Raw genomic sequence first — 144,179 nt, forward strand, 5'->3', positions numbered from 1 at the left:
CGATAGCGTCCAAAAATCGCGCGATTTTCGCCGCTAGCGGCCAAAAACCATGCGATTTTCGCAGCTGGCGGGTAAAAATCGCGATTTTCGCCGCTACCGGCCAAAAATCGCGCGATTTTCGCCGCTAATGGCCAAAAACTGTGCGATTTTCGCCGCTAGCGGCCAAAAATCGGGCGATTTTTGCAGCTGGCGGGCAAAAATGGCGCGAATTTCGCCGCTACCTGCCAAAAATCGACCGATTTTCGCCGCTAGCAGCCAAAAAAGGGGCTATTTTCGCCGCTATTTAGCGGCTAAAAATGGGGCGATTTTCGCCGCTAGCGGCCAAAAATCGTGCAAATTTCGTCGCTAGCGGCCAAAAATCGTGCGAATTTCGCCGATAGCGGCCAAAAATCGCGCGATTTTCGCCGCTATTGGCCAAAAACCATGCGATTTTCGCAGCTGGCGGGTAAAAATCGCGATTTTCGCCGCTACCGGCCAAAAATCGCGTGATTTTCGCCGCTAATGGCCAAAAACCGTGCGATTTTCGCCGCTAACGGCCAAAAATCGGGCGATTTTTGCGGCTAACGGCCGAAAACCGCGCTATTTTTGACGCTAGCGGCCAGAAACCATGCGATTTTTGCAGCTGGCGGGCAAAAATGGCGCGAATTTCGCCGCTACCTGCCAAAAATCGACCGATTTTCGCCGCTAGCTGCCAAAAAAGGGGCTATTTTCGCCGCTAGCGGCCAAAAATGGGGCGATTTTCGCCGCTAGCGGCCAAAAATCGTGTAAATTTCGCCGCTAGCTGCCAAAAATCGTGCGATTTTCGCCGCTACAGGCCAAAAACCGCGCAATTTTCGCCGCTTGCGGCCAAAAACCATGCGATTTTCGCAGCTGGCGGGTAAAAATCGCGATTTTCGCCGCTACCGGCCAAAAATCGCGCTTTTTTTCGCGGCTAACGGGTGAAAATCGCGCTATTTTTGCCGCTAGCGACCAAAAACCGTGTGATTTTCGCCGCTAGCGGCCAAAAATCGGGCGATTTTTGCGGCTAACGGGTGAAAATCGCGCGATTTTCGCCGCTAGCGGCCAAAAACCGTGTGATTTTCGCGGCTAGCGGCCAAAAATCGGGCGATTTTTGCGGCTAACGGCCGAAAACCGCACTATTTTCGACGCTAGCGGCCAGAAACCATGCAATTTTTGCAGCTGGCGGGCAAAAATCGCGATTTTCGCCGCTACCGGCCAAAAATGGGGCGATTTTCGCCGCTAACGGCCAAAAACCGTGCGATTTTCGCGGCTAGCGGCCAAAAATCCGGTGAGTTTTGCGGCTAACGGCCGAAAACCGCGCTATTTTCGACGCTAGCGGCCACAAACCATGCGATTTTTGCAGCTGGCGGGCAAAAATGGCGCGAATTTCGCCGCTACCTGCCAAAAATCGACCGATTTTCGCCGCTAGCTGCCAAAAAAGGGGCTATTTTCGCCGCTAGCGGCCAAAAATGGGGCGATTTTCGCCGCTAGCGGCCAAAAATCGTGTAAATTTCGCCGCTAGCTGCCAAAAATCGTGCGATTTTCGCCGCTACAGGCCAAAAACCGCGCAATTTTCGCCGCTTGCGGCCAAAAACCATGCGATTTTCGCAGCTGGCGGGTAAAAATCGCGATTTTCGCCGCTACCGGCCAAAAATCGCGCTTTTTTCGCGGCTAACGGGTGAAAATCGCGCTATTTTTGCCGCTAGCGACCAAAAACCGTGTGATTTTCGCCGCTAGCGGCCAAAAATCGGGCGATTTTTGCGGCTAACGGGTGAAAATCGCGCGATTTTCGCCGCTAGCGGCCAAAAACCGTGTGATTTTCGCGGCTAGCGGCCAAAAATCGGGCGATTTTTGCGGCTAACGGCCGAAAACCGCACTATTTTCGACGCTAGCGGCCAGAAACCATGCAATTTTTGCAGCTGGCGGGCAAAAATCGCGATTTTCGCCGCTACCGGCCAAAAATGGGGCGATTTTCGCCGCTAACGGCCAAAAACCGTGCGATTTTCGCGGCTAGCGGCCAAAAATCCGGTGAGTTTTGCGGCTAACGGCCGAAAACCGCGCTATTTTCGACGCTAGCGGCCACAAACCATGCGATTTTTGCAGCTGGCGGGCAAAAATGGCGCGAATTTCGCCGCTACCTGCCAAAAATCGACCGATTTTCGCCGCTAGCGGCCAAAAAGGGGCTATTTTCGCCGTTATTTAGCGGCCAAAAATGGGGCGATTTTCGCCGTTAGCGGCCAAAAATCGTGCAAATTTCGCCGCTAGCGGCCAAAAATCGTGCGAATTTCGCCGCTAGCGGCCAGAAACTATGCGATTTTTGCAGCTGGCAGACAAAAATAGCGCGATTTTCGCCGCTACTGGCCAAAAACCGTGCGATTTTCGCCGCTAGCGGCCGAAAACTATGCGATTTTCGCAGCTGGCGGGCAAAAATCGGGCGATTTTTGCCGCTAACGGCCGAAAACAGCGCTATTTTCGACGCTAGCGGCCAGAAACCATGCAATTTTTGCAGCTGGCGGGCAAAAATCGCGCGAATTTCGCCGCTACCTGCCAAAAATCGACCGATTTTCGCCGCTAGCGGCCAAAAAAGGGGTTATTTTCGCCGCTAGTGGCCAAAAATGGGGCGAATTTCGCCGCTAGCTGCCAAAAATCGTGCGAATTTCGCCGATAGCGTCCAAAAATCGCGCGATTTTCGCCGCTAGCGGCCAAAAACCATGCGATTTTCGCAGCTGGCGGGTAAAAATCGCGATTTTCGCCGCTACCGGCCAAAAATCGACCGATTTTCGCCGCTAGCAGCCAAAAAAGGGGCTATTTTCGCCGCTATTTAGACTCCAAAAATGGGGCGATTTTCGCCGCTAGCGGCCAAAAATCGTGCAAATTTCGCCGCTAGCTGCCAAAAATCGTGCGAATTTCGCCGATAGCGTCCAAAAATCGCGCGATTTTCGCCGCTAGCGGCCAAAAACCATGCGATTTTCGCAGCTGGCGGGTAAAAATCGCGATTTTCGCCGCTACCGGCCAAAAATCGCGCGATTTTCGCCGCTAATGGCCAAAAACTGTGCGATTTTCGCCGCTAGCGGCCAAAAATCGGGCGATTTTTGCAGCTGGCGGGCAAAAATGGCGCGAATTTCGCCGCTACCTGCCAAAAATCGACCGATTTTCGCCGCTAGCAGCCAAAAAAGGGGCTATTTTCGCCGCTATTTAGCGGCCAAAAATGGGGCGATTTTCGCCGCTAGCGGCCAAAAATCGTGCAAATTTCGTCGCTAGCGGCCAAAAATCGTGCGAATTTCGCCGATAGCGGCCAAAAATCGCGCGATTTTCGCCGCTATTGGCCAAAAACCATGCGATTTTCGCAGCTGGCGGGTAAAAATCGCGATTTTCGCCGCTACCGGCCAAAAATCGCGTGATTTTCGCCGCTAATGGCCAAAAACCGTGCGATTTTCGCCGCTAACGGCCAAAAATCGGGCGATTTTTGCGGCTAACGGCCGAAAACCGCGCTATTTTTGACGCTAGCGGCCAGAAACCATGCGATTTTTGCAGCTGGCGGGCAAAAATGGCGCGAATTTCGCCGCTACCTGCCAAAAATCGACCGATTTTCGCCGCTAGCTGCCAAAAAAGGGGCTATTTTCGCCGCTAGCGGCCAAAAATGGGGCGATTTTCGCCGCTAGCGGCCAAAAATCGTGTAAATTTCGCCGCTAGCTGCCAAAAATCGTGCGATTTTCGCCGCTACAGGCCAAAAACCGCGCAATTTTCGCCGCTTGCGGCCAAAAACCATGCGATTTTCGCAGCTGGCGGGTAAAAATCGCGATTTTCGCCGCTACCGGCCAAAAATCGCGCTTTTTTCGCGGCTAACGGGTGAAAATCGCGCTATTTTTGCCGCTAGCGACCAAAAACCGTGTGATTTTCGCCGCTAGCGGCCAAAAATCGGGCGATTTTTGCGGCTAACGGGTGAAAATCGCGCGATTTTCGCCGCTAGCGGCCAAAAAAGGGGCTATTTTCGCCGCTAGCGGCCAAAAATGGGGCGATTTTCGCCGCTAGCGGCCAAAAATCGTGTAAATTTCGCCGCTAGCTGCCAAAAATCGTGCGATTTTCGCCGCTACAGGCCAAAAACCGCGCAATTTTCGCCGCTTGCGGCCAAAAACCATGCGATTTTCGCAGCTGGCGGGTAAAAATCGCGATTTTCGCCGCTACCGGCCAAAAATCGCGCGATTTTCGCCGCTAGCGGCCAAAAACCGTGCGATTTTCGCCGCTAGCGGCCAAAAATCGGGCGATTTTTGCGGCTAAAGGCCGAAAACCGCGCTATTTTCGACGCTAGCGGCCAGAAACCATGCGATTTTTGCAGCTGGCGGGCAAAAATGGTGCGAATTTCGCCGCTACCTGCCAAAAATCGACCGATTTTCGCCGCTAGCAGCCAAAAAAGGGGCTATTTTCGCCGCTATTTAGCGGCCAAAAATGGGGCGATTTTCGCCGCTAGCGGCCAAAAATCGTGCAAATTTCGTCGCTAGCGGCCAAAAATCGTGCAAATTTCGCCGCTAGCGGCCAAAAATCGCGCGATTTTCGCCGCTAGCGGCCAGAAACTATGCGATTTTTGCAGGTGGCAGGCAAAAATAGCGCGATTTTCGCCGCTACTGGCCAAAAACCGCGCGATTTTCGCCGCTAGCGGCCGAAAACCATGCGATTTTCGCAGCTGGCGGGCAAAAATCGGGCGATTTTTGCCGCTAACGGCCGAAAATCGCGCTATTTTCGACGCTAGCGGCCAGAAACCATGCAATTTTTGCAGCTGGCGGGCAAAAATCGCGCGAATTTCGCCGCTACCTGCCAAAAATCGACCGATTTTCGCCGCTAGCGGCCAAAAAAGGGGCTATTTTCGCCGCTAGCGGCCAAAAATGGGGCGATTTTCGCCGCTAGCGGCCAAAAAAGGGGTTATTTTCGCCACTAGCGGCCAAAAATGGGGCGATTTTCGCCGCTAGCGGCCAAAAATCGTGTAAATTTCGCCGCTAGCTGCCAAAAATCGTGCGATTTTCGCCGCTACCGGCCAAAAACCGCGCGATTTTCGCCGCTTGCGGCCAAAAACCATGCGATTTTCGCAGCTGGCGGGTAAAAATCGCGATTTTCGCGCTACCGGCCAAAAATCGCGCGATTTTCGCCGCTAGAGGCCAAAAACCGTGCGATTTTCGCCGCTAGCGGCCAAAAATCGGGCGATTTTTGCGGCTAACGGCCGAAAACCGCGCTATTTTCGACGCTAGCGGCCAGAAACCATGCGATTTTTTCAGCTGGCGGGCAAAAATCGCGCGAATTTCGCCGCTACCTGCCAAAAATCGACCGATTTTCAACCCTAGCGGCCAAAAAAGGGGCTATTTTCGCCGCTAGCGGCCAAAAATGGGGCGATTTTCGCGGCTAGCGGCCAAAAATCGTGCAAATTTCGTCGCTAGCGGCCAAAAATCGTGCGAATTTCGCCGCTTGCGGCCAAAAATCGCGCGATTTTCGCCGCTAGCGGCCAGAAACTATGCGATTTTTGCAGCTGGCGGGCAAAAATCGCGATTTTCGCCGCTACCGCCCAAAAATCGCGCGATTTTCGCCGATAGCGACCAAAAACCGTGCGATTATCGCCGCTAGCGGCCAAAAATTTGGCGATTTTTTCGGCTAACGGCCGAAAATCGCGCGATTTTCGCCGCTAGCAGCCAGAAACTATGCGATTTTTGCAGCTGGCGGGCAAAAATCGAGCGAATTTCGCCGCTACCTGCCAAAAATCGACCGATTTTCGCCGCTAGCGGCCAAAAAAGGGGCTATTTTCGCCGCTAGCGGCCAAAAATGGGGCGATTTTCGCCGCTAGCTGCCAAAAATCGTGCAAATTTCGCCGCTAGCGGCCAAAAATGGGGCGATTTTCGCCGCTAGCGGCCAAAAATCGTGCAAATTTCGCCGCTAGCGGCCAAAAATCGTGCGAATTTCGCCGATAGCGGCCAAAAATCGCGCGATTTTCGACGCTAGCGGCCAGAAACTATGAGATTTTTGCAGCTGGCGGGCAAAAATAGCGCGATTTCCGCCGTCACCGTCCAAAAACCACGCGATTTTCGCCGCTAGCGGCCAAAAATCATGCGATTTTCGCAGCTGGCGGGCAAAAATCGCGATTTTCGCCGCTACCGGCCAAAAATAGCGCGATTTTCGCCGCTAGCGACCAAAAACCGTGCGATTTTCGCCGCTAGTGGCCAAAAATCGGGCGATTTTTGCGGCTAACGGCCGAAAATCGCGCGATTTTCGCCGCTAGCGGCCAAAAACTATGCGATTTTTGCAGCTGGCGGGCAAAAATAGCGCGATTTTCGCCGCTAGCGGCCAAAAACCGTGCGATTTTCGTGGCTAGCGGCCAAAAATCGGGCGATTTTTGCGGCTAACGGCCGAAAACCGCGCTATTTTCGACGCTAGCGGCCAGAAACCATGCAATTTTTGCAGCTGGCGGGCAAAAATCGCGATTTTCGCCGCCACCGGCGAAAAATGGGGCGATTTTCGCCGCTAACGGCCAAAAACCGTGCGATTTTCGCGGCTAGCGGCCAAAAATCCGGTGATTTTTGCGGCTAACGGCCGAAAACCGCGCTATTTTCGACGCTAGCGGCCAGAAACCATGCGATTTTTGCAGCTGGCGGGCAAAAATGGCGCGAATTTCGCCGCTACCTGCCAAAAATCGACCGATTTTCGCCGCTAGCGGCCAAAAAAGGGGCTATTTTCGCCGTTATTTAGCGGCCAAAAATCGTGCAAATTTCGCCGCTAGCGGCCAAAAATCGTGCGAATTTCGCCGCTATCGGCCAAAAATCGCGCGATTTTCGCCGCTAGCGGCCAGAAACTTTGCGATTTTTGCAGCTGGCAGGCAAAAATAGCGCGATTTTCGCCGCTACTGGCCAAAAACCGTGCGATTTTCGCCGCTAGCGGCCGAAAACTATGCGATTTTCGCAGCTGGCGGGCAAAAATCGGGCGATTTTTGCGGCTAACGGCCGAAAACCGCGCTATTTTCGACGCTAGCGGCCAGAAACCATGCAATTTTTGCAGCTGGCGGGCAAAAATCGCGATTTTCGCCGCCACCGGCGAAAAATGGGGCGATTTTCGCCGCTAACGGCCAAAAACCGTGCGATTTTCGCGGCTAGCGGCCAAAAATCCGGTGATTTTTGCGGCTAACGGCCGAAAACCGCGCTATTTTCGACGCTAGCGGCCAGAAACCATGCGATTTTTGCAGCTGGCGGGCAAAAATGGCGCGAATTTCGCCGCTACCTGCCAAAAATCGACCGATTTTCGCCGCTAGCGGCCAAAAAAGGGGCTATTTTCGCCGTTATTTAGCGGCCAAAAATCGTGCAAATTTCGCCGCTAGCGGCCAAAAATCGTGCGAATTTCGCCGCTATCGGCCAAAAATCGCGCGATTTTCGCCGCTAGCGGCCAGAAACTATGCGATTTTTGCAGCTGGCAGGCAAAAATAGCGCGATTTTCGCCGCTACTGGCCAAAAACCGTGCGATTTTCGCCGCTAGCGGCCGAAAACTATGCGATTTTCGCAGCTGGCGGGCAAAAATCGGGCGATTTTTGCCGCTAACGGCCGAAAACAGCGCTATTTTCGACGCTAGCGGCCAGAAACCATGCAATTTTTGCAGCTGGCGGGCAAAAATCGCGCGAATTTCGCCTCTACCTGCCAAAAATCGACCGATTTTCGCCGCTAGCGGCCAAAAAAGGGGCTATTTTCGCCGCTAGCGGCCAAAAATGGGGCGATTTTCGCCGCTAGCGGCCAAAAAAGGGGTTATTTTCGCCGCTAGCGGCCAAAAATAGGGCGATTTTCGCCGCTAGCGGCCAAAAATCGTGCAAATTTTGCCGCTAGCTGCCAAAAATCGTGCGAATTTCGCCGATAGCGGCCAAAAATCGCGCGATTTTCGCCGCTAGCGGCCAAAAACCATGCGATTTTCGCAGCTGGCGGGTAAAAATCGCGATTTTCGCCGCTACCGGCCAAAAATCGCGCGATTTTCGCCGCTAATGGCCAAAAACCGTGCGATTTTCGCCGCTAGCGGCCAAAAATCGGGCGATTTTTGCGGCTAACGGCCGAAAACCGCTCTATTTTCGACGCTAGCGGCCAGAAACCATGCGATTTTTGCAGCTGGCGGGCAAAAATGGCGCGAATTTCGCCGCTACCTGCCAAAAATCGCGCGGTTTTCGACGCTAGCGGCCAGAAACTATGCGATTTTTGCAGCTGGCGGGCAAAAATAGCGCGATTTCCGCCGCTACCGTCCAAAAACCACGCGATTTTCGCCGCTAGCGGCCAAAAAACATGCGATTTTCGCAGCTGGCGGGCGAAAATCGCGATTTTCGCCGCTACCGGCCAAAAATAGCGCGATTTTCGCCGCTAGCGACCAAAAACCGTGCGATTTTCGCCGCTAGCGGAAAAAAATCGGGCGATTTTTGCGGCTAACGGCCGAAAATCGCGCGATTTTCGCCACTAGCGGCCAGAAACTATGCGATTTTTGCAGCTGGTGGGCAAAAATAGCGCGATTTTCGTCGCTACCGGCCAAAAATAGCGCGATTTTCGCCGCTAGCGGCCAAAAACCGTGCGATTTTCGCGGCTAGCGGCGAAAAATCGGGCGATTTTTGCGGCTAACGGCCGAAAACCGCGCTATTTTCGACGCTAGCGGCCAGAAACCATGCAATTCTTGCAGCTGGCGGGCAAAAATCGCGCGAATTTCGCCGCTACCTGCCAAAAATCGACCGATTTTCGCCGCTAGCGGCCAAAAAAGGGGCTATTTTCGCCGCTATTTAGCGGCCAAAAATGGGGCGATTTTCGCCGTTAGCGGCCAAAAATCGTGCAAATTTCGCCGCTAGCGGCCAAAAATCGTGCGAATTTCGCCGCTAGCGGCCAAAAATCGCGCGATTTTCGCCGCTAGCTGCCAGAAACTATGCGATTTTTGCAGCTGGTAGGCAAAAATAGCGCGATTTTCGCCGCTACTGGCCAAAAACCGCGCGATTTTCGCCGCTAGCGGCCGAAAACTATGCGTTTTTCGCAGCTGGCGGGCATAAATCGGCCGATTTTTGCCGCTAACGGCCGAAAACAGCGCTATTTTCGACGCTAGCGGCCAGAAACCATGCAATTTTTGCAGCTGGCGGACAAAAATCGCGCGAATTTCGCCGCTACCTGCCAAAAATCGACCGATTTTCGCCGCTAGCGGCCAAAAAAGGGGCTATTTTCGCCGCTAGCGGCCAAAAATGGGGCGATTTTCGCCGCTAGCGGCCAAAAATCGTGCAAATTTCGCCGCTAGCTGCCAAAAATCGTGCGAATTTCGCCGATAGCGGCCAAAAACCATGCGATTTTCGCAGCTGGCGGGTAAAAATCGCGATTTTCGCCGCTACCGGCCAAAAATCGCGCGATTTTCGCCGCTAATGGCCAAAAACCGTGCGATTTTCGACGCTAGCGGCCAAAAATCGGGCGATTTTTGCGGCTAACGGCCGAAAACCGCGCTATTTTCGACGCTAGCGGCCAGAAACCATGCGATTTTTGCAGCTGGCGGGCAAAAATGGCGCGAATTTCGCCGCTACCTGCCAAAAATCGACCGATTTTCGCCGCTAGCAGCCAAAAAAGGGGCTATTTTCGCCGCTATTTAGCGGCCAAAAATGGGGCGATTTTCGCCGCTAGCGGCCAAAAATCGTGCAAAAATCTTTGGTCCCGCCTCTCAACCGTCAATCAACTGATATACAGATTCCTGAGCCTACTGGGCTCTGTCATATCTATATTTGAAACTGTGTATGGAGTCAGCCGCCACCACATTACTGCCTAATGCATTCCACTTATTAACTACTCTGACACTGAAAAGTTCTTTCTATAATCTCTCTGTGGCTCATTTTGGTACTCAGCTTCCACCTGTGTCCCCTTGTGCGTGTACCACATGTGTTAAATAAATGTATGTATGTATGTATGTATGTATGTATGTATGTATGTATGTATGTATGTATGTATGTATGTATGTATGTATGTATGTATGTAGAGAGAGAGAGAGAGAGAGAGAGAGAGAGAGAGAGAGAGAGAGAGAGAGAGAGAGAGAGAGAGAGAGATAGAGAGATAGATAGAGAGATAGATAGAGAGATAGATAGAGAGATAGATAGAGAGATAGATAGAGAGATAGAGATAGAGATAGAGAGAGAGAGAGAGAGAGAGAGAGAGAGAGAGAGAGAGAGAGAGAGAGAGAGAGAGAGAGAGAGAGAGAGAGAGGGAAATATATATAGACAGAGTCAGGGAGAGAATGTTAGACACAGAGACGGATAGATAAGGATATGCAAAGTCAGTGAGAGAATGGCAGAGATAGAGCGAGGAAAGAGACAGTGAGATACGCTAACACAGAGAATGGCAGAAACGAGGAGAGGCAGAGACAGAGGGACAGGAGCAGAGGGACAGGGATAGACGGACAGGGCCAGAGGAGGGTTGATACCGGGTTGATGAGGTTCTGAGAGTTCTTCTACTCCCCGAGGCCAGGCTTTACTTGTGAGTTTGATCTACTAGGCTGTTGCTTGGAGCGGCCCGCATACCCACCACAGCCCGGTTGGTCCGGCACTCCTTGGAGGAAACAATCTAGTTTCCTCTTGAAGATGTCCACGGTTGTTCCGGCAATATTTCTTATGCTCGCTGGGAGGGTGTTGAACAACCGTGGACCTCTGACGTTTATACAGTATTCTCTGATTGTGCCTATGGCACCTCTGCTCTTCACTCGTTCTATTCTGCATTTTCTGGTTTGCACTGGTCTGGTCAACAGGAGTCCTGCTGCCTCGTACATTCTCTCACACTGATGCAGACTTTTCTTCCCAACCATCCCCCAAGGGCAGGCCCTCCAGCGGGAGGTCCGTCGACCCGAAAGAACCTTGTACCTTAGCACGTACAATGTGCTTACCCCGCCTGCTTTCATAACACATACAAGAGATCCAGAGCTAACCCTCATCAAGTTGTTCGTGAGCCCCTCACAAGGTGACACTGGAGGGAGACATGACGCAAATAAGTTTTACCTAGATATTTCATCCCATAGATGCTTTGCTTCCATTGTCTTAATTAAGGGGCCATGGGGTAGCTTTTTAAAACGTTGTTCAAATGTCAACAAATCTTTTTGACTAGTTTTATATGAAAAGAGTTGCAATTGATCAAAGCTTCAGTACTGCAGCCTAAATAGAATTTTTTTTTTTTCAACGAAAATTAGTCTAGTGCTGCCATCTGTGGCAGAGATTGACAAAAAATTTCCTCCCAAAATTGGCACCCTTACAGATAGGCTTACGTGCAGTCAGGTGTACAAGTTTCATGCAAATCGTCCAATAAACAAACAAAAATCTAATTAAAAATTATAACCCTAAATATTTTTTTGGATAAAAGTTTTTAATATATGCTATTGTGATAGCAGTCAATTAAGTAATTATCAAAAGGCACCAAACCGGGAAGGCTATGTAGCACCATCAAATGTGCGGAATAATCAGAGGGCGCTAAATATCACCAAGGATGCCAATACGAGAACAAAAACGCATGAGGCGATCGATATCAAAAGTATCAGTCACCAAGAATTCTATTGAGGGACAGGTGACCGCGAGGGGCGGTCGGAAAGCAAGACATACGCTCGTCCTGGAAGTCAGGACATTCAAGAAGGACATGCACGACCGTAAGAGGGACAATGCAACTAGGACAATAAGGAGCAGGGCGGCGCTCCAAGTGACCATGGGTTAAGCGAGTATGGTCAATACGCAACCTCGCCAGAGCTGTTTCCCATCGCCGGTTACGGTGGTAGGAGAACGGCCACGAGGAAACAACATTTAAGAGTACGTAGTTCGTTACCAGTAACATACGACCAAGAAACCTGCCAACGGGTAAGGTGATAGCAGTCAAGACATGATTTCAGTCGACACGTGTTTGATGTGAATTTTCGACCATTTTGGAAAACAAATATTTTTTTCTCCCTATTTATGCTACGATGCAGACTTGGACCACATGAAACCCTTTTCATATAAAACTCGTCAAAAAAAGTTCGATTTCAAACTAGTTTTCATTTATTGCATATTTGACCCCATGCCCCCTTAAGGTTGGTGCCCTGTATATACATTGATTTTTTTTTTTTTAGCTTTTACGTGAGCCCCACAAACTAGTTTGTGTGGCTCAAGTTTTGATTACCTCACAAGACATTTCAAAATTTCCACGACATATGGCAAATCCCCCTTATATATCAATATGAAATAGTTTAAATCCGTTTATTTGATATTCAGCTAATAGCTGTTTTCTATATTTATCCATGTTTCTGTAGCAACCGACACAATCAGGCATATATAAACAATATATAGACTCGAAAATTTATTGTTCTAGTCTTCAGACTTGGTGGTTCGTGTGTAGACGACCTGCGCATGGTGCTTCACAACTTGTCTGATCAGACCTGAAAATAGAGTTTTGTATTGAGAATTGTTGATATATAATTATTTAAACATTCAAATCTACTAGCAAGACAAAAAGAAAATGTTCATTGTAGATTACCACGTCCTAGAGACTACTTATTGTACTATTTGACCAATAGGTTATTTCAAGTCAGGCTGAAGTTACAGATTATTCGTAAGTAGGTGAAAACCATAGGGAATATTTAGCCGGTGAGTCCAAGTAGTGGTGTCCTATGAACACATGACAATAGCTATATGCACTACTGATATGTTGGTATCAACCTATTTTTCTGTACTGTATCAGTAGAAGTAAATACTGTAAACTAACTTTTTTATGGATGGTTAGAAGTCTAACAAAAATTAAGTATACAAGTATGTATTGTTTAAATATTGGTGCAGCTCCACCTCTAAAATACTGATACAGAGCAAATTATGAAACTAGAGAAGAGTGACTAGGTACTCGTTAAGGAAAGTATGCAACATACAAGAGCAATGAAAAGGGACACTTAAGTTCATATGATCAAGTACATGTAAGGAGTCTTACCACACATGAAATTTAAAAATACAAAGTTCAGAAGGCCAGTTTGTATATGATTATAAACAGGTTGATGACAGTGTGGATATGAATGAAAAACTTTAGCGATATGAAAATTGTACACAAGGATTGGAAACAATGTAAGTGTATAATGCTATACAAACTGGTAGAATAATGAGAATTAAGTAGCAATGGGTTACTTATTCCGTGGACACAATGAGAACACGAGGCAAGTAAATATTTTTAAAATACTTTAGACGCTATGAAAAAAATTTGATAGCAAAAAAGTCAGGATACGAGACTGATATGGAGTTCCCACATATATAAGGGTACCACAAAAAAAATCTACTTAACCCAAGTGACTAGCATCATGCATGCCTAAATTTGTATGTCCCCTAACTAAGACACCTTAGAGGAACCAAGGTGCCAACTCATGGGAACTAGCCACAAAAAGCATCAACTGCAAGACTGCTAAAACAGCAGGCACCACAGACAGCTTTATGAAGCATTTATCTACCATATCATTAACACAAAGAGGAGTATACAACTCACTTGCTGACTTTGATATGGAAAAGGTTTGCATTACTGTACTATATATTTAAACATTCAAACCCAATAAACGTGTTAGTACGCCAAACTAAAATTAAACCAACCTTTAACTTGAAGCTCGTCAAGGGCACGACGGGCCAGAGACCCTGTGATCTTCAGCCTCTCACTAACAACGGAGGGAGTGATAAGCTTGTAAGACGGCACTTCTTTGTACAGCTTATCATATGTAGGCTTGTCAAACAACACCAAGTTGTTCAGCTTATCACGGACCTGTAGACAAATTGCTTAATGAATGAACAATATATTCTAAGGAAAATACTATATAGCACTTAGTATATCTTTTCTGAAGTACACAATACAGTATTCTTTGCAAATGTAGTAATGTACAGTGGTTTCAGGTTAATGCAAACAGTGATTGAATATGTACAGATAAGCTTGGTTTTGATACATCATAACTGCCAGAATTATGAAGAAATTCTTATAACCTTACTTGCAAATAATTAATAAAAAATTACAATACTTGATGAATTTCTGAAAATACTATTAGATGTCTTGATGATTAGAAGTTTGCCAAGAAAACTTTATTTTGGATGAAGCAAATAACTACCACAAAACTGGGAATGGAGTTATGGCAATATACTGCATGACATTTATACCACAGTTCACGGTAGCTATTTACAGTACTGTACATGCAATATCTTGTCTAATGGCGAGTACTGCACTACGTCGACCAAACTACACAATAGAAAGTGAAGGGACGACAACGTTTCGGTCCATCCTGGACCATTCTCAAGTCGATTGCTGACCATTTACAAATGACTTGAGAATGGTCCAGGACGGACCGAAACGTCATCGTCCCTTCACTTTCTAGTGTGGTTTTGTCAACATATTTCATCCACGTTATTGTGACTCCTCATCTGCATACTGCACTACTATGCACCATAGGTGGCATCACTGCCTTATACAAGTTTTCTATAATAAAATTTAAAAACTTTATTCTCATCCCATCCTCCAGTTTAGAGTTTTTCTAGATGTGGACCATTGTACAAATATTGATGTAATGGGCAATTATAGTAGAACATGGTACTAATCACTATAGAATATGGTCTGGAAAAAACTAAAAAAACTACTGTAATTCTTAGGCCTAGTATAACATACTATATTTGGAGTATCATACTATACTGATATCAGTTGAACAATATTAGGCCTAGCCTGGGATAGATTAGATTTTTATTGGCAGCAAATTCAAAAGATTTTCCCATTTATCGAAATCCAACAGAACCAAATTCTACTTTTTTAATTGTCCAATGTCAATATTTGTATGATAGTCCACATAGTACTGTACTGTACTTTTTGTAGCTATCTGAACACCAGGATGGGCTGTTTAATCCTAAAAGAAAAGTCTACAGTTATCTTTGAATCTAGGCAAGAGCAGACAGAATATGATATTTCAATTAGCCGAGGAGCCAAATCATTAAAATATCTAATAGGGAATAATGTATTAAATTACTTAACCTTAAGATTGCCGACAGCATGCAAAATTATCTATTCTCAAAAACTGCTTGGCCATAATATTTTTTACAATTAAACTCCAGCAGATACAAATCTTATGCAAAGAAAACATTGTAATTCCACTCCCTGTCTAAAATAATATAAATACAGTACCCAAATAAACCCCAAGTACCAACCTTTCCTTTCGACCACTTCTTCTTCTTGGCCTTCCCACCACCTCCTCCCTCCTTCTTCTTGGCAGTCTGCTTTGCAGGCTGCTTAGCCTTCGTATCCTTTTTAGGTGGCTGAAACAGAAATATAACATGACTTACTTCAATGACAAGTAAACGAGTTCGTATTTAAAGTATGAAAATCAAACGTTAAATAGAAAAAGACCTGAAATTAAGTTTCATCAATGGAAAGAAGATTGTCAAGATCTTATCACTGCTTTCATACTGGGTACAAAGGAAACAGCCAGAGATCGCCTTGGGTGTCTACCATTCAGAACAAACCAGAGGCCAAATACAATTCCATTCTTGTAATTTCAAATTTTGTCCAACATTTTGACCCAAAATTATTGCGGTGTATACATAACATCTACAACATTGCTGTATCCAAGACTAAATAAATAAGCAAACCCACTATACACTGTATCTAATCTACCCAACGTAACAATCCAATTATACATTATAATGGAACCATTATAATGGACAGAATCCATTATACATTATAGTGGAACCAGCCCGTCCTCCAAAAATGGGGAGGGAAATGTATTAGCACAAGTGCAATTATATACTTTTCATAGCAGTCATGAATTGCACTTATTTTCACTTAGTATTAAACTGTACTCTCAAATATATTGTGAATATAGAGTTTACCTGAAAAGCTGAATAGAAACACACGACCTAACCTAACCTTTTTAGTTTGAAGATAAGCATTTTAATGCTTCTTAATTTCAATTAGTACTTAACCTATAGCTATGTTATTAGTTTTATAAAACTAATAAAACAAAACTAAAATATCAAATTGTAAAGTAACTCAGGATTTTCAAATTTTGTATAAAATCTCTATTGTTTAATAAAACTGAAAAAGAAATTCCTGATACTTTAAAACTTGTCTATAGCTAATTGAACTTGAAAACTTCATCATAAAATTCCGAGTGTCTTAAGAGAAAACGAGAATAAATGGGGAGGTAAATGTAACCGCCCCATTAGTGCAACTGTGTACTATGTATGACAGTAAGGAAATGTACTTATTACACTTGGTATTAAACTGTACTGTCAGTTCGGAGGATGGGTTGAATGGAACACAAACCCAAAATGTACTGGAACACAATGGACAAGGTAAAGGACACAACTAAGAGAACATTTAGTGTTTACATGATAAAATGGCAAGATTGGCCATTTTATCGAGTCATTGGCTGATCATGATTCTCAAGAAAGTGCGTGTTGAAAGCAGCAGCTAAAAAAGACGAAGGATACCAAGCTTGAATGGAAATCCTGTACAGTACCACTATGTCAACCGAGTCCCCTTTGTTACATAATGTCCAACGTAAGTATTTGATGCCTTGTAATTACCAAGGAAAATTTAGACAATCTTAAAGGCAGCCATAGTGGCAAGGAGAGCCAGAGCAAAGATCCTGATACTTAGCAATTTTAACCACTGGGAAAAAAAGTAAAAAATGCTCCTAATGAGGGCGATGAAACACTAGAGCGTTAAGGAAACTACAAACCATTTCTAAGCTGCTGTACAACCATATATGGAAGGAAAACTACAATACTAAATGTGATCATACTGCAGGGACAGGAATAAACACACAAGAGTGACAAAGAAGCATGTTAAGGTTCAAGGTCTACAAACTAGAACCAGATTTTTGTCTAAACAGATGCAACAACAGTTGACCAGAAACATCACTTGACAGAATTGAGTTAATGTAAAGCTGGCAAAACACACACATGAAGGAATTCTCTAACAGAAGTACCAGGCCAAATTTCAGCATAGTTATGGATGGAAGCAGCAGGAAGTGTTACCCATTAACTCTAGTGTTCAATATTACACTAGAATTAGTGAACTACTGGAAATGAAAATCTTTAATGGCAAATGTAATGGGGGGGGGAGTAGACATACATGACCTAAATTAGCATAACCAAGCAAATTTAGCATCAGCAAGAAAAATGGTAGGATGGATTACGAGAATCTTCAAATCCTGGGATCCCATCACAATGGTTGTACTGTACTAATTAAATCACTTGTGCTGACTCAACTTTAGTGTGGCTTGATCTTCTCTTCCTGCCCTTCAGAGCAGGAGAGATTGCCAAAAGAGGGAATAGAGAACATATACAGCATACATGAGACACAAAGCACCTAAATTATTGGGATCATCTCAAAGCTCTCCAAATGTACTCCTTAGACAGGAGATGAGTAGAGTATCAAATACACATGTCAAATACTGTAGGGGTCAGGTCCAAAATTTACACAGTAAAACATAATGGAGTGAACAATATACTGTAGAAGGAAATGCAGAACAGAACAAGTAAAGAGCAGGGGTGCCCATAGGCACAATCAGAGAATGCTGAATAAACATTATGAGGTATACAGTTGTTCAATATTCTCAGCAAGTATCAGAAATATTACTGCAACAAACATGGACGTCTTCAAGAGAAGACATGATAGTTTTCTTCAAGAAGTGCCAGACCAACCAGGCTGTAGTGGATGTGGGCCTGCAGGCCCCTCCAAGCAAAGGCCTGTTCTACCAAGCTCTCAAGTCAGGCCAGGTTTGAGGATAAGAACTCAGAACCCAATCTAGGTAAAATCCAGGTAACTACATATTGGTTTTGAATGTATTGCCTCCAGGATATCTCCCTCCTGAGGACAGGTTGAAAGACCTCGCCCTTAAAAACCTTTTGAGAACAGGGAATATGATAACTACATATAAACCAATCTGACAGCTTCCTCGAGGCCTCCTTGACCTCCGTGGGTCAAGGTAAACTCCATTACATCCACAGAGCATATCCTTATTTACATCATACTGTACATGTAAATCCCAGACAAGTGTTTAAATGAACACATGATAACTGCATTATTTTATGAATCAACACATGACAATAACAGTCATCTACGGCTTAACTGCACAAAACCCTGCGGTAATTAAAATGTTAAATACAAGTACCCATTAGTAAAACTACAATGTGGATCCTACATTAATCTGAGAATAATTATTTAAAGATCACAAATTTTAATCACAGGAAGGGTTTCTATAAAATATACTTTGATCATTAACAAAATGACCTTCCTGTGAATAATCATAGTAAGTCATTCTGACTACCATTTATTTACTGTATTTGCCAGCGTATAAGACGCACTTTTATTTTTAAATGTATAAAAAAAAATGCCCTGCGTCTAATGTGGGCCGCATTACGGATGGGAGACCGAGGGGCATAGGCTACGGAGCCAGACGAGCATACTGGGCAAGTTTGCAAGGCACAAGAACTGTTGCCAATATTGAAAGCAAGCAGAGTTTTCACAATCTGCTATCACAACCTTACGATACATCAGTAGTTATGAAGGAAGCTCACAACTTGCCCAGTAAACATAACCCGCACCCGATGTCATACAGTATTTAACGACTTTCCTTAAAAGACTTACCTAAATGAAATCCGATCCTAGAGATTTGAAAGAAATGTTAATTTCATCTGTCTGTCGGCCACTTGCAATGCATGAATGACTGCAACACCAGAGCACTGATGGTACACCACCTTGGTGCCCTGATGCGACAAGTTGGGTTGGTGGGTTGGACATGCAGGAGTGGGATTGGGTGGTTATAAATAGGAGCTGCCTCATATGGGGCAATAGACCTTCTGCAGTTACATTGTTCTTATGTTATGCAACAAAACATCACATCCAGAAATACAAGTTTCACATCCTGTATAGCAGTTCTCTTTCCCAAAATATAAACAACTACACCACAGTTGATCTTAGATGAGGTAAGAGATGGCGTATAAAATCCACTTTAAAATCTTTCAATAAATGTATGATGTACTAAAATTTTGTACACAGCCTTGTAAAATAGGGGTGCATCCTATGCGAAGGTGCATCTTTTATGCCGGCAATACAATGCATGTCCAATTTTTCAAATATTGATACTGCAGAATTTCTGATGCCCTTCCTCGATTGAATATTGACCATACAGCCAAAATTTTTAGCCAAAACTAAATCATACAAAGTTCTAGAAATTATTGAAGTCGTTCACCAGAATGAATCCCGCATCACAGGACTTCCTAGACATGCATTATCAACAGCTCATGACTCAGCAGTGTACCTGAAGAGTACAGGGCTGGGATTTGATCAGCCTACGACATTATCTGGCAAATCACATGTGTGCATTAAAATCATAAAAGCTCATTCAAGAAATGAATTTTTTTCAGAATTGATAGTATATGAAAGCAACTTAATATAAGAACATAAGAACAAAGGTAACTGCAGAAGGCCTATTAGCCCATACAAGGCAGCTCCTATCTATAACCATAAGAACATAAGAACAAAGGTAACTGCAGAAGGCCTATTGGCCCATACGAGGCAGCTCCTATTCTATAACCACCCAATCCCACTCATATACTTGTCCAACCCGTGCTTGAAACAATCGAGGGACCCCACCTCCACAATGTTACGCGGCAATTGGTTCCACAAATCAACAACCCTGTTACTGAACCAGTATTTACCCAAGTCTTTCCTAAATCTAAACTTATCCAATTTATACCCATTGTTTCGTGTTCTGTCCTGTGTTGATACTTTTAATACCCTACCAATATCCCCCCGGTTATGTCCATTCATCCACTTGTAAACCTCTATCATGTCACCCCTAACTCTTCGATCCCTTTCGCAATCCGACTTCGCAATCACAACACCATCTAGCTCGTATCTTGTAACTATCATCATTACCTAACCTCAGAACTTTACATTTATCAGCATTAAACTGCATCTGCCAATCCTTTGACCATTTCAAAACCCTATCTAGATCAACTTGAAGTGATAAGTGAGTCCTCCTCCGAATTAATTTCCCTACCGATTTTCGTATCATCGGCAAATTTACAAATGTTGCTACTCAAACCTGAATCTAAATCATTTATATATATTATAAATAACCACCCAATCCCACTCATATAATCCCATAAGGATTAAAGTCATGGCCATTTAGACCCCTAACATTTTTGGAGCATTTTCCAACATGCATAAGAATTTGGGAGCCAGCACGTTCTCTCATGGTGCCACTATATAATTTAAAAATGATTTGCCTAGCCAGGAACACAAAGCTAGTCAGTTCCAAACCCGCTAAACCTACTGAGGCCGATGAATAGTCACTAATACAGAAAATTCATTCGAGTAATAAGAACATAAGAAAAGTAACTGCAGAAGGCCTATTGGCCCATACGAGGCAGCTATCTATAACCACCCAATCCCACTCATACATGTCCAACCCACGCTTGAAACAATCGAGGGACCCCACCTCCACCACGTTACGCGGCAATTGGTTCCACAAATCAACAACCCCGTTACTGAACCAGTATTTACTCAAGTCTTTCCTCAATCTAAACTTATCAAATTTATACCCATTGTTATAAACAATTTATAACATTGTTTAATGATACTTAAAATATTGGTAAATTCTGTAGAAAAAAAATGATTAGGCGAGTAGACTGGTTGCAGCACACTACAAGACCAGACTAAGTCAATTCCATTTATTTTCCACCTCTCCTATACGCTCAACCAATTATTCTTAAAACATTACCTTTAAGAAAAAGCTTGATCTGGAATATTTTATTTTTGTAATTATTGAATAAATGAACTTGAATGGAATATAATTTAATTCATCTTGAATGTGAAAATTAATAAAGTTGGAAGGTAATTACGAGCACAGTATGAAGCCAGGAGCGGGGTTATGAGGGCCCAGGAGGTGAGATATGGGGCCCAGGAGCTGGGATATGGGGCCCAGGAGCTGGGATATGGGGCCCAGGAGCTGGGATATGGGGCCCAGGAGCTGGGATATGGGGCCCAGGAGCTGGGATATGGGGCCCAGGAGCTGGGATAAGGGGCCCCAGGAGCTGGGATATGGGGCCCAGGAGCTGGGATATGGGGCCCAGGAGCTGGGATAAGGGGCCCAGGAGCTGGGATAAGGGGCCCAGGAGCTGGGACAGGCAAACATTTACACCCCATACCAAACAGCTTGGCAGAAAACTCGTGTAAACATTCATACAAAATTAAACAAATATTTTGAAAGCCACGCCACAAATTGTTTGTACTACAATAAAAACCTTACCATAAACAAGTAGCTAGTTAAGATGTAATGACTTTCCTGGCAAATAAAAAAAAATAGTTAGGCTGGCCGAGCCCCCACGTGCTCGGCCAAACACATTCCCTTATTACTCACTTATCTCCACCTTCCCCTTAACGCGCCCCGCCTCACAGCACGCTAAACACCCTGCTTCACCTACCTAGAGTACTCAAGGTAAAAGTACGAGTGTCAGGAATGAGTATTTAGTGAGAGAAGAGCGAGGAGGACTCACCATGGTGCGGGCTGTGTTGTGGTGCCGAGCAGGAGGACCGCCGCTCCTCTCCCATTGGTCCAGCCCTCGCCGCCTTCATCATGGTTCTCTTCCCATATTAATACTTTTATTACAAATATATATATATACAGAACATAATAAAATGGTTAGTTAGTTGTTAAAGAAATATATTTTTATTAAAGTCACTAATACGCAAAGCGTTTCAGGCTTAATTTATAATAATTCATTTAAACTCCCTAATACATTTTTATTTCGTTATCAAATATTTCTCATGTTTTATAATTAAACATGTTTGATATTATTATATAAGAAATTATTCCCATTCACAGGCACAAATACAGTGTAAGAATTTAACTATATTACATTCTTCAATTTCAATTTCTACAATATACTTACCTGATCGTACTTACATAATTGTGCTTATGCGGTTGAACTTCTGAACCAGGGCCAGGATTCTTGAACCACTTCAGTATACACTTACGAGATCTGTATCTCTTACCTTGGTCGTGGTAGCTTAGTCTGTATTTATTACAGTTTAAACTCCATGACGTTCTAATACGATATCCTCCATAAAACTAATACTGAACAAACTTTTTTTTGTTTTACACACAGGTGGGTACAAGAGCAGACGACTGCTGACTCCTGTTAGCTGGCTGAGAGCTTTTCCTTCCCATAGCTCATGGTAAGCCTTACCCTACTAGTTTTACACACAGGAGGGTACAGGAGCAGACGACTGCTGACTCCTGTTAGCTGGCTGAGAGCTTTCCCTTCCCATAGCTCATGGTAAGCCTTACCCTACTAGTTTTACACACAGGAGGGTTCAGGAGCAGACGACTGCTGACTCCTGTTAGCAGGCTGAGAGCTTTCCCTTCCCATAGCTCATGGTAAGCCTTACCCTACTAGTTTTACACACAGGTGGGTACAGGAGCAGACGACTGTTGACTCCTGTTAGCTGGCTGAGAGCTTTCCCTTCCCATAGCTCATGGTAAGCCTTACTCACTTAACAACCTAGTATTAACTTACTGTCTTTGTGAGACCATTTAATTGAGTTGTTGTGACCCAAATGTAGATGAATAAATTGGTTAGATTCTCTCTCAAATTCCATGAGGCCGCAGAAGTGGATATAAGTGCATAAGAATGGGCCGTGTATTTCTAGTTTACCAGCGAGGTAACTATCAAGGAATGAGAGAGGAACTGCGAAGCATCTCCTGGAATTGAAATTGAAATTGAAATTGAAATTGAAATAAGTTTATTGAGGTAAAATACACACAAAGGGATGAGGTAGCTCAAGCTATTCTCACCCCGTTCAGTACAACGTGTTAGTACATACATAGACACACATCACAAACAATAAACATATTACCAAACATTCTGAGAGATAAACAACTCCTGGAGGGAGCTGATGGGCGAACATAACAACATCTTGACAAAACTTTAAGAAGGTCATCACGGAACTCGTTCAAAAGTAAGTGCAAAAAAAGGAGGAAGAAACGAAAGTGAACTAGATGGATAACTCGGGCAGTAAACAGCCATTGATAACTAAGAGGAACCTCTGGAGAACTTACAAATCCACGATGGACATCATTGGTCATCAAGGGAACTAAACTCAGCCACCCAGGAAATCAGATCAACCAAAAGAAACTATGAAAGAAAACTTGCCCAAAACATAAAGAAAGATCCAAGTCGTTCTATGTCTAATTAAGAAGTAAAACCATAACTAAGGACTCTGTAGGACCTTTAAAAGGTCTAACTAACCAAACAATAATGGACTACAAAATGGCAGCAAAGACTAAATGAATATTTTACATCAGTGTTCGCACTGGAAAGGTTACATGACATATCCCATCACCCACATAAATGTTTCAAGGGGGTGAAGAGAATAAATTTATGAATATAACCATAACATGCGACATAAACATGAAAAACATTAACAAACTTAAAGAATCGAAAACCCCAGTGGATGGAATCCAATCCAAAGTCATAAAGGAACAGCAGTCTCCGTGGTGTAGTGGTAAGACACTGGCCTGGCGTTCCGCGAGCGCTATGTCATGGGTTCGTATCCTGGCCGGGGAGGATTTACTGGGCGCAATTCCTTAACTGTAGCCTCTGTTTAACGCAACAGTAAAATGTGTACTTGGATGAAAAAACGATTCTTCGCGGCAGGGGATCGTATTCCAGGGACCATAGGATTAAGGACTTGCCCGAAACGCTACGCGTACTAGTGGCTCTACAAGAATGTAACAACTCTTGTATATATCTCAAAAAAAAAAAAAAAAAAAAAAAAAAAACTGGCAGAACTCTGCCTACCGCTGAAACTCCTTTTCACAAAATCTCTGGACAAAGGGGTAGTCCCTCCCTTGAAAGCACATATGCATCTGTCATCCCATTTTCAAAAACGGCAGAAAGAGTTCAGCAGAAAACTCTGGCAAATACTTCATCCGGGCCTGGGGATTTGTTTGGTTTGAGTTTTACTATTTGTTTAATTACATCCTCGCTAATCCTCCTGCTAAACTAGTCAACCTGTCCTCGTCCCCCACCCATAGACTTGTTCGACTGAAGACATATTGTTAAATTCCTCTTTAGTAAATACAGAGATAAAATATATATTAAAAATACTACTCATCTCTTCGTCATTATTCGTTATTTGACCTGTCTCAGTTTTTAATGGACCTATCCTTTCCTTAATCTTTGTTCGATATAACTGAAAAACCCTTTAGGATTTGTCTTTGCGTGACCTGCTATGCGAACTTCATAGTTTCCTTTTGCTTTCCTTATCTCTTTTTTTAACATTTATAACCAGTTGTACGAATTCCTGTTCTAAACTGTTCTTCAGATCCTTTGTTATCCACTTTGGGTCATTAGTATTAGGAAGGTCATTCCACATTCTGGGTCCCTTGATTTCTAGAACATTAGACATGTATATGAATGGGACTGGGTGGTTATAAGTAGAACATAAGAACAAAGGTAACTGTAGAAGGCCTATTGGCCCAAACTATGCAGCTCCTATTTATAACCACCCAATCCTACTCTTATACATGTCCAACCCACGCTTGAAACAATCGAGGGACCCCACCTCCACCACGTTACGCGGTAATTGGTTCCACAAATCAACAACCCTATTACCGAACCAGTACGGTTACAAGTATCTCAGGGAATTCTCATTATCTGCCGATGTAGACCTGACCAAATGTAAACTGTGTCAACAAAATTATTCGCACACCCTCCGTCACTATGTGATGGAGTGCGAAAAGATACGTGAATTTAGAGACAATTCTATAACCAATGTTCCAGCGATGTGTCAGTATTTCATTCAAAATGATCTGCTACCAGAAATTTTAGCCAATTATCCCCAGTTTGCTAACTGTAGGTAGTAATTAAGTGATTGTAACCTATCCACCGCTGCCCACTGGATGGGGGGCGGTGTGCAGGATAAACATATCAATTGTGACACTATAAGCTAGCTCTTCACATATGTCAGTTGCTTAATTTAGAACCTGTACTTGAGGTCGATCTCGAACCCATTGTTGATGTGACGACTTATATTGAATTTTGTGACTAGCTCATCAAGATTGTAACTTGCTTAGATAAATAAATTGTGGGGTTCAGTCCCTGAGCCCATTATGTGCCTCTGTAACCCTTTCCACTACGGCCCACAAGATGGGTATAGGGTGCATAATAAATGAACTAAACTAACTAAGTTGACCAGACCACACACTAGAAGTTGAAATCGACTTGAGAATGGTCCAGGACGGACCGAAACGTCGTCGTCCCTTCAACTTCTAGTGTGTGGTCTGGTCAACATACTTCAGCCACGTTATTGTGACTCATCGCCTGCATAAACTAACTAACGAACCAGTATTTACCCAATTCTTTCCTAAATCTAACCTTATCCAATTTATACCCATTGTTTCGTGTTCTCTCTTATGTTGATTTGTAGGAGGAGCTGCCTGGTATGTGCCAATAGGCATTCTGCAATTACCTCTATTCTTATGGTCAATGAACAAATCCACATGGGCCGTGATAAGGGTTCGAACTGAAGTGAGGGCAAAGAGGTAGAACATCTTGTTGGCAGAGCCCGAGTGCATAGGGGAGTTCTGTAACACCCTGGTTTGTGTCTCGGAGAGGCTGCAGGATCCGTGTGATGTTAGTTTAGTTAATTTATTATGCACCCCATACCCATCTTGTGGGCTCAGTGGAATTCCCGGTTTCCATTCTTTTAACCATGTCATGTCGTAGTCGACTAAGGCAGCATCTGGGATCATCCCGAGCGTAAGTTTGAACCCTCATCACGGCCTTTGTGGATTGATTCATTTGATGCATCACGCTATTGTGATTTCTGTGTGTATTCTTATTTCCAAGGTTATACTCAATTTCTCCATTAAAGGCAGATTCTTTAACTAACTCATCAGCTCTATCATGCATTCGAAGGCCAACACGTGACATGGACTCTGTTACCATCATTTATAATTTTGTTGAAATGAACTTAGCAAAAGGTTAGGGAAATGGAGTAGGAGGGATATAGAAGATGGATGGGGGATGGGGAGGGATATGAGGGAAATGGGCTAGGAGGGATGTAGAAGATGGATGGGGGATGGGAAGGGATATGAGGGAAATGGGGTAGGAGGGATGTAACGAAGATGGATAGGGGATGGGAAGGGATATGAGGGAAATGGGGTAGGAGGGATGTAACGAAGATGGATGGGGGATGGGGAGGGATATTAGGGATATAGGAGGGGGGTCGGTGAGGGAGAGAAGGGGGGCAGAGAGGCGCTCAAGTGTTGTTGTTGTTGTAGAGAAGAAGCAGCAGGTCGGGCGTGCTACTCTCTGGGCTTCACACTGGTGAGTAAACCTCCCTCCTCTGGCTATCTGGACTATAGTAAACTGCTCCTGAGGGAAGGCTGAGAGTCTACTAGGTTGCTGAGCCCTGCTAGGGACCCTCCTAGCCAGAACTACACCATCGTTCCTCCATTTATGGCCCCTCGTCAGGGCCTTGGCTGCGCCAGGGGCCCCACGCTACACAAGACAACTAAATAGGCCAAAATCGCAGTATTGTAGGCCTATAAGCCATTTGTTTAGCCTAATAGGTGTGGGAATAGGGTAGTTTACATCTGAAGGAAGGTATATTTTTCAGAGGCAGCCTGACACGTGGTATAGGCCTATGGTGGGCGGACACAGGCTACTGTACTCGCCTAGTTGTGCTTGCGGGGGTTAAGCTCTGGCTCTTTGATCCCGCCTCTCAACTGTCAATCAACTGGTGTACAGGTTACTGAGCCTACTGGGCTCTTATCATATCTACATCTGAAACTGTGTATGGAGTCAGCCTCCACCACATCACTTCCTAATGCATTCCATCCGTTAACTACTCTGACACTGAAAAAATTCTTTCTAACGTCTCTGTGGCTCATTTGGGTACCAAGTTTCCACCTGTGTCCCCTTGTTCGTGTCCCACCCGTGCTGAAGAGTTTGTCTTTGTCCACCCTGTCAATTCCCCTGAGAATTTTGTAGGTGGTTATCATGTCTCCCCTTACTCTTCTGTTTTCCAGGGATGTGAGGTTCAGCTCCTTAGCCTTTCCTCATAGCTCATTCTTCTCGGTTCCGGGACGAGCCTGGTGGCATACCGCTGAATCTTCTCTAGCTATGTCTTGTGTTTAACTAGGTATGGACTCCAGTCTGGAGCTGCATACTCCAGGATTGGTCTGATATAAGTGGTATACAGGGTTCTGAAAGATTCCTTACACAAGTTTCTAAAGGCAGTTCTTATGCTGGCCATTCTAGCATATGCCGCTGATGATATTCTTTTGATGTGGGCCTCTGGGGACAGGTTCGGTGTGATATCAACCCCCAGATCTTTCTCTCTATTTGACTCTTGCAGGATTTCACCTCCCAGATGATACCTTGTGTTCAGCCTCCTGCTCCCTAATTTCATCACCTTACTCTTTCCTGAGTTGAACTTTAGCAGCCATTTTCTAGACCATTCCTCCAGTTTATCCAGGTCATCCTGTAGTCTCTGTCTATCTTCATCCATCTTGATTCTTCTCATAATTTTTGCATTTTTGGAAAGATTTGATTGTGTTTTAGCAGCCATTTTCTAGACCATTCCTCCAGTTTATCCAGGTCATCCTGTAGTCTCTGTCTATCTTCATCCGTCTTGATTCTTCTCATAATTTTTGCATTTTTGGAAAGATTTGATTGTGTTTTGTACCCCATATTTCATATAAGATTGCTCGGTTCAGTACTGTAGTTTCAAAGCGTTATATGATAAAGGGTACAGTACCTTTATCCCCCAGTCCAGCTGTTGCTTTGGGTTCTGGCTCGGCTTGAATCCTATTGGGGGATGGTGCTTCTCCTGGCCCCATGGTGGCCAGCCCAGCCTTGGTTTCAAGCGCTGCTTGCTCAGTGTCTGAACCCAGGAGTGCTTCAGCGGGTTTCACCTCTTTCAGCAGGTAGACCAGCGAGGTACCAAGCTGGTTCGACTTACTCTTCCACTCTTCGCGTCTGGTGTTTCTGACATTGGTGTATCACCACTTGTATGGTGATCAGGTGACTTCTCTGATAGTGTCCCACCTGCGGTCTTCATCTCAGCGAAAATATGAAGTCTCCTGGCGTCCCTTCGGAGACGCCAGGAGACGTGTGTTGTAGGTGTCTGTGAAGCTGGTTTTGTCCTCGTGGCTCTTTTTGGACCGGCAATTTATGCAGAATACTGTCGCTTCTTATCGATTTCCTTGCCTGTTTGTTTTCTTTTGGGGGAATTCTTTGGCTCTGTTCAGACATAGGTTGCAATTTTTACCAGTTGCGGTTTGTATTGTTTTCCCTATCTTTCTGGGTGCCCTCCCCGGTTTATGGCAGACATGACATACTGTGAATGTAGAGTGCTCATATGACCATTGCTCCCTGTACCTCTCTGAGGGAGCCTGGTTCTGGCTGGTGGTCCCCAGTGGGCATTCAGAACTCCCGGGACTGATGACACCAAATTAATATGGTACATGTCAGTTTGGATAGCTTGAGGTTCAGGGAGCCTCCGGGGCTCGTCCAGAAAATGGCATTTCATTTTTCATTACATTTAACACTGGTTTTTATATACAGTATAAAAATAAATCTTCCATGCTGTACTGACATACTGCATTTATTTTCAGAAAATATGAGCGCAATCTTCGAAGCTAGTAATAACTGAGAAACCACACCTTCAGCATGTGTGTCGACTGGGATATGATAATTTTCCAGCCCTAGGCGGGATGTCCCACCTTCCGGTGGCCACCCTTTCCCTCCCCTCCTCAGCTGCTCTGCATTGTTTCATGGGATACATCTGTCTACTGCCAACATACAACTGTGATTACTGAATGTTCATTTAATTACCAGAAGATTTGAAAGACTTAAGTGCGCTTCAAAAGTGGTCTAAGGAATTAGTTTTAATTTAATACTGTACATCTTTACTGTATACATATACAGTATATGTGCATCATCAATATTGTACCTAAGGTTATGTTGTATTTTGATGATAAATAAGTTAAAGGTTTGTTGTACAGAGGTTTGAAAGGTCCCTCATTCTTGCTGCTATATTGTCTGTACAATATTGTACTGTATTATATATCTTACATTTTCAAGGACAGAAAGTCAGGTATCTGATGCCAGTTGACATCCATCTTGCTTATTAGATAAAAAAAAAAAAAAAAGGCATATATGATTTCAGTTAATACATTTTTTGGTATTTGTAGCAATTTAGTTTTGATTATGCTAGTTGTTCAACGTTATCGAACTTTAATTCACTGTTTATTCATTGTGAAATTACCTCGAGTAACACTGAAAATGATGATTATATTTTGAGTGTGACAGTTCTTCCCAGGGACTTGCAGCAGCATCTTGAATTAAGCTGTGATAATTAGTAGAGATAATCGTGAGCCTAGTGTTGACACTAAGGTAGTGATCAAGAGTACCTGCAGATATAGCCAATTATTCAATATTCCTCTCAGTCATGACTGTTTAACCGATGAAATGTTAGCGTGGATGGTTCATTGATGTGTTGCTTCCATAGGTAACGACAGATTGTGTATTTGTGACATCATGTAGCTCTATAGTGGTTGAATGAAAGTTAGATTTTAGTTATTAAGGCATACATAAGCTCATTAAAGTTAACAGTATCATGAATGGTATCTTAATGTTCTCATTTAATCAGAAACCATTACTGGTAGTTGTGAAACCATAACTAATATTTTGATTGACTTTGTACAGTACTTCCATGGATTTCATTGCACACCTTAAAAGTTAATAGGTAATTCAAAAGAAAATATTTATTATAATTTTCAGATATTTGTAGTGTATACAGTTGATTACATACATAATATATTATGCTCTTAATAAAAGCAATTTCTCTTAAAAAAGGATTGTATCTAGTGACAAAATGTTTCTTTAATTAAGACGTATAAACTAACACCAGATATGCTTCAGGGTTGACTTGCGTGACAAAAAACTGTGCAGAACTTGTATTAACTCTTATTGTTTAATTTAATTAAACGTAAAGCATTATTGGTAAGGTTGTATCTCTCTTAAGTTGTATATTGTGTTTACATTTAGTTAAGTGTCACTCTCATCATCTTTGTAGTGAAAAAGGCACTTTAAGATGGTATTAGTGGGTCATTATCACATGGGAGGAGTGTTGGGACGAGGGAAGTTTGGATGGGTGTCACGGGCCACACATCAGGTAGTTGGTTACCAGGTGGCAGTGAAGCACCAGCCATGGGCAGTAGGTGGGATGGGATGTGGAGGGAAATCTGGGGAACACGCAGATTGTCAGCACGTGGAGGAAACACGGTGGCGTGCAGCTTTAGAGAATGAAGCAGCTCTTCTGGCTCGAGTTTCACACCCGTCTGTTGTTGCTTTATTGGAGGTGATGCGTGGACCTACTGGTCTGTATGTATGCCTTGAAGACCTTGGTGATACCACTCTTGCTGCTCTGGTAACTCAACATTTTGAGAGAAATTGCATTGGTCTTGCTGAACCTATTGCTGCAATAATTTTTAGTCAAGTGGCTGCTGGTTTACATCATTTGCATAACCAGGGTATATTACACAGAGATGTAAAGCCGGAAAACATCATGGTTGTACCGGGTAAAACACTGCTGGCTCCAATTGCAAAATTAATTGACTTGGGTTTAGCTGCAGCATGGGAGCCCTCCTCACCTTTGACAACTGCCAGAACTCGGGCAGGAACTGTTTGTTACATGGCTCCTGAGCTCACATCATCAGCACATGAATATGGCCCAGAAGTGGATGTGTTCAGTTTAGGTGCTTCACTGTATTTTACTTTAGTAGGGGAAGTACCCTTCAGTGAATATGTGCGAAATGGATGTCGAGGCACTACATCGTTATTTGGTCTTCAGTTACATCACGAGGAAGCTTTGGATGCTTTAACACCTCAGGCAGCTGTTGTACTGCGTGCCATGCTTCAAACAAACCCTAAATGTAGGTGGTCTCTTCCAAGAGTGGCCGAGCATCATTGGTTTTGCAATCAATGCTCTACTTCTGTTGCCCTGAGCCAGCATCGTTGTTCTCTAATTAGAGGCAAAGGTGTTATCTTTGAACTAGATAGTGTATCTAATGTTGCTGAGAGTGAAAAGTCTGTTTTAAATCATTGTCAATTTGTTAAATTTGGCACTAATATTGAGAGATATGGAGAAGTAATAAGTGGTGAGAGTTGTAAATGTTTGCCCACCTCTGCTAAAAGCTATGACATACGCAACAATGTGGACGATAATGGGAGTAGCAGTAACAATATTGTTAATGTTGATGGTGACAGAAAACGTTGTTACTTGATAAATATGCAGTGTGTAGGGCGTGTATCTTCGCTCTTGCAGAAAGATTCCGATGATGTATTACAGCATCTGGGAGAGGAACCGTGGGGCCCTGTTGGCGGCATGTATAATCTGTTGCTTCATACCACACATACTGATGATCATACTTTAGTATTATAGGTAGGTCTATTTTTATTATAATCCAACATTTCATTGCACTGTTCAGTACTGATATGACTAAAGCTGACGATTTTGTGGTTTTAGAAATATGATTGTGTATTTCTGAACATATTTGGTTAATACAGTATTACAGAGTATACAAATAAGGATATGCTAACTTAAGATATTATCTCTGGATTTGTACACACAAAAATTCTGAACAAAATATTTCATGTTAAACAAAGTTTAAATTAATGATGAGATTATTTGGGAAAATCTGCATTTAGTTCAGTTACTATATTTTTGTATTAATGAAATAATAATTAAACCTTGATAAGATTATTTATTAAGAACAGTGCTGACGTTTTTGTTTTTTCTTTGTGCTAAATAATAATTCCTGTATAATTAAGTACAATATTACAGTACACTGGAATGTAAGTCTACGTAACTACTGTAACGTGTGTGTAACTATAGCACATGAGTAGTTAGTTTGTAATGATTACATTGCCATGGTAGCTTGATGCAATGTCATTTTTAAGTTGTAAAACTTATTTTTTATTGATGTTTATAGAAGTTTTTATTAAAGCATTTGTGTATACCAGTGTATCATTGATTCAGAAGTTTTTATACTGACTTAGCGTTTGTATTATTTTGAATGTGTTTCATGAGAAATTTAGAAATACTATTCCAAACTGTACCAACTTCCACTATCAGGTTAGATGTTCATGCAATGTTTTGCATTCAATGTTAGTATGTAAAATCTTTAAAATGTCTTATTTGTATGGATACCATCTCACATAGGAGTTGTCCAGCATGTTGACAAGGCAGCTAAAGCTGCATGTGATAAGCCTGAAATTGAGTTGGATGTGGGCAGTCCAATCTCTGCTGTAAAAGCTGCAATATTTCAGGAAATAAGGAAGGACAGAAGAGCAGTTACTGATACACAAAGGCCTGAAAGTACGAGTATAAAGCGTATGACATGTTTAGAGCTGAGAGTTATATGTACGGGCAGCATAAAAACATCCATTAGACAGTGTGACATTGTAATTGCTAGAATTAGGCTGAGATATTGATATCTGGCAGGTGGCTGAATGTAATGAATCCCCCAATGGTGAATATTCCAATTGTAAACAATGTCAACAAGAGCTACGACATACTCTCCAACACTATTTTCTGTGGCTGGAAGGAAACACGCATATAGAATTGGGGTACTTATTTATTAAATATATTTATTAATTAAATTATAAATAATAACAATTACAATTATCAGTAAATGTTCCATTATTATCTAAATTTACAATTAAATGAATTTATCATCAGTAATTAAAATTATTTATAGCTTAGCTATTTGCATGTACAGTACCTAGCAATCGTACATTCTTGCCGTAACTCATTTGTGCAGTAAGAAAATATATATTCAGGGAAAGGTACATACATTGAAAATGAGTTACAAACATAATTTTGGATTGATAGATAGAGCTAGTACACACAATCCCTGAGTCCACTAATATGCACAATGATGTGGGAAAATACTTAGACTAAAATTTAATACTAATTGAGATCAAAAGCATAAATTGAATTGTAAAAAGAAAAAAAAAGAAAAAAGAGAATGATAATTACATGATGGATAAAACAACAGAAAATGCAACAGAACAACAGAATGAATTTTAACTAAATAAACAGAAGATTACCATTTTTTTTAAGTTTATACATGACAGATATCAGCAGTTAAATAAGTTGGTTAATAATCAATAATGTTTGAAAATAGCAAGACATAGTTTATTAGGTAGTACTTAGTTTTTATCTTTAACTGGTTGAGAGATGTACAACCTTTGCCATGATTGGGAAGCTCATTCCACATTCTGGGTCCCTTGATTTGTAGAGCATTTCTAGTTTAGTGAAGCCACATTCTTGGAATATCAAATAGGTAATTGTTTCTATGCCCTGAGATGCCATTGAGTGTCTGCCTGTGTTAATGGAGCTCGACAGTGAACCGACCCTGGAAGAACTCAGCGATGCCCTGGACTCCCTTGCTTCTGGTAAAGCTCCTGGCAAAGATGGCATTCCTGCTGAGACCTTGAAGTGCTGCAGAGGTAGCCTGCTCATGGAGCTGCACGAAATTCTCTGCCTCTGCTGGGAAGAAGGAGAGGTGCCACAGGACATGAGGGATGCCAACATCGTCACACTGTATAAGAATAAAGGTGACAGGGGCAACTGCAACAACTACCGTGGAATCTCCCTCCTCAGTATTGTCGGAAAGCTGTTTGCTCGAGTCGCATTGAAGAGGCTCCAAGTACTTGCAGAGAGAGTCTATCCAGAATCACAATGTGGATTCAGAGCTGGCAGGTCCACCATCGACATGGTTTTTTCCCTCAGACAACTGCAGGAGAAATGCAGGGAACAGAAGCAGCCACTCTTTGTAGCCTTCATAGATCTGACGAAGGCCTTCGACCTCGTCAGCAGGGATGGCCTGTTCAAGATCCTCCCCAAGATCGGATGCCCACCCAGGCTCCTCAGCATCATCAGATCTTTCCATGAGAACATGAGGGGCACCGTGGTCTTTGATGGCCTAACATCAGACGCCTTTGACATCCGAAGTGGAGTAAAGCAGGGCTGCGTACTGGCTCCAACCCTATTCGGGATTTTCTTCGCAGTTATGCTGCGGCACGCCTTCGGATCTGTCACGGAAGGCATTTACCTCCGGACCAGGTCGGATGGAAAGCTCTTTAACCTCGCCAGGCTGAGAGCCAAGACAAAGGTTCGGCTGAGGTGTCTGCGCGACTTCCTCTTTGCCGACGATGCAGCAATCACTGCCCACTCAGCTGAAGACCTCCAACGGCTCATAACCCGCTTCAGCGAGGCCTCTCAGGCTTTCGGACTCACCATCAGTCTGAAGAAAACACAAGTCATGGGACAAGGAGTGGACTCCCCACTTGACATCGGCATCTCTGATTCCAAACTGGAAGTTATTCACGACTTCGTGTACCTGGGCTCCACAATCTCTGACTCCCTCTCTCTTGATACGGAGCTAAACAAACGCATCGGTAAGGCATCTACTACCATGTCCAAACTGACAAAGAGAGTGTGGGCCAACAATAGGCTAACTGAGTATACTAAGATTCAGGTTTACAGATCCTGTGTCCTGAGCACTCTCCTTTATGGCAGTGAGTCTTGGACACTCCGCGCCCGTCAGGAAAGACGGCTGAATGCCTACCACATGCGCTGCCTTAGACACATCTTGGACATCACCTGGCAGGACAAGGTGACAAACAACAACGTCTTGGGGAGAGCAAGAATCACCAGCATGTACACAATGCTGAAACAGAGACGAATGCGCTGGCTCGGGCACGTTGTGCGAATGGGCGACGGCAGGATCCCCAAGGATCTCCTGTACGGAGAGCTGAGGCAGGGAAAGCGTCCAGTAGGCAAGCCCCAGCTACGGTACAAAGACGTATGCAAAAGGGACCTGAAAGCCATGGACGTCGATCTTGCTATATGGGAGACACTGGCTGCAGACCGTTCAGCCTGGAGGCAGTCTGTTCAAAGAGGTCTCTCCAAGTTCGAGGAGTCACTTGCCAAGGAATCGGAGGCAAAGAGACAGAGAAGGAAAGCCGGTAACCAGGAAGACAGACCAGAATCGGACTTCGTTTGTGCTCGGTGTGGGAAGGACTGCTACTCTCGGATTGGCCTCATCAGTCACACCAGACGCTGCACCAGGATTGACAACTAGGGCGCAACTCCATAGTCTCCCGAGACTGAAGGATGCCTACTACTTAATTGTTTCTAGTTTGGGGCCCATGGGTTCTGATACAACATCCTAGGAAGTGTTTAAGGCCAAGATTGGCATTACTGTTCAGAGTTTTATATATACAGAATACACTTGAGATGATGTGCAGTGACTTTATATCTAACATATTCAAAGATTTAAGGGTGCGATGTGAATTTATGCTTGGTAAACATTAATCATGGGATTAAATAATTATGTGCTAGATGAGATGCCACAGTTAACCAGCTATGTAAACTAAGGCTTCAGCCAGAAGTGGAAGCTTATGACTTTATGGGGTTCCAGCAGAGCACCCCACCTGCCATGTCAGCAGGTGCTGAACCCCCATCCCGAAGGCAAGCATTAGGTGGCAGTGGTAGCATCCCATCTGATGTAGGTGTTGTTTGTAGGCCAAGATAGATAACAAAGGCTAGGAATATGAAAGGATAACATAAGCAATTGACTGGTGCCATGGTGGGTCCGCCCCCACCCTGAATGGAGAGAGAGAATAGCACACCACCCTGTCCACTACATTGGGGTTGACATTTGTGCTGTATGATGTTGCTTGGTCTGTGGCTGCATCCATGCCCATAACATCCGATTCTGCCTTTAAAATAAACAAAACAGGTTTTCCTGAACTGAAAAAAGGTACAGATTCTGTCTTACAAGACAAATGCTGCAAGCTAAGCAGCATCTGGCATGTGAACCAATGGAACACCATTTGGAGTACAGATAGGCAGGGTAGACCATTCCTATATGTTCTTGCGAGGTGGGCGTTCTGCGACAGGTTTGCATGCCAAAAATATGGAGTGCTGTGCACCACACCCTAGAATGTATGCCAGGTCGCCTTCATGGATGTCGTTGTCGCTGGGGGCCAGCCCTCCAAGGTTTACCCCAGGGAGGGTGTGTTGAGTGGTACCTGTCTGCACAGAGGGTGACTCCCCAGTGTTGACCTCGCATCTGGCCGTGTCTCTGTAGCCCGCCCTCACAGAGACCAGCCCCCCACCCTCAAGGCTGGCCCCATGGCGGGTGTGGGAAGTGGAACCTGTCTACACAGTGGCTGACTCCCCACTCCCCAGGGTCAACCCCGTGGTTGGCGTTGTCACTGCAGTCCACCCTCACAGTGACCAGCCTTGGGGTGATGGCAACCTGTCTGCACAGAGGCCGTCTCCCCTGAGTTGATCTCTCAGCAGGAATGAGTTCTGTAGCCTGCCCTGGGGCTACATCCAGTTTTCACAGGTCCTTGAGTGGGTTCTGTATACTGTATTTAGAAACATGAATATTCTGTTACAGCACTGTATAATCTTCTGGGTTTGGAACCTTCCTTTGATAATTTACTAATTATAAAATCAGTAGGATGCTTAGCTGACTGGGCATCTAGAGGTAATAAAACACCCCAAAATTAGTTATATCATTGTAATATGGATGTAATCATACAATTGCATTGTAATTTTATATACAGATTTTATTTAGTTCCCTTTCAAAGGAACCACCTTGATATTTTCCGACCATTGAGTATGCCTTCCACTTTTACCTCTTCAACTTTTTGTAGTGACTTGGCAACAATGTGTGCCTAGTATCTTGGGTTTCCTGTTGGGGTTATCAGACCACTCACTGGAAGGGGTCACCCTATGTGACCAAGGTGACCAAGGGAGCCGGTCGGCCAAGCGGACAGCACACTGGACTTGTGATCCTGTGGTCCTGGGTTCGATCCCAGGTGCCGGCGAGAAACAATGGGCAGTTTCTTTTACCCTATGCCCCTGTTACCTAGCAATAAAAATAGGTACCTGGGTGTTAGTCAGCTGTCACGGGCTGCTTCCTGGGGGTGGAGGCCTGGTCGAAGACCGGGCCGCGGGGACACTAAAAAGCCCCGAAATCATCTCAAGATAACCCTGTGTGGATTGACATGGGTGGCTGGGTTGAGGATGTTTGCTGTTTGTACCAGCTTGTACTTAACCTCCCTCACTACTGTCCTGGTAAGTGTTTACTATACATATAAACAATTTAGAGGACTGACAACATTTGCAAATTTGATATAAAAATAGGGCAGGAAATCAATTCAGATGAAGGCACAACATCCCTATGAGTAGATCAAGATAGGTATATCCATTGAGCCTTGGTGTGTCACAACGGAAAGTTTCTTATACCTGGAGATATTAGAATTTTGCATCAAGATTGAAACCTTATGTTGAATTGTCGGAATGTACTGAAGAGGGTGAGAATAGCTTGAGCTACCTCGTCCCTTTGTGTGTATTTGTATCTCAATAAACTTATTTAAATTTCAAATCTGGATAGGCTTTGAAATTAGACGAAAGATTGGCCGATACAGTTTAATGCTGAGAAACATAGGGTACTGAGCTTAGTTAATAAATTTAGTTAGCAGATACCAGCAGTTGAACAATGTTGAAAGTGAAAAGTTTGCCTGAGAGAAATATCTAGGATTCATGATTGGGAGGGATCTTTTGCAATAAAATATATACTGTATGCATGTATAAAATAAAGCAAATAGGATACAGTACTTGGTTTTCTAGAAACATTAGCAATGTAACACCTAACCAGCTGGCCTGGGGTCGAGCAGAGGCCTTGGGTTCAAGCATATTTAGATCTGTGAGTAGAACCTTTGACAAAGTTCCAGGAGAGAGGCAGAAACCCAGATGGCCTACATGGAGATGTCTGTAATTGGGCCTCACTGTAGGCCATTTGGGTTTTTACCCCTTTTATAGACCTTTGTCAAAGGTCACACTCATATGAACAAATGTAGAGTGTAGTGTCACACTCGTAGCTCTAAATATACTTGACCCCAGACTGAACACTCCACAGGACCCCAAGACCCCAGGCTAGCTTTTACAGCAATAAGACTTCTAATGTTATTCTTCAATGTTTTCCTGTCCTTGTTAGGTACCATTTAGATTATGCAGTTTAGTATTGGTTGCCGTACTTTATAATGGACTTGAATTCACTTCACCAAATACTGAGAAGGATGACAGAGTTTATCCCAGGAATTAGAAACATTCTTAATGAAGCAATTAAAGTTCTTCATTTACTTTATCTAGAAAGGCAAAGTGTAAGTTAAATGATTGAAGGACAGAAAAGCATAAAGGAAATGTAAACAAAGTTTCAAACATAACACAAAACAATAAATACAAACTGGAGAAGTTTAGATTTAGAAAAGACCTGAGTAAACACTGGTTTAGAAATGGGTCATCCTTCTCTTCATGCGATCAAGTGAATTCCCGTCATGTCCATTATATAGAATGACGACCACTTCTAACCTGCATGATCTACATAGGACCTTACACGGGCACCTTCTACCTTGGCAAGATAAAGCTGAAGAAGCATAATATTAAGTGTACCACGTGCAGTCATGGGGAGGACAAAGACCCCTACACTTTAAAACATTTAACTTCATTTGCCAATATTTTTTTTTTCATTTTCCATATTCTTATCTAGATTGTTTTGTAGCAATTTTGTGTCTTGATATAAACTTAGTTCCCATCCTATTTTTGTAATCAACAAATTTGCAAATGCTACTGTTGACGCCTATGTCTAAAGCAATTATAATTTTGGTAAACAAGAAGTCCCAGGACAGCCCTGGGGTACTCCATTTAAAACAATTTTCTATTGGGTCTTAATTGCATATATGCTAATTCTCTGTTTTTTTTTTTTAAGAACTTTGCTTTTGGCTGGGGAAGCAACTGAGATTTTGCTCAGAATAAATAATTAAAGCACATTAATCTGCTACCGAGTAGAAGTATGCCTCTTTTCAATAACCACCATTACACTTTCTCATTTTCAGAGTTATTCAAGTTAAATGGCCTAGTTCCATTGGGGGCTTTGTAAAACCAAAAGCCCGACATATTTCATGAAGATTCAGTGAATGCACACTGAATATTTTTCTTAACTTATGACACTGATAAGCTCGTACAAATTTCTTGAATGCTAACTTTGCCATCTGCTGTATTTCCATATCATTCAAGACAAAGGAATCAACCTGGGGAAAAATAAAATATTAAGGAGCTTTGATAAGCAGCTGCCACCTAATGGTGGTTGGGTCTGACATAGCTGCCTCTTCCTGCTATCACTTTAATCTAACTGCACTTATAAAGCAGTACGTTTGTATCATTGTAAATGGTGTACATGTAACATGAAGCATAAATGAACATTTCAGTAACCACCATTAAACTTTCTCATTTTCAGAGTTCAGAAGAAACCAGATAGTAAAACAAGAACAGAAAATTTATGACTCGCCATATATCTTAGTTACAAACAGGTCCAAAAAATATTTCCTCAGAAAAGCTATTGACTACATTTAACATTTAATGTTCACATATGACAGCAAACTGAGCATCTACCAATGAACTTTAATTAAACTTTGCATCCTTACCTTGTTTTGAATTTCCTTCAAATCTCCATGAAACTCTAGCTGTTCAATTTCAACCTTCATAGTTTTCAGGACATCAACAAATTGGTTCTCCTCAGGTCTCAAGAAAAGAAGTGCTTGACCGACACTACCTTCCCCACGACCAGTGCGTCCAACACGATGAATATAGTCCTGTGGAAAATATAGTTTGTTAAAAATGAAAACCACGCCTTCAGTCATTGATCTACAAATTTCACTTACAAATATACACTTGTACCCTGACACATTTAAGTAAGAAGGTGGTGGAGGCCAAAAAACCAGCGTTGAATGTAATGAAACGCCATTTCCTGGGAGAGACCCGGAGGCTCGCCGGAGCTTATCCAGGCTGATATGGAACTACAGGGGTACCTCATTTTAAGAGTTTAATCCGTTCCTGGAGACAGCTCGTAACCCGAAAACTCGTAAACCGAAGCTAATTTTCCCATAAGAAATAATGGGAAATGAATTAATCCGTTCCCGACTACCCAAAAACCTCATTTCAAACTAAATTTTATACGTATTTCATCAAAATCTACACTACAAAAGTATGTTCAAGTTATTATTTACCCTTGTTGATGACTCCTGTTGGTGTATGGAAGATGGTGGGGAGGGGGAGGAGGAGAGGAGTTAGTGTTTGGAAGGGAAGTCCCCTTCCATTATAACATCAGGCAGTGAGGACCTCTCTGGGGTGCATTCTCTGGCACGTTTTGCCTGCATACCACTAGGTCCTGGTTGTGGCTCACTGCTTGATTTTCTCGCAACAAAGCGTTCCATTGACGATTGTTTTTCCCTTCTTCGCAAGATTTCTCTGTAGTGAGGCATCACATTGTCATTGAAAAGATTTATGCAACGGCCTACTACAACTTTCTCTGGGCGAGTTGTTTCAATAAAAGATTGCATTTCTTCCCATATCTGACACCACTTCTTAATGTTTGTGGAAGGGACAGTCTGTACTGCCTCATCCTCCTCCACTGGAGAAACATCCTCAGCTGTGCCTTTTTCCTGTTCCTTTTGAAGGGCTTTGAGTTCTTCGTTGTGTTCTTCCACCAACTCCTCCACATCAGCACCATCCAATTCCAAGGCCATTTGCCGGCCCAGAGTAACAATTTCCTCAACAATAGGCACATCTTTTACAGGCTCAAACCCATCAAAGTCTAGTTCTGGCACAGATTCAGGCCACAATTTTCTCCAGCCAGAGATCAGGGTTCTTTGAGTTACTTCTTGCCAGGCTTTGTCAACGAGTTTTAAAGCACTACAAATGTTAAAGTGATGTTTCCTGAACTCTTTGAGGGTGAGGTTTGTGGCTTCAGTCACTTCAAAACATTTCCGGAAAAGTGCCCGTTCATAAAGTTTCTTAAAATTCGCCATGATTTTCTGGTCCATAGGCTGAATTAGAGGAGTGGTGTTAGGAGGAAGGAACTTTTCAGTGAGAAAGTTACTGTATCTGTGCAACAATTCATCTTCCATGCCTGGAGGATGAGCAGGAACATTGTCGAGGAGAAGCAGGGCCTTGAGTGGCAAAATGTTTCTCCTGCAGATATTTTTCTATGGCAGGGCACACCACTTCATTCACCCACTCCAAAAAAAAAAAAAAAAAAAAAAAAAAAAAAAAATCCTAGTCACCCATGCCTTATTATTTACCCTCCACATCACACACATTTGGTTTTTCTGCACTTTATACTGCTTGAAAACCCTTGGATTTTCAGAATGATACATAAGCAAGGGTTTAATTTTCAAATCGCCACTCGCATTTGAACACAGCACAAGCGTAAACCTATCTTTCATAGGCTTGTGTCCAGGTAAGGATTTTTCTGCCTTGGTAATGTATGTCTTCTTAGGCAATATTTTCCAGAACAGTCCTGTTTCATCACAATTAAACACTTGTTGTGGTAGGTATCCCTCAGCCTCTGCAAACTCTTTAAATTCTTCAATAAATCTTTCAGCCGCTGGTTTGTCTGAACTGGCAGCCTCCCCATGCTTCACAACACTATGAATACCACTTTTTCTAAATTTTTCAAACCATCCCCTGCTTGCCTTAAAGTCTATCGTATCTGCACTCGTTCCTGGGGTTTTCTTTACAAGGTCTTCGTGCAATACCCTGGCTTTCTCACAATTGATGGCCTCTGAAACACTATCACACTTTAACTCTTTGTCATGTATCCAAATTAATAACAACTTTTCCACATCCTCAAGTATTTGTGGTCTTTGTTTCGTGATTGTTGATACGCCTTTTGCCACTTTAGCACTCATAATGTCTTTTTCTTGGCAAGTATAGTGCATATCGTTGACGTGGATTTGTTGTACTGCCTACAAAGTTCAACAACACGTGCACCATTTTCATGTTTCCGAATGATCTCTTGTTTTCCTCTACTGTCATCCTCACATGTGATTTCTTGCCTTGAACCTTACCACTGGCTTTCTTGGGACCCATGGTGAGATATATAATAACAACTTTTATGGTCAAATGGCCAAAAATCCAACAAAACACTGTAAATCCTGGTGAAGAATTCAGGCGGGATAGACACTGGGCGCGAGGCACTGGTAAACTCAGGGGCAATCGCCGTGCCACCACGCGCTAGGTTGGCGCGTACACGTATCAACACCCCTGTATTCCGAGGCAACGCTCGTATCCCGATGTAAATTTTCCAAGCAATTTTCCGAGTTTCGCGTACTAGGAGGATATCGTTCATCTGTAGTGGCGCATTGGTGGCTTGTGCCTTTCTTGCAATCTATACTCTCCCCCATATGGTGCCAATTAGGCCATATGTTATCACCTTCGAGCCCAACACCATTGTATATTATGTTCATATCCTTTACATGGTTGTAACGAAGTGTTTCAGATTAACCAATCATCAAATGAAACTTTATCGTATGTTATGTGAATTGTGTGATTTATCAAGTTATTCAACACACACATATTCTTGTAAAGAGAAGCACATGATAAATAGTCAGAGAAACACAGGAGTCGTGTCTTGCATACCTCGGTGTCAGCAATTTGGGCATCGTGTATTGACAGACACCAGACTACAGCCACCGCACAACCTTTCAGTCCCTCCACCCAGTAAAATGAAAAATATTCACTTATTTTCATGTTTTTTTTTTTACCTTTTACATACAAATTAATAATTGCATAATGAAAAATAATTTTTTTAAATTATTAAATTTTTTGTGCATAGACAGGAATTACAATTTTGCTATAGCTCCTGTCTAAGGGTTAAGAGATGAAGTTAGAAAGGAATTTGTCAAATACACAAAACTGATACAAAATACAGTATTGTAAATAGAAGCATCCTAATTAATTTTTATCTAGATCAAGAGGAGGAGGCAGTCCTGTAAAAGGTGATCCAGGAAAGTCGCACAGAAATCTGGGGCATAGACCCAAGTGCCCAGGGCACACACCAGGATACCCAAGGCACTGTATATTATAGGTAAAGTCTTGCAACCCAACTAGCAGAGGAACTCGGTCAAAACACCCAAAACACCCTACCAACCAACATTCAAAGGTGAGAGCCAGGTGCATGATATATCTCCACTATCCCAGTGACTGATGCAAAGGTGAGAGCCAGGTGCATGATATATCTCCACTATTCCAGTGACTGATGCAAAGGTGAGAGCTAGGTGCATGATACATCTCCACTATCCCAGTGACTGATGCAAAGGTGAGAGCTAGGTGCATGATATATCTCCACTATCCCAGTGACTGATACAAAGGTGAGAGCCAGGTGCATGATATATCTCCACTATTCCAGTGACTGATGCAAAGGTGAGAGCCAGGTGCATGATATATCTCCACTATCCCAGTGACTGATGCAAAGGTGAGAGCCAGGTGCATGATATATCTCCACTATCCCAGTAACTGATGCAAAGTGTCTAACCACCTCATGAGCCAACACTAAATGCAACACCGAGGAATCAACCCCCGTCAGCATCAGGTCCCACTCGGAGACAGATAACCAGATAGTTGACCTTGCCAGAGATCGACTAGAAAGGACTGTCTGCAGAGGACTAATTGAACTCTTCAGAGAAGGTAACTGGTAGAGAAGTCTTTGCTGATAGCACAACAGGGCTAAGACCAATAAGCACAAGCAGATGGAGTGTGTGATTATATTCCTCATACAAAACAAACGGCATACATGCTCATAAAATGTAACTGGCATATAACCCTTAGACAGGCCACAAGGGCCAAGGAAGCGCTAAAATTCAGCTGAAAAGTAGAGGGTAAGGTCACTGTGCTCTCATTCAGTGTTGTTGTTCGGCATTTTTTCAAAACACTTCTTGGATGGAGTACAAATCTCCTCAAGTCTACTCTCGATGCATGTAAGATAGTTTATCCCAATTATGAGTAATCAATAATCCTCATGTGTTCCCCATTTTTTAGAGTAGGTTAACACACAGAAATCACAATAGCCTGATGCATCAAATGAACAAATCCACAAGGGCCGTGATGAGGGTTCGAACCTACGTCCGAGAGAATTTCGGACACGTCTTCGACTGAGCCTTTGCCTTCGACTGAGCCTTAGCCTTCGCCTTAATTGACTGAGCTACAACATAGTAAAAGAATTGTAACCAGGAGTTCATCTTGACCTACCACGGATCCTGCAGTCTCTTCAAGACACAAACCAGGATTTTACACAATTCCCCCATGCACCCCAGCTCTGCCAATAAGCATGGGGGAATTGTGTAAAATCCTGGTTTGTGTCTCAGAGAGACTGCAGGATCCGTAGTAGATCAAGTTGAACTCCCGGTTTCAATTCTTTTACCATGTCGTAGCTCAGTCGATTAAGGCGCGTCTGGGATTCTCTCGGACGTAGGTTTGAACCCTCATCACGGCCCTTGTGGATTTGTTCATTTGATGCATCATGCTATTGTGATTTCTGTGTGTAATGAAGTAAGGGCAAAGAGGTAGAATAGCTTATTGGCAGAGCTGGGGTGCATGGGGGGAATTGTGTAAAATCCTGGTTTGTGTCTTGAAGAGACTGCAAGATCCGTAGTAGATCAAGTTGAACTCCCGGTTTCAATTCTTTTACCATGTCGTAGCTCAGTCAATTAAGGCGCGTCTGGGATTCTCTTGGAAGTAGGTTCGAACCCTCATCACGGCCCTTGTGGATTTGTCCAGAGTAGGTTGAGTTGCAAAAGAACCTTATTCCTGTTAGGTAATGAGCCTCATGAGTACCTGGTATCAGCTAGTCTGGCCAGTAATGGCTGGTGATAAAATTAAAGGAGGTAACTTTATCTATCAAGAAGGTGAGCCAAAGATTTTATTCTATAGTACAGTGCATAAATTATTATTTATTCTTTTTTAGGAAAAAGTCCTTGGTCTTGGAACACATCCTGTTTCCCATTAAGATTTTAAACTACATATTACGTGACCAGTTTGATACAGCGTCTCCAGGAATGTATGCCCAAGCAAAACTGGAAATGCACTTTGAAGAAAAATGGAGGTCCTGGAAATGTCTACATTGAAAGATAGAATACGAGAAGACATAACATCTAGTAGTCACATTTAAATTTAAAACATGATATGAGAAGGTGTGTTGATCTTTTGAAAACAAAACTTGGTAGACCAAAAGATACCAACCTTCAATTGCTGAAAATACTGGACATTAAAGTATTGATTGGTAGATGGTTGGAACGGACTCAAAGATTGTTGACCAAACCACACACTAGAAATTGAAGAGACGACGACATTTTGGTCCATTCTGGACTATTATCAAGTCATCAATTTCTAGTGTGTGGTTTGGTCAACATTTTCCAGTCACATTATTGTGACTCATCATCTGCAACTCCAAGATTGTGTCAAAATCACCAAAAGGTTAATTTTTGTTATTGATAAATTATACGAGGAAAAAGGGAACACCTCAAGCATACAAAATATTGACCATAAACATGTAATCACAAACTGGTAGAAATGCATACACTCCTTCATCCACTTTCTTCACATCTATGACTTATTAACCACGATGATACTTTCATTAGGATGTTTACAGGCAAATTAATGCTTAAATTTATTCAGCAATAAGTGATGAGAGAAAAAAATCCAATATACCTCAGGTTTGTGTGGAGGATCGTACTGAATTATCCAATGAATCCCGGGAATGTCCCAGCCCCTCTCTGCCATTCCTGTCGTCAGAAGAATCCCTCGTGACAACTCCAGGAACTTGGCATACACACCAGTACGCCGAACTTGTTTTTCCTGACCCTGTTGATGGAGAGGAAACTTCTCAACACACCACTACATTATGACATGTTTATTTAATTATGCTTTTTCACAAAAATTAAGCAACTTTACAGAAAACCAGCGTTGAATGTAATAAAATGCCATTTTCTGGGTGAGCCTCGGAGGCTATCTGGAGCTACTGGGGTAATGTGTGATATATTAGACCGAGGCATTAGTCTAAGGAGTTTGACCTACCGGGGACCATCAGCCAGAACCTGGCCCCCCTCAGAGAGGTTCAGGGAGCAATGGCACTAGAAAACCCTGTGGTTGGGGGCTTTCCTTATCTGCCATCGACTGGAAACTGCCAGCACCCAGAAAAGTAGGCATAACAAAACAAATGCCACATGGTAAGAAAATGCAACTAAAAACCTAAAATGCGAGGTAGAACTCCCTCCAATCCCAAGCAAAAAAGCAAACATCACACTCCACTGCTATGCTGTTCGTCCGTGCAGCCTTTCCCAACCCGCGCTGGCTACCTAGCACTCCAGTTCGGAAGCTAGGCATCAAACAACGAGAAAAACTGCTGACCCGGAGAGAGGGAGGGTTGCCAGGGAGCCTCCTGGGTTTACCCAGAAAATGGCATTCCATTACATTCAATGCTGATTTTTTATGGGGAGCCCTGTCAGCTCCCTGGAGCTACATAACCAAAGATAAGGAAAAGGGGGACTCACCCGGGAGGCGGCCGCCACAAATTCCTCAATGAGAAGGCGAGACAACTGGCTGCAACCTGCAACCCAAAGCAACACAGGAACACCCAGGAGCAGGAACGTTGACCAAATAACGGGAGGCCAGGATCCTGTTCGACCTCAAAAATCCCCGCGCCTGAATATCAGTTCAAGACATGTTGCAAACGAGGCAGCCAATGAAGCAAACTTCCTAACGTCATGGGCACGAGGATAGACCACAAGCTGGCTAGACTTAATAACCCTGTGGACGACCTGGGAGACACGAGCCCTGGAACAGGGAATGAGGGAAACCAGATCAACCCAAGCACATCCCCCAGCCACAGAAGCTGAAGCGAGCAGATAATAGCAGAGAGCCGCAACCAGACAACACATGATGCACCCACAGCCTGACCAACCAAGCATCAATGACCCAAGGACCTCTCCGGAAAGCAGCTGTCTTGTTCTTCTGCAGAAAAGGAGAAGGCTGCAACCGAACAATACCATCAGGACCGAAAGAGCAGAAACCCCTGCGCCAGAGGAGAGCATGCAGCTCACCGACTCGACCCACAGTGGTCAATGCCAACAGAATCAGAGCCTTGGAAAAACAATCTTGAACCGAAGGGGCCACCACAAACGGAGGCGCGGAAAGACAGAAGAGCACCCTGTCCAAGGACTAGGATGGCTCAGGCGGTGCATGAGTAGGCACAGAGGTGAAACAACGCACGAGAAATCTAATGGAATGGGGCAGAAGTGACATGCACCCCAAATGCAAGCTGGAGAGGCTCCGCCAGTGCCACACGATACGAGACGACAGTACGTATTGGGAATCAAATGATGGTCCTAAAAAAGCCAAGACAGAAAGGACAAGACAACCCGATCAGAAATAGAAGACAAACCATGGAAAGAAAATGGCAGAAAGAATGCTAGGAAACTTCATACTGTTGCCAAGACAAACCTCTCAGGTGGGACACCATCAACGAAGCCACCAGATCACCATACAAATGGTGATAAACCCGCGTCAAAAAGACCAGATGAGAAGAGCAGAGAAGACCAAACCAGCTGTGTACTGGACTGGTCCGACTTGCTGGAAGAGGCGGAGCCACGCGAAACGTCCCGGGTTTGCACACTGAGCAAGCAGCACCTGGAACCAAGGCTGGGCTGGCCACCAAGGGGCCCACGAGGACTACTCTCTCTCTCTTGGTAGGACTCCAATCTAGCCAGAACCCAAAGCAACAGCTGGACCAGGGGGGAGAGATACAGGTAACTCCCACCTCAACCAGTCCTGCCGAAAAGCGTCCACCGCGAAAGCCTCGCAATTGGGAAAGGGCATTACATAATTTGGGAGACGCCTCAATCACGCCGACATGAAGAGGTCCACATACGGGAGTCCGTACGTCTGGCAGAGCCAAATGAACTAGTCGGCGTTGACCTTCCATTTCGTTGACAGGGAAATAAACTGGGACAGGTCATCCGCCAGGACATTGGACACCTCCTCGAACGTAAACGGCCAGGACAACCAAACCCCAAGAACTCAGCAGACGAGTCACCCAAAGCGACCAGCCCCAAAAAGTCAAGGACTGCATTGAGCTCCCGCTGTTCAGCCAATGAACCATCGGGGAGCAGTCCGAGTGGAGCCGGATCGATGAACCTCGAATGACCTGAATCCTCCGAAGAAACATCCAGGGACGAGGACATTTTGACCACGCCCAAGTGAACCCACTCCAAGATGGCCCGACAGAGCGCAGGAGAAGAGGCCTGCTCCACCAGCCCCAAACCCTCCGAAGGAGAAGGGGCCATCCAATATCACTGCAGGCCGCAAGAAATGACCCGAAATACCCACAAATTGTGGGACCAGGCGTGAGCAAACAGCATGAGCCTCCCCCCATCACCCCGTCAATGGGATGACCCTAGAAAGAGCCAACGCCCCTTACGAGAAGCCGACTGATGAGCAGAGCCATCACCGCGCCGAAGTGATGCCCCCCCCCCACCTAGAAACTAACAAATCCAACATTGGATGACAACTAGAAGAAGCTGCCTGCAGATACTGCACCACCGCAGACTCTGCAAACAACAAAGGACAAAAAGGTGTAGTTATTCTAAGAGTCAGGGGCTCAACCGGATTCCAAGGACTGAGCGAGCACCGCCTGATGGCACGTGAGATGAGAAGCAAAGAACAAGAAACACTGCCTCCCACAGGATTGGTGCAAACAGGTTCAACAGACAATGAAGGCGTGGGTCAACGCCTGCACCGCCGAGACCAGCGCACCAGACCCAGGGTTGACACCCAGTGCCCCCACATCCTCCTCAAGCCAGTCCGAAGATAACTCAAGAAGGGAAAAGAAACGCAGGGCCAAAAACCAAATGGTCCCAGGCGTGCAAGTCCTCAGCTACCAGGGTCACCGAAAGGGAGGGAACCTGCACCAGGCCGATGTCCCAAGGAAGGGCAAGGGGTGAACAAACACGCATTGAGGCGTTCAAATTCGCCTCCCAGGTAAACCTGAACAACTGTGAGAGCCTTTCGCCACTCAAGCATGCAGGACCAACAGAACATATGCCACGCCCCCAAAGAAAAGAGAGGACAGTCTGCCAGCCAGGATGATTTAGAACCTCGTAACGATCCCAGTAAGGAAAGGAAGAACCGAACTCGAAAGAGGCAGGATCCATTATCGAGGCGTAATCCGGGTCATGCAGGAGGTAAGACACAAGGGCCTCCCGCATCTCATGAGGTGGGATGTGGGAGGCTGAAAACCTCCGGTAGGAAGGGACCGAAGAACCCAAGGGAATCTGGAACCGAACCCGGGGAGGAGCTGACGTCACATCAAACTCGTACACGGAGGGAGGGAGGTTAAGAAAACTCCATTCCCCTGTAACAACAAGCCCTGCTCAGGGGGGCTTGTTGATACACCCAAGCGAGGGTCAAACGAGGCCCAAGCCCCCAAAGTCAGCCCCTCCCCCACCTCGGGAACCTCCACACCAGGACCCGGGGCCGAGCCGTCCTCCAAATCCTCCACCTCAAAAGAAAAGGCAGAGTCCACAGAAAAGCAGGAAAGAAGGGGGGGCCCACTGGTCAGACCCAGAAGTACTGGCTGGAGGAATTGACTCGAATGCCTTTGTTGGCACACCAGATGGGGCATCCCCCGAAACTGCCCGAGTTTCACCACCAACTAAACCCTGCCCTGACTCTGAAACCCTCAGACGCTTCGGAGCCGGGTGTAGGTTGGGGAGGAATGGGACGAACAACAGTAGGGAAAGGATAAGGGAGCGCAGGCGAAACCAAAGTCGAGGCGACTAACGCCTTCAAGTCTGGATCACTATAACCAAAACGGGGCAGCAGTAGGGCATCTGGGTGTGCAACCAACCTAGCAGCAACCTAAAATGCAAACAATGCTGAAGCTTCCTGCACCCGAATATCAAGATCAGGGGACTTGGTGAATTGGAGTATAAGCAAGGAACACCACTTGCAGGACTCCGGGTCAAAGGTGTCACTGACCCAACAGGCAGCATGAAGGAGGCACAACTGGCAATTGTCACCCTGAGACAAGGGGACAGCAATCTTCAAATTCACACAAAGCGAGATGGGACCCAGGGGACGCATCCATTGACCAACTGAGCCCCAATGTGGGTTTCCAGGGCCCTTAGATACTCTGCTAAGGGAAGCCCAGGCAAGGTACTACTAACCGGTGCACCAAAATAACCAAGCAAACTACTAAGTGCTGAACCCATGTGACGTGTACACTCACAGGGACCTAGTGGAGGACCACCAAGAAAATATATATACAGTATATAAAGGTCAACAACACCAAGGGGCAGATCCCCCACCCAGGCAGAAAAACAAAAATAAAAGGAAAACCCTGCAAGAGTACAACGTCCCCAGGCAGAACAGGGCCAGCCATTAAATTATGGTGAAAACTTGCTGCACAGTACCTTGTGCCCCTAACAGTGACGAAACTACCTCCTACCCAGAGGCAAACTATGGCGCAAGAAGCACCCCCAGCTGACTCTAAGGGCAGGCAATTACAGAGCAGCAAAAGACCAAAGCGGAGGTAGGTCCCAAGCGACTTGTGGAAGGTAACCCCAAGCCACAAGGGCAGTACTTACAAGGCACCTAGGGAAGGTAACCCCTAGCACATGCAGCCCGAGTACTTGTGAAATTACTCCTGGTCCGCACACCACCACAGGACAGGACCACACCACAAGGCACAGCACTGAACAACACCAGGGACCAGAGTTGCATGACTGCCCGGTCTCACATCAGCCTCAGAACTGGGGATGGATAGCTGGCGCAGGGGGTCTAGAGCTCCCCCTTCTCCCTCTTGGGGAGGGGGGAGCTGTGCAGACAGCGGCATGGTGACGGGTGTGACGTGATTCTAATTTGCTCGTTTTAGTTTGGAGAGTTCTGTTCAATAGTTCGGTTTTTAGTTGCAAATTTTTAACCAGATAGGGTTTGTTTTGGGGCACCTACCTTTCTGGGTGCCTGACCCAGTCGATGGCAGACATTCGCTTTGACTGATGCCAGTCTAATACATTCATATAAACCCGTATAGCTCTGGGGAGCCGAAGGGGCTCCCCACAGAAAATGCTCCAGATGAATCCATAAATCCAGAACATTAATTAAATAAAATATAATGTGACATTCAATTTCTTAAAATGTGTCAACAAACATACATGCTGAATCATTAGTAATAATCTTACCACACAATACAGTACAGGTAGTTTAAGATTGAATAAAACTCCATAATGAAATTTGACGGAATGGCAAGAATTGAAGAAAACGATTACTTTCTTCTTTCTTAATGTCTGCAACACAGTTGCAAGCATAGATATTCTATCACTGGCACCCACAAGCAGATAGCCTGGAAAGAAAATATAAATAAATTGAGTGGATATGGAAAGCTACTGAATGAGCATTATTAAGATTGCTTGTTTTAGGCAATATTCCGCTCTCTCTGGACGTACTGTACCTCAAACACAAGGTCAGTTAGACATTATCCTGAAGACAGCAGAGGCCTTTAAAGTTACCTCCACCAAACTATAAGCAAAGGGAGATACAGTACTGAAGAATTCTTAATTCAGTTCAGAATGATCTCCAGAAGGTTTTTTTTTTTTTTTTTTTTTGAGATATATACAAGAGTTGTTACATTCTTGTACAGCCACTAGTACGCGTAGCGTTTCGGGCAGGTCCCTGGAATACGATCCCCTGCCGCGAAGAATCGTTTTTTCATCCAAGTACACATTTTACTGTTGCGTTAAACAGAGGCTACAGTTAAGGAATTGCGCCCAGTAAATCCTCCCCGGCCAGGATACGAACCCATGACATAGCGCTCGCGGAACGCCAGGCGAGTGTCTTACCACTACACCACGGAGACTGTGGTTCATTCATTTACACTCAAAACTTCTTCTAAGTTATAATTAAGTTCAAATAGACCACCAACAATTGCTCTTCTAATAGCCAAATATCCAAAGTTGGCCAAATAGGCAATGCCGAAGCTGCCAGCACCCAAATATCAAGATCAGGGGATTAGGTGAATTGGAGTACAAGCAAAGAACACCACTCACAGGACTCCGGGTCGAAGATGTCATCGACCCAGCAGGCAGTATGATGGAGGCAGAACTGGCGATTGTCACTCTGAGACAGAGCAGAGCAACCTTCAAACTCGCCCGAAGCGAGATTGGACCCAGGGGATGTATCCACTGGACCACTGAGCCCCAATGGAGATTTCCAGGGCCCTTAGATGCTCTGCTAAGGGAAGCCCAGGCAAGGTACTGCTAACCAGCACCGCAAACTACCAAGCAAACTATTAAGTGCTTAACCCTTAAACTGCGCAAAACTGCATATGAAATTTTGAGTAACTGACGCAAAAATGCGCTCACTGCATATACAGTCTGGAGTACTACGCAAGATTTAAATGGCCCGCCGATACACGGAGGTTCACATCACCTTCCTCAGGGCTCTTGTAAACAGACGCCATTTTATTTTTAAATCGTGGGCAACATATCTGGGTGTGAGGGCCTCAGTACTGAACCACCAAGGTTGGCGTACACAGCATGAGCTCACAGCATTGCATTCAGCTTGTGACCACAGCATCGCTTAAAAATGCCAATATATGTAACTAGTATTATTTAGCGATGATAGTATTACAGAGCGATGATAGTATTACAGACGATCCCTGACCGTGATATAAATGGCCAGGATTCTGATAATAGCAGAATTGTTGTGATAATTTGCGCTGTGCTGTGGGAGGAGTAATGATGAGGGTGGGAGGGCTGTAGCGTAGTCTGCCGAATCTGTGTGGCCACCTGTTGCTGTCTGCACTTACTATACCAGTTTAGTGGTTCGCTATGAACAAAACATGCAGATACTTGTATATAACGTCTGTATATAGTGAATAAAAGCAAAAACAGTATGGTGGGAGGAGAATGTTGGCGAGTAAGGTGAGGTGAGGGAGGGAGTGGCAGCCAGTGGCGGGCTGGCTGGTGTGTGGTGGTCACTCCTTGCTGCTGTTTGACTCAGCATACCAACTTAGTAGTTCACTATGGTGAACTACTAAGTAGTTCACCATAGTGAAATGTAGATACTTATACATAATGTGTATATATAGTGTAATGAACATCAAAAAGAGTACATTATTGGGAGAAGTCATTTTGGTGAGGGAGGTGGTGACATCTGCATGACTTATCATGCTGTGGGTGGCCATTATGCTCTTTGTGCACTATACCAGGTTAGATGAACTGTTATAGTGAACAAAACATGTAGATACTTATATATAATGTCTGTATGTAGTGAATAAAAGCAAAAACAGTATGGTGGGAGGATGATGTTGGCGAGTGAGGAGTTTTTAAAGGAGGGAGTGGTAGCGAGTGGCTGGCTGGCTGGTGTGTGCTGGCCACTCTTCATTGCTTTTTGATTTACACTATCAACTTAGTGGTTCGTTATGGTGAACAAAACATGCAGATACTTATACCTGTATATAACCTATGTATATAGTGTAATAACCACGAAAGTATTTGTTTATTGTTTAATGAACATAATAATTGAATCAATAATATGCACATCATAATTTCCAGTACCGTGATGATTCACACGTTTTATTATATAAATATATCACCCTACAAACTACTGAATAATATTACAGCAAAAAACTAAGAAAAAATAAATCAGAGCCATTGAAATAATCAGGTAATATCACCTTTGTGGCAACACCCGCCTGACAGCTGTGGCGGAGCAGAACTTCCCCGACGCATGATCTGTTAGCGCTTCTTTTTTGCCAGACTTCCCCACTCTATTGTGGCCAAAATATGCCACTTATGATTTTTTTTATTATTTTTCCAGTGATCAGGGAATACAAATTAACAGGTTTATAATTTTTTTTTTATGTGCCTGTGGGTGACAAAAGGCCAAATAGCCCTTAGCAGCTTGGGGGTTAACCCCAGTGACGTGTACACTCACAGGGACCTAGTAGAGGACCACCAAGAAAATATATAAGTGTCAACAACACCAAGGGGCAGACCCCCCACCAGGCAGCAAACAAAAATAAAAGAAAACCCCCACAAGAGTACAACATCCCAAGGCAGAGCAGAACCGGCTGCTATCTTATGGTGAAAACTAGCTGCACAGTACGTTGTGCCCCTACCAACAACAAAACTACCTCCTACCCAGAGGCAAACAGTGGTGCAAGAAACACCCCCAGCTGACTCCCAAGGGCAGGCAATCACTGAGCAGCAAAAGACCACAGCGGAGGTAGGTCCCAAGCACCTTGTGGAAGGTAACCCCAAGCCACAAGGGCAGTACTTACAGGGAACCTAGGGAAGAAAACCCTAGGTGCATGCAGCCTGATTACTAGTGAAATTACTCCTGGTCTGCACACCACCTCAGAACAAGACCATACCACAAGGCACAACACTGTACAACGTCAATGTCAGGGACCAGAGTCGCACGACCTCCTGGTCTCACATCAGCCTCAGAACTGGGGGTGGATAGATGGCATGAGGGGGTCTAGATTTCCCCCCTTCCCCTTTCCAGGAAGGGGGAGATGCGCAGTGATGGTTGTGACGTTATGCTCATTTGCTAGTTTTTAGTTTGGGGAGTTCTGCTCAACAGTTCGGCTTTCTGTAGCAAATATTTACCCAGACAGGGTTTATTTTGGGGAGTCTACCTTTCTGGGTGCCTGTCCCGGTCATAAGCAGATATAGAATGCTTCCAACCACAAGGGGGGTTTGTATAGGCCATTGCTCCTCGTGCCTTTTTGAGGGGGGCCAGGTTCTGGCTCATGGTCCCTGGCAGGCAAAAACTCCATTCGCTTTGAATGATGCCACAGTCTAATACATTCATATCATCCCGGATAGCTTTGGGGAGCCGAAGGATTTCCCCCCAGAAAACGACGAAATATCAAAACATTATTAACTTATTAATGATGTAATAGTAATATTTTCCTGCCACGATCAACCATCACACACAAGCCATCATCTCCCTCCCCTCATCCTCTCTCCCTTTCCCACATCCATCATTCACTTCCAAAGGTGCCAGAGCAGCACTCTGGCGAGCTCCGGCAGCACTGCACCACTGGGTGTACAGCCTTACTTTGTTTGACTTGTGCCGTTGTTGGTGAAGTCGTGTTTTCAGCAGTAATGTAGAAGAAATCTGTTTTTAATACTTCTTTAGCCAGCTGCATACACTTGCATGATACTGTTGCACTCACAAGTATCTTCTGAACCTTTTCTGAAAGTAAATATAAAAGAATCATGCCATGTTATGCCTCTTAGTGCAGCATATTATTATTATTATTATTATTATAATATATATATATATATATATATATATATATATATATATATATATATATATATATATATATATATACATATATATATACATATATATATACATATACATATGCATACATACATACATATACATACACACATACATACATACATACATACTGTATTTATTTATTTATTTATTTTAGTTAGAAATATACATACATACATACATACATACTGTATTTATTTATTTATTTATTTTAGTTAGATGCGAGAAAACACTATACGGCAGTAAGGAGAGAGGCAGAAAGAAATTTTGAAAAAGGGATAGCGGATAAATGTAAAACAGAACCGGGCCTATTCTACAAATTCATAAACAACAAATTGCAGGTAAAGGATAATATCCAGAGGTTGAAAATGGGAAACAGATTCACGGAAAATGAAAAGGAAATGTGTGAAACATTAAATGAAAAGTTCCAAAGTGTGTTTGTACAAAATGAAATCTTTAGAGAACCAGACACAATAAGAATTCCAGAGAACAACATAGAGCGGATAGAGGTGTCTAGAGATGAAGTGGAAAATATGCTAAAGGAGCTCAGTAAGAACAAAGCAGCTGGCCCAGATGGAGTTTCACCATGGGTTCTGAGAGAATGTGCATCTGAGCTCAGCATTCCACTTCACCTGATCTTTCAGGCATCCCTGTGTACAGGAATCGTAGCAGACGTGTGGAAACAGGCTAACATAGTTCCAATCTACAAAAGTGGCAGCAGGGAAGACCCCCTCAATTATAGACCTGTATCATTGACAAGTGTAATAGTGAAAGTATTGGAAAAACTAATCAAAACTAAATGGGTAGAACACCTGGAGAGAAATGATATACTGTAATATCAGACAGACAGTATGGTTTTCGATCTGGAAGATCCTGTGTATCGAATTTACTCAATTTCTATGATCAAGCCACAGAGATATTACAGGAAAGAGATGGTTGGGTTGACTGCATCTATCTGGACCTAAAAAAGGCTTTCGACAGAGTTCCACATAAGAGGTTGTTCTGGAAACTGGAAAATATTGGAGGGGTGACAGGTAAGCTTCTAACATGGATGAAAAATTTTCTGACTGATAGAAAAATGAGGGCAGTGATGAGAGGCAATGTATCGGACTGGAGAAATGTCACAAGTGGAGTACCACAGGGTTCAGTTCTTGCACCAGTGATGTTTATTGTCTACATAAATGATCTACCAGTTGGTATACAGAATTATATGAACATGTTTACTGATGATGCTAAGATAATAGGAAGGATACGAAACTTATATGATTGTCATGCCCTTCAAGATGACCTGGACAAAATAAGTATATGGAGCACCACTTGGCAAATGGAATTTAATGTTAATAAATGCCATGTTATGGAATGTGGAATAGGAGAACATAGACCCCACACAATGTATAAATTATGTGAGAAATCTTTAAAGAATTCTGATAAAGAAAGAGATCTAGGGGTGGTTCTAGATAGAAAACTATCACCTGAGGACCACATAAAGAATATTGTGCGAGGAGCCAATGCCACGCTTTCTAACTTCAGAATTGCTTTTAAATACATGGATGGCGATATACTAAAGCAATTGTTCACGACTTTTGTTAGGCCAAAGCTAGAATATGCAACGGTTGTGTGGTGCCCATATCTTAAGAAGCACATCAACAAATTGGAAAAGGTGCAAAGACATGCTACTAAGTGGCTCCCAGAACTGAAGGGCAAGAGCTACGAGGAGAGGTTAGAGGCATTAAATATGCCAAAACTAGAAGACAGAAGAAAAAGAGGTGATATGATCACTACATACAAAATAGTACTGTAACAGGAATTGATAAAATCGATAGGGAAGATTTCCTGAGACCTGGAACTTTAAGAACAAGAGGTCATAGATTTAAACTAGCTAAACACAAATGCCGAAGAAATATAAGAAAATTCACTTTCGCAAACAGAGTGGTTGAGACGGTTGGAACAAGTTAGGTGAGAAGGTGGTGGAGGCCAAGACCGTCAGTAGTTTCAAAGCGTTATATGACAGAGTGCTGGGAAGACGGGACACCACGAGCGTAGCTCTCATCCTGTAACTACACTTAGGTAATTACACACACAGTACTGTATGTTAAATACTAAATGTTATCAAGGGTTCAGTGATATAGCCATGTATTTGACCTGTTGCTACAGAATGGTCCATGGAACATTTCAAGCATCATTATAGGTCCATTGGGCTTCTCCTGGTTGGGCAATGCCAGTTGTTTTCTATGAAAACCATCATCTTTTCCAAGTCTGTTCAATTGGATTTACTTGTAGGATTGACCAAATTATATTATTTTAATTAAATAGTAAAATTGCATTTGTAATACTGTAATTATATGAATCAAATATGATGTAAGTTATTCATTTTATGTAACAAGGTTTTAACACAGTAAATGTTGGTTTCTGAGCCAGATCTCTTGGTGACTCTAAATGACTCATGGACAGGACTGGAGACCACTGGGCAACTGTCAACATTTCCTACCCCCTTTGGTGGTGAAGCTTGCAAATTATACCGTCATGTGACAGCAGGGAAAGGAAGATACCAGAGATAAGTCAATCCAGTCCAACAATGGCCACCAGTAAGAACATCAGAGGCCCAACAAGAAAGGAGCCTTTGAGAAACAATCCAGAACCGAAGGAGCCACAACAAACCGAGGAGAAGAGAGATAAAAGAGCACCCGTTCCAAGAACCAAGATGCCTCAGGCAGTGCATGAGCAGGCCAGAGGTGAAACAACGCACGAGACAGCTTGTAAAACAGTGCAAAAGTACAGTGACATCAATACTGAAAGCAAGCTGCAGCAGCTCCATCAGTGCTGCATGATATGAAGCGACAGTATTCGGCACAAGATGACGCTATTATAAAACTAATTCTAATATCATAAAAGACATATTTACTACAAGTTTCAAGCAGAGAATGTATATATAACACGAAGGACTCCTCTTCACGAGATTCGCCAACTAAAATCTTTTGTTTATATTAAAATCGATCCTCCGTGTTGTGTAGTAGAGAAAAATTGAGTTACTGTATATCCAGTTTACATAAAGCTACGCGTGGTCGACAGCAACCTTAGCGCGACGGAGCATACTTACGGAGATTTTCCTTCTTAAATGCATACCTGAATACTGACGTAACCGCTACAAAGGTGCTAAGAAGAAAAACATTCCTAAGCTGCTTCGTGAATCTGGCCCCTGGGCCGGCAACCAAGGGGCCACAAGGATTAAACGCCCTGGGAAGGACTCCAACCGAGCCAGAACCCAAAGCAACAGCTGGACCGGGGGGAAAAGAGGTATAGGTAACTCCACCTCGACCAGTCCTGCTGCAAGGCATATACCGCGAATACCTCGCAGGCAGGGAAGGGCGAAAGCCCTTGGCGCCTAGAATGGGAGGCGCCAAGACCACCCCGGCGTGAAGATGTTCAAGTCCAGGAGTCCATACGTCCGACAGAGCCAACGAAACGAGTCAGCGATGACCGGCCATTCCGTGAATAGAGAAATGAACTGAGACAGGTCGTCCGCCAGGATGTTGGACACTCCGCCAGAACGTTGTACATGAACTGCACGGAGAGCCAAACCCCGAGAAACCAGCAGACGAGCCACCCGAAGGGACCAACCCCAAAGAGGCAAGGACCAAAGAGAACCCCCGTGGTTCCGGCAATGAACCACCGGCGAACAGTTCGAATGGAGCCGGATGGTAGAGCCCTGAGGGACCCAAACCCTCCGAAGCGCAAACCAGACCGCCGTGAACTCCCGAACCGTGCTGTGAGCCCGATGGAAGGACAGACCCCATCGTCCCCAGCCGACCTGGTGAGCACTGATCACAAAGCCCCAGCCGAGAGAGGACCCGTCCGTGAACACATCGAGCGAAGGCTCGGGGAGGCGCCAAAGCACTGGACCCTGAAAACCCTAAAGAAGAAAGCCGGCAATGCAGCACCGACACAAGGCCCCCAGAGGACGAACCCAACGACAGTAAGAGAGGCGGAAGGGGCGTCCCCGAAGGAACCAAAACAGACGCCGAAGCCAAACCCGACCCGTTTGACATTAGCTTACGAATTAGAGTGCTATACAGCCGACGCGGTGAGGTTCGGGGCCCTGCTCCCCCTCTTGGGGAGGGGAGGGCTGCGCGGACGAGCGGCGCGGCAGTAGTGTTATGTTTGCTTGTTTCCATGGGATTGTAGGAAGTTCTACCTCTCTGTTCGGTTTTTGCTGTTACTTTTTTACCATGTGGGGTTTGTTTTGTTATGCCTACCTTTCTGGATGCCTAATCCCAGTCGATGGCAGATAAGGAAAAACCCAAACCACAGGTGGGGTTTTCCAGGGTCATTGCTCCCTGAAACCTCTCTGAAGGGACCAGGTTCTGGCTCATGGTCCCTGGTAGGTCTGAACTCCATAGCTAATGTCCCGGTCTAACATAACATACATTAGCCCAATATGCTCCAGGGAGCTGTACGGGCTACCCTCAGAAATGATTGAATACCTTGTGGAAGAACGGAATAAATTTTCCTCAAGTATTGCGTATTTGATCCATTATCCAGTAGACGGTCAGCTTCATCCAAAATAAGGATTCTTAGGTAACATACTGGAAGATGCATGTTGTCCCGACCACTCAAAGCCTCCAACAGTCTACCTGGAGTCCCGACAACCACTGTAGCACCTGTAACAAGTTATTTCTTTTGTAAATACAATTGTATGCACAATGGTAGAGTTGGTGAGTGGTGCTGGAGGAAGTAGCGATGGTGCTTACCTAACACACAGTGGTAGAGTTGGTGAGTGGTGCTGGAGGAAGTAGCGATGGTGCTTACCTAACACACAGTGGTAGAGTTGGTGGGTGGTGCTGGAGGAAGTAGCGAGGATGCTTACCTAACACACAGTGGTAGAGTTGGTGAGTGGTGCTGGAGGAAGTAGCGAGGATGCTTACCTAACACACAGTGGTAGAGTTGGTGAGTGGTGCTGGAGGAAGTAGCGATGGTGCTTACCTAACACACAGTGGTAGAGTTGGTGAGTGGTGCTGGAGGAAGTAGCGAGGATGCTTACCTAACACACAGTGGTAGAGTTGGTGAGTGGTGCTGGAGGAAGTAGCGAGGATGCTTACCTAACACACAGTGGTAGAGTTGGTGAGTGGTGCTGGAGGAAGTAGCGATGGTGCTTACCTAACACACAATAGTAGAGTTGGTGAGTGGTGCTGGAGGAAGTAGCGATGGTGCTTACCTAACACACAATAGTAGAGTTGGTGAGTGGTGCTGGAGGAAGTAGCAATGGTGCTTACCTAACAGTGACCACACAGGAGCTAAGTCTAACTTTTAATGCCCTGTCTACCACACTTGCTACTCTAAATTAAAATACGAGTGGCCATGAATAAAAAGGGGTTGTAATTCTTACATCTTCACTAACATGGATGTAAATATGCTCAAATTAAAGCAGAAAGTCTGCCCATTAACTTCACAGGTATTATGTAAACTCAAATCCAATATACATATAGAGCCCAAAACAATAAACTCTGTGTCACTGTCCAAATACTCATGGGCTCCAGTGTATATGAATAAGTTTGGTTCGGAATAAAGAGGCACTGCCTTGCATGGGCCAATATGCTTTCTGTAGTTTCTTTATTCCTATGTTGTTATGTGCGCCAAAAGCACAGGTAGTTTCAAAATGACACAGGATAAAATAAGATGCCGGGACACCAAAAAACACAAAGCTCCTTGTGCCTACAATCAGCCTCCCATAGTAACACTCATACTACACAAAAAAAAGCTGCTTCCCCAAACCTTATCCACTCACCAAAAACCAACCAACCAAAGTTCCCAAAACCCAAACACACACTCAAACCAAAACTCACCCACCCATAAAAGCCCACTCACTTACCTAAAGAGTGGGTGGGCTAGAGTCAGGGGGGGGGGGCGCTGACCTGCATGAAGTGATCTCACTTCATGCAGGTCGGCGTTCAATCCCCGAACGTCCAAGTGGTTGGCCACCATTCCGTTCCCCCGTCCCATTCCAAATTCTTATCCTGGCCCACAATAACGTAGCTAGAGTAGTTTGACCGGACCACATACTAGAAGGTGACGGGATGACGATGTTTCGGTCCGTCCTGGACCATTCTCAAGTCGATTCAAATTGACTTGATAATGGTCCAGGATGGACCAAAATGTCGTCGTCCCTTCACCTTCTAGTGTGTGGTCTGGTCAAACTTATCCTGACCCCTTCCAAGTGCTATATAGTTATAATGACTTGGCACTTTTCCCTGATAATTCCCTCCCCCTCCCTTACCTAAAATAATTGCTATAGTTATCAATTACCATTTTTTAGATCAGTGTCAGCCAATTTTGTCCCTCCAATGAGAGTCAAGCAGGAAAACCCATGTACATCTGCAAGTGGTTTTAGTACTTGTGATATCTGTTGTGCCAGCTCTCTTGTAGGGGATATTATTAAAGCTCCAACACCTGCAATGGAGAATCAAGATGTAGTTACTAAAATAAATCATATTGTTGGGGAGAGGAAGCCTGTACTTAAGCCTATCGAGGTACCTCTAGGCCAACTACAGACGTCCTCCCAGGATGCAAATCATAATAGTTGCCTAACTCCCAGATACCTATCTATTGCTACCTGAATAGATAGGTGAATAGACACACATCAGATGAAAGGAGACAAGACCACCACCATTCTTGTTCAGCCTGGGAGATCAAACTCTGGATCCTTGATTGGGATCCAAGGAAGTACGCCACTGAAGTACAGTACCCACAAGTGTACTGGGCTTGGACAAACTGACCCAATGCGACACAGGCCCCAACTAGGCCCAGGAACATTGACAAGGTAGCGAGCGGCCAGGACCCTGTTCGACCTCCAAAAACCTATGAAGGGACAAGAAATAATGGAATGATCGCCAGGAAACTTCATACTGCCCCTGAGACGAAGCACACAGGTTGGACACCATCAACAAAGCCACCTGCTCACCATACAAGTGATGATAGAGTCAGAAAGACCAGAAGCAAAGACTCAAGAAGAGCGCATCAACCACATAACGGACTGCATCGATCTGCTAACAGAGGCAGAGCCACGGGAAGACCCTCGGGTTCAGACACCGAGCAAGCAGCGCCTGAAACCAAAGGCTGGCCTCGCGGTCGGGGGAAGGGCGCCACATACAACAGGAGATGCCTTGACCACACCGACACGAAGAGATCCACGTCCAGGAGTCTGTATGTCCGGCAGAACCAACAAAAGGAGTTGGCATCGACAGTCCATTCTGTAGACATGGGAATGAACCAAGACAGGCTGTTCGCCAGGACATTGGATACTCCCTGGATATGAACCGCACAGAGAGGAAAACCCCGAGAAGTCAGAAGACAAGCCACTTGAAGCGACCAGCCCCAAAGAGGCAATGACCGAAGAAAACTCCCACGGTTCAGGCAATGAATCACCGGAGAACAGTCCGAATGGAGCCGGTGTTCAAACCCCAAGCAACCTGAACCCTCCGAAGTGACAGTCAAACTGTCAAACTGCCGCGAACTTCCGCACCATGCTGAGAGCCTGACAGAAGGATGGACCCCATCACCCTTGGCCGGCCTAGCGAGCACTAGTCACAAAGCCCCAACTGAGAGACGACGCGTCCGTGAACACACAGAGCGAGGGCTCGGGTAGGCGGCAAGGCACTGAACCCCAAAAACCCCAAAAAGGAAGCCTGCAACACAGCAACCAACGCAAGGCCACCGGAGTACGAACCCAGCGATCATGAGAGAAGAAGGGGCGTTCCCGAAGGAACCAAAACAGACGCAGAAGCCAAACTCGACCCAGCGGGTAGACCAGCATGGCAATGTTCAAACTCCCGCACAACTGCTCAAGCAACCGCCAAGAGACCCGGGAGCTTCCCAGAAGCAGCTGAAGACAGAACCGAAGCCTCAGCAATGCCTCCGGAGGGAGAGACACGGAAACAGTCCGAGTATCTCAAACAAGACCCAGCCAGGTCCAAACCTCGAACAGAACTAGATGAGGCTTCCTCCAGTTCACCAGGAACCAACCCGGTGAGACACCCCTGATAAGCAAACAAGCGGACCGACTGGGAGCCCACACCAGCCAGTCGTGGAGGTAGGCCAGGACCCGGCAAAAGAAGCCACAAAGTCAGAACACTGCCTTGGAAAGCAAGGCCAGAGAAGACGTCCACCCGAGACCACATTAGCGAATGAACTGGAGTGCTAGGTAGCCGGCGCTGGGAGGCAGAGGGCTGTACGGACGAGCGGCGTGGTGGTTGAGTGTGGCGTTTCCTTGTTTCCTTGGGATTGGAGGGAGTTCTGCCTCTCTTTTCGGTTTTTAGCTGTAATTTTCTTACCACGTGGGGGTTTGTTTTGTTATGCCTTTGTTGAACCAAACTCCTGGTGAGCTGACACGCAGACCGGCTGGGAGCTCATACCAGTCAGTCATCGAGGTAGGTCAGAACCTGAACTCCTAGCAGAGGCAAACGGGTCACCACGACCTGGGTAAGGAGTGTAAACACGCAAGGTGCTAGATTCAAGCCAAATGGAAGTGGTAGAGTTCAAGCCAACGAAAGCGGTATGCCTGATGCCCCATGACAAAACCGAGCCAGTCCCTGAACCTCAGATGAATCGGGATGTGCCAATATGCATCCCAGAGGTCCAGAGACACTATCCAAGCATCCTGCTCCAATAGAATTCGGACTTGGGAGAGAGTGGCCATTCGAAAGGATGGGAACCTGCACATGGAGCTGCACCTGACCAATATCCTTAGGAAGAACGGGTGGGGGGGGGGGGGGGCGAACAAACACGCATTGAGATGCTCCAACTTGCCTCTAGGTAAACCTGAACCACAATAAGAGTTTCCCACAATGAAAAGAAATGACAGTCTGCTAACCAGGATGACTCCAGTACCTTGTAACGCACCCAATAAGGAAAAGCAGAACCGAGCTCAAACGATGAAGGGTCCATCATCGAGGCAAAATCCCGGTCGCGCAGGAGGTATGCTGCAATGGCCTCTCGAACGTCCTTAGGCGGGATACGGGAAGCCCAAAACCTCCGGAAGGAAGGGACCGAAAAGGCAGGATGCGAGAGGCAGGAAACCTCTGGAAGGGGGAAGCCGAGGAACCCAAGAGAACACAGAACCGAACCCGGGGAGGAGCCAACCCCAAATCATATTCATACAAAGGAAGGGGGTAAGAAAACCCCTCCCCCTGCAACAACAAACCTCGCGAAGAGAGTACCAAAACCCAAGCGGGATAACCCAAGCGGGATCAAAGGGGGCCCCAAGCCCCCCAGGTCAACTCCTTCCCAGATCCGGGAGCCTCCAAGTCAGGCCCTGGGGCAGAGCCGTCCTCCACGCCCTCCACCCCTGAAGAAAAGGCAGAGTCCAGGGGAAAAGAGGCAAAGAACGGGGTCTGTTGGTAGGATCCAGAAGCCTCGGCAGGAGGAGCAGGAATGCCTCTGCCTCTGATTCAAACAGAGCAGCTCCGGAAGCCGCCCGAGTCTCATCACCAACTAAACCCCGCCCCGACTCCAAAACCATCAGACATTTGGAAGCCGGAAGCAGGGACGGGGGAGCAGGGTGAACAACAACAACCGGGGAAGGACTTGCAGGTGCAGACTGAACCAGGGTCAAGGCGACCAACATCCCCAAGTCCAGGTCCCTAAAACCCAAACAGGGCAGCCCCGGGGCAACTGAGCGGGCGACCAACCTAGCGCGTTGCACCAACCTAAACTGAGCATGCAACACGGATGCAGGTTGTACTCGAACCTCAGTGACAATAGAATGGGTACACTGGAGTAGAGAACACATCTCGCAAGACTCTGGGTCAATGGTGTCATGGACCCAACAGGCAGCATGACAGGGGCAAAATAGGTGACTGTCACCCTGAGACAAGGGCACAGAACAACCTTCAAACTCACACAAGGCGAGGTGGAACTCAGACGACACACATATTGGTTAACCAAGCCCCAACAGGATTTTCCAGGGTCCATAGAGGGTTTTGCCTATGGAAAGACCAGGCAAGGTGCTGCTAAGCCGGTGAAACCAGAATGTAAACAAAGAGGGGGATGCGTTATAAACTGGACCTTTGGGATGTATACGATCATCGGGGCCTAGAGGAGAGCCACCAACATACCCTAGGTATGGCAAGCAAGGCAGACCCCCTCCAGGCAAGGAAAACAAAAATAAAAGAAAAACTCCAGCAAAAGCACAACGCCACCAGAAGGAACAGGAACACAGCCACCATGTAGGCAAGTGCTGAACGCAGCACCCTATGCCCCAACCAGCAACACCACTTTCTACCCAAGCCAAACAAAGGCCACAAAACCCCAGCTATTCCCCAATGACGGGGTAAATGTTGAGCAGCAAGAACCCCTACGGAATTGGAGTCCCGAAGGCTCTAAGGAAGGTAACCCTAGAACCCAAAGGTAGTACTTACAGGATGCTTAGGGATGGCAGCCCTAAGCGCATGCAACCCCAGTACACTGATGTTACTCCTGGCCACCGCACCACAAAGAGCAGGAAACATAACAAAGGCACAAATTCTGCCAAGAAATCAAGGCCAGAGTTGATGACCGCCCCCTAGAGCGCATTAGCTTACGAACTGAGGTGTCAGTAGCGGGCGCAGAGGATCCAGGGCTTCCCCCCCCTCCCTCTTTCGGGGAGGGCTGCACTGACAAGCGGCGCGGCAGTGGTGAATGATATTTGCTTGTTTGCTTGTTTCCTTATGTTTTGGGGGGAGTTCTGTCTCTCTGATCGGTCTTCAGTTGCAATTTCTTGCCAGGTGAGGTTTGTTTTGTTATGTCTACCTTTCTGGGTGCCTAACCCCGGTCAATGGCAGACATGAAATGCTCCAAAACACATATGGGTTTCCATAGGTCATTGCTCCCTGTGCCTCTCTGAGGGGGGGGGGCCAGGTTCTGGCTTGTGGTCCCAAATAGGCAGAACTCAAAATGACTGATGCCCCAGACTAATATAGTGTATATCAGTCTGATAGTTCCAGGGAGCCAACAGGGCTCCACATAGAAAACAAGTTGTTCCTAAAAAGAATATCTAATATTCAGGTACATAAATATATGCAAATATTCCCAGAGCAGGAGCCTTATGCTAATTTATTTTTACTTCAAACTTTTAACAACAAAATTTGTTGTTCACAGTTTCAAAATTAACCTTATACTGTACTGTATACTATACTGCCTTTAAAATTTAAAATACAAATCAATAATTTAAATATCTGCTTTATCGTACTGACCATGTGACTCTTTGAATTTCATAGCTTTTAATCTTTCCAAGGTGGGCATTAGAAAAGCTAATGTTTTTCCAGAACCTGTTCGGGCATGAAGAAAACAGTTGGATTTGGCTAATATCTGTGGAACTGCATGCAGCTGAATAGTAGTCAGCTGCTTAAATCCCATTTTGGATAATGCAGTTGCTGTTGTTGATGAGCAAAGGCCCTTCTCTTGCACCCATTCCAATGTGCGACTACTGAGGATGCTGGACCCAGCCATTTCTGTAAATAAAAACACTTCAAATTTTTGTAAAAAGCTTAAATTATATGGTTTCCATCATGAGGGGACAGGAAACTTTCTAGTCTTATCAAGATCACCCTAAGCCTTGGGTAAAGTCAAGGGGTCCCCTTCTCCCTTGACCTTACTCAAGATGCAAACCCACAACAGCTGCCTAATGTTTATTAAGCACCTGTTGTGCCTAACAATAAGAAGTTGGTAAATAAATGTTCCTATTTATAAGTGAAGAGTATCATCAGGTGCACAGAAATACAGTATGTCCAAACATCTCGTCCTGAAAGGAAACCAAATCCCAGGACCATTTACTTGTGACCCAAGTGAGCAACCCATATTACATCACCAACACTCGGTCGTTCCAGAGAAATAATTTACGGCACATTGGGATACCTAGCACCTGTCTCCAACCACAGATCCTAGATACTGGACACCCATTGCATCTAACGTATGTGAACCAGTTATCCTAGTAGTGTTGTCTAATAGTTTGAAAATGTCGAGAGGTATAACATCATAAAATATACGGTTATACTGTACAGGGAAATTTTCCTTACAAGTGGGTGATGTGTGTGTGACTGTCTAGAGATCAGCCCCAGGGGTGTTCAAACACTTGTAACTGCTGGGGTAAAGCATGAGCACTTCTTAAGGATCTGTGTACCTCACTTCTCCTACCCTAAGTACAGTGGCACCTCGATTAACGAGCGGCTCTATCTATGAGCATTTCGAGTAATGAGCAAGCCACTCGCAGCAAATTTGTCTCTATTGGCGAGCTTCGCCTCTATTAACCACCTCTACTTCACCCAGGAAGCTAGGAAGCACCACATGGTGCTTCCTAGCGTCTCGCGGGTTCTCACAAATTCTTGAACGCCTCCGTCGCCAATGTTGTTGTTGTATCGCGCACGACAAGCATCACTCTGCATTTATTTGCACTTTTTTTTGTTTTTTGTGGTTTTGTGACTACAATTTGTAACGTACAATGTCGCCAAAGCTGTTGCTTACTAAAGATAATGTTGTCAAGAGGAAGAAAGACACAATTACTGTGGATTTGAAGAAGGAAATTATAGCAAAGCATGAGCATGGTGTCTGTGTGATTAATCTCACAAGGGAGTATGGCAGGTCCCCATCAACAATTTGCACCATTAGTAAGGGGGAGGGGGAGGTAAGGGAGGATGCTGCCTCTTCCAGTGAGATCAGGGAAGTGTTGGGATTGTTTGAAAAGGTGACCGCATTCTTAGAAAAGCATCACCCTGATAAAGCAATGACAACCCAGTGTGTGAACATGTTTAATGACAATTTGCTGTCTTGTTTTAGGAACATCCTAAAAGAAAGACAAAAGCAATTGTCAATAGATATGTTCTTTGCAAAAGTAGAGAAAAGAAGAGCCAGTGATAGAGAACCACAACCCGGTCCCAGTGGGGTGAAATTCCAAGAAGAGAGAGCCCGCCTGACTCAGAGGTGGATTCTCCTTCCACACCATAACCCCTCTCCTCCTTCCCACCTCCCCATCGTCTCCCTCAAGCCAGCAACGAATCTTCATAGGTAAACATGAAAACAGTACAACAAAACATTTATAATTACATGTGCAGTATTATATTTACATTACAAAATGTCATACAAGTATGGATGCTTTGGGAGTGGAACGGATTCAATTTATTTCCTTTATTTTAAATGGCAAAATTTGTTTCTTAAGACGAGTTTTTCCCATAACGAGCTTGGTGCCAGAACGGATTAAACTCGTTAATCGAGGTGTCACTGTACTCTCTTGCATTAGCTTTGATGCCCTTAACTCATCACTCAATCCTGCCATCAATTAATACTCTCCCCTCTAACAAATGTTATAACTGCAGCTTGTAGCACAGTATGGGTTCTGTAGTACAGTGGTCTACACCCTCAGCTCACAACCAAGAGAGCTGGATTTAAAAAGGGCATGACAGAAATGGTCCGGCCTTTCACCTACTGCTTCCAATTACACAAGGGTGTCTTTAGGCTATTGCTCCTCGTGCCTCTCTTGAGGGGGCCAGGTTCTGGCTCTGGTCCCCGGTAGGCCTAAAACTCCTTCAATTGACTGTTGCCACGGTCTAATATATATACACATCAGCCCGGTATAGCACCAGGGAGCCAAAGGGGTTCTCCACAGAAAACATATTTACTCTGAAATAATCTCATTTCATAACGAAATTAAAAGCAAATACGTGCCAGGTGACACCTTAGGACAAGTCACTCCACAACACTGGACCCAGGATCTTCGACTTCCTAAGGCGTCACCTTAGGAGTTAAATTTTGTTAACCTACATCTTCTTTAGTTTTAAGTGTTTTACCTCCCATACACTGTTAGTTAAATTTTTGTCCATTTAATTTTGGTTTTGCCCAAAATGCTTTGCATAATACAGTGGCTTCACTAGTATGTGTAACTCTTGCTCCTAAAATTGTACATTACTCTTATGTTCTTTGTACACACATTCTTTTGAATTAAGATGATGATTATGATGATGAAATGAGATTATTTCAGATAAAAATTTTTTGTCAAGGTACCACATGAAGGACTGAAAAGGAAATTACAGGCACATGGAATAAATGGTAAAATACTAGAATGGATAAAACAATGGCTGAAACAAAGAAAATAAAGGGTCATGCTAAATGGGAACAAATCTAAATGGAGAAAGGCAATAAGTGGGGTACCACAGGGGTCCATTTTGGGGCTAACACTTTTTGTCATATACTGTACATAATGACATTGATGAGAATATTACAAACCACATCATCAAATTTGCAGATGACACAATAATTTATAGTAAAGTGGGAAATGATAATGATAGTGAAGACTTACAAAGAGATCTACATGAACTCTACAAATAGTCAGATGACTGGAAAATGCTTTTTAATATTGACAAATGCAAGACCTTGAATATGGGACATAGCAACCTATGACACAACTACCAAATCATTATATTAAAGCATATTGATGAAGAAAAGACCTTGGAGTCAAACTCCAAGTGGGTTCATGGGTTCGTATCCTGGCCGGGGAGGATTTACTGGGCGCAAATCCTTAACTGTAGCCTCTGTTTAACTCAACAGTAAAATGTGTACAGTACTTGGTTGTAACAACGATTCTTCGCGGCGGGGATCGTATTCCAGGGACCTGCCCGAAATGCTATGCGTACTAGTAGCTGTACAAGAATGTAACAACTCTTGTATATACTGTATCTCAAAAAAAAAAAAAAAAATCCACCACTCACTAAAAGTTGCACAATAGGTGGGAGCAGCAGGCAGAAAAGCTAACTAAACCCTTGGAATAATCAAGCATACAGTACCTTTGACATTAAGGAAAAGAAGGTGGTGATTCAACTTTATAAATCTCTGACGTGCCACCATTTGGATTACTGTATCCAAACATGGAGACCTCATCTTCAGAAGGACATAGCTGCTCTGGAGAAAGTGCAACACCGGGTAACAAAAGTCATTCCAGAGCTTAGTCATCTCTCATATTAGGAACAGCTGAGGGTCACAGGGGTAACAGCACTGCAAACCAGGCATGACAGGGTAGATCTCATTGAAACTTTTAACATTTTGAACAATTTGGATCCGACATTTCTTTCAAAAGGTCGGAGTAACACAAAGAAGAGCAACAGTTTCAAGCTCAACAAGCCACAATGTCGGACTAAGAGTAGATGCTTTTTTCACTCATATGTTTATAAATCCAAGAAACTGTCTACCAGCTGAAGCTGCAAATGCCAAAACTCGGTTAGGTTTTAAAATCTACCTCTAAAAGACCATCAAGCCAAATGGAGGGACCTTCGACAAGCTTCCTGTCCTCATCGAGGCCACTAGTGTTAGGGGCCTGTTACAAATCCTGAGGGGCCCTGAGGACCAGTAAATCAGGTAAAAATATGCTTTTTCATGTTCTACATTCAGCAATAAATATATCATATTTCTTCATTACTTACATAATGCTAGGAGGCTTTGGGTAACATTAGGTGGCTTTGGGTAACATTAGGTGGCTTCGGGTAATTCTATGGGCCAATTCTGCCTTATTCAGGAACCTTCATTGTGAGTCAAGAATGAAGCCAGCTGTAACCCAACATCCTTTTTTATTCCTATATCTAAAAGTTTTCCTAGCTGGACTATTTAAATCAGGCCTATGATAAGTAACGTTTAGTTAAATAAAGGTTCAGTTTGCCTATTTTGGTGACCGGGTTGACTTGTCTAACAACAACCTGACTGGAAAAAAGGTAAAGAGGAAACCTTTAACAAGCCGGGGGCTTCATGTCCCATTTGAGACCACTGAGTAGATGGTGACCCTCAGGTAAATTCAGGTAAAAGAACCATCACTCAACAACATACCTTGCTACGTGAAAATGTTGTGCATATAGTGTTCACTGATTAATGTTCAATGAGTCGCATACGTTGACATACATATATATGCATATATACTAGACATATAAGCTTCTATGGCGTAGGTCTTGTGTATAATAAATGCAGCATGACAGAATTTCTTGTTGAATATGAAGGTTTTCTCCTCCGGACGACTACACGAGGAGAGACTTCGGCAATGTTGTTGTTGTGGTAATGGGTTAGCGGCAGCTATAGCACACGGCGGGGACTGGTCAAGTCGTATACTGCAATTTCGGACTGGGCTCCCATTTGTTTTGGGGCCAAACAAATGTCAATGTTTTGGCATTTACGGCTTCGGCGGGTATGCGTTTCCGCCAAGGTTATAAATTAACCGTCGTAATGTGAACCGAAAATATAAATGAAAATACATACATTGATTTCAGTACTGTAATATACCAGTTATTTGAGAGTTGAGAAGCGGGACCAAGAAATGCAGAATCTCAATAACCGAAAGAACAATTAGGTTGTACTGAAATTAACGTGGTGATTTATATAGTCTGTAAACAAGTACTATATCTATAAAATATAAAACTTATTTTAATTATCCTGCACTTCAAGAGACCACAAGCATTCACTCTCATTTATTTTTGTAGCAGAAATGTTTTGTCTATATTTATTTAATGGAAATTAGTGGTGTTTGAGCAAGCTAATCAACGTCAAAAATGTTTACATTGTTGTTCTTCATCTGTAGTACTGAGCTCTACACATATGGGTAGCTTTGCCGCAGGCTGTTTACTGCTCTGAGAAATAAACATAAATCCTCATGCCTGGAGCCCGCGGTGCCCGGCGCCTTGCTGTGGGAAGTCAGAGATGTTTAGACTCCCCCTGCCAGGAAATGGAATAAAACAATATAACAAAAATACGAGGCTACTGTTCCTGGGTAGCTGTGGAACATGTAGTCTGGTACCAAAAGATGCAGGCTGTGTGTGGACAAGCTTGGTGTAGCAGGAGATTAGAATGTGCATGATTGTTGCGTCCTTGGGTCGCTGGTGGAGCATTTAGATCTGGAGCGGATGGGCTCGGACACCAGGACTGTAACGGTTCTATTGTTACGTAAAGTATGGTGACAAATAAACACAGACACTAAGATACTATATATATATTTGGTCGAATATACAGAAGTACACAGGTGATACGTTCGTGTGAGTTGAGCGCACTGAGCGTTGGTACAGTATCTCGCAAGTGTCTGCTCTAGACCACACTTGAAAGTAAACTAGCCAATGTTCGCTACACCGCTGCTTATATTGCTTGGGCAACACCTCACCGTGTTGCCCGGGCAACGCCTCACCTCATTCATCTCCAAAGGTTGACAGGAATATTAACACTATATTTGGAGCGAGTATATTATTGGGATAATCTACTCGCTACAGAACTCCCCCTCCCAGGGGATGAAAGGAAAAATAATTGATCAAGGAACTTAGCTGGTCGGTGAATTGTACGCCCTGCTCGCGTTACATAACCATCAAAGTTAACTTCCTCCTCTTCGCTGATGTCATCTAACTGGGGTCGTAGGAGGATCCTGTGCTGGGAGGTCGTCCGTCGTCGTAGGAGGGTTGTGGTGCGGCTGGTAATTGGGGTCGAAAAGTGAACTGCGTAGTCGGCGGATGTGTCTCTGGATTTAGCAGTGTCGCAGACGTTGAGACGAAGCCTGGAGCAGAGCAGAGAGCTGAGTGAGGCCGGAGTCGTGGAGCTCTATGTGGGAGAGCGTGGCGGCTCGATTGAGATTTGTGAGTGTCTAAACTCGGGGAGCGAGAGCGTGGCGGCTCGATGCGGTCGTAGTCTGCTGTCTGCTCTGTGTCTAAGCTGTAGCGTCTTGGGTTGATTAGGACTGTACACGCCGAGTACTACATTGTTGACTGTGGAAATTGTAGTCTGGTACCAAAAGATGTAGGCAGTGTGTGGACAAGCTCGGTGTAGCAGGAGAGAAGAATGTGCATAATTGTTGCGTCCTTGGGTCGATGGTGGAGCATTTAGATCCGGGGCGGATGGGCTCGGGCACCAGGACATTAGGAGGTAATGTAGGCACGTAGTTAGGACAACGAGGTAATCACTGCTAGAGCTAGAGCTGAATTGTCCTGGAGGCGACGAAGAGTCGGAAACGCAAGCTGTAAGTCCTGTATTGCACAAAGGGCTTGAGTCGGCTGAGTATCAAAATGCAGTGAACGTGTAGATGAATCTGATGACAGAGCAGCTGTCGTGGGCGTAGGACAAGCAGTGCCCTGGCAGCGACGGAGAGTCGGCAGGACAAGCTGTAGATCCAGCATGATGTAATCATTGATGAGGCTGTCAGATGAGTGAGTAACGATCGTGGAGCAGCAAGCCGTAGTAGATGAAACTGCAGAGATGGACGCGATGAAAATCATAGCTGTGGCGAGGGTGTTGGCAGTATTCCATCACAGCAAACAGTAGCAGTAGAGGTCCAGTGAGAGTCCATGTTGTAGTCCATCGTGGCTGGGTAGCGTCGAAACTTCGTGAAGGTCGAAAATAGCCTCCATCTGCATGAACCAAAATTCTGAATCATCTGCGTTGTATGCTGGAAACCTGGTAGATAAATCCATGACGAAGATCTAGTTTGTGACTAGGTGTTCTTTTTCACTCACTGGGTCACCAATGTAACGGTTCTATTGTTACGTAAAGTATGGTGACAAATAAACACAGACACTAAGATACTATATATATATTTGGTCGAATATACAGAAGTACACAGGTGATACGTTCGTGTGAGTTGAGCGCACTGAGCGTTGGTACAGTATCTCGCAAGTGTCTGCTCTAGACCACACTTGAAAGTAAACTAGCCAATGTTCGCTACACCGCTGCTTATATTGCTTGGGCAACACCTCACCGTGTTGCCCGGGCAACGCCTCACCTCATTCATCTCCAAAGGTTGACAGGAATATTAACACTATATTTGGAGCGAGTATATTATTGGGATAATCTACTCGCTACAGGACAATAGGAGGTAATGTAGGCACGTAGTTAGGACAACGAGGGAATCACTGCTAGAGCTGAATTGTCCTGGAGGCGACGAAGAGTCGGAAACGCAAGCTGTAAGTCCTGTACTGCGCAAGGTGCTTGAGTCGGCAGAGTATCAGAATGCAGTGAACGTGTAGATGAATCTGACGAAAGAGCAGCTGTCGTGGGCGTCCCTGTAGGACAAGCAGTGCCCTGGCAGCGACGGAGAATCGGCAGGACAGGCTGTAGATCCCACATTATGCAATTACTGATGAAGCTGCCAGGTGAGTGAGTAACGATCGTGGAGCAGCAAGCCGTAGTAGATGAAAATGCAGAGATGATCGCGATGAAAATTATAGCTGTGGCGAGGGTGTTGGCAGCGTTCCGTGACAAGCGGCACAAGGTGGTCCACAACAAGCAACAGCAGGAGTGAAGGTCCAGTGAGAATCCATGTTGTAGTCCATCGTGGCTGGGTATCGTCGAAACTCTCTGGGGTCACCAATGTAACGTACGATTAAGTTACGTTGTTGGGTTGGTTAGATACACAGTGTTTAGTGAGTTTCATATTTATTTAGTAGTCCTGGATACAGCAGTGTCGTAGACGTTGAGACGAAGCCTGGAGCAGAGCTGAGTGCGGCCGGAGTCGCGGAGCTCTATGTGGGAGAGCGTTAATTGTAGCTGGATGAGGTAAATTTTGACACTAGCTCTCCACATATGTCAGTTGCTTAATTTAGAACCTGTACTTGAGGTCGATCTCGAACCCATTGTTGATGTGACGACTTATATTGAATTTTGTAACTAGCTCATCAAGATTGTAACTTGCTAAGCTAAATGAATTGTGGGGTCCAGTCCCTGAGCCCATTATGTTCCTCTGTAACCCTTTCCACTACTGCCCACAAGATGAGTATGGGGTGCATAATAAATGAACTAAACTAAACTGGATGCGGTCGTAGTCTGCTGTCTGCTCTGTGTCGAAGCTGTAGCGTCTTGGGTCGATTAGAACTGCCTACACCGAGTACTACATTCTTGACTGGAGTTTGCACTGGTTTGCTATTGATTGATTGATGAAGATTAAGCCACCCAAAAGGTGGCACGGGCATGAATAGCCCGTAAGTGGTGGCCCTTTTGAGCCATTACCAGTATCAAGAGCTGATACTGAAGATCTGTGGAGGTGCGAATGCACCCTGCATGACGGGAGATGTCTCCCTTGTGAATGTGTTAAGATGAAGATGAAGCCACCCAAAAGGTGGCACGGGCATGAATAGCTCGTAAGTGGTGGCCCTTTTGAGCCATCACCAGTATCAATAGATGATACTGGAGATATGTGGAGGTGCGACTGCACCCAGCGTGACGGGAGATGTCTCCCGGACCAAATGGTGACCAGATGGTCTTTGCTATTCGATTGATTGATTGATGAAGATTAAGCCACCCAAAAGGTGGCACGGGCATGAATAGCCCGTAAGTGGTGGCCCTTTTAAGCTATTACCAGTATCAAGAGCTGATACTGAAGATCTGTGGAGGTGCGAATGCACCCTGCATGACGGGAGATGTCTCCCGTGTTTTAAACAGATGAAGAAGATGAAGATGAAGCCACCCAAAAGATGGCACGGGCATGAATAGCCCGTAAGTGGTGGCCATTTTTAAGCCATTACCAGTATCAGGAGCTGATACTGAAGATCTGTGGAGGTGCGAATGCCCCCTGCATGACGGGAGATGTCTCCCTTGTGAATGTGTTAAGATGAAGATGAAGCCACCCAAAAGGTGGCACAGGCATGAATAGCTCGTAAGTGGTGGCCCTTTTAAGCCATTACCAGTATCAGGAACTGATACTGAAGATCTGTGGAGGTGCGAATGCACCCAGCGTGACGGGAGATGTCTCCCGGACCAAATGGTGACCAGATGGTCTTTTTTGCTATTCTCAAATCGCTGGCTTATATACGGTGACTACACCTCACAGTAAGATAGACGGGTGGAAAAACCGTTACCTGTAAATAGGGATAGGATTATAGCTTGTGTAATTAGTTATGCCATTAAGATGATGAGATAATGGAGCGAGTATAAGTTTACTCACTACAATTGGTTTGATTTGGGTTACGTTAGGTTGAGTTGAGCTAGGTTAGTCAGGTTTCAAAATTCAAAATTCCACTACGCCACGGAGCAGTCTCTGTGGCGCAGTAGTAAAGCACGTACCCGGCTCATCGCCAGCCCTTTGACCTGGGTTCGTATCCTGGCCGGGAAGGATTGACCGGGCGACAATCCGTAACTGTTCACTCAGTAGAGAATAGGTTGTTAAACGATTTGGCGGGTCATACTCCAGGGGAAAAAATAAGATTAAGGACCTGCCCGAAACGCTATGCGTGCTAGTGACTTTACAAGAATTTAAAAACTTTTTTATATATAAATAAAAAAAATAAAAAAAAACGCCGACGAATCTTCTTGTGTGCGATAATAAAGAGAGAAATTGAATTGCGATGAGACTTGTATCTGGCATAATTAAAATCTTAACTTAAATAATTCGTTTGTTAGACAATATTTGATATGCAGATCTATAAATTACATTAGAAAGGCCTATAATGCATATAAATATTAATTTACACATTCCTGGCGCTATACGCTAGGAATTTCAATATGGCGTTCAAATAATTTTAGGCAGGGGGTCTCTGGGTCGCTTACGGGTGACCGGGTTATCGACTACGGGCCGCCAGTCGTCAAGAAGCAGCGGTGGCGTGCGGTGCGTCGCTCCCGTGTAGGTAAGACTGCTACCTTTTTTTTTTTTTTTTTTTTTTTTTTTTTTTTTTTTTTTTTTTTTTTTTTTTTTTTCTCTCTCTCTCAAATATATCTGAGCCGTTGGGAGGTACGCGTGAGTATATAGTCTACCTCCACCTACAATGCTTAATGCAGTTATAAACCCATGGAACTAACTACCTACCCGCCGAAGCCGTAAATGTCAAAACACTGTTGAATTTTAAGATCTAGCGTGAAAAAAATCATCAAAATAAATGGGGGGACCTTTGAAAGGCCGCCGGCTTCTAACAAGAAGCGGCTTCCTGTCTTCGTCGAGGCCACTAGTGTTAGTGAATCATAAGAACATAAGAACAAGGTAACTGCAGAAGGCATATTGGCCCATACGAGGCGGCTCCTATCTATAACCACCCAATCCCACTCATATACATGTCCAACCCGCGCTTGAAACAATCGAGGGACCCCACCTCCACCACGTTACGCGGTAATTGGTTCCACAAATCAACAACCCTGTTACCGAACCAGTATTTACCCAAGTCTTTCCTAAATCTAAACTTATCCAATTTATACCCATTGTTTCGTGTTCTGTCTTGTGTTGATTCTTTTTTAGTTAGTTAGTTTAGTTCATTTATTATGCACCCCATACCCATCTTGTGGGTGGTAGTGGAAAGGGCATGTAATGGCTGTTATCCCCTTTATGTCCATTCACCCACTTGTAAACCTCTATCATGTCACCCCTAACTCTTCGCCTTTCCAGTGAATGCAACTTAAGCTTTGTTAATCTTTCTTCATATGAAAGATTTCTAATTTGGGGAATTAACTTAGTCATCCTACGCTGGACACGTTCAAGTGAATTTATATCCATTCTATAATACGGCGACCAAAACTGAACTGCATAATCTAAATGGGACCTAACCAGAGCAAGATATAACTGAAGAACAACACCAGGTGTCTTGTTACTAACGCTTCGATTAATAAATCCCAGTGTCCTATTTGCCTTATTACGAACATTCAGGCATTGATCATTTTGTTTTAAATTCTTACTAATCATAACTCCCAGATCCCTTTCGCAATCCGACTTCGCAATCTCAACACCATCAAGCTCGTATCTTGTAACTCTATCATCATTACCTAGCCTCAGAACTTTACATTTATCAGCATTAAACTGCAGACTCGGGTAAATTCAGGTAAAATATAAAAGTATATCTAACTCGTTTTCTTTGAAACGGTCTGAATAATTTGATTTCTGCAAATGAAATTTATCTGAGGGGTCACTGACATATATTGGTCTCGACGAAAGAAAGGATTAGAAGAAATTCTAAGAGAATCATAGTTTCCGACTTTCATATTATTTCACCTGTCAGCTAATATTAGGTGAACATGCTTGTGCTTTAATTTTATTTAGTAGCCCCTCATATATAATATGGTATAGGCGGTTCCATGGGTTTATAACCCTGTGGGTGAAAATATAGCTTATGTTTTCAGTCCTACACTGCGGCTTGTTGGACTTGAAACCGTTGTTCCTTGTTTGTGTTCCATCTGACCTTTTGAAGTTGTTCTCTGGATCCATATCTTCGAAACTGTTCAATATTTGAATAGGCAGGCGATGAGTCACAATAACGTGGCTGAAGTATGTTGACCAGACCACACACTAGAAGTTGAAGGGACGAAGAGTTTCGGTCCGTCCTGGACCATTCTCAAGTCGATTCAAGTCGATATTTTAATAGTTTCGGTGAGATCCATCCTGGCATGCCTAGTTTGCAGTGTTGTTAGCCCTGTGACCCTCAACCGTTCATGGTATGAAACTAGACCTCATTCTGCAATTATTTTTGTCGCCTGGTGTTCAATTTTCTCCATGAAAGGTTGGGCGCGGGGTGGGTTCTCTGTCGGGCTCCAAGTGGGTTCTCTGTCGGGCTCCAAGTGGGTTCTCTGTCGGGCTCCAAGTGGGTTCTCTGTCGGGCTCCAAGTGGGTTCTCTGTCGGGCTCCAAGTGGGTTCTCTGTCGGGCTCCAAGTGGGTTCTCTGTCGGGCTCCAAGTGGGTTCTCTGTCGGGCTCCAAGTGGGTTCTCTGTCGGGCTCCAAGTGGGTTCTCTGTCGGGCTCCAAGTGGGTTCTCTGTCGGGCTCCAAGTGGGTTCTCTGTCGGGCTCCAAGTGGGTTCTCTGTCGGGCTCCAAGTGGGTTCTCTGTCGGCCTCCAAGTGGGTTCTCTGTCGGCCTCCAAGTGGGTTCTCTGTCGGGCTCCAAGTGGGTTCTCTGTCGGGCTCCAAGTGGGTTCTCTGTCGGCCTCCAAGTGGGTTCTCTGTCGGGCTCCAAGTGGGTTCTCTGTCGGGCCCCAAGTGGGTTCTCTGTCGGGCCCCAAGTGGGTTCTCTGTCGGGCCCCAAGTGGGTTCTCTGTCGGGCCCCAAGTGGGTTCTCTGTCGGGCCCCAAGTGGGTTCTCTGTCGGGCCCCAAGTGGGTTCTCTGTCGGGCCCCAAGTGGGTTCTCTGTCGGGCCCCAAGTGGGTTCTCTGTCGGGCCCCAAGTGGGTTCTCTGTCGGGCCCCAAGTGGGTTCTCTGTCGGGCCCCAAGTGGGTTCTCTGTCGGGCCCCAAGTGGGTTCTCTGTCGGGCCCCAAGTGGGTTCTCTGTCGGGCCCCAAGTGGGTTCTCTGTCGGGCCCCAAGTGGGTTCTCTGTCGGGCCCCAAGTGGGTTCTCTGTCGGGGCTCCGGGGTGGGTTCTCTGTCGGGGCTCCGGGGTGGGTTCTCTGTCGGGGCTCCGGGGTGGGTTCTCTGTCGGGGCTCCGGGGTGGGTTCTCTGTCGGGGCTCCGGGGTGGGTTGTCGGTCGGGGCTCCGGGGTGGGTTGTCGGTCGGGGCTCCGGGGTGGGTTGTCGGTCGGGGCTCCGGGGTGGGTTGTCGGTCGGGGCTCCGGGGTGGGTTGTCGGTCGGGGCTCCGGGGTGGGTTGTCGGTCGGGGCTCCGGGGTGGGTTGTCGGTCGGGGCTCCGGGGTGGGTTGTCGGTCGGGGCTCCGGGGTGGGTTGTCGGTCGGGGCTCCGGGGTGGGTTGTCGGTCGGGGCTCCGGGGTGGGTTGTCGGTCGGGGCTCCGGGGTGGGTTGTCGGTCGGGGCTCCGGGGTGGGTTGTCGGTCGGGGCTCCGGGGTGGGTTGTCGGTCGGGGCTCCGGGGTGGGTTGTCGGTCGGGGCTCCGGGGTGGGTTGTCGGTCGGGGCTCCGGGGTGGGTTGTCGGTCGGGGCTCCGGGGTGGGTTGTCGGTCGGGGCTCCGGGGTGGGTTGTCGGTCGGGGCTCCGGGGTGGGTTGTCGGTCGGGGCTCCGGGGTGGGTTGTCGGTCGGGGCTCCGGGGTGGGTTGTCGGTCGGGGCTCCGGGGTGGGTTGTCGGTCGGGGCTCTGGGCAAGCTTTAGGTACTCAACTGGCGGGCTCTGGGTGGGTGATTGTTCGGGCTCCAGGTGGGTTCTTGGTAGGGCTTGGGGGGTGTGGGTTCTTGGTAGGGCTTGGGGGGGGTGTGGGTACTTGGTAGGGCTTGGGGGGGTGTGGGTACTTGGTAGGGCTTGGGGGGGTGTGGGTACTTGGTAGGGCTTGGGGGGGTGTGGGTTCTTGGTAGGGCTTGGGGGGGTGTGGGTACTTGGTAGGGCTTGGGGGGGGGAGTGTGGGTTCTTGGTAGGGCTTGGGGGGGTGTGGGTTCTTGGTAGGGCTTGGGGGGGTGTGGGTTCTTGGTAGGACTTGGGGGGGTGTGGGTACTTGGTAGGGCTTGGGGGGGTGTGGGTTCTTGGTAGGGCTTGGGGGGGTGTGGGTTCTTGGTAGGGCTTGGGGGGGTGTGGGTTCTTGGTAGGGCTTGGGGGGGTGTGGGTTCTTGGTAGGGCTTGGGGGGGTGTGGGTTCTTGGTAGGGCTTGGGGGGGGGTGTGGGTTCTTGGTAGGGCTTGGGGGGGGTGTGGGTTCTTGGTAGGGCTTGGGGGGGGGGGTGTGGGTTCTTGGTAGGGCTTGGGGGGGGGGTGTGGGTATTTAGTAGGGCTTGGGGGGGTGTGGGTATTTGGTAGGGCTTGGGGGGGTGTGGGTATTTGGTAGGGCTTGGGGGGGGGTGTGGGTATTTGGTAGGGCTTGGGGGGGTCTGGGTACTTGGTAGGGCTTGGGGGGGTCTGGGTACTTGGTAGGGCTTGGGGGGGTGTGGGTTCTTGGTAGGGCTTGGGGGGGGTGTGGGTTCTTGGTAGGGGTTGGGGGGGTGTGGGTATTTGGTAGGGCTTGGGGGGGTGTGGGTACTTGGTAGGGCTTGGGGGGTGTGGGTACTTGGTAGGGCTTGGGGGGGTGTGGGTTCTTGGTAGGGCTTGGGGGGGTGTGGGTTCTTGGTAGGACTTGGGGGGGTGTGGGTTCTTGGTAGGGCTTGGGGGGGGTGTGGGTTCTTGGTAGGGCTTGGGGGGGTGTGGGTTCTTGGTAGGGCTTGGGGGGGTGTGGGTTCTTGGTAGGGCTTGGGGGGGTGTGGGTTCTTGGTAGGGCTCGGGGGGGTGTGGGTTCTTGGTAGGGCTCGGGGGGGTGTGGGTTCTTGGTAGGGCTCGGGGGGGTGTGGGTTCTTGGTAGGGCTCGGGGGGGGTGTGGGTTCTTGGTAGGGCTCGGGGGGGGGGTGTGGGTTCTTGGTAGGGCTCGGGGGGGTGTGGGTTCTTGGTAGGGCTCGGGGAGGTGTGGGTTCTTGGTAGGGCTCGGGGAGGTGTGGGTTCTTGGTAGGGCTCGGGGGGGGGGGGGGGGTGTGGGTTCTTGGTAGGGCTCGGGGGGGGGGGGGTGTGGGTTCTTGGTAGGGCTCGGGGGGTGTGGGTTCTTGGTAGGGCTGGGGGGGGTTGGGTTCTCTGTAGGGCTCGGGGTGGGTTCTTGGTAGGGCTCGGGGTGGGTTCTCGGTAGGGCTCGGGGCGGGCTCCAGGTACTCAACTGACGGGTTCCAGTTCACTCAACTGGCGGGCTCCGGTTCACTCAACTGGCGGGCTCCGGTTTATTAAACTGGCGGGCTCCGGGTGTTTGACTGGTCGGGCTCCGGGTGGGTGACTGTTCGGGCTCCAGGTGGGTGTCTGTCCGGCTTCGGGTGGGTTCTCGGTAGGGCTTGGGGGTGGGTTCTCGGTAGGGCTTGGGGTGGGTTCTCGGTAGGGCTTGGGGGTGGGTTCTCGGTAGGGCTTGGGGCTGAGTTCTCGGTAGGGCTTGGGGCTGGGTTCTCGGTAGGGCTTGGGGCTGGGTTCTCGGTAGGGCTTGGGGCTGGGTTCTCGGTAGGGCTTGGGGGGTGGGTTCTCGGTAGGGCTTGGGGGGTGGGTTCTCGGTAGGGCTTGGGGGGGTGGGTTCTCGGTAGGGCTCGGGGTGGGCTCTTTCGGGATCGGGATAGGCTCTCGGGCTTGGGGAACCTCTGTAGGGCTCGGGGTAGGTTCTTGGTCGGGCTCAGGGTGGGTTCTCGGTAGGGCTCGGGGCGGGCTCCAGGTACTCAACTGACGGGTTCCAGTTCACTCAACTGGCGGGCTCCGGTTCACTCAACTGGCGGGCTCCGGTTTACTAAACTGGCGGGCTCCGGGTGTTTGACTGGTCGGGCTCCGGGTGGGTGACTGTTCGGGCTCCAGGTGGGTGTCTGTCCAGCTTCGTGTGGGTTCTTGGTAGGGCTTGGGGTGGGTTCTTGGTAGGTATTGGGGCTGGGTTCTCGGTAGGGCTTTGGGCTGGGTTCTCGGTAGGGCTTTGGGCTGGGTTCTCGGTAGGGCTTGGGGGGTGGGTTCTCGGTAGGGTTTGGGGGGGGGGTTCTCGGTAGGGTTTGGGGGGGGTTCTCGGTAGGGCTTGGGGGGTGGGTTCTCGGTAGGGCTTGAGGGAGTGTGTTCTCGGTAGGGCTTGGGGGGGGTGGGTTCTCGGTAGGGCTTGGGGGGGTGGGTTCTCGGTAGGGCTTGGGGGGGTGGGTTCTCGATAGGGCTTCGGGGGGGTTCTCGGTAGGGCTTGGGGGGGGGGTTCTCGGTAGGGCTTGGGGGGGGGGGGGTTCTCGGTAGGGCTTGGGGGGGGGTTCTCGGTAGGGCTTGGGGGGGGGGGTTCTCGGTAGGGCTTGGGGGGGGGGTTCTCGGTAGGGCTTGGGGGGGGTTCTCGGTAGGGCTTGGGGGGGGGTGGGTTCTCGGTAGGGCTTGGGGGGGTGGGTTCTCGGTAGGGCTTGGGGGGGTGGGTTCTCGGTAGGGCTTGGGAGGTTGGTTCTCGGTAGGGGTCGGGGTGGGCTCTTTCGGGATCGGGTTAGGCTCTCGGGCTTGGGGAACCTCTGTAGGGCTCGGGGTAGGTTCTTGGTCGGGCTCAGGGTGGGTTCTCGGTAGGGCTCGGGGCGGGCTCCAGGTACTCAACTGACGGGTTCCAGTTCACTCAACTGGCGGGCTCCGGTTCACTCAACTGGCGGGCTCCGGTTTACTAAACTGGCGGGCTCCGGGTGTTTGACTGGTCGGGCTCCGGGTGGGTGACTGTTCGGGTTCCAGGTGGGTGTCTGTCCAGCTTCGGGTGGGTTCTTGGTAGGGCTTGGGGTGGGTTCTTGGTAGGTATTAGGGCTGGGTTCTTGGTAGGGCTTGGAGCTGGGTTCTCGGTAGGGCTTGGGGGGTGGGTTCTCGGTAGGGCTTGGGGGGGTGGGTTCTCGGTAGGGCTTGGGGGGGTGGGTTCTCGGTAGGGCTTGGGGGGGTGGGTTCTCGGTAGGGCTTGGGAGGTTGGTTCTCGGTAGGGGTCGGGGTGGGCTCTTTCGGGATCGGGTTAGGCTCTCGGGCTTGGGGAACCTCTGTAGGGCTCGGGGTAGGTTCTTGGTCGGGCTCAGGGTGGGTTCTCGGTAGGGCTCGGGGGGGCTCCAGGTACTCAACTGACGGGTTCCAGTTCACTCAACTGGCGGGCTCCGGTTCACTCAACTGGCGGGCTCCGGTTTACTAAACTGGCGGGCTCCGGGTGTTTGACTGGTCGGGCTCCGGGTGGGTGACTGTTCGGGCTCCAGGTGGGTGTCTGTCCAGCTTCGGGTGGGTTCTTGGTAGGGCTTGGGGTGGGTTCTTGGTAGGTATTTGGGCTGGGTTCTTGGTAGGTATTTGGGCTGGGTTCTTGGTAGGGCTTATGGGTGAATTTTGGTAGGGCTTGGGGGTGAATTTTGGTAGGGCTTGGGGGGTGGGTTCTCGGTAGGGCTTGGGGGGTGGGTTCTCGGTAGGGCTCGGGGTGGGCTCTTTCGGGATCGGGATAGGCTCTCGGGCTTGGGGAACCTCTGTAGGGCTCGGGGTAGGTTCTTGGTCGGGCTCAGGGTGGGTTCTCGGTAGGGCTCGGGGCGGGCTCCAGGTACTCAACTGACGGGTTCCAGTTCACTCAACTGGCGGGCTCCGGTTCACTCAACTGGCGGGCTCCGATTTACTAAACTGGCGGGCTCCAGGTGTTTGACTGGTCGGGCTCCGGGTGGGTGACTGTTCGGGCTCCAGGTGGGTGTCTGTCCAGCTTCGGGTGGGTTCTTGGTAGGGCTTGGGGTGGGTTCTTGGTAGGTATTAGGGCTGGGTTCTTGGTAGGGCTTGGGGCTGGGTTCTCGGTAGGGCTTGGGGGGTGGGTTCTCGGTAGGGCTTGGGGGGGTGGGTTCTCGGTAGGGCTTGGGGGGGTGGGTTCTCGGTAGGGCTTGGGGGGGTGGGTTCTCGGTAGGGCTTGGGTGGGTGGGTTCTCGGTAGGGCTTGGGGGGGTGGGTTCTCGGTAGGGCTTGGGAGGTTGGTTCTCGGTATGGGTCGGGGTGGGCTCTTTCGGGATCGGGTTAGGCTCTCGGGCTTGGGGAACCTCTGTAGGGCTCGGGGTAGGTTCTTGGTCGGGCTCAGGGTGGGTTCTCGGTAGGGCTCGGGGCGGGCTCCAGGTACTCAACTGACGGGTTCCAGTTCACTCAACTGGCGGGCTCCGGTTCACTCAACTGGCGGGCTCCGGTTTACTAAACTGGCGGGCTCCGGGTGTTTGACTGGTCGGGCTCCGGGTGGGTGACTGTTCGGGCTCCAGGTGGGTGTCTGTCCAGCTTCGGGTGGGTTCTTGGTAGGGCTTGGGGTGGGTTCTTGGTAGGTATTAGGGCTGGGTTCTTGGTAGGGCTTGGGGGTGGGTTTTGGTAAGGCTTGGGGGGTGGGTTCTCGGTAGGGCTTGGGGGGTGGGTTCTCGGTAGGGCTTGGGGGGTGGGTTCTCGGTAGGGCTTGGGGGGTGGGTTCTCGGTAGGGCTCGGGGTGGGCTCTTTCGGGATCGGGATAGGCTCTCGGGCTTGGGGAACCTCTGTAGGGCTCGGGGTAGGTTCTTGGTCGGGCTCAGGGTGGGTTCTCGGTAGGGCTCGGGGCGGGCTCCAGGTACTCAACTGACGGGTTCCAGTTCACTCAACTGGCGGGCTCCGGTTCACTCAACTGGCGGGCTCCGGTTTACTAAACTGGCGGGCTCCGGGTGTTTGACTGGTCGGGCTCCGGGTGGGTGACTGTTCGGGCTCCAGGTGGGTGTCTGTCCAGCTTCGGGTGGGTTCTTGGTAGGGCTTGGGGTGGGTTCTTGGTAGGTATTAGGGCTGGGTTCTTGGTAGGGCTTGGGGGGTGGGTTCTCGGTAGGGCTTGGGGGGTGGGTTCTCGGTAGGGCTCGGGGTGGGCTCTTTCGGGATCGGGATAGGCTCTCGGGCTTGGGGAACCTCTGTAGGGCTCGGGGTAGGTTCTTGGTCGGGCTCAGGGTGGGTTCTCGGTAGGGCTCGGGGCGGGCTCCAGGTACTCAACTGACGGGTTCCAGTTCACTCAACTGGCGGGCTCCGGTTCACTCAACTGGCGGGCTCCGGTTTACTAAACTGGCGGGCTCCAGGTGTTTGACTGGTCGGGCTCCGGGTGGGTGACTGTTCGGGCTCCAGGTGGGTGTCTGTCCAGCTTCGGGTGGGTTCTTGGTAGGGCTTGGGGTGGGTTCTTGGTAGGTATTAGGGCTGGGTTCTTGGTAGGGCTTGGGGCTGGGTTCTCGGTAGGGCTTGGGGGGTGGGTTCTCGGTAGGGCTTGGGGGGGTGGGTTCTCGGTAGGGCTTGGGGGGGTGGGTTCTCGGTAGGGCTTGGGGGGGTGGGTTCTCGGTAGGGCTTGGGTGGGTGGGTTCTCGGTAGGGGTTGGGGGGGTGGGTTCTCGGTAGGGCTTGGGAGGTTGGTTCTCGGTATGGGTCGGGGTGGGCTCTTTCGGGATCGGGTTAGGCTCTCGGGCTTGGGGAACCTCTGTAGGGCTCGAGGTAGGTTCTTGGTCGGGCTCAGGGTGGGTTCTCGGTAGGGCTCGGGGCGGGCTCCAGGTAATCAACTGACGGGCTCCGGTTCACTCAACTGGCGGGCTCCGGTTCACTCAACTGGCGGGCTCCGGTTTACTAAACTGGCGGGCTCCGGGTGTTTGACTGGTCGGGCTCCGGGTGGGTGACTGTTCGGGCTCCAGGTGGGTGTCTGTCCAGCTTCGGGTGGGTTCTTGGTAGGGCTTGGGGTGGGTTCTTGGTAGGTATTAGGGCTGGGTTCTTGGTAGGGCTTGGGGGTGGGTTTTGGTAGGGCTTGGGGGGTGGGTTCTCGGTAGGGCTTGGGGGGTGGGTTCTCGGTAGGGCTTGGGGGGGGGGGTTCTCGGTAGGGCTTGGGGGGGGGGTTCTCGGTAGGGCTTGGGGGGGGTTCTCGGTAGGGCTTGGGGGGGGGTGGGTTCTCGGTAGGGCTTGGGGGGGTGGGTTCTCGGTAGGGCTTGGGGGGGTGGGTTCTCGGTAGGGCTTGGGAGGTTGGTTCTCGGTAGGGGTCGGGGTGGGCTCTTTCGGGATCGGGTTAGGCTCTCGGGCTTGGGGAACCTCTGTAGGGCTCGGGGTAGGTTCTTGGTCGGGCTCAGGGTGGGTTCTCGGTAGGGCTCGGGGCGGGCTCCAGGTACTCAACTGACGGGTTCCAGTTCACTCAACTGGCGGGCTCCGGTTCACTCAACTGGCGGGCTCCGGTTTACTAAACTGGCGGGCTCCGGGTGTTTGACTGGTCGGGCTCCGGGTGGGTGACTGTTCGGGTTCCAGGTGGGTGTCTGTCCAGCTTCGGGTGGGTTCTTGGTAGGGCTTGGGGTGGGTTCTTGGTAGGTATTAGGGCTGGGTTCTTGGTAGGGCTTGGAGCTGGGTTCTCGGTAGGGCTTGGGGGGTGGGTTCTCGGTAGGGCTTGGGGGGGTGGGTTCTCGGTAGGGCTTGGGGGGGTGGGTTCTCGGTAGGGCTTGGGGGGGTGGGTTCTCGGTAGGGCTTGGGAGGTTGGTTCTCGGTAGGGGTCGGGGTGGGCTCTTTCGGGATCGGGTTAGGCTCTCGGGCTTGGGGAACCTCTGTAGGGCTCGGGGTAGGTTCTTGGTCGGGCTCAGGGTGGGTTCTCGGTAGGGCTCGGGGGGGCTCCAGGTACTCAACTGACGGGTTCCAGTTCACTCAACTGGCGGGCTCCGGTTCACTCAACTGGCGGGCTCCGGTTTACTAAACTGGCGGGCTCCGGGTGTTTGACTGGTCGGGCTCCGGGTGGGTGACTGTTCGGGCTCCAGGTGGGTGTCTGTCCAGCTTCGGGTGGGTTCTTGGTAGGGCTTGGGGTGGGTTCTTGGTAGGTATTTGGGCTGGGTTCTTGGTAGGTATTTGGGCTGGGTTCTTGGTAGGGCTTATGGGTGAATTTTGGTAGGGCTTGGGGGTGAATTTTGGTAGGGCTTGGGGGGTGGGTTCTCGGTAGGGCTTGGGGGGTGGGTTCTCGGTAGGGCTCGGGGTGGGCTCTTTCGGGATCGGGATAGGCTCTCGGGCTTGGGGAACCTCTGTAGGGCTCGGGGTAGGTTCTTGGTCGGGCTCAGGGTGGGTTCTCGGTAGGGCTCGGGGCGGGCTCCAGGTACTCAACTGACGGGTTCCAGTTCACTCAACTGGCGGGCTCCGGTTCACTCAACTGGCGGGCTCCGATTTACTAAACTGGCGGGCTCCAGGTGTTTGACTGGTCGGGCTCCGGGTGGGTGACTGTTCGGGCTCCAGGTGGGTGTCTGTCCAGCTTCGGGTGGGTTCTTGGTAGGGCTTGGGGTGGGTTCTTGGTAGGTATTAGGGCTGGGTTCTTGGTAGGGCTTGGGGCTGGGTTCTCGGTAGGGCTTGGGGGGTGGGTTCTCGGTAGGGCTTGGGGGGGTGGGTTCTCGGTAGGGCTTGGGGGGGTGGGTTCTCGGTAGGGCTTGGGGGGGTGGGTTCTCGGTAGGGCTTGGGTGGGTGGGTTCTCGGTAGGGCTTGGGGGGGTGGGTTCTCGGTAGGGCTTGGGAGGTTGGTTCTCGGTATGGGTCGGGGTGGGCTCTTTCGGGATCGGGTTAGGCTCTCGGGCTTGGGGAACCTCTGTAGGGCTCGGGGTAGGTTCTTGGTCGGGCTCAGGGTGGGTTCTCGGTAGGGCTCGGGGCGGGCTCCAGGTACTCAACTGACGGGTTCCAGTTCACTCAACTGGCGGGCTCCGGTTCACTCAACTGGCGGGCTCCGGTTTACTAAACTGGCGGGCTCCGGGTGTTTGACTGGTCGGGCTCCGGGTGGGTGACTGTTCGGGCTCCAGGTGGGTGTCTGTCCAGCTTCGGGTGGGTTCTTGGTAGGGCTTGGGGTGGGTTCTTGGTAGGTATTAGGGCTGGGTTCTTGGTAGGGCTTGGGGGTGGGTTTTGGTAAGGCTTGGGGGGTGGGTTCTCGGTAGGGCTTGGGGGGTGGGTTCTCGGTAGGGCTTGGGGGGTGGGTTCTCGGTAGGGCTTGGGGGGTGGGTTCTCGGTAGGGCTCGGGGTGGGCTCTTTCGGGATCGGGATAGGCTCTCGGGCTTGGGGAACCTCTGTAGGGCTCGGGGTAGGTTCTTGGTCGGGCTCAGGGTGGGTTCTCGGTAGGGCTCGGGGCGGGCTCCAGGTACTCAACTGACGGGTTCCAGTTCACTCAACTGGCGGGCTCCGGTTCACTCAACTGGCGGGCTCCGGTTTACTAAACTGGCGGGCTCCGGGTGTTTGACTGGTCGGGCTCCGGGTGGGTGACTGTTCGGGCTCCAGGTGGGTGTCTGTCCAGCTTCGGGTGGGTTCTTGGTAGGGCTTGGGGTGGGTTCTTGGTAGGTATTAGGGCTGGGTTCTTGGTAGGGCTTGGGGGGTGGGTTCTCGGTAGGGCTTGGGGGGTGGGTTCTCGGTAGGGCTCGGGGTGGGCTCTTTCGGGATCGGGATAGGCTCTCGGGCTTGGGGAACCTCTGTAGGGCTCGGGGTAGGTTCTTGGTCGGGCTCAGGGTGGGTTCTCGGTAGGGCTCGGGGCGGGCTCCAGGTACTCAACTGACGGGTTCCAGTTCACTCAACTGGCGGGCTCCGGTTCACTCAACTGGCGGGCTCCGGTTTACTAAACTGGCGGGCTCCAGGTGTTTGACTGGTCGGGCTCCGGGTGGGTGACTGTTCGGGCTCCAGGTGGGTGTCTGTCCAGCTTCGGGTGGGTTCTTGGTAGGGCTTGGGGTGGGTTCTTGGTAGGTATTAGGGCTGGGTTCTTGGTAGGGCTTGGGGCTGGGTTCTCGGTAGGGCTTGGGGGGTGGGTTCTCGGTAGGGCTTGGGGGGGTGGGTTCTCGGTAGGGCTTGGGGGGGTGGGTTCTCGGTAGGGCTTGGGGGGGTGGGTTCTCGGTAGGGCTTGGGTGGGTGGGTTCTCGGTAGGGGTTGGGGGGGTGGGTTCTCGGTAGAGCTTGGGAGGTTGGTTCTCGGTATGGGTCGGGGTGGGCTCTTTCGGGATCGGGTTAGGCTCTCGGGCTTGGGGAACCTCTGTAGGGCTCGAGGTAGGTTCTTGGTCGGGCTCAGGGTGGGTTCTCGGTAGGGCTCGGGGCGGGCTCCAGGTAATCAACTGACGGGCTCCGGTTCACTCAACTGGCGGGCTCCGGTTCACTCAACTGGCGGGCTCCGGTTTACTAAACTGGCGGGCTCCGGGTGTTTGACTGGTCGGGCTCCGGGTGGGTGACTGTTCGGGCTCCAGGTGGGTGTCTGTCCAGCTTCGGGTGGGTTCTTGGTAGGGCTTGGGGTGGGTTCTTGGTAGGTATTAGGGCTGGGTTCTTGGTAGGGCTTGGGGGTGGGTTTTGGTAGGGCTTGGGGGGTGGGTTCTCGGTAGGGCTTGGGGGGTGGGTTCTCGGTAGGGCTTGGGGGGTGGGTTCTCGGTAGGGCTTGGGGGGTGGGTTCTCGGTAGGGCTCGGGGTGGGCTCTTTCGGGATCGGGATAGGCTCTCGGGCTTGGGGAACCTCTGTAGGGCTCGGGGTAGGTTCTTGGTCGGGCTCAGGGTGGGTTCTCGGTAGGGCTCGGGGCGGGCTCCAGGTACTCAACTGACGGGTTCCAGTTCACTCAACTGGCGGGCTCCGGTTCACTCAACTGGCGGGCTCCGGTTTACTAAACTGGCGGGCTCCGGGTGTTTGACTGGTCGGGCTCCGGGTGGGTGACTGTTCGGGCTCCAGGTGGGTGTCTGTCCAGCTTCGGGTGGGTTCTTGGTAGGGCTTGGGGTGGGTTCTTGGTAGGTATTAGGGCTGGGTTCTTGGTAGGGCTTGGGGGGTGGGTTCTCGGTAGGGCTTGGGGGGTGGGTTCTCGGTAGGGCTTGGGGGGTGGGTTCTCGGTAGGGCTTGGGGAGGTGGGTTCTCGGTAGGGCTTGGGGGGGGAGGGGTTCTCGGTAGGGCTTGGGGGGGGGTTCTCGGTAGGGCTTGGGGGGGGGTTCTCGGTAGGGCTTGGGGGGTGGGTTCTCGGTAGGGCTTGGGGGGTGGGTTCTCGGTAGGGCTCGGGGTGGGCTCTTTCGGGATAGGCTCTCGGGCTTGGGGAACCTCTGTAGGGCTCGGGGTAGGTTCTTGGTCGGGCTCAGGGTGGGTTCTCGGTAGGGCTCGGGGCGGGCTCCAGGTACTCAACTGACGGGTTCCAGTTCACTCAACTGGCGGGCTCCGGTTCACTCAACTGGCGGGCTCCGGTTTACTAAACTGGCGGGCTCCGGGTGTTTGACTGGTCGGGCTCCGGGTGGGTGACTGTTCGGGCTCCAGGTGGGTGTCTGTCCGGCTTCGGGTGGGTTCTTGGTAGGGCTTGGGGTGGGTTCTTGGTAGGTATTGGGGCTGGGTTCTTGGTAGGGCTTTGGGCTGGGTTCTCGGTAGGGCTTGGGGGGTGGGTTCTCAGTAAGGCTTGGGGGGTGGGTTCTCGGTAGGGCTTGGGGGGTGGGTTCTCGGTAAGGCTTGGGGGGTGGGTTCTCGGTAGGGCTTGGGGGGTGGGTTCTCGGTAGGGCTTGGGGGTGGGTTCTCGGTAGGGCTTGGGGGTGGGTTCTCGGTAGGGCTTGGGGGGTGGGTTCTCGGTAGGGCTTGGGGGGTGGGTTCTCGGTAGGGCTTGGGGGGTGGGTTCTCGGTAGGGCTTGGGGGGTGGGTTCTCGGTAGGGCTTGGGGGGTGGGTTCTCGGTAGGGCATGGAGGGTGGGTTCTCGGTAGGACTCGGGGTGGGCTCTTTCGGGATCGGGATAGGCTCTCGGGCTTGGGGAACCTCTGTAGGGCTCAGGGTAGGTTCTTGGTCGGGCTCAGGGTGGGTTCTCGGTAGGGCTCGGGGCGGGCTCCAGGTACTCAACTGATGGGTTCCAGTTCACTCAACTGGCGGGCTCCGGTTCACTCAACTGGCGGGCTCCGGTTTACTAAACTGGCGGGCTCCGGGTGTTTGACTGGTCGGGCTCCGGGTGGGTGACTGTTCGGGCTCCAGATGGGTGTCTGTCCGGCTTCGGGTGGGTTCTTGGTAGGGCTTTGGGCTGGGTTCTTGATAGGGCTTGGGGGTGGGTTCTTGGTAGGGCTTGGGGGTGTGTTCTTGGTAGGGCTTGGGGGTGGGTTCTTGGTAGGGTTTGGGGTTGGCTCCCAGTCAGGCTCGGGGTGGGCTCTTTCGGGATCGAGATAGGCTCTCGGGCTTGGGGTACCTCTGTAGGGCTCGGGGTAGGTTCTTGGTCGGGCTCAGGGTGGGTTCTCTGTAGAGCTCGGGGTGGGTTATGGGTAGGGCTCGGGGCAGGTTCTCTGTAGGGATCGGGATGGGTTCTCAGTATAGGGCTCGGGGCAGGCTCCAGGTACTCAACTGACGGGTTCCAGTTCACTCAACTGGCGGGCTCCGGTTTACTAAACTGGCGGGCTCCGGGTGTTTGACTGGTCGGGCTCCGGGTGGGTGACTGTTCGGGCTCCAGGTGGGTGTCTGTCCGGCTTCGGGTGGGTTCTTGGTAGGGCTTGGGGTGGGTTCTTGGTAGGTATTGGGGCTGGGTTCTTGGTAGGGCTTGGGGGTGGGTTCTTGATAGGGCTTGGGGGTGGGTTCTTGGTAGGGCTTGGGGGTGGGTTCTTGGTAGGGCTTGGGGGTGGGTTCTTGGTAGGGTTTGGGGTTGGCTCCCGGTCAGGCTCGGGGTGGGCTCTTTCGGGATCAGGATAGGCTCTCGGGCTTGGGGTATCTCTGTAGGGCTCGGAGTAGGTTCTTGGTTGGGCTCAGGGTGGGTTCTCTGTAGGGCTCTGGGTGGGTTCTTGGTAGGGCTCAGGGCAGGTTCTCTGTAGGGATCGGGATGGGTTCTCGGTAGGGCTCGGGGCGGGCTCCAGGTACTCAACTGACGGGTTCCAGTTCACTCAACTGGCGGGCTCCGGTTCACTCAACTGGCGGGCTCCGGTTTACTCAACTGGCGGGCTCCGGTTTACTAAACTGGCAGGCTCCGGGTGTTTGACTGGTCGGGCTCCGGGTGGGTGACTGTTCGGGCTCCAGGTGGGTGTCTGTCCGGCTTCGGGTGGGTTCTTGGTAGGGCTTGGGGGTGGGTTCTTGGTAGGGCTTGGGGGTGGGTTGTTGGTAGGGCTTGGGGGTGGGTTCTTGGTAGGGCTTGGGGGTGGGTTGTTGGTAGGGCTTGGGGGTGGGTTGTTGGTAGGGCTTGGGGGTGGGTTGTTGGTAGGGCTTGGGGGTGGGTTCTTGGTAGGGCTTGGGGGTGGGGTCTTGGTAGGGCTTGGGGGTGAGTTCTTGGTAGGGCTTGGGGGTGGGTTCTTGGTAGGGCTTGGGGGTGGGGTCTTGGTAGGGCTTGGGGGTGGGGTCTTGGTAGGGCTTGGGGGTGGGGTCTTGGTAGGGCTTGGGGGTGGGGTCTTGGTAGGGCTTGGGGGTGGGGTCTTGGTAGGGCTTGGGGGTGGGGTCTTGGTAGGGCTTGGGGGTGGGGTCTTGGTAGGGCTTGGGGGTGGGGTCTTGGTAGGGCTTAGGGTTGACTCCCGGTCAGGCTCGGGGTGGGCTCTTTCGGGTTTGGGATGGGCTCTCGGGCTTGGGGAACCTTTGTAGGGCTCGGGGTGGGTTCTCGGTAGGGCTCGGGGCGGGCTCCAGGTACTCAACTGACGGGTTCCAGTTTGCTATCCTGCTGCTTATATGCCCGGGCAACTCCTCACCGTATTGCTCGGGCAACGCCTCACCTCATTCATCTCCAAAGGTTTATAGGAATATTAACAATGCATTTGGAGCGAGTATATTATTGGATAATCTACTCGCTACAGAACTCCCCCTCCCAGGGAATGAAAGGAAAAATACTTGATCAAGGAACTTAGCTGGTCAGTGAATTGTACGCCCTGCTCGCGTTACATAACCATCAAAGTTAACTTCCTCCTCTTCGCTGATGTCATCTAACTGGGGTCGTAGGGTGGGAGGTCGCACAGGATCGTCCGTCGTCGTAGGATCAGGTTGTGGTGCGGCTGGTAACTGGAGTCGAAAAGTGAACTGCGTAGTCGGCGGATGTGTCTCTGGATTTAGCAGTGTCGCAGACGTTGAGACGAAGCCTGGAGCAGAGCAGAGAGCTGAGTGAGGCCGGAGTCGTGGAGCTCTATGTGGGAGAGCGTGGCGGCTCGATTGAGATTTGTGAGTGTCTAAACTCGGGGAGCGAGAGCGTGGCGGCTCGATGCGGTCGTAGTCTGCTGTCTGCTCTGTGTCGAAGCTGTAGCGTCTTGGGTTGATTAGGACTGTACACGCCGAGTACTACATTGTTGACTGGAAATTGTAGTCTGGTACCAAAAGATGTAGGCAGTGTGTGGACAAGCTCGGTGTAGCAGGAGAGAAAAATGTGCATAATTGTTGCGTCCTTGGGTCGCTGGTGGAGCATTTAGATCCGGGGCGGATGGGCTCGGGCACCAGGAGGTAATGTAGGCACGTAGTTAGGACAACGAGGTAATCACTGCTAGAGCTGAATTGTCCTGGAGGCGACGAAGAGTCGGAAACGCAAGCTGTAAGTCCTGTACTGCGCAAAGTGCTTGAGTCGGCAGAGTATCAGAATGCAGTGAACGTGTAGATGAATCTGACGAAAGAGCAGCTTTCGTGGGCATCCCTGTAGAACAAGCAGTGCCCTGGCAGCGACGGAGAGTCGGCAGGGCAGGATGTAGATCACACATTATGTAGTTACTGATGAAGTAGATGAAAATGCACAGACGATCGCGATGAAAATCATAGCTATGGCAAGGGTGTTGGCAACGTTCCATGACAGGTGGCTGCGGTCCACAGCAAGCAGCAGCAGTGGAGGTCCAGTGAGAGTCCATGTTGTAGTCCATCGTGGCTGGGTATCGTCGAAACTTCGTGAAGGTCGAAAATAGCCTCCATCTGCATGAACCAAAATTCTGAATCATCTGCGTTGTATGCTGGAAACCTGGTAGATAAATCCATGACGAAGATCTAGTTTGTGACTAGGTGTTCTTTTTCACTCACTGGGTCACCAATGTAACGGTTCTATTGTTACGTAAAGTATGGTGACAAATAAACACAGACACTAAGATACTATATATATATTTGGTCGAATATACAGAAGTACACAGGTGATACGTTGGTGTGAGTTGAGCGCACTGAGCGTTGGTACAGTATCTCGCAAGTGTCTGCTCTAGACCACACTTGAAAGTAGACTCTGGTTTAATATTTGCTATCCTGCTGCTTATATGCCCGGGCAACTCCTCATCGTATTGCTCGGGCAACGCCTCACCTCATTCATCTCCAAAGGTTGATAGGAATATTAACAATGCATTTGGAGCGAGTATATTATTGGATAATCTACTCGCTACAACTACATGCCTGAAAAGGGCATTCCATTACCTGGATCTGGATTTGTACCTGGATAAGGGGGTTCTGGGATTTCTTTTCTCCAAGCCTGGCCTGGGCCAGGCATGACATGCAAGATCTTGGTCCAGTAGACTGTTGCTTGGAGTGGCCTGCAGGGCCATATTCCCACTTACAATCTAGTTAGTCCAGCACTTCTTGCAGGAAACTCTAATTTTTTCTTGAAGAAATACTTTTGTTCCAGCCATACTTATTTTATTTGCTGTGAGGATATTAAGGAGCCGTGGTCCTTTGATATTCATACAGTGTTCTATGATTGTTCCTGTGGCACCTTTATTCTTCACTTGCGCTATTCTGCATTTCCTACCATATTGTTCGCTCCACTACCTTACCTTACCTTGAGGTTACCTTGAGGTGCTTCCGGGGCTTAGCGTCCCCGTGGCCCGGTCGTCGACCAGGCTCTTGGTTGCTGAACTGATCAACCAGGCTGTTGGACGCGGCTGCTCGCAGCCTGACGTATGAGTCACAGCCTGGTTGATCAGGTATCCTTTGGAGGTGCTTATCCAGTTCTCTCTTGAACACTGTGAGGGGTCGGCCAGTTATGCCCCTTATGTGTAGCGGAAGCGTGTTGAACAGTCTCGGGCCTCTGATGTTGATAGTTCTCTCTCGGAGTATTTGTTGCACCTCCGCTTTTCAACGGGGGTATTCTGCACATCCTTCCATGTCTTCTGGTCTCATGTGATGTTATTTCTGTGTGCAGGTTTGGGACCAGCCCCTCTAATATTTTCCACGTGTAAATTATTATGTATCTCTCCCGCCTGCGCTCAAGGGAGTAGAGATTTGGGCTCTTTAGTCGGTCCCAATAGTTTAGATGTTTTACTGAGTGGATTCTAGCAGTAAAGGATCTCTGCACACTCTCCAGGTCAGCAATTTCTCCAGCTTTGAAAGGGGCTGTCATTGTGCAGCAGTACTCCACTCTAGAGAGCACAAGCGTTTTGAAAAGTATCATCATCGGTATAGCACCTGTTATAATATTGTGCAAATTTTGGACCTGGATATTCATACAGTGTTCTATGACTGTTTCTGTGGCACATTTTTTCTTCACTTGCGCTATTCTGCATTTCCTACCATATTGTTCGCTCCACTGTTATAATACTGTGCAAATTTTGGACCTGGAGTTCAGTCCATGTATACAGTACATGATACCTCTCTTGTCTCCTTTCCAGAGTACATTTTGGGAGCTTCAAATGGTCCCAATAATTTATGTACTTTATTGTGTTTGTGTGCTGAGTATGTCCTCTGTATTCCCTGTGTTTCAACAATCTCTCTTGCTCTGATTTGTTATTTTTAGGAGAGCCCTGTCAGTAGTTTTCTGAGCTTACTTGTCAGTCACTATAGCATTGACTTCATGATTTTCCTAAGGGTGACAACACTTGCATAATTGTCTTTTGTTATTGAATGTAATTTAAATTACATTAATCCAACCCATTGTTACTGGCTAATAGTTCTGATTTTCAAAGTAAATTATCATAATTAAACAAATATACTTTTATTTGCTTGTCACAAATAATTTACTAATTATATTAACATTTCAGGTTGTCCATTTCTGCAGTTGTGATGTCCTACCTTCAAAACCCACAGCCAATGACACCTCCATGGTCCAATATATAAACAGTTCTATATTATCGATTGTTTTTGGTTGAATGGAAATGTATAATTAAGTTAAAAACGAAGCTATACCTAATAAATTCCCTGTAACCTACCTTACCCTTCTATTGTCAACCAATGTCTGTTTTTCTTTAATGAGCGCTGTTTGTCGACTTAATTGTATTTGTGCTGCTTTTTCATCTATGTTTTCATTTCTTGTTTTCATTCTACTCATTATGCTCAATTAGTATTAAGCTTGTCATTTAAGTTTATCATGCCCGAAACGCTTTGCGTAATAGTGGCTTTAGGCATTGTATGTACTAGCTCTACCTATAAGTCAACCAATCTTTGTAAAAATTTATTGTATGTATGTACCTTACCTAAATAAACATTTTATTTTTTATTTATTTTTATTTTATATTTTTTAATTGCCTCACCATACTTGTATTAAAATTGTACTGCTGAATGACAGTGACAATTTTAGTTTTAATAAACTAGCTAATGGTGCCAGGTTTGTATTGTGATGTGCAATATGGAACAGTGCCAACATTTGATGATGTGCATGAGTTACAAAATGGCTTGGTTTGTTAATCTTTTAATTTGTGTAGCCTGCACTATATAATTCTTGTGTTATACTTCCCATCCAAAAGTTTCTTGTAAGCAGCTTGTCTTTTTTTTTCTTTAACAAATGGACAAATTTGTATTGTCCCATAACATTATCATGTCATTCATGCCAGTGTAAAAGGCAATAGCATGAAGGTCAAAGCTTGAAATATCCTGGAATATGAAGTACCATACGAGTTGATCCTCGAGTGACAACCACATTAGTACAGTAGATAGCCTCCATATTAGACATAAAAGGAAGACTTGATCACCACGTTAGAAATAGAAGAGTGAAAGGGAATTGGGAGTGGAATGGTAGGCAGTCAGTATGGGGGAAGGGAGACTTTTGGAGTACAGTACAGTACTGTCCATTCAGTAGAGCCAGGCTGTCACCTGATCGGATGACAGGCAAAGTTATCAGTCACTAGCACTGATTTTATAGTTTTCTTCGAGGTGACATCAACTGCATAATATCTTTTTGATCATGAAATTACATTAACTCCAACCAGTTACTGCTGGCTAATAATTCTTAGACATAAAGGAAAGAGGACAAATCAGAAGAGCATGTTAAGATAGGGCTACCTGAATAGGTTTCAGTTGTGGTTACTCCATCAGAGGGGCGTTCATGGGGATAAAGACAGATTCTACAGTAAATTGTTAATTCCTCTTTTAGGACTGCCTCCTCTTCCATTTTGCTTAGTTATGCACAGTTGTTGTTTTATGGTTACAAAGGAAACATATCATTCCTTAATTTCTTATTTTGACTGTATCAGAATTTAGAATTTCTAAAATATAGTTACAGGTTGTAAGTAGAGTATGTATAACAGTTTATACAGTACTATACTTAGTGTATAAAATATATATTAATGCAGGCCATATGTATTATTGTTAAATATGTACTTTTGTATTTCATAGTAAACCTTTTACCATAATATATAATTATCTTCTCCTTTCAATAGTGCATTTGTCATGTTGAATTATATGGTATATCAGGATTTTATCGGTACTACCTTGTTGACTGCGTGTTCCTCCCGTTACTATACTGTATACAGTATCTCTCCTTCCCATTACAGTATTACGCTGAGATGTATCAGTAAGGTGGTTGGGCTCACTGGCTCAAGCAAAGAATATTCACTATACAATACTATATTGAATATAAATTCAGTGGATTTTATACTACATGGGAACCTGGTCCAAGATAGGGATTTTAATCTAGCCAGTGACCTGTACAATGAATTTGGCATCTAGATAATGCAGAATTCCTCCAAGACTGATAATTTTAAATTAATATTACTAAAAAATTCAAACAGTGCTTTTTCCATGGGATTTCTGCATCAAATTATGCACAAATGTATGTCCTATCATGTGCACAAATAAAGGGTGAATGCTGTGGATCTTGTTGTCCATTAAAATCTGTACAATAAAGCTTTCAGTCACATGCCATCCCTAAGGTGGCGCGTTGTTTACAATTTCCCATTTAGAATCCTTTCATTAGAAAGTATTTACACCACAGTATTGTATGTCGAACATAAAAAATATTAAATGTATAAAGATATTGTACACAATGTGATAAATCAATGATATAATCTTTAGAGCAGGACAGCACGATCGAACCAATGTTATTGGTTCTATTGTCAACCCATGTCTGTTATTTTCTGACCAGGGGGAGAAAGATACTGGCAGTATGGGGCGTTAAAGTTTATTGAGGATTAAATTCTGCAGAACATGTAAATATATAAAGTTCAAATATAAAGTAAGTAATTATATAAAGTCTATATTAAACACGGTTTATATTATAGACTTATAACAAAGTTGATATTATATTAAACTTAATATTGAACATGTAAATATATAAAGTAAATATATAACGTTTATATCAAAATATATAAAGTAAATATATAAAGTAAGAATTAACAGTAACAATTCCAAGTCCGAGGACTAGATTTAACTTAAGGTACACCCGTAGTAAGTATGAGACCTTAGCCTATAGTGACATGGAAACTAATTCTGCAGAAACCTAAAGGTTAACTGGTACTAGAATTAAGGCCGAGTGCAAATGTGTAGTAATTATATAACACTAGGATATAACAGGCAGGACACAAAGAATAACTAATAAGTGAGAGACCACATAACACGTAATGTACCCGGCCAAGAGGCCGTAAAAGACCTAATGGATAAGGAGAAGGGGGTGTGACTACAAGTAGGGCTTACTAGCACCTAGACTGGGCAAAGTATTAGCTGCGGACAGCGGGACACTTGGGGACCGGCGCTGCACCCCCACCGCAGGCCAGCGGCCGGACCCCCCCCCCCCCCCCCCCGAAGGGCGAGTGCCAGCTGGCCGCGTGAGGCACTCAAAGTAGCAGAGCAACAACGTCCCGTCTGACGTAGGATGTGAGCACTACTCTTCCGCCTGCCGTCTGCCATTATTTCTGATGTGGCGAGCCCGTCCCGAGACAGCTGGGTGCGGGGCGTAGTCATCTGAAGTCAAGCCTAGCGCCGAGAGGGCAGCGCATAGGATCCTGGAGAAATCCCGCCTGGTGACAGGAGCGCTTGTAGGATCTGTGCTTGTAGGATCCGAAGAGTGTTGATTCCTGACCATGTAGCGATACCTGGTCCAGGTCGTAGCGTGCGACGATTTTTTGTCGCGTAGCTCACCTCCCCCGGGCTGAAAGATATAAGGCAGTAAGGGTGGGCAGAAGCGGCGTGCAGTGTTATCGTGACAGGCAAGAGCACAGACGAGGGGGAAACCCTAGCTGAATCAATACAGAGACGAAAAACGGGGGAGGGAGCCCGGCAGCAGGAATTAAGAGAAACCTTAATTAACAATCCTGGATGAATAAAGAGCATCCGAGTAATTATACTGTAGCAATGAAGGGGGCTAACAATTCTAAGAATCTTCCAGCAAACGGAAGGGGGAAGTACCTTTGCTAAGAGCAAAGGTGGGAGAAAACCAGTAGGAGAACAGCAAGGAAGCACAAAGCAACTATAACAGGGTAATACGAAACACTATAAATCTTGAATATAAACAATACATATACCAAGAACGGGTATAACAACTAAGCAACATATACATAAACAATAAAATGGAATAAGAACCAATTCTTAAAGCCAAATCTATAACATGCTTGTGTCCTAAGCGGATGTAGAATGTGAGCGGGGAACATTACCCTTGGTCTCTATCCCATCTCTGCCTCCAGACGGGTGATTGGGCTGGATAGAAGCCAAGGAGTCTGCCTAAGTGGCCGCTGAGTGTAGTCTTGTGTTGTCAATGAGCGTCTGCGAGCCGCAGCTAGTACGCCGTGAACTTCGGCAACATCTTTAGAACAGGAGCAAAGTGAAATCGACGGCAGGGAGCTGCCATTCAGTAACTGTAATAAGGATAATAATAAGAATACAATGTCGTAAATAATCGTACAATGAAGAATACAATGTAATATCGTAAATAACCGATGACGGCAAGTGCCGCAGAATGGAAGAAATTAAGAAAGCAACGCCAAACCATAATAACAATTTATATTTTAATAAAATAATACTGGAATGACAGTAACGATACGGAATAATATTAATACTGCCATATAGCCCAGCAAATAAAGGGAAGATAATAGTATTAACGTAGGCCCTGGGCGGCTGCATCCCGGCACCGCTGCGTGCGTTGTAATGGTGATCAGAGGAATATCCGGCTCGCGTTCTCTTCCTCGCCGCAGTAGGGTGAGGAGGGGGGGGGGGGGTTTCCGGCTTGTCGTGGCTGCAAATAAAGGGATCAGAAGAAGCCGGCGTTGAGCGCCAAGCGGGCAGAGCGCGGTGGAAGGAATAGCGGTTGGAGGTAAGGGCCCCTAACCTAATGATAGATGAGGTAAAGTTTAATAGAATACTATTACGTAGTAGGAAACAAGCAATGGCGAAGGAACAAGAAGAGTAAAATAGCCCAGAAGGCCGGATGGCCAAAGAACGTTAGCGACCGTATGGCCAACAGCATGCTGGCTGCTGCTGGCCAACAACATGCTGTCTGCTGCTGGCCAACAACATGCTGGCCGACATCATGCTAACTGACTGGCTTGAGCGTGCCGAAGGAAGGCCGAATGGCCAGTTTTTGCATGACACCGTGCGCGGCCATGCTAAACTCGGTAGCATTCCAAATGTATCTTAATGTACTGTCGATACGATGAAGAAAGGGTGGTCAAATATAATGCGCGATACTTAGAATATATAAAGAGGGAAACGAGTGTAATAGGACGAAATAACCGGTGGAAAAAAAATTGTGGGGGGGGGGGCCACCCGAATGCACTGCAACTAGCGTACCCTAGCTGAAAATAACTTAAAGGCACAGAGGCAAAGCAATAGATTAATACAAATCCTAATTGATAGTCCCTTAATAACAAATTGAACGTGAAACTTAAACAAAGAGTAAATTGCGGGAGAAAAATTTGTTGCCGTAATAAATACAAATCAAATTGCGAGTCCAACAATAACAAAATTAACAGACACGCAGACGTAGGAGGAACCAAGGGGACGTTTCGCACAGGCGAGCCCGCACGGCTGGGGGGGGGGGGGGCGGAAATGACAGAGGGCCGAAGAGAAGATAACGTCGCCGAGGCGCGCTGGACGGCACACAACCCGGTCTGAGAAAGGGACATAGGCCCAAAAGCGAGAGGCGATAACGTAGAATGGGGTGGAAGAATGCGGAAGTAAGCGGGCGAGACCGAGTAAACAGGGACCCAGGGGGGGGGGGGGGGCAACCGATAAGCCGCGGCTCGCGCACCGCTAGCCATACCTAAACATACCTAGACGGGAGGGGAGGGGGAGAAGCATAAAGGTAACCCAGCAAAAGACTAGTAATTAGTATTAGTAACTCTGCAAATAGCACATCCTGGCTGACTTTACTTAATAATTTACTTAGTAACTCTGCAAATAGCACATCCTGGCTGACTTTACTTAATAATTTACTTAGTAACTCTGCAAATAGCACATCCTGGCTGACTTTACTTAATAATCTACTTAGGAACTCTGCAAACAGCACATCCTGGCTGACTCTACTTAATAATTACATAGTAACTCTGCAAATAGCACATCCTGGCTGACTTTACTTAATAATTTAATTAGTAACTCTGCAAATAGCACATCCTGGCTGACTTTACTTAATTTACTTAGTAACTCTGCAAATAGCACATCCTGGCTGACTTTACTTAATAATTTACTTAGGAACTCTGCAAATAGCACATCCTGGCTGACTTTACTTAATAATTTACTTAGTAACTCTGCAAATAGCACATCCTGGCTGACTTTACTTAATAATTTACTTAGGAACTCTGCAAACAGCACATCCTGGCTGACTCTACTTAATAATTACATAGTAACTCCGCAAATAGCACATCCTGGCTGACTTTACTTAATAATTTAATTAGTAACTCTGCAAATAGCACATCCTGGCTGACTTTACTTAATGAAGTAGGCAAGGAAAAATGAACAAACATACTGAACACAGCAACGCAAAATTAAACATGCGACATGAGCAAAGCATCAACTGTCGGAGTAAATTAAGGAGGCTGTTTGGGAAAAGGAATCCGTGGTAATCTGAAAGCAGGAGGCATGTTAGCGCTGAAATGTAGAACGTAATTAAGAGGAAGGGCAAGGCAGGTCGCGAGATGTCTGCCAGTACAAAATAAGGGTATACAATCGGCGTGCATATATAACCATTTTTACATTAAGAGAACGGAGGTGAAGCATAACATAATTATAACCAAATAAGTAACGTGAATAAACTGCAAGAGCCAAGCGTAAATACTGTAACCACTGAGGAAACTAAACTGCAAAGCTAAGCATAAACTACTGTAACTACCGATGAAACTAGGCAAATATGCAGGGCCAGGAGACGAGAAGCTAAAATAAGGGCCCGCGAATACTGCAAATAGCACATCCTGTCTGACTTTACTTAATAATTCTTAGGAACTCTGCAAATAGCCCATCCTGGCTGACTTTACTTAATAATTTACTTAGTAACTCTGCAACTAGCACTGCCTGTCTGACTTTACTTAATAAATTACTTGGTAACTCTGCAAATAGCACATCCTGGCTGTCTTTACTTAATGACGTAAGGCAGGGTAAAAGTGGGCAAGCATACTGAACACAGCAACGCAAAATTAAACATGCGACATGAGCAACGCATCAACTGTCGGAGTAAATTAAGGAGGCTGTTTGGGAAAGAGAGTCCGAGGTAACCTGAAACAGGAGGCATGTTAGCGCTGAGATGTAGAACATAATTATGAATAGGGCAAGGCATGGCACGTGGTATCTGCAAGTACAAAATAAGGGTAAGGGTTAGGGTTTAATAAGGATAAGGGTTTTGCGAGGGCAGGCGGAGTGAGGCAGAGCCTTATTGTGCGCCCGTATTTATACGGCCCCAAACTGCCCGCGCAACGCCGCGGGACGCGCTGCGCAATTGTTTCTTTCTCCCCCGCCAGAAAAATCCCCGCTTGTGAAGCAGTGACCATTTTCTTTTTTTTTTAATCAACACTGTTTGTCAACCTATTGTATTTGTGCTGCTTTTTCAGTCATGTTCCCCCTTTTTTTATCTTTATTTGTACTTGTTCTCAACACTTTTTATTCTTTATGCTCAATTAGTATTAAGTTCTAGATATTAATGTTTTTCTTGCCCGAAACGCATTGCGTAATAGTGGCTTTAGGCATTGTATGTACTAGCTCTATCTATATATCAATCCATTAATGTAACATCACTTGTATGTATATACCTTACCTGAATAAACATCTGAATCTGAATCTGTTATGGATAACCACAGATGTGCACCTTAACCCATGGACTAGGATGTGCAAAAAGTTACACGACCTGCAGGCTAGAGACAACTTCGTTCACTGAGAAGTTTGTACATACAAACCATTCAGTTCGTATATGCGCTGGTTTGTGTTCGCTGTTGTTCTCGTCTGAATAAATCATGGTACTTGTCCATATAATTAACAAGTTCATATAACATTAACTTGTTCATTATAATTAACTAGGCCCTGTCCTAGTTACTCGGCATTATTCACTCATTTATCCATATCTCACTTAGAGTATCTGTGTCTGTGGATCAACTACCCTTAATTACCCCCGACCGGTCCATAGAATTACCCAAATCGGCCCAAAACGACACAAATCGTCCTAGCATTACGTAAGTAATGAAGAAATATGGTATATTTACTTACTATAATGTTGGTGCTACACGTAGAACATGATCAAACCTATTTTTACTCTGAAATAATATAATTTCATAACGAAATGAGACGTAAATATCTGAGAGGTGGCGCCATAGGAAGTCGACGGTCCAAGCGACAATTGTGTGGAGCTACTGATCCAAGATATATGGTCGCCTGGAGAGTGTTTGCTGCCATATCAGCCTCCTGTACACAGTGATCCAGTCGTCGCATTTCATGGCTCAAATTGTCACAAATTTAATTGGTGATATTAAGAAGTAGAATGTGTATTTATATAATATCTTTCATAAACAGCCACTAAATCTTTAATATTTATTAAACAAAACGTGTCTGGAAGTTAAATCAATTCCACAGGACAATAAATTTGTTATATAGATACTAGCGTTATTCGTTGGTATGCGTTCGCAATTTAAACTGCTTGTAACGGTTCTTGGTTACGTAAAGTATGGTGACAAATAAACACAGACACTAAGATACTATATATATATTTGGTCGAATATACAGAAGTACACAGGTGATACGTTGGTGTGAGTTGAGCGCACTGAGCGTTGGTACAGTATCTCGCAAGTGTCTGCTCTAGACCACACTTGAAAGTAGACTAGTTAATGTTTGCTATTCTTGCCGCTTATATTGCTCGGGCAACACCTCACCGTGCTGCCCGGGCAACGCCTCACCTCATTCATCTCCAAAGGTTGACAGGAATATTAACACTATATTTGGAGCGAGTATATTATTGGGATAATCTACTCGCTACAGAACTCCCCCTCCCAGGGGATGAAAGGAAAAATACTTGATCAAGGAACTTAGCTGGTCGGTGAATTGTACGCCCTGCTCGCGTTACATAACCATCAAAGTTAACTTCCTCCTCTTCGCTGATGTCATCTAACTGGGGTCGTAGGGTGGGAGGTCGCACAGGATCGTCCGTCGTCGTAGGATCAGGTTGTGGTGCGGCTGGTAACTGGGGTTGTAGGGTGGGAGGTCGTACAGGATCGTCCGTTGTCGTAGGTGGCGGTGCTGCTGGTAACTGTGGTCGAAAAGTGAACTGCGTAGTCGGCGGATGTGTCTCTGGATTTAGCAGTGTTGCAGACGTTGAGACGAAGCCTGGAGCAGAGCAGAGAGCTGAGTGAGGCCGGAGTCGTGGAGCTCTATGTGGGAGAGCGTGGCGGCTCGATTGAGAATTGTGAGTGTCTAAACTCGGGGAGCGAGAGCGTGGCGGCTCGATGCGGTCGTAGTCTGCTGTCTGCTCTGTGTCGAAGCTGTAGCGTCTTGGGTTGATTAGGACTGTACACGCCGAGTACTACATTGTTGACTGTGGAAATTGTAGTCTGGTACTAAAAGATGTAGGCAGTGTGTGGACAAGCTCGGTGTAGCAGGAGGGAAGAATGTGCATAATTGTTGCGTCCTTGGGTCGCTGGTGGAGCATTTAGATCCGGGGCGGATGGGCTCGGGCACCAGGACATTAGGAGGTAATGTAGGCACGTAGTTAGGACAACGAGGGAATCACTGCTAGAGCTGAATTGTCCTGGAGGCGACGAAGAGTCGGAAACGCAAGCTGTAAGTCCTGTACTGCGCAAAGGGCTTGAGTCGGCAGAGTATCAAAATGCAGTGAACGTGTAGATGAATCTGACGAAAGAGCAGCTTTCGTGGGCGCCCCTGTAGAACAAGCAGTGCCCTGGCAGCGACGGAGAGTCGGCAGGGCAGGCTGTAGATCCCACATTATGTAGTTACTGATGAAGCTGCCAGATGAGTGAGTAGTGATCGAAAAATGCAGAGATGATCGCGATGAAAATCATAGCTGTGGCAAGGGTGTTGGCAACGTTCCACGACAGGTGGCTGCGGTCCACAGCAAGCAGCAGCAGTGGAGGTCCAGTGAAAGTCCATGTTGTAGTCCATCGTGGCTGGGTATCGTCGAAACTCTCTGGGGTCACCAATGTAACGGTTCTTTTGTTACGTAAAGTATGGTGACAAATAAACACAGACACTAAGATACTATATATATATTTGGTCGAATATACAGAAGTACACAGGTGATACGTTGGTGTGAGTTGAGCGCACTGAGCGTCGGTACAGTATCTCGCAAGTGTCTGCTCTAGACCACACTTGAAAGTAGACTAGTTAATGTTTGCTATTCTTGCCGCTTATATTGCTCGGGCAACACCTCACCGTGCTGCCCGGGCAACGCCTCACCTCATTCATCTCCAAAGGTTGACAGGAATATTAACACTATATTTGGAGCGAGTATATTATTGGGATAATCTACTCGCTACATGCTCATGTCCTTTTCGTTCATTGAACACCGAACCCCACACAACCATGCACAACTCAAAGTCCAACAAGTCACACCCCCGGAGTAATGCAATCGGAACCTGACAAGTTGTGTAACCGGAGCCCGACCAGTTGTGTAACTGCAAGCCTAACATGAACGAACCAAACAAACAACCTCTGGATCACAACCATGCACGAACGGAAGCCCGACCATGCACAACACAAAACTCAGGTGACACCCCTGACCAGTTACTTAACCGGAGCCCGACCAGTTATTTAACCGGAGGCCGACCAGTTATTTAACCGGAGCCCGACCAGTTATTAACCGGAGCCCGACCAGTTGTGTAACCTGAGCCCCACCAGTTGTGTAACCGGACCCCGACCAGTTGTGTAACCATAAGCCTAGCACGTATACATCTCATCCAACCCCCACCATTAAGCTAAACAGTCCCAGAGCACAACCAAACTCCATTCCTAGCTCGACCAAACAAAATTCTTAGAGCTACCTAAAACCCTCCACTTGTCCTAGAAACCAACTATGGAGCCATATCAAACAATTGAACTATATACAAAAAAAAAAGAAACCCGAATTTCTAGCAAACATATAAACATAAAGCCCTAGCAAAAAACCTAGAGCACTAGTACACAAACAACCACTGAAGCACAACCATGTACGAACCGGAGCACAACCCAAAGCCCAACAAGTCACACCCCTGGAGTTATGTAATCGGAACCCGACCAGTTGTGTATCCAGAGCCCTGGAATACAGCTGCAAAGGATCATCAGGTCAAATAGGGGAACCTTTGACAAGCCGCCGGCTTACTGCCCTCATCGAGGCCACTAGTGTTAGTGGCCCTCAGGTAAATTCAGTTCCCGGAGGGGTGTCCCCTCTCCTTCCTGTTGGGACGTTGTTCATCTATTGCAGTATCATACTATCATGCAAGAGGAGCCACACATCTATGGTTCATCCAGTAATATCAGCGGACTTCTAGATGTTACTATACTGCTCGGCTTAGACTCGGTTACAAGTATCTCTGGGAATTCTCATTATCTGCTGATGTAGATCTGACCAAATGTAAACTGTATCAAGATTGTAACTTGCTTAGCTTCAGTCCCTGAGCCCATTATGTGCCTCTGTAACCCTTTCTACTACCACCCACAAGATGGGTATGGGGTGCATAATAAATGAACTAAACTAAACTATTGCAGTATTTGTACATTGAACTGTCGCTTGTCAGTAAACTTAGTTGTTAACTATTAACTTCATGAAATAATAATACCTTATACGCGAGAATAATTCTGAATACACAGCGAGAAAATTGATGAATGAGGCTTTGGGTCGGGCGGCGGCGTAGGGGAGCCTGGCCTGAGGACAGGCAACTGTAATGCTTCTCCCTCCACATACTTCAAGTGAAAATAATTGCCAACAGAACCTAAATACCGAACCTACTATACGCCTAATTAATTATAGAATATAAAATTAATTTATACACGATAAAAACTTTTTAATACACAGTACATGAAAGTCGATAATAAATGCGTCTTGGGATGTGGGGGAGACGACCGCCGCGTTAACGAGCCTAGCCTGACGACGGGGTAGTTTAACACTGGGGAAGTGTATTCTACATAATATCCTACCCATATAATGTTGGCAAATCATGATCCTCAAAAAATCTTCCACAATATCCGAGAGACGACAGACTATTTAGCATTAGTGGAATACAAACATTTGAATACTACACAACCCGGATAAAAAAAATAGGGAAACAATGACCCTCGGAGACATAACAAAACTCAATGCTATAATAGCGAACAAATGTATAATGCATTAAGCATTGTAGGTGGAGGTAGACTATATATTCATGCATATCTCCCAACTGCTTAGATATATTTGAAAAAAAAAAAAATGATCAGGCCTTACCTACACGGGACCGACGATGCTCACGCCACGGCTGCTTCCTGACGCCTGACCGGGTCGGCGTCGATGACCCCGTAGCGACCAACCGACCCAGAGACTCCCTGCCTAAAATTATTTGAACAACGTATTGAAATTCCTAGCGTATAGCGCCAGGAATGTGTAAATTAATATTTATATGCATTATAGGCCTTTCTAAAGTAATTTATAGATCTGAATATCATATATTGTCTAACAAACTAATTATTTAAGTTAAGATTTTAATTCTGCCAGATACAATTAAGTCTCATCGCACACAAGAAGATTCGTCGGCGGATTTTTTTTTTATTTATATATAAAAAAGAGTTTTTAAATTCTTGTAAAGCCAGTTTTTAAATTCTTGTAAAGCCACTATAGCATGCATAGCGTTTCGGGTAGGTCCTTAATCCTAATGTTTATCCCGGAGTATGACCCGCCAAATCGTTTAACAACCTATTCTCTGTCGGGTGAACAGTTAAGGATTGTCGTTCGGTCAGTCCTTCCCGGCCAGGATCAAAGGGCTGGCGAAGAGCCGGGCACGTGCTTTACCACTGCGCCACAGAGACTGCTCCGTGGCGTAGTGGAATTTTGAATTTTGAAACCTGACTAACATAGCTCAACCCAACCTAACGTAACCCACATCAAACCAATCTAATCCAACCGAGCCCAATGAAGCCTAATTTTAATAACATAGCCTAATACAGCCTAGCATAACAATACATCCAGATTTAAAACAGAAAATGAGTTTAGTCGAATCGTCTAGTGTCCGCGTGTAACCAGAACCCGACCAGTTGTGTACCTATACTGACCTAGCAAACAAACACCTGCAGACGAGGAGTCACAATAACGTGGCTGAAATATGTTGACCAAACCACACACTAGAAAGTGAAGGGACGACGATCGACGTTTCGGTCCGTTCTGGACCATTCTCAAGTCGATTGTGAGAATGTACAATTGACTCGAGAATGGTCCAGGACGGACCGAAACGTCGTCGTCCCTTCACTTTCTAGTGTGTGGTTTGGTCAACAAAACCATCACATAACCAGACAAACACCCTCCTAACTCTACCAAGCACACTGAGAGCCGTACCAAAGTAGGGAGGGTCCACAGACGAGAACGTGGTTGTAAGTATAGGTCCACAGACATGGGAACCAGTGCCCATCATCTGGGTTGGAGGGCAACAGTGCATTGCTTTGCTTAGAGAGTATAATGCTGCTAACACAGCCCTGCCTTCAATATGCAAACTTTTCAGGATTATTTAATTAGCTAAGATTTACCTGAATTTACAATAGGCTGACTGAGTATACTAAGATTCAGGTTTACAGAGCCTGTGTCCTGAGCAATCTGCTTTATGGCAGTGAGTCTTGGACACTCCGCGCCCGTCAGGAAAGACAGCTGAATGCCTACCACATGCGCTGCCTTCGACACATCTTGGACATCACCTGGCAGGACAAGGTGACAAACAACAACGTCTTTGGGAGAGCAAGAATCAACAGCATGTACACAATGCTGAAACAGAGACGAATGCGCTGGCTCGGGCACGTTGTGCGAATGGGTGACGGCAGGATCCCCAAGGATCTCCTGTACGGAGAGCTGATGCAGGGAAAGCGTCCAACAGGCAAGCCCCAGCTGCGGTACAAAGACGTATGCAAGAGGGACCTGAAAGCCATGGACGTCGATCTTGCTATGATACCTGGTTGATGGGGTTCTGGGATTTCTTCTACTCCCCAAGTCCGGCCCGAGGCTAGGCTTGACTTGTGAGAGTTTGGTCCACCAGGCTGTTGCTCGAAACAGCCCGCAGGCCCACATACCCACCACAGCCCGGTTGGTCCGGCACTCCTTGAAGGAAACAATCTAGTTTCCTTTTGAAGATGTCCACGGTTGTTCCTGTAATATTTCTGATGCTCGCTGGTAGGACGTTGAACAACCGTGGACCTCTGATGTTCATACAGTGTTCTCTGATTGTGCCTATGGCACCTCTGCTCTTCACTTGTTCTATTCTGCATTTTCTTCCATGTCGTTCACTCCAGTACGTTGTTATTTTACTGTGCAGAATTGTCCCTCCAGTATTTTCCACGTGTATATTATTTGGTATCTCTCTCGTCTCCTTTCTAGTGAGTACATTTGGAGAGCTTTGAGACGATCCCAATAATTTAGGTGCTTTATCTCGTCTATGCGTGCCGTATATGTTCTCTGTATTTCTGATCAGGGGAAGGAAGACACCAAGCCTTGGGGGCGTAATTTTATTGACATGATAATTAATTCTGCAGAAGTAAAACAGGCTTTTAAATAGGACTTAACAAATGTATAACATAGCCGTGGCTAACGCAAAGTACACGAAACATCTTAAATTGTACACCCGTAGTAAAACGTAATCTTATAGCCTAGTAACCAACTCTGCAGAAACCTAATGTCCTAATGTCTAGAATTAGCAGTGAGGCGAATGTAACAAATCTAATTCTAAGTATAACAGGACACCAAAGTGAACAACATAACATAAGGGAAACCCTAGCTGGAGAATAATCAGGCGGCAGAAAACATAGTGACTGGGGAAGCCTGATATGTATTTGGAGAAGAAAATAACCCCAGGCCAGAGGCCGAGCCGCCAAGGAAGGAATTACCTGACAAGGTAGGGCTTACTAGTAGAATGTCTGTAAAGTCAAAGTAGTAGCTGCGGACAGCGGAACACTTGGGGACGGGCGCTGCACCCCCCCCCCCCCCACCCATCCCCAGTGAAACGGGAGGAAAACGTGAGGAACAACGACTGACGTAGTCAGAACCGTGAGAACTGGCAGCCGGCAGAAAGGGGGAGGAGGGTGGGCGCTTCGTGAATCGTGGACCTGGTCGGGAGAGGGAGTGAGAGCGAGACCTGACTTCGCGCGCCTTTTATGCCACCCAGGCTGGCCGCACCGCGCCTGCGGGACGCGATGCGCAATTGTCTCTTCCTTCCCCATCAGAAACTCCACCGCCTTTCGTCAAAAGGCAGTGGGCCATTTCCCTCATATGGCTATGTGGGAGACATTGGCCTGGGGGGGTAGACCGTTCAGCCTGGGGGGGGTAGTCTGTTCAAAGAGGTCTCTCCAAGTTCGAGGAGTCACTTGCCAAGGAATCGGAGGCAAAGAGACAGAGAAGGAAAGCCGGTAGCCAGGAAGACAGACCAGAATCGGACTTCGCTTGTGCTCAGTATGGGATGGTCTGCCACTCTCGGATTGGCCTCATCAGTCACACCAGACGCTGCACCAGGATTGACAACTAGGGCGCAACTCCATAGTCTCCCGAGACTGAAGGATGCCTATATAGCTACTACTACTACCTGAATTTACCAGAGGGTCACTATCTCTCAGTGAGGATAGGAAGCCGGCGGCTTGTCAAATGTCCCCTATTTGCCCTGGTGATTTTATCGAGCAATGTTTTATCATTTACGGCTTCGTCGGGAAGGTGGTTCCATAGTTCCCCTGAATTTACTCGAGGGTGGCCCTCGAGTAAATTCAGGTATCTCTCTCTAGCGGTCTCGACGAGGACAGGAAGGTTGTCTGGCTTGTCGAAGGCCCAGCTCCCATTTGTTTTGGGGCCAAACAAATGTCAATGTTTTGGCATTTACGGCTTCGGCGGGTATGCGTTTCCGCCAAGGTTATAAATTAACCGTCGTAATGTGAACCGAAAATATAAATGAAAATACATACATTGATTTCAGTACTGTAATATACCAGTTATTTGAGAGTTGAGAAGCGGAACCAAGAAATGCAGAATCTCAATAACCGAAAGAACAATTAGGTTGTACTGAAATTAACGTGGTGATTTATATAGTCTGTAAACAAGTACTATATCTATAAAATATAAAACTTATTTTAATTATCCTACACTTCAAGAGACCACAAGCATTCTTACTCTCATTTATTTTTGTAGCAGAAATGTTTTGTCTATATTTATTTAATGGAAATTAGTGGTGTTTGAGCAAGCTAATCAACGTCAAAAATGTTTACATTGTTGTTCTTCATCTGTAGTACTGAGCTCTACACATATGGGTAGCTTTGCCGCAGGCTGTTTACTGCTCTGAGAAATGGTCACTGCTTGATCGCAAGCGGGGATATTTCTGATGGGGAGAAAGAAACATTTGCGCAGCGCGTCCCGCGGCGTTGCGCGGGCAGTCTGGGGCCGTATAAATACGGGCGCGCAGAGGGGCTCTGCCCTCACTCCGCCTGCCCCCGCCGCTGCCCTCGCAAATCTTCAATAAATTTAAAGCCCCATACTGCCAGTATCTTTCTCCCCCTGATCAGAAAATAAACATAAATCCACATGCCTGGAGCCCGCGGTGCCCGGCGCCTTGCTGTGGGCTGGTCTAGGAATACCGTGGGATTTCACCAAAATAAAACAAGTTGACAGAACCATTATTATTGTTCACTATGAAGTTGCACACTTAATGCCTGTATATATATTTTGCTTGTATGTACTCGATTGCGTAAAATATGGGATTAATGTATATTTAAGCTGTGAGTGAATGTCCACTTGGTTGTCAACAATATTTTCATTTAGTTGTTTAAGTGTTGGGTTGAGCTAAATTACTACACCATCTATAGATCATCCAACAAAATCAGCAGAGTCTTAGATGTTACTACTGCTCGGCTTAGACTCGGCTATAAGTATCTCGGAGAATTTTCATTATCTGCTGATGTAGACCTGACCAAATGTAAACTGTCAAAAAAATTATTCGCACTATTATAAATTATTCGAAAAGATACGTAAATTAAGAGACAATTCTTTACCAAACGTTCAATAAATTTGTAAACGTTTTGTTCAAAATGGACTCGGTAAGAGATGCCGCAGTTTCGCATGATTACTAAATTGTCCTGGTTTCTAGGAACTGTGAGCATGGGTCTGAGGAAAAACTGTCCTTACTCTGAATACCGCAACGTCTGTGCTTATATGAATATATGTCACATACACATATTTTATAACACACATTTAATTTGTATCTAGTTCTTTATTGTTAACTTACATACTCAAAGAACCTTGCAACATCTACATTCGAGGAAGGATTCCAGAAGCAGTTAACAACTGCCATTTCTTGTTTCTGGAATTCTTCTTTATGCTGTAGGTAAAGTAGTTAATAGAACTTACTGTCTCCTGCTCCTGGGGTTGGTGGTTCGAGACTACTTGTGCCCAGGGTGAATGTGGAGATCAGTAGTTCGACCTTGGAGGTGGACCTCGATATACACCTAACGAATAGACATGCACAAGCTGCCTGTCCTCAGTGTATATTTTACACACACACACACACTCTCCCTCTCATAAGGGAGGTGGTGGCCGAGTGGACAGCGCTCTAGACTCGTGGACCTAGGGAGTAAATGTTACTCCTACTGCTATGTAACAAGATTTTGTTGGTACATTTTCATGTAAATTCACAACTCTTCGCGCCAGAAACAAGTCATGAGAGAGCCACACAATAATTTTCGGATCTAACCTTCATTCTTTCTTAATGTGTTGTATACAATGAAATGATTATACATTGCTCTGTTGTGAACATTGTATACAGTACCTCAAGATATAAATCCCACACCAGTTAACTAGCTCCCAGATACCTAATTAATTCCCTACTCTCTGTAAATGTTAATGTGATGTCACCGAGCAGTAAATAGGTTCCTGGAAATTAGACAGCTGCTACGGGTTACTTCCTGGTGTGCGTGCGTGCGTGTGTGTGTGTGTGTGTGTGTGTGTGTGTGTGTGTGTGTGTGTGTGTGTGTGTGTGTGTGTGTGTGTGTGTGTGTGTGTGTGTGTATGTGTGCGCGAGAGAAAAAAAAATTGTAAGTAGTTAGTAATAGTTGATTGACAGTTAAGAGGCGGGCCGAATGAGCAGAGTTCAACCCGCGCCTGCACAACTAGGTGAATACTCTCTCACTCTCTCTCACCACCCACATATAACACCCACATATGTGTTGTATGTGGATGCTGAAGTTCAGTCTCTTGTCTATGTATAGGTCAAGGAACTTTCCATAATCATTATTGGTAATGTTAACATTGTCTATCTGAAGTTGAATTTGGTTTCAGGATTTACTTCCGAACAAAAATAGTAGTCGGTCTTTTTTATGTTTAATGCGAGTTTGTTAGTTTACATCCATGAGTGGACTTTTTAAATCTGTTATTTTAATTATTATATAGTGCGTTTGGGTTGGGGTCTGAATAGATGAAGGTAGCATCGTCAGCACTTATGTTTACACTTATTGGAAGTATCTAAGTATCAACTAAAGTATCTTCACACTTGACTTAAACTTTAGTAACTATTTTCTGAACCATTCCTCAAGTTTCGGAGGTCAACGAAGATGGAATTCACATGAAATGGATTATGTTACCATCACTAATAATGTTGTGTTTTCTCTGTCTAGCTTCGGACACGGTCATGTTACAATTGTGTCTTAGAAAGTTGCGCGCAATTAAGGATGATAAAAATCACTTACAATTAATGCAGGATGGTAGAAAATCACTTACAATTAATGCATCAAGTTTGGAGACTTGAATTGAAATTGAAATTGAAATAAGTTTATTGAGGTAAAATACACACAAAGGGATGAGGTAGCTCAAGGTACTTAAATTAATGGCACAGTACATGGGTTAAAGTGATGGATCCCTTCTAACATATACATAATTCATTCATTTTCTATCATTCTCATTCTCTCTCTCTCATTTAACTTTGTCAACACAGTACAGTATTACATTTCATGTTTTCTCACACACACATCAATAACATTTCAGCTACTATCCAGTAGTTTACACATATTTTCCAACTCATTATTTGGTCTACTAATATTAGAATTTCCAACAATGAAAACATTTTCTTTTTTCAGGTTTTTGTTTTTGATATATTGTGTGGGAAGCCTTTCACTGTTTGGTATACTGTACTGAATGGGGCAGACTTTCATTGTTTAGTATACTGTACTGAATGGGGAAGACTTTCATTGTTTGGTATACTGTACTGGATGGGGCAGGCTTTCATTGTTTGGTATACTGTACTGAATGGGGCAGACTTTCGTTGTTTGGTATACTATAAGAGCAGACTTTTGTTGTTTGGTATACTGTACTGAATGGGACAGACTTTCATTGTTTGGTATACTGTACTGAATGGGACAGACTTTCATTGTTTAGCATACTGTACTGAATGGGGCAGGCTTTCATTGTTTGGTATACTGTACTGAATGGGGCAGACTTTCATTGTTTGGTATACTGTACTGAATGGGGCAGACTTTCATTGGTATACTGTACTGAATGGGACAGGCTTTCATTGTTTGGTATACTGAACTGAATGGGGAAGCCTTTCATTGTTTGGTATACGGTACTGAATGGGGCAGACTTTCATTGGTATACTGTACTGAATGGGACAGGCTTTCATTGTTTGGTATACTATAAGAGCAGACTTTTGTTGTTTGGTATACTGTATGGGCAGGCTTTCATTCTTTGCTTTACTGTATGGGGACAGTGATGATATACCATAATAGGGAGCAGAAAGCCAGATAAACTTACCGAGGGCAAGGCTGTTCACATGATCCACCACTCCATACTACCCAATCCAAACTAAACCAATGACATATAATTTTTACTTTACTCTGTCTAAATTTGGTTATATATATACAGTATACAATTCCTAGTACTGTACTGTAATAATGATGATATCTTTATTGTAGCCACATGTCCGTACGTTGTACACAACAGATTGGTTTCTAGAGTATGATTAAGCCAATAATACATTCAAGGGATATCTTATCTTGAGGTTATCTTGAGATGATTTCGGGGCTTTTTTAGTGTGTCCCCGCGGCCCGGTCCTCGACCAGGCCTCCACCCCCCAGGAAGCAGCCTGTGACAGCTGACTAACACCCAGGTACCTATTTTACTGCTAGGTAACAGGGGCATAGGGTGAAAGAAACTCTGCCCATTGTTTCTCTCCGGCGCCTGGGATCGAACCCAGGACCACAGGATCACAAGTCCAGCGTGCTGTCCGCTCGGCCGACCGGCTCCCTGAATACCTAGCAATAACACTGACATACAGTACTGTGCACACACGTGAAGTATTTAAAAAAGAAAAAAAATTATACCAGCGGTTGAAAGTTTTGTGCATATATATATTTTATATATACGAACTATTATCTTGCAGGTTGGTTAAGATTAAAAAATTATATACAGAATATACAATTTATTTAAAACACATTGTTTTATGCAAATATTACATATGCTTCTACAGCAGTAATTGTTATTTACATGTACATTACCCAAGTATTTTATTACCATTTAATGCCTAAAACATGAGTAGCCTTCTCCACGGCGTTGTAATTTGCCCGCAAACATTTCTGAGCCTTCTGTGAGTCTTCTCCTCCAAGCCATTCTGAGTAAATTGATGGAACTCTGTGATCTTCACTGGGGTTGATAGTTGGAAGTAATTCATAAGCTTCTTGTAATTTTGATACCAAATCTTTGGACGACGTACCACTATCTGGACGAATTTGTGCTCCACCATTCAAACATCCTAAAAATCAAGCAGAGAATGTAATGAAATGCCTCTTTTTGATGAAACCCATAGTGGCTGCCCAAGCTACCCACCGGGAGCCTTCCAATCCTTGGGTACCACAACCAGGTTCTGACCATGAGTGCCTACCTGAGATCAGGACCAGAAGCTGGCCCCCTGAATAGACATAGCAAGGTCTGGCCATACAAGTATCACAGTACCAAAGAAAAAGATAACCACAAAGATAGAGTGCACCAAAAACACCAACAATTTACACAATATGTTGCAGCCCTGATTCAAACTATATACTCACTCATTGTCTAGGTCAAACCTCTACTTATCACCACTTCCTTGTCACCAGATGGTAGTTCTAGTGGCTCTAAGGGGCCCTGTCATTCACATACTGCACAAAAAATAAAATGATTCCTGAACACTATGAGTCATTTAAAAGACCAGGCAAACCTCAAAAGATGGTTGTGCGAAATGGTGGACAGGTAATGAACTTGTTCTGGCTCGATAGGATGAGAGTGAACCGAGACAATGAGTCGTGCTTAGGGCACAGAATCAAGAGGACACGCAACGCAAGAAAGGCAGTGACTCGACTAAGCCTGTATCCAAGAACTGGTCCCTGTCTCTGGTAGAAGCTCATGATTTGTAAGATCCTGATGTCATAGAGTACTCAAGGTTTGGAAGGTTCCAGGTAGTTTGGAAAGCCATCCCTGGAAACAGATGCAAGAAGAGACACAGCTACTTGACCATTTCGACAAAATCACCGAGGCATTAGAAGAAAAACCAAATGCAGATGTGGTATACACGGATTTTGCAAAGGCATTCGATAAATGTGACCATGGAGTGATAGCACACAAAATGAGGTCAATGGGAATAACTGGTAAAGTAGGATGCTGGATACTCAGTTTTCTGTCGAACAAACCACAAAGAGTAACAGTCAACCATATAAAATCGAGTCCAAGCATAGTTAAAAGCCCTGAACCTCTAGGTACAGTCCTTGCACCACTGCTTTTCCTTATTCTCATATCAGATATAGCCAAAAGTACAAGTCACAGCTTCATATCATCCTTTGCAGATGACACAAAAATCAGCATGAAAATTACCTCTGCTGAAGACATTGAAAAACTGCAAGCAGACATTAATAAAGTTTTCGACTGGGTAGCAGTAAATAACACAATGTTTAACAGCGATAAATTCCAGGTACTCAGATATGGTAAAACTGAGAACCTTAAAACATAATACAGGGTACAAAACACAATAAAATTTGCCCATAGTAGGAAAGCAACAGATAAAGGATTTGGGAATAATGATGTCTGACGACCTAACGTTTAGGGAGCATAACCAAGCAAACATTGCGGCAGCCAGAAAAATGAGAGGATGGATTACGAGAACTTTCAAATCCAGGGATCCCATCATAATGGTTGTACTCTTCAAATCACTTGTGCTGTCCCGTCTTGAGTACTGCGATTGCCGTACTCAAGGAGAGATTGCAGAAATAGAGGGAGTACAGAGAACATATACGGCATACATAGCAACTAAATTATTGGGATCGTCTCAAAGCCCTCCAAATATACTCGCTAGAAAGATGACGAGAAAGAGATCAAATAATATACACATGGAAAACACTGGAGGGACAGGTCCCAAATCTACACAGTAAAATAACAACATACTGGAGTGAACGATATGGAAGAAAATGCAGAATAGAACCAGTGAAGAGCAGAGGTGCCATAGGCACAGTCAGAGAACACTGTATAAACATCAGAGGTCCGCAGTTGTTCAACAGTCCTCCCAGCGAGCATAAGGCCAGGCTTGGGGAGTAAAAGAGCTCCCAGAACCCCATCAAGCCGGTATCAAGCAGGTAAACAAATCATGAGGATTAAACACTAGAAATTGAAGGGACGACGACGTTTCGGTCCGTCCTGGACCATTCTCAAGTCGATTCAATCGATGACTCAAGTCCATTCTCAATCGACTTGAGAATGGTCCAGGACGGACCGAAACGTCGTCGTCCCTTCAATTTCTAGTGTGTGGTCTGGTCAACATACTTCAGCCACGTTATTGTGACTCATCGCCTGCATGAGGATTAAAATTATTAGTGAATAATTTAAATTTACAGAAAATGGTTATTAATTTGAGAATACCTGTACTTCTCTACAGTAAACAATAACAAGAAAGGTTAAGTAAAGGTGAAAAATATTTATGATAAATTACTGCATGTAAAGAGCACAAGACCATGAGCACAGCTTTCTTCAAGTAACTACAAATATTGAATAAATCCTGGAAATAAATAATGAGAACAAAGGGAACTGCAGAAGACATATTGGCCTATAATAGGCAACTCTACCAACTTTAACAGTCTCCGTGGTGTAGTGGTAAGACACTTGCCTGGCGTTCCGCGAGCGCTATGTCATGGGTTCGTACCCTGGCCGGGGAGGATTTACTGGGCGCAATTCCTTAACTGTAGCCTCTGTTTAACGCAACAGTAAAATGTGTACTTGGATGAAAAAACGATTCGTCGCGGCAGGGGATCGTATTCCAGGTCCCTGCCCGAAATGCTACGCGTACTAGTGGCTGTACAAGAATGTAACAACTCTTGTATATATCTCAAAAAAAAAAAAAAAAAAACTCCATTTATATGCACCAAAACTCATTCATACACCCAGTGGGCACCACTGGTTGAAAGCAACCAACATTTAATACTGTTTACTATATAATGGTGATCGCTGCCAACATAAGGAGCCCACTGGTATACATGTCTATCCTACGCTTACAACACTCCACCAATCCCATGACTATTGTCTTCCGTTGGCAATTTCTTCCATAAACAAACTTCACTATTTCTGAGTAGTATCTACCCAGGTCTTTCCTGAATCTATCAAATTAATATCCCAGCCCATCCTCCTAAGGCTTCAAAACATCAAGAAAATGGTTAATTTAAAGTGAACTCTCATAACTTAACAGACTAAGCCAGAGAACCCAAAACAAAAAACGGGACAGTACGTCACTTTCGTGATGTACTTTCAAGCCGCTTCTATTTTCTAGTACGACAATTTTTAGCCTTAGTATCACATATGAGTGAAGACTGACATCCTCTGTAAGAGGACAGGTTGAATATCCACTGTTTCATGTTCAATTTTGTGTTAATATATTTAAAAATCTTATTTACATCTCTTTTGTTATACCTTTTTGCATCCTTAATATACAGTACAGTACTTTTATTATTTCACCTCTTACTCTATTTCTTTATAAAGAATGGAAATTAAGCTTTTTCAATCTATCATAAGAGAGGTTTGTGTCTTGTGATTAACTTCTCTATACACTTTGAAGTGACTTAATGTCCATTCTAAAATATGGTCTAACAAGAGCCAAATCAAGCATTAAGACATGCATATTGGATATGTCTTATTGCTACCGCTTCCAGAAATATATCCTAGTACCCTGTTTGCTTTATTGGCTTAAGATCCCTACTTAACATGACTTTCTATATCTTTTTTAGCATTCAGATGTTTCAATTTCAACATTGTCCAGCTGAGATCTGGTAACTATTGCCATTACCTAAGCTCAGAATCTAAGCCGAATTCATAGACAGACGCCATCCCTTACATAGAGTTCTTGCCAATGAACGAATTCCAGTTGTTGGTAAAGGGTATTAAACTATCAAAACAATGTCTTTCAAGTCTACAATTTAGCCCAATTTACCTTCATAACTATCCACCACCAATACTGAACTTGGCAGAAATCCACATACAGTACAATAAGAACCCCACCCTTTGTGTGTATTCATATCTAATACTAACCTGAATCTATTTATAAGTTCCTCATTCTGACTCCTGCCAACATCATTACCTTTAACAGAGTCAGACAAGAGACTTGTCCCCACTGCTGGTCAAAATGTTGTCCACCCTCTCCACTCTTCCCCTACACCAACCCCAGCAGTCCCACACACCCTCATCCTATTACGTGTATCTCTTGAACAAAAGGCCTGGCCATATATCTTGTTTGAGAATACCCAACACCCTGTTTTGTAAGTATTTATAGTCTCGCAGCCCGGCCTGTAGTAAAACTTTTCTAGTGTCCCCACTGACAAAATAAACAATATTTTAATGCACAAAACATTCCTTAACAAACCACAATACAATAAAAAATATTGATACAGGTATTTATATACAGTACTGTACAAAATTAATGATACAGTACAGTAAATGATAACATATGCAAAGTCTTACTAAAGAGCAAAAGCTGTCACAAAGCTTTTGAAATAATGTTTGGAACCCAAGCCAATTATGGAAATGTAATTCCTTAAGAGATGTCTCTAACTGAAGTGAAAGCACTATACTGAAGCAGTTGTAAAGGTTAAACTCTCTTACCTGAAGGGCAAGCCATCACCTCAATGTAATGGTACTGGCTCTTCCCTCTCTTCAATTTCTGCACCAGGTTCTGGATGTTACGAAACCCATACGCTAGTGCAAATCGTAATACAGTCTCTCCGTTCACTTCCAAGGTCACCTCGCGGAAGTCTGCATTCCTGCATTAACAAATAAATGTACTAAATCTTTTTTAAGCCGAGGCCAAGAACCACAGAAAATAAATAGCCTTTTAATGTACCTCAATAATGTTCACATATAAATTTTAATTCTTTCTGAAAGTCTTGGCAATATTTAAATGTCAGCTTCAATGCTATGTTATGAACAACTATGTGACAAATTTATGAAAAATATTAAGAGTTGCCTTACCTTAAGGTTTTCCACTGTAACATATCCTGGTCCTGACCAAACAATTGTTTTGCAGCAGTGATAAAAACATTGTGAGCATAACCCCCAGATGGTGATCCCTGGTGGGAGGTCAACACAGGGCCAGAGCTCAGGTCACCATCCAGTGGTACTGGCGGCACACGAGGCAAATCCACCTCATCTCTCGACAACATCTGTTCCACTTCCACTGCAAATGTAATGTTGAAAACAATCAATTTCTACTGACATGCTCAACAGGGAGAACCTCCCAAGTGAGCTATAATAAGCAATTATCTTTTTTTTCTAATAAAACTAATTTGCTAGTTATGCTCCCCAAAACATTAATGCAGTAACTATCATATTTACAAGCACTATTCTTGTTATTTAATGTTGTCTTAATTATTTACACACGTTTACATTGCTAAAAAAAAAAGTCACATAATATTAGGTGATGTTGATGAAGTCTTCTATTGCTTGCATCATAATGTCTGATGGCTGCATCTATCAAGACACCTGCTACAAACAAAATGTAATCATGTTTACCCTTTTTATCATTGACAACCAATCAATACTAGCTTGGGAAAGTGGGATGTGATAATGATGTTGAAGCCTTATAAAGAGAGCTGCAGGAACTCTACAAATGGTCAGAAGAGTGGCAAATGCTTTCTTAATATCGACAAATGCAAGACCCTGCATGTGGGGCACAACAACTCATGCCACAACTACCAAATTAATAACATTACACTACAGGAGATTGATGAAGAAAGGGACCTTGGAGACAAAATCCACCACTCAATGAAAGTTACACAGCAAGTAGGAACAGCAGTCAGTCAGAAAAGCTAACCAAACACTTGTGACAATCAAGCGTACCTTTGACTTCAAGGAAAAGAAGGTAGTGATTCAACTGTATAAATCTTTAGTGCACTCCCATTTGGATTATTGTATCTAAGCATGGAGGCCTTATCTTCAGGAAAGACATAGCTGCTCTGGAGAAAGTGCAACACGGGCAACAGAATTACTCTAGAGTTAAGTCAACTCACGTGTCAGTAGCGGTTGAGGGACACTGGGCTAACAACATGAAAAATCAGGCATGATAGGGCAGATCTTATTGAAACTTTTAAAATACTGAACAAGTTGGAGGATGTTGATCCAGAAAATTTTGTCAAAAGATCAGGTGTACCACAAACAAGGAGCAGCAGTTTCAAGCTCACCAAGCCACAATGTAGGACTGAGAACAAGAGATGCTGTTACACCCACAGGGTTATTAACCCATGAAACCGCCTACCCGCCGAAGCCGTAAATGCTAAAATTTCTGTTAAGCTTTAAAGTACAGCTGGAAAAAATCATCAAGGCAAATGGAGGGGACCCCTTCGACAAGCTGCCAGCTTTCTGTCCTCATTGAGGCCACAAGTGTTAGTGGCTCTCGGGTAACACAGAACAGTCAAGACAAAAACTGTCAAGCACCGTCACACACGTGGGGGTTCAAATTAGCCTTATCAAACATCCACTGAGAACTGTCATGCTGTCAATCCTTCCATAAGCTCTCTCAGAGGTGGAGCTTAATTCAGCCTCATTAATCATCCATCATATGGGCTGAGTATCTGGTCCAGAATACACTAGTCCAATAGTGTGCAACTGTCTTCATGTTGGAATAACTCTGCTGAGAGAGGTGACATCATCACCTACCAAATTACATTGTTATACCAGCTTATTCAAAGAAATATATCACACTGAACTAAAGATGTTTTAACTTATTAGAGTTTAACCACTTAACTGCGCCAACTGAGTATTCTCGGTCGGCGGGAAACTGCGCCAACTAAGAAAACACTTTTTGATTTTTCCGTACCCATTCTAAATGTGTGCGAGGTTGGTTGTGTACGAAATGGACTCTTAGGACCTCCATTGAGAGGCAGTTATCTTGGAAAAAAATTCCCAGAATGCCCTAGGGCTGGGTTAGTTCTGAGTGAACAACCATGGGTGGCGCATGCGCTTCTAGCTCCCAAACACCTGTCCGACGCGGCGTTGAAAGATAATGCTCTCTCGGTGAAATTCATACCTTATTGTTTAAACAACATAAGGGTCATAATACTGGTAAAGCTAGGCGCAATAAGGACCTAACACAAAGGTCGGATACAAGTGATACAGCACCTATGAGGACAATACAGCGAGCGTATCTCGTTGTAGCTCTGAGCGTCACACTTCCAATCCTATGCTATCTCCAATTTATTTAGATGATGCATAGATGAATCGTTTTCTGAGTTCAGTGATGATGCATCTGATACAAGTAGCATAGATGAACAGTGTTAGCAGCTTCCATGGTGGTGTTTTCCTTAGATATTTTCAAGAATATCTGAATCACTTCCTGACTGATGGACACACTTTGAGGCTAGCTGAATCTCTTTCCGACTGATGGACACTCTTTGAGGCACGCTGAATCTCTTCCTTTGTGGGACCAAACAAAGGAATCGTTTCAAGACTACTTTACAAATTGATCTTTTCCTATAATCTTTTCAATACTACCTAATGCTTTACAAGCTTGGCTACATACAACCTACAAGTACTAAAGCCAAGGGTGTACATGAGTGCGTTATTTGCACTCCAAAATTCTGAACAATTTTGTTTATGCACACCTCAAGAGGGGCTCTTGTAACATGTGCACAGTGCAGGGGAAATACAGGGAAAACTAACCAATTTTTAACAACACACTAATAAGCTACAAAAAATTAATAATATTTAAAATGCATTTAAAAAGTATCTCCAACAAACCTGAGGTTATAACACAGTCCACTTCACGTGTAGAATACAACTCACTGTAGAAATCATCTCGGGACGCTTCTAATTTCTTATCAAAACAAGGCATAACCGTCACGTGATAAATCTGAAAGGGGGATATCATCACCATCACCTTCACCCCATTTATAACCTTCAAAGCCTGAGGCGGTACTTTTCCCAGAGAAAAATAGGAATGATAAGTGAACAAATTGTATGTCTTGCGAGTAATCTACCTATAAAAGATAATGCTTCTCTGTCCAAGGTTAAAGGCCTGACACTCGAGTCTGGCTTCCTGAAACGTTGCAAATTTATTGGTTAGTGTATGGGTAGTTTCACTGGGAAGGCGGGGCAATCAGGGTTGGCCCTAATACCCTCCTTGAAGAGAAGTTGGCCCTTATTTTCCTTTCAGGAAGTCAGAGGATGCAAAATATTCTGCACAGAGTCTGCAGGGTTTAGCATTTGTTTCAATAGTAGTGTATTATGAATATTGACATGCAAAATGTATGTTCAAATGACATGATGTGTGTTCTGGGTGCAACCTTTTGTTACAGTAATGGAGTGTGTGTGTGTGTGTGTGTGTTGTGACAATGTTTACAACAATGGGGGTAGAGAGAGAGAGGATGTGTGCAGGAGGGAGGAGCTGGTGGTGTGTGCAGGATACAGAAAGTGTTTATTTTTTTTAGGGATGAAGGGGAGGAGACAAGGGCATATGTGGGAGAGACAGGGAAGGGTGTATGGGGGAAGGTGTGCAAAGTGTGAAGATGTTTATAGTGATGAAGTGTGTGTTTTCTGAAGATAGGTACAGTGATGGGGAAAGACAAGGAAGGTGCGGGGAGAGAAAAGGATGGTATGTTTGTGGGCGTGGGCAGAGGGAAGATGGATAGTGTGTGTGTGTGGAAGAACCCGAGTGTTTGTGTTTGGGAGACTTTGACACCAAGTTAATCCGGGTACTACTGGGTACCCGGTCTAGTACAACATATGAGTAAATACACGAGGAACAAGTTGACACAGTACAAGTGATTCCCAAAACAAAATGCATATGTAAACAGTAAAATTACTGTATACCAATTTATCCTACCCTTTCATCCATTTGTATATTTATTCCTGGATTGTACCTGGGTGAGGTTCTGAGAGTTGTTCTACTCTCCAAGCCCAGCTTGGCTTTTGACTTCTTGGTCCAACAGGCTATTGCTTGGAGTGGCCTGCAGGCTACAGCCCAGTTGATCCGGCACTTCTTGCAGACAACTATCCTGTTTTTTTTTTAAAACTTACACTTTTGTTCTGGTAACATTTCTCATACTTGCTGGGAGGATACTGAACAACTGTGGACCTCTGATGTTCATAGTGTTCTCTGATTATGCCTATGGCACCTCAACTCTGCACTGTCTCTATTCTGCATTTCCTTCCATATGGTTCACTCCAGTATGATACTATTTTACTGTCCAAATTTGGGACCTGGCTTTCTAGTACCCTCCAGGTATGCTGTACATGTTTTGGTACCTCTCTCGTCTCCTTTTTTAGAGAATATATTTTGAGAGCTTTGAAATGATCAAATCAAATCAAATCATCTCAAGATGATTCCAATAGTTTGGGAACTGTACTATGTCTATGTATGCCATACATATATATTCTCTGTATTCCCTCTATTTCAGCAATCTCTCCTGCTCTGAGGAAAAAGTGCGTACCAAGCTGTACTCGAGGTAGGACAACACAAGTGCTTTGAATAGTATGAGCATTGTGATGAGATCCCTGGATTTGAAGATTTTCATACTCCATCCTATAATTTTTCTAGCGGGCATTATATTTGCTTTATTATGCTCCCTAAACATTAGGTGGTCAGACATCTTTACTCCTAGATCCTTTACATGCTTTCCTACTATGGGCAGATTTGACTATTTTGTACCCTGTAATTTGTTTAAGGTCTTCAATTTTATCATACATGAGTACAATACTTGGGGCCAGATTCACAAAGCAGTTATGCAAGTACTTATGAATGTGTACATCTTTCCTCAACCTTTGACGGCTTTAGTTACATTTATTAAACAGTTTACAAACCTGAAAACTTCCCAGTCAACTGTTGTTATTGTTATAAACAGCCTCCTGGTGCTTCAGAGCTCAATAACTGTTTAATTATTGTAAACAAACCGCCAAAGATTGAGAAAAGATGTACAGGTTCATAAGTGCTTGCATAACTGCTTCGTGAATCTGGCCCCTGGAATTAATCACTGTTCAACATCATATTATTTTCTGCTGCCCAATCAAAAGCAATATAAATATCACCTTTTAATTTAATCATATTACACCTTTGTTTTTGTGTTTCCGGAGAATGTAAAATTAAGTTTGATTAATCCCTCTTCTTAAGGGGTGGGGGTTCCTAATTCCTGGTATTAAATTTTATCATCCTTCTCTGTAGTTGTTGTAGTGAATTTATGTCCATTCTACAGTATGGCGACCAAAACTGAAATACATAATCTAAATGGGAACTAACACGGGAAACTGCTTAAGCTTCTTGATATAAATCCAAGTACTTATTTGTCTCATCAAGTCAGATATCTAGTATGAGTAAAGTATTCGTTCTCTTTATATACAATAGGTGGCTCACCTTATCTGGAGTAATGCCCTTCTGTGTACACCATAATTCCTTTACTAACATCCCCATCATCTGTTGGGGACTTCTGCTATTACTAATATAGGGCAAAATATATGACCCATGGGTTTTTTCTGCATAGCATATCCATCCTGAAACAGACAAATAATGGCAGTGATTATGTGGAAATAAACAATTATTTAATAAATTAAGGTAAGGTATTAATCCAGAGAAAGCACTAAGCCAATATGACTATATAGCACTTTGAAGTGATATGAGGACAGGATAGGAGCTGTTAGATAAGGAACGTGCGAAGGAACAGTGCCCAGTCATTTGAACCTTCAGGGACTGAATGCCGACTTGTAAGAAGCGAGGCCATCGCTGCACCGGCTAGTCCAAGTGAATGGTAATGTACCTTAATAAATTCATAATAATAATTAGGATACAGAAGGTACAGTGGAATCTTGGGTAGTGAACGTCCCTCTTTACGAACTCAATTTCTTCGGAAAATTCAAATCGGGTTATGCCCTTTGCCTCACCTTGCAACTTTGTTGATACACATATGGGTCGACAGAGCGCATATTTCCTGGTGGCACGGGCGACCACGCTTCAGTTTACCAGTGTCACCCGCTTAGTGCTGATCGCTCTTGAATTCTTTGTAAAGACTTTCAGTGTTTTTTGTTTTTGAACATGAAAGTAATTATTATATACCACACCATGGGGTCCTAAGAAAGTCAGTATTAACAGTATCAGCTCGCTTTGGACACCGATCATGTCCATTTTTTTTTTCTGTTGAGTGTGCCATGGACAGGACTCACGTCCACTACAAAAATATTTGTATAAAATTAATTTTTTATCCGATCGACCTCGGGATAGTTTCAAAATAAGCGCCTTTAGAATGCGCACAATTTGATACCAAAATGAAAGATGTAACACTAAACTTGATGTCAGAACACTTGAAAGATTATAAATACGTTTTTGGGTCTAAATTTATAATTTTAAAATATTTGGTAAAATTCTATTTATTGTGCCATTATTATGGGACTAGTTTTAAAATGCGCGCCTTTATATTGCAAACAATTTGATACCAAAACGAGCGATGTAACATGAGAATTGATGTTATCAAACTGAACGAGTATACACATTAGGTTGTGGTGTGCAAATTGGTGCTCGTTCACGGGTAATTTTAGGCTTAGCTGCGGGGAGTCTCGCCAGGCTTTTGGACATTATATGCATATACATCTGCAGGGAATTTAATTGCGAACACAATGATACCAAAACGAACGACGTAGCACAAGAATTAAGGTGAGAAAACTGAAACGAGTATACACATTTAGGCGTCGCCGCACGCTCGCCTGCACTATTAGCCCCATGACCTCAAAGCCTGCGGCGCTCACGTGGCGCGCTCGATAGTGTTAAGGTTCAACCTACGAAAATAGCTGAGAGTAGAGGCAGTAGAGGATGTCCCTTCCTCATTAAGAAAATGTGTGAAGTATTTGGAAGAACTGCAAAGTTTTGTTGAAAAACTCACCCAGATAAAGCTGTAGCAGGCCATTGCATTGACCGTTTTAATGACACTGTGATGTCTCACTACAGGCACGTGTTAAAATGTAGAGAAAAACAAGTGTCTTTAGACAGACTCTTAGTAAAACAAGCAAGCATTGAGCCACAACCAGGTCCTAATGGAATGCCTGCAAATGTAGGAGAGAGAGAGTACCCCAGAGAAGTCATCACCGCTTTATGTTATAATAGAAGAGGACTCCCCTTCCAAACACTAACACCTCTCCTCCTCCCCCACCCCCTCCTCACCATTTTCCATATGCCAAGAAGTCATCAATAAAGGTAAGCTATTACTTGTACATACTATAGTACAAAATATTTATGTGTATTATGTATGAAATGCATTTTGAAGTTAAATATTTTTGGGAGTGTGGAATGGATTAATTCAATTTACAATATTTCTTATGTGAAAATTCGTTTTGGGTTGCAAATTTTCGGCTTACGACCCGTCTCTGGGAACAGATTAAATTCGTAAACGAAGGTACCACTGTATTTAAAGTTACACCTATCCATTCAATATACCGTGAAGCTCATTATCACAATCATTCAATCAATATACCTTCCACACTCAACATCACAGAAAAACTACTAATCATCCACTTACCACACCGTTCACAACCAACATAGTTAACCTAATTCTGCCCGTTTCTGCCCGAAACGCTTTGCGTAATAGTGGCTTTAGGCATTGTATGTACTAGCTCTATCTATAAAGCCAACAAACTTTGTAAAATCTCTTTATGTATGTACCTTTGCCTAAATAAAAATTATTATTATTATTATATTATAATGATTTAATATACAGGTATATAATTTATCTTTACTAATCGCTATGATTTAGTGTGAATAAGGTTTAACAGTTTTATTAGTATTTCAATTTATTGGACATTTATCTTACTTAAAGGACAAATCAAAAGTTAACTGTCTGCATCAGTTGTGATGCAAACCAGGTGTGCCAGATATCAGGCGAGTGGCTCCTAGCTAACCCACGCTTTTCTGTAAGGCTCTATATTAGGTTAACTCTTTCATGTTTGGAGACAAATTCCTGTTCTATTTTGATATTCAAATTTTCCCTGAGTGCATATGAGAGTTTTTAAATTTGGAGCTCTTTTTATCTAAGTGGTGCCATATTTCAGTGACAAATTAAAATCCCATTCTAAAGGGCACTGAACAGCTCCCACCAATGCCACAACCACATTCATCCTATGTTATCCAAAATTGAGATTCATTCACTTTCATTATTACACAGTTATTGTTATGTTATGTAATGTTATTTTATACATTTACAATATATAAGTTTGATAACATTTATTGATGGAAATTGGTGTTAATTGGCAAGTTTTATGAAGTGTTAGTGTGGTCTTGTACTGCTGTCCGAAGCAATGAGTGCCACTACTAGCAACAGTGTCAGGAAGAGGAGGATGGCTACATATAAAGAAATCAATACTATATGATTCTGACTACAATTCCAATGTATATGAAGAATTGAATGAGGCTGTCTTATTGCTGATGAACCAGCAAGTCATAGCCATGTAAGGACATTTTCATAACCTCTATGGGTGGTCAACAAGTGGAATGCAATGAAGGAATGGTTGTCAAAGCTAATTATATCCAGAACTGTTACGGCTCGGTAACCTTCTCTCATTTCCCTCTCGGCAAACCCTTTTTTTTCCTGTCTCACTTCCCCTCTCATCCTACCCTCTCACTGAACCCCACTCTTCTTCCCCTCACCCTTGCCTCCTCTTAAGTCTCTTAATTAAGGTCAAAAGGGATCAGATGCCTGGTGAGTGTAAAGCCAGTTGACAGTGGGTAAACAGTCCCTAAAATTAATTGCAAATTCAACCTGAGCAACAAGACCCTTAGGAATGTGTAATGAATTCTTGGGAGAGCAGGTCTGGGTTGGTGTTTACAAGATGAGATAATGTGTTTCATTAGAACAAAGATGGGGCTGTGTTGGGCGACTGGGCTCCATGGCTGGCTGACCCCCACTATGACCTGGAGAGAGGGCCCCAGGTTCTGTGATACCTGGGAGTGGGTTCCCAGGTCCATTAGACTTTGACTTTCCCCTTCTCCTTCTTCCCCCCCCCATCTATGGGGGTGTTCCTGTATATAAAGATCTGGTTAGCAGTACAGTATTAGGTGGAGTGTGACCTGGAAGTGCTACAATAGCGGCTGTTATGATCAGCGTGGGTCACCAGGCCCCAACATAGCCTGACAGATGTGGAGGTTAGGGTAAATTCTGGGTTCGAATCCCGGGCAGGACAGAAATGGTTGAGCACATTTCCTTTCACCTAATGCCTCTGTTCATATAGCAATGAGTAGGTACTCAGGAGTTAGTCAGCTTGTTGTGGGGTTGCATCCTGGGCGGGGTCAGTAACTCGACCTTGTGTTGAGGGGGGGGGGGAAGGGTGACCTCAATAAAAGCCAAAACATGTATGAATGCACTCTGGCTTCCAGTCCCCCAACACAATGAATTATTCTATTATTAAATGTCTGAGTTCCTGTACAACTTGTAGATCGTCTCACCTTGCCTCTTAGGAATAGAATGCTTTAGTATATGGTTATTAAAGTGCTACTGAGAAATAAAGTGGTAATTAAACTTTATCCTGCATTTCAGTACATTTTTATCAAATTGTAATTCAAATAATTTACATCCAGTAATTATCAAAAGTAAAGACTCTACTTGGGACTTCTCTCCTCAGAGGTCTGAAAGCCTAATTAGTATAATCAAGTGAGGAATGGTGGCAGCAGTAATTACTAACAAATTAATTACCCCATCTTATTTCATTCCAAGAGTATCTTTAACACCTGGTCCTCTTCACCTTCCCTGACTAAACTGGGTGTAACTGCAAGATACAAGAGAGCAGTTTTAAGTGTCATTCCACTGACAGGGTGAACCCTCCCAGTCTGATCCAGTGTTAAAAATAATATAGTGTTACAACTGTAAGAAAAAACCCAGCATTGAATGTAATGAAACGCCATTTTCTGGGTGAGCCCCGGGGACTCCCTGAAGCTATCCGAACTGATATAGTCCTTTATTAGTTTGGGGTCATCAGTCACAGGAGTCCTTTGCCTAACGGAGACCACGAGCCAGAACCTGGCCCCCTCAGAGAGGCGCAGGGAGTAATGGCCTATGAGCACTTTACATTTAAAGTACAGTGCATCCTAACTAACGAATTCTCGGATGGTCCGAACAAATTGAATTAAGTACTAAAAGTTCAGTGGAACATACAATTGTTCGATTAAGCGAGGATTGTTCATAAAAGCGGTCACCGAGACCGAGCGTCAGGAGGGGCTGTCATCAACTATGATTCACCAAAGTGTAAACAATTATACAGTGTTTTTATTTCTAGGAAGATCCAATATCCACGACGGGGATCCCAACAGAAAATATGATGAAAACTTTAAAGTTAGCAGAAGTAATTAGCATCCTAGGTAGAAATGGCTAGGAGATGGGGGCATAAAAAGCCAGATCTCACTCTCCACATAAGCACTGATAGGTAAGTAATATCAACTTCTATCCTCTCCATCATCCACCTATAATTCTATCACACCCTTTATCTACATAAAAATCAGTAATGTCTTGCAAAAAAGACTAACAAAGTTGAAAGGTATATGTGACTTTAGAGGTAAATATGAAGTCAAGAGTCAAAAATTTAACCCCTCTATGACTGCTTCCAAAAATATATTACCCGACAAAATGTGTACATATGTTGCAAGGAAAACCAACAGGGAAGCAGATGCTACAACTGGTTTGAAAACACAGAAATTACTGGGTAACATAATAGGCATGGGATCACTGGATTGTATTAAGTGTCAGTTAGACAAGTACACTATATGAATGAGTTTGGCTATAAAATAGGACCTGCCTCATAAGGGCCAATAAACCTTCTAGAGTTTCCTTAATTCTTTGGTTATTACGACTGAAGACATGACCTGGAAGATGGGTCAAGAAATCAACAAAAGAAACTGATTTTCATGAAAGAAATAAAAGTATCTTTGGCCTGTGAAATTGGTAGTATGAATATGCTGACAAGTCAACTGAACTCTTATTTTAGTTTTTTTGGTCATCAAATTTTCTTAACTGACACATGTTTAGCTTTTTTTTCTGACAAAGGCTTGTTAGGTTACAAACTTGTTAGGAAACATGCAAACAACAAACATAAGAGGTATACTGTCTTGATGGATAACTTTACATTTATCTGTAATACTGTACATGAGGCTACCTTGAGGTGCTTCCGGGGCTTAGTGTCCCCGCGGCCCGGTCGTCGACCAGGCCTCCTGGTTGCTGGACTGATCAACCAGGCTGAGAAATATTAATTATGCACGAAACTCTACCTGGGCACGCAGAAGCAAGCATTGGCAATGCTTTACAATCGGTTTCTTTTCTCTTGTATCTTGCAAGGAATTCCTTTTGTGCTTCAAGCAGACTCAGGCTCCGAGCCAAGGTTATATCGAAGACATACTGGACACCCAGTTTCTTGAAATAACCTAAAAACACAGAACCATAGTAAACTCTGTTTTTAGAAAGTCATGTACATATATAGATATGAATCAAGAACAAGAATATATGAGGCATAACATAACCCTAGGAATATTTTTCTCAAATTAATGCATAGCACAAAAAGATAAAAGAACAATGATCTCATTACATGCCAACTACCACATTGGGGCATAAAAAAATAGAGAGCCGAGCAGTTTCAAACTCTCCTAAGTCCCTTGTCAAAGTCCAAATGGTAGAATAGCAAGAAAAGGGCATATAGGAATAAAGGGCAAAGTGGGAGATGAAATATGAAGGAGGGCAGGCAGCAATATGAATGTAGCAGGAATGAACTACAGTACTTGTTGACTACCGTTTGGAGATTACGAGGATCAATGTCCTCACTGCCTGGGACCAGATTCACGAAGCAGTTACACAAGCACTTACGAACCTGTACATCTTTTCTCAATCATTGGAGGCTTTGTTTACAATTATTAAACAGTTAATGAGCTCCGAAGCACCAAAAGGCTGATTATAACAATAACAACAGTTGATTGGCAAGTTTTTATGCTTGTAAATTGTTTAATAAATGTAACCAAAGCCGTCAAAGATTGAGGAAAGATGTACACGTTCGTAAGTACTTGCGTAACTGTTTCGTGAATCTGGCCCCTGGTCTCTGACCAGACCTTCTGGTTGCTGGTCTGATCAACCAGGCTGTTTAATGCGGCTGCTCAGCTGAATGTGCCAATAAACTTAAGCAAACAGGTTTCTGGCCAACTGAGCTCGCATGTTTGCACAAGTTCATTGGCAAAGTCATACCTGCTCCTTTCATCTTGCTGCCTGCCCTTCTTCCTTTCCCTGTTCCCATGCTTTGTCCCTATATATTTATTATTATCTTGCTATTCTGCCATTTGGTTTTTGGCAAGGGGAGGGGAAGAGTTCAAAGGCCGTCAGAACTTTATTTTCATTTTTCAAATCTAGTAGTTGGCATTATATTAATGCTCCTTTGTGAGATGAGCATAAAATTTTGCCATCCAAATACATGTATATTTCCACATACCTGTTAATTTTTGTGCACATTCATCTGGCGATAGAGAGAACTTTGCACCAATGGAGAGTATTGCTTGCAACGACAGTGACACAACAACAATCTGTCTCTCACTTTCTTGAAGCTTATTGTTTTCTGCAAGAACTCTAAAATAAACAAAATTTAAATAAATTTCTGTACAGTATCTGTATCTGATGTATTACTGTTATGTAAAACTAATTACAGTACTGTATCTATAAATTATTTCAACACACACACAGGCCCATAAGACAATACTCATTTGTATATTTATTTAATTACCTAGTAGATATAGTGTACTGTAAGGAATTACCATATTTTCTGATAGGAGGCATATTTTTGGTCCACCACCAACCGAACATACACTATGCTGTATTTATATGCACACTATCATATTTTTATTGAAATTCACTTTCAATACATGTATAATGAAATATACTAAAACTGTTTTCACCACAAAATATCCTAGAAAACAAGTTGTGTCCTATACACTGACAAATGTGGTACAGTACTTTATAAGATAATTATCATGGAAACATGTACATTAGAACTTGGAAAATACATGTGCATACCTATACAATTCATCATGGCTCTGTTGACTGATCAAGACCACCTCAGCTGATGTAATACAACCACTGCATGCCAAGCAGTCGTTCAGTGTAATCTTGGCTTTCTCATATTTTACCTGTAATTAAAAAAATATTTATAAAGTTAAAATTATAAGGGACATATCTGGTTTTACAGTGGGTCTGCATTCTTATACAGTATATTCTGGGATTAACTCCTTAAGTCTAGTGAATATTTGTCACTTTTATACTATAATGTATATCCACAAAGCCCCCAATAGCATGTTTCTGCATATCATACCGGTGTTGAAAGAGCATCTGCGCCGTCATCTTCAATGCGAATCACACCTCGGCCGGATTTCTGTTCAACCTTCACAGGCTTGATGCATTCCTGTGGACAAGAAAATGCAGGCTTAATTCCTATTTTCAGCAGTATAGTACTGCTATACTTGTTTATTTTCTTACAAAATAAACAGCGTGTACTTGTTTATTTTGTTACAAAATAAACAAAGGTAATATTCAAGGCCATCTTGATTCACTCAATAAAAATAATTATTTGATTGTAAATAAAAAGAACTCTCCTTTCCAAGCAAGGCACTGGAGTGCTCCTGTAGGGAAGATCCTGTGCTTCCTATGGACATGGTTAAGGAATCAGGGTTGTTGAGGAGCCTGGGATTAGGATATACACAGCTTCCAACCAGTCCTGTTGTCAAGACTCAGAAGCTGGCTGCCCCACTCAGTATCTGGGTGACCTTGCAATGATTTCGGGACTCAACATCCCCACGACCCGGTCCTTGATCAGGCCTGACCGAAACTGGTTATCAGCCATTAGCTACACCAGTACCATATGGATGGTACTGTGCTAAGTACTGTGAAGTGTTATCACAGTTGTTTAAATATTGAAAGGGTGGTGGAAGCCATATAGATCATAATACTGTACATACATTTATACTGTACAGTACTAATGAAATTGCTTCAGAAATGGGCAACACCATTACTATACGAGCCGAGCACTGGTGCTCAGGCAGCTGAGCATTTCAGGAAATCTGCAAGTTTAGCCACCTAGATATTTCACTTAATATGTCAGCAAGTACAGGTATAGCACCTATCTTGAGGTTATCTTGAGATGATTTCAGGGGTTTTTAGTGTCCCTGTGGCCCGGTCCTCGACCAGGCCTCCACCCCCAGGAAGCAGCCCGTGACAGCTGACTAACACCCAGGTACCTATTTTACTGCTAGGTAACACGGGCATAGGGTGAAAGAAACTCTGCCCATTGTTTCTCGCCGGTGCCTGGGATTGAACCCAGGACCACAGGATCACAAGTCCAGCGTGCTGTCCGCTCGGCCAACCGGCTCCCTACAGAGTATTAAACAAATTCTATATCCAATTTGCAAAGAAAACTTCCTAAGGTGTCTGAAGACCAGAGATATTGCCCTACAAAAAATGCAGAGACGTTGGATAAAGCAGTTGTTGCTGACACCTCAGAGATAGGTCACACTCAAGGACAAAAATGATCCTACACTACTTACCTTGAGGTTACCTTGAGGTGTTTTCGGGGCTTAGCAACCCCATGGCCCATTCGTCAAAGCCTCCTCGTTGCTGAACTGGTTAACTAGGCTGTTGGACGCGGCTGCTCGCAGCTTGGCGTATGAGTCACAGCCTGGTTGATCAGGTATCCTTTGGAGGTGTTTGTCAAGTTCTCTCTTGAACACTGTGAGGGGTCGGCCAGTCAGCAGAAGGAATGTGAAAAAGTAGCAGAGATGGCCACCAGTATAAAATTTGTATGATGCCTTGCAAGAGTGCACCATGCAGAGTTAGGTCAATCCCCTTGCAACAGCCAAAAATAAATGGCAGGGGAGGCACCAGCCACCCTCAACACACACAGGGTAGCTACCACCACTGGAGCAAGAACCATGCACCTTGCATGTCCAGAAGGCCCACAGGAGCTTCCAAAGCCTGCTGATCCCCGGCACCTCTTGCCCAAGCCAGCTCCAGATCCCCGCTTGACCCCCCTAAGACCAAGCTGAAATATGTAAGAAAATCTATCAACACCCCCCTTGACCCCATGGCAATATATGCACCAGCCGTTACAATCACCAGGCACTGGATGAGGTGCCTTACGGCAAGATGTAACCCAACGGGCAGCAAAAGCAACACATTTTTCTACACATCCCAAGGAGAGCAGAAGTTAGGCATCTACACAGCCTTGAAGTAAGTATAATATACTTGCTCCATACTCATTAGCTTATGTGCAGATAATGAGATGGGTTTGTTAATTCTACATTACCTATCCCTAAGTTATCACATTTCCAAATTGTACTACTAATTGGTTAATACTTCTTGCCAACCTGCTAGAGGATGGTCAGGTGAGGGTGAATGCTGGTAATATGACCAGTCCACAGCGAATCATCATCAGTAACTCCAAGAATGATTCAGTACAGACACTCGAGAGATACCACACATCTTCAACATTCACCAACAACAATGTAACACTCAATGTGTCCAGTTCCCACCCCCTCACACGACGCTTCAGCCTCGACACACAGAAAACAGCCAGACTCTGGCCGCATTGTGCTTCCACGCTCTCGTCCCGCACCGAGTTCCTCGACTCTGCCCGCATTCAGAGTGCCGCACTCTACGACTCTCGCCCTGCATCCGAGCTCTCTATCACCTGCCCCACTCAGCTCTCTGCCCTGCTCCAGGCTTCATTTTAACTACTACAACACTTCACTTTTATCTTTTAACTCAGTATCTTTTATGCTGTATTTCATGTTTTACAAATAAAAAGACAAAAACACTTAACAAACCAACAAACCAGTGTGTCGGTTTGTTTGTCACACTGCCAACACACCGACTGCTGTAACCAAGACTATACTAAATAAATATAAAAAAATACTAAAGTCTATGTCTACTCAACCAAATACTTACACGTAATCTTACGTTACAGCTTAAAGTTGAACCGAGAATCATTGAAAGACCAGCTACCTGGGAGAGGACTAGCTACCTGGGAGTGAAAGACCAGCTACCTGGGAGAGGACTAGCTACCTGGGAGTGAAAGGCCAGTTACCTGGGAGAGGACTAGCTACCTGGGAGTGAAAGGCCAGTTACCTGGGAGTGAAAGGCCAGTTACCTGGGAGAGGACTAGCTACCTGGGAGTGAAAGGCCAGTTACCTTGGAGAGGACTAGCTACCTGGTAGTGAAAGGCCAGTTACCTTGGAGAGGACTAGCTACCTGGGAGTGAAAGGCCAGTTACCTGGGAGAGGACTAGCTACCTGGGAGTGAAAGGCCAGTTACCTGGGAGTGAAAGGCCAGTTACCTGGGAGTGAAAGGCCAGTTACCTGGGAGAGGACTAGCTACCTGGGAGTGAAAGGCCAGTTACCTGGGAGAGGACTAGCTACCTGGGAGTGAAAGGCCAGTTACCTGGGAGTGAAAGGCCAGTTACCTGGGAGTGAAAGGCCAGTTACCTGGGAGTGAAAGGCCAGTTACCTGGGAGAGGACTAGCTACCTGGGAGTGAAAGACCAGCTACCTGGGAGAGGACTAGCTACCTGGGAGTGAAAGGCCAGTTACCTGGGAGAGGACTAGCTACCTGGGAGTGAAAGGCCAGTTACCTGGGAGAGGACTAGCTACCTGGGAGTGAAAGGCCAGTTACCTGGGAGAGGACTAGCTACCTGGGAGTGAAAGGCCAGTTACCTGGAGGAAGATAAGCAGTTACCAGGAGGGGAACAGCTACCTGGGAGTAAGACCAGCAACCTGGGAGAGAAAGACCAGCTACCTGGGAGGGGAAGGCAAGCTACCTAGGATGGGGCAAAAAGTTACCTGGGAGGGAGCGATGAAGTCATCGAGATCAGAGAGCTGAAGAACCCCGCTGAACCCCGCCATAGCCACCTCCAGGCACCTGACGCAGGTTTTAAAGAGTTCCTTGTTGGTCTTCACTCATAAAATTGCCAAATAAACTTGTAGAATGGTTCAAGACACACTTGAGTGTTGTTGGTGTTGCTGAAGAGGACCGTGGAACGCGTCCATCAGCTGTCAATGTTTACTACGGGGGGCTGCCAGGCGCCTCGGGGTCCCTCTAGTCGTGTTTTGATATATAAAAAATTATCTAAACAAAAATATTGTTTAATTCATTTTATAGTTTATTTTGTAGTTTAATAGTTTATTCAAATTAGTTTTGTGGTAATTAGTAGTGCCTTGTTGGTATTTAAGGCCAAATTCAACATTTGGCCTTAAGGGGGCATAATTTCGAAAAAATATTAGGAAAAATCGTAATTTATTCATTTATTTATATACAAGAAGGTATATTGGGTTTATGAGAGTACAGAGACTTGAAGTTTTACATTCTTGTAAAGCCACTAGCATAGTAATATTCTGAAATATATATAGAAGGATAGAAGCACAAACCAGTGAATCTGTACGATGGTACAACATGGTTGCAGCTGGCAATCCCAATCAGTATGGCCGAAGAGGAGGACGAGGGAGAGAATCTGTAATAGCGAGAATCCGTCTTGGATACAAATATCCATGGAGATTTGACACCGCCTTGACCACTATCTACGTGAATGTGAACACCTGAAAGACATTAGGAATAACTGTAGAATAATAAACCCCACATTGTTTGAGTTAGGAAAACACTATTTGTCAAATGTTGATACTGTTCTTAAAAGATTTCCCCATTTTGCACCCGCAAGATAACGTAAGCTTTTAAGGATTGATACAAGTTAATCTTCTTGTTTGAGGAGCTGTTCACTTGAGACAGTTAAGCAAGTCCCAGCTGTGTCTGGGGTACAAGTGACAGGATGAACAACCCAGCGGGTTTTCTTCCTATTGGGGAGTGTTGTACGTGCTGCTATGGCGGTATGTTCACTCACAAGATGAGTGGCGCTGCCCAATAAACTCGCCCCTCGGGGCAAAATTTAAAATTTAAATTCTGAAATATTTTTAAAAATACTACGTGATTCTGGCAACACCGTTATACAAACTGTTTTTTTTTTATATAATTAAAACTTACAAACCAGTAGTTAAGGTAGTTATAGTCAATTTTCTAGCCGCCATTGTCCCCAATCCAGTCACCTCGGCTCGGGTGCGCGGAAGGGTATTGCCTCATACGTTGTAAACTATAAAATGGCGTTGCCCGATGCCCCGAAATGCTGTGGAATTAGTGGCTTTAGGTATTATATGTTTTAGCTCTCTCTATAAATCCAGTATTATACTGTAATTCGTCTACTATGTATGTATTTTTACCTGAATAAACATTTTGATTTGATTTGATTAATGACATAGAAAATCACTCCTTATTCAAAATTCAAAATGTTTATTCAGATAAAAGTACATACATGGAAGATAAGTTACAAACGTAATGTTGGATTTATAGATAGAGCTAGTACATACAATACATGTATGTATGCATGCCTATATTGTATAATACATGTACTATTATGCATAATAGTCCAAAAGTTTTGTCCGAAACGCTGCGCGTACCAGTGGCTTTACAAGAATGTTAACACCATGCTATGTATCCTCACAAACCCAATGTAGCTTCTTGTATATATTTATAAATAAATAAATAAATAAATAAATAATAAATATACAGTATTGTCATTGGCAAGTGTTTGGTGTGGGAGGAGTGGATGGCGGCTCAGTCACGTGGTGTGTTCCGTTGTGTGAGGAGCTGTCGTCAACCGCTCTCAAATATCGCATTTGTTACGTCTACTGCACAATGCCATTCAAGTCCAAGAGTGTGAAATTACGACAAGCACAACTGGCATACGCTCGTTGTGTATATCAGCGACAGAGCGCAGCTTTAGGGCAAGCAAGGAGTGAGGTAGAGGAGGATGTGGTGGCCTCCCAGCGTCAGCTATGAGCAGTGCGACGACGCCATCTTCACTCCACGCTACTCTCAAGAGACGACAATATCCAGCTCTATGGTGCTGCAAGTCTCCCTCTAACATACAGTTCAGCTTGAGGGGCTCCTGCGAGGTTCGCGGCCATCTTGGCGCTGATTAAGGTGCTGAACGCTCCTGGCTGGGCTTTCTTCCCTCACCTCATCCGGAGCTCATCTTTGAATTCAGCTGGGTTCTTAGGGCCAGTGTGTGCTCACTGCAGTTACCCAGGGGCTCACAGCACCGGGGGAGGCCGGAGTCTCTCTAATGGACGCCTCCTGGAGCGGGGGCGCCATGGACGTTGACAGCATTAAGTCCCTGAGAGGCAAACGTCTGCTGGAGAATGAGTCTGCTGACGCTGCTAAGAGGATGTCTTCACCTTCAGAAGACCTTCCTCCTGTGGTACCTCATTCCTCGTTTGTGGTTGTCCTAATTCAGTCAACAACAGATCAGTGCGAGTTTGGGAATCCCAGTACCTTAAGTGCAGCAATTGAGGCTTCAGTATTGTGGTCATATTGCCTGCCTGAGACCGTGTGTACCCTGGGTAGGAGTGCAGCACTGAAGCTGCACATCAGGCAAGAAGCTCTGCTGCACGTCCGGCAACCCGACATTATCAAGTCGAGGGACTGGCCTGTCAGGTGCCGACAGGTATTGTCTCAGGCCTGGTATTGGAAGATTGACCCAATAGACCCAAGTGTTGAAGTGGATGATATCCAGGCCATTCTACAGGTGTTAAGGGGTGCATCAGTAGGATTATTGGAAGTTACCAGGATTTGCGGAGCAGCAGAACCGACAGTCCATGGGGTCCGTGTAAAGTTTGACGGACCCCTTCCTGACTGAGTGGCACTGCATAGGACCTCGTATCAGGTCCAGCCCTACAACTTTCCCATGTTATGATGCTATGGTTGCCATCTTTTGGGCCACAGTCGCCTCGCCTGCCGTAATGCAGCATGCTGTGCCAACTGCGGCAAAACAGGTCATTCAGACAGAGATAATAGTGGGTGCTCTGCCCCATCTCGCTGCCTTTTATGCCATGGCCATCATAAGATTAGTCAAAGAGTTGCCCAGTATATCTTAAGGCTCTCAAGTCGGGGACCCCTCGACAAGAGTTGTTCCAAAGGTTGAGCCTGCTCCATTGGATAGCTCTGATGATCCTCTCCATGGTCTCCTAGGCACTTTCTCAGGGTTTTGTGACACCGGCAGAACATATGAGGCCCAGAGCGAAGCACTCGCCAGTCACAGGCGCCGTCAAGAGGGTTCACAAGCCGATAAGCCGATCACCGCTTCCGCCAGGCAGAGAGATGCATTGCTCAACAGCCGTTGGGCTGACTGTCATTGATACCACACATTTTACTTACTTTGTATGAGGGCTTTATGGCTTTTTTCTGGTGGTTCCTCCTTTGGAGACGTCTGTACACAGGTGGTCAGAAAGTTAGCTGTTGTATTTCAGGGATAATGACACCCCATCCTGAGAATACTGTGGTGTTTTAGAATGCCCGCTCCCTTTTTAAGAAGACGCACTTCCTACGCAATTTTTATTGGCAGCGCACCACCGTTGATTGTAGGACTCTGTAGACTTGGCTTATTGACGATCTTTCCTTGATGGTGCTTGGGTATTCGGTCTATAGACAGGATCGACCGGTACAGGGTGGAGGGGGACTTGCCCTCTTGGTAAGGATTCAGTCCCAAGCTCCTTGCTCCGGATTCACTCCTTCCCGGGCGGGCATTAAGAGTTCATGGCAGTGAAGGTGGCCCTGTTCCATGGGTGGGGCACCTTTGGAGTTCTGTATAACTCTTGTCTACCAGTGACGAAGGAACTAGAACATTATTTTGGTCCTGTCACGGACACCTGTTTCGTCAAGGGTGACTTTAACGCTCGGCACTCATGGCAACCTATGCTATTGGGTCGCCACCACAACACGGCTGGCTGAGCCCTGTTTCAGTTTCTCCTTGATTCCCCAGACCTCTCCTTACAAACACCATCTGGTTTAGGATAGGCCCGCTCAATGGGCATACTTCAACGCTCGATCTCTGCATTGGAAGAGGTGGCCCTTCACGATGGCTCAGATATGGACCGGGCCGTACCTGGTAGTGATCACCTGCCCATCATTTCCTTCGGGGCACTGTTCTTCCTGCTCTGACCACGCGAAGATCCAAGTGGATCTTCTCAGAGGGGTGCTTTGCTATGAGACGGATGACTGGTCGACCCTTTTCCCCAGTTACGGCAGATCTGCATGGGTTAGTGGATGCTCTCTCTCTTCACTGTAGGCTCTTGGCATTTCAGTAGGACTATAGTGGCCAGACTACCAATATCCTTCCTGCCGTGGGGCTTCATGGTGGACTCCTGAATGTCGGCAGGCAGTACTAGACCGGCGACGTGCATAGAATTTGTGGCGGGTCTACCCTACTCCATTGCAATGGCAAAACTTGCGCAGGCTGGACGCCAGGTGTAGGCGGACCATGCCAAACTCAAGTCCTGGGCTGATTATTGTGCCTCTCTCCGACTTGACTCCTCCTCTGCGGGAGCCTGGGCCTATGTTCGCAAGATGACAGGGAGGTACTCCCAGCCTTCCATCCTATTCAGAGACCCCAGTGGTAATTGGGGCCTGGGGAAAGTAGAAATAGCCGAACTTTTGGCTGACCACTTTGAGGATGTTTACCATTCCCCGCTCCTTTCTGCGGGTTCCATGGGTTGGAGCTCCTGACAGGGTATAGGACTAGCTCAGGACCTGGATTGTCCATTTACATCTGTTGAACTTGATGAGACCCTGTCACTATGCCAGGGATAGACAGCGTCCCATATGAATTTGTTCAGAGGGCGCCCTGGATCTTTCAATCCCACCACCTTCACTTCTACAACGCCTGCTGGTCCTCTGGTGTTTTCCCTGACCCGTGGAAACAAGCCATTCTTTTACCATAGCAAAAGTCTGGGAAGGATCCATCTGTCCCGAGTTCATCTCGGCCCATAAGTCTGCTTCCATATCTCGGGAAATTGATGGAACATCTTGTTCATACCCAGCTACAATGGGTGGTGGAAACCTTAGGTCTCCTACCTGAGGGTATCAGTGGATTTCGGTCGGGAAGAAGCACGATGGACTGCCTCCTCTCCTTGGATAATCGAATAATTGACACTTATCGCCGGAGAAGAGTGCTCCTTGCAGCATTCTTCATCATTCTCTGACCAACCTCCTTGGTCTATCTCAGAATGACATGACTGATTGGTACTGTAACAAGAAGTTGAATGCAGCAACCAACGAGACACACCACCAAGTCCGGAAAGGCTCCTGAGAAAGCTGGCCCCAGCTATGGGGACTGGTGCCTTAGTGTCATTGCAATGCTACCTTGAGGACCCACATTTCGGACCATTTATAATAGGTTAGCATGTTTTAGTGTTATATTTTGATATTACATAATGAATAAATGTAAATATAAATGTGCTGGCAAATATATATTTTTTCATTTTGTTATCAGGCGATTTTCATGGAACTTACACACCTTATGTATGCCTATCAGTATGGGTGGCAATCTTGAA

General features: G+C 45.7%; 4 protein-coding genes and 1 long non-coding RNA gene across 9 annotated transcripts; 2 read left to right on the forward strand and 3 right to left on the reverse strand.

Annotated features, from left to right (window-relative positions):
• Positions 1 to 12,310: 12,310 nt before the first annotated feature.
• Positions 12,311 to 21,623, reverse strand: RpS25 (ribosomal protein S25). The gene is made up of 4 exons (XM_045765295.2): positions 21,536 to 21,623; positions 15,173 to 15,280; positions 13,589 to 13,754; positions 12,311 to 12,402 (listed from the first exon to the last, which is right to left on the reverse strand). Exons 1-4 carry the CDS (start codon positions 21,536 to 21,538, stop codon positions 12,332 to 12,334), a joined length of 348 nt encoding a protein of 115 aa, XP_045621251.1. The 5' UTR covers positions 21,539 to 21,623; the 3' UTR covers positions 12,311 to 12,331.
• Positions 21,624 to 25,756: 4,133 nt separating this feature from the next.
• On the forward strand, positions 25,757 to 32,074 carry LOC123772224 (5'-AMP-activated protein kinase catalytic subunit alpha-1). 3 transcript variants are annotated; one of them, XM_045765294.2, is made up of 2 exons: positions 25,757 to 25,804; positions 28,669 to 32,074. In XM_045765294.2, the coding sequence occupies exon 2, from the start codon at positions 30,150 to 30,152 to the stop codon at positions 31,497 to 31,499; it is 1,350 nt and encodes a 449-aa protein (XP_045621250.1). In that variant the 5' UTR covers positions 25,757 to 25,804; positions 28,669 to 30,149; the 3' UTR covers positions 31,500 to 32,074. The 3 variants fall into 3 exon arrangements, with proteins under 3 accessions (XP_045621250.1, XP_045621249.1, XP_069167150.1); XM_045765293.2 differs by lacking the exon at positions 25,757 to 25,804 and adding an exon at positions 26,268 to 26,374; XM_069311049.1 differs by lacking the exon at positions 25,757 to 25,804 and adding an exon at positions 26,477 to 26,586.
• A 602-nt stretch (positions 32,075 to 32,676) lies between these two features.
• Positions 32,677 to 71,719, reverse strand: LOC123772222 (uncharacterized). Of its 2 annotated transcripts, none has more exons than XM_069311048.1 (9): positions 71,163 to 71,719; positions 66,629 to 66,811; positions 61,632 to 61,775; positions 59,813 to 59,989; positions 55,101 to 55,238; positions 51,215 to 51,375; positions 45,687 to 45,839; positions 39,626 to 39,793; positions 32,677 to 39,232 (listed from the first exon to the last, which is right to left on the reverse strand). In XM_069311048.1, exons 2-9 carry the CDS (start codon positions 66,807 to 66,809, stop codon positions 39,044 to 39,046), a joined length of 1,311 nt encoding a protein of 436 aa, XP_069167149.1. In that variant the 5' UTR covers positions 66,810 to 66,811; positions 71,163 to 71,719; the 3' UTR covers positions 32,677 to 39,043. The 2 variants fall into 2 exon arrangements, with proteins under 2 accessions (XP_069167149.1, XP_045621248.1); XM_045765292.2 differs by having other exon boundaries at positions 66,554 to 66,811; positions 71,163 to 71,715.
• Positions 71,720 to 74,196: 2,477 nt separating this feature from the next.
• LOC138355734 (uncharacterized) lies at positions 74,197 to 98,562 on the forward strand. 2 transcript variants are annotated; one of them, XR_011224019.1, is made up of 2 exons: positions 74,197 to 74,449; positions 96,454 to 98,562. It is a non-coding gene; the product is annotated as an uncharacterized lncRNA (long non-coding RNA). The 2 variants fall into 2 exon arrangements; XR_011224018.1 differs by lacking the exon at positions 74,197 to 74,449 and adding an exon at positions 76,562 to 76,915.
• Positions 98,563 to 116,671: 18,109 nt separating this feature from the next.
• LOC123772221 (cytosolic Fe-S cluster assembly factor narfl) lies at positions 116,672 to 139,337 on the reverse strand. Its single transcript, XM_069311050.1, has 11 exons — positions 139,170 to 139,337; positions 138,585 to 138,840; positions 135,069 to 135,158; positions 134,774 to 134,886; positions 134,196 to 134,329; positions 132,994 to 133,146; positions 127,114 to 127,250; positions 124,506 to 124,617; positions 121,743 to 121,947; positions 121,377 to 121,534; positions 116,672 to 117,021 (listed from the first exon to the last, which is right to left on the reverse strand). The coding sequence occupies exons 2-11, from the start codon at positions 138,645 to 138,647 to the stop codon at positions 116,780 to 116,782; spliced, it is 1,407 nt and encodes a 468-aa protein (XP_069167151.1). The 5' UTR covers positions 138,648 to 138,840; positions 139,170 to 139,337; the 3' UTR covers positions 116,672 to 116,779.
• Positions 139,338 to 144,179: the final 4,842 nt, after the last annotated feature.

The sequence above is a fragment of the Procambarus clarkii genome, chromosome 69 (assembly GCF_040958095.1).
Source record: "Procambarus clarkii isolate CNS0578487 chromosome 69, FALCON_Pclarkii_2.0, whole genome shotgun sequence".
In the NCBI taxonomy this organism is placed as follows: Eukaryota; Metazoa; Arthropoda; class Malacostraca; order Decapoda; family Cambaridae; genus Procambarus; species Procambarus clarkii.

What these genes read in the sequence shown, in the direction of transcription:
- RpS25 (XM_045765295.2), bottom strand. An exon ending in AGAAGTGGTCGAAAGGAAAG is followed by an intron (nt 13,755 to 15,172) that starts GTTGGTACTTGG and finishes ATTTGTCTACAG; the next exon opens with GTCCGTGATAAGCTGAACAA. An exon ending in TGACGAGCTTCAAGTTAAAG is followed by an intron (nt 12,403 to 13,588) that starts GTTGGTTTAATT and finishes CTCTATTTTCAG; the next exon opens with GTCTGATCAGACAAGTTGTG.
- LOC123772224 (XM_045765294.2), top strand. Translation starts at nt 30,150, where the DNA reads ATGGTATTAGTGGGTCATTATCACATGGGAGGAGTGTTGGGACGAGGG.
- LOC123772222 (XM_045765292.2), bottom strand. Translation starts at nt 66,809, where the DNA reads ATGGCTGGGTCCAGCATCCTCAGTAGTCGCACATTGGAATGGGTGCAA. An exon ending in GAAATTCAAAGAGTCACATG is followed by an intron (nt 61,776 to 66,553) that starts GTCAGTACGATA and finishes TCTCCATTGCAG; the next exon opens with GTGTTGGAGCTTTAATAATA. An exon ending in TACCTGTACTGTATTGTGTG is followed by an intron (nt 45,840 to 51,214) that starts GTAAGATTATTA and finishes CTCCATCAACAG; the next exon opens with GGTCAGGAAAAACAAGTTCG.
- LOC123772221 (XM_069311050.1), bottom strand. Translation starts at nt 138,647, where the DNA reads ATGGCGGGGTTCAGCGGGGTTCTTCAGCTCTCTGATCTCGATGACTTC. An exon ending in CAGATGCTCTTTCAACACCG is followed by an intron (nt 134,887 to 135,068) that starts GTATGATATGCA and finishes TTTTAATTACAG; the next exon opens with GTAAAATATGAGAAAGCCAA. An exon ending in GGACTGTGTTATAACCTCAG is followed by an intron (nt 121,948 to 124,505) that starts GTTTGTTGGAGA and finishes TTACATTTGCAG; the next exon opens with TGGAAGTGGAACAGATGTTG.